At 43.0% G+C, this 144179-nt stretch overlaps 1 long non-coding RNA gene across 1 annotated transcript; it reads left to right on the forward strand.

The window, feature by feature from the left end:
* The first annotated feature begins 28105 nt into the window (after window positions 1-28105).
* On the forward strand, window positions 28106-89745 carry LOC126237487 (uncharacterized). Its single transcript, XR_007545077.1, has 3 exons — window positions 28106-28201; window positions 87052-87151; window positions 88906-89745. It is a non-coding gene; the product is annotated as an uncharacterized LOC126237487 (long non-coding RNA).
* The last annotated feature ends 54434 nt before the right edge of the window (window positions 89746-144179 follow it).

The raw sequence follows: 144179 nt of genomic DNA on the forward strand, positions 1-144179 counted from the left end.
AGTGAGGGTCAACCCCACGACGATCAGGGGGACGCGCTCACTCGTCATTCTCCGGTGAATTTTACCGTTTACAACTGACTCGACCACCATTCTTGCCCGTCTCTCCATCACTACTTCTCATTCGACACTCTCCAGTACTAGTTCGCACTCAACACTCGTCTCACTGCCTACTGCAGCGCTCGACAATCGACTCCTGTCTGCTATCGACCTGGGCGTCGGATACTGGCATCTATGTTCATGGGATCACGGAGCCCTTACAAAATCTAAAAGTATGGAATAATTTGACATCCCCTGTCGATAGTACTCATTACTTCGTGAATATAAAGAGATAGTTGTGTTTCGCAAGAACGATATTTTCTGAATCCGTGCTGACTGCGTGTCAATAAATCGTTTTCTTCGAGCTACTTCATAATTTTCGGATACAGTATATGTTCTACAACCCTACTGCAAATCAACGTTAGTGATATAGGCCTGTAATTCAGTGAATTACTCCTACTTCCCTTTTTGGGTACTGGTGTGACTTGAGCAACTTTCTAGACTTTAGGTACGTATCTTTCTGTGAGCGAGCGGTTGTGTATAATTGCTCAATATGGAGCTATTTTCTCGGCATACTCTGAGAGGAACCTGACTGGAATACAATCTGGACCGGAGGCCTTGCCTTTATTAAGTGATTTAAGCTGCTTTGTGACACCGAGGATATCTACTTCTATGTTTCTCATCTTGGCAGTTGTTTTTGATTGCAATTTGGGAATATTTACTTCGTCTTCTTTGATGAAGGATTTCCGGAAAACCGCTTATATAGCGAGTTTCTCATTCAGAAATCTTATTTCAATGTTGTTTCTTTGGGAGAAGATCGTGGTATGTATGCCTTGTGTAAGAAGGAGAAACATCTAGCAGCACGTGTTTGAATTCGACAGATGCCGTATCATGGTCTATCGAGACTGTGGTACTTTTACGCGATACTGCTGTTCACATTGTTCAGGATCCCACGACTAGCATGTTGATACGGAGTCTGTAGCCTCATTGGAGCCTACTCACCACCATGCTGGATCTCAATGGCACCTTGCAACTAGCGTCCGAGAGGACAGACATGTTCCATTAGAAGTGAAGGATCGTGCAGCCTCTTCACATATCTTGAGTGAAAAAAATGGGTTTATTTGCAGAAAAACAAGTATGTATAGCGAAAGTGTGATGACGTCTGGAGGACCACGAGCACTCAGCTCTGCAACCATTTTGCTGTGGCTTCCCTTGACACGGCAGCAGAGAGAGGCACGCTGATAGGTGTGGTACAAACATCTTTTCAGGAGAACCATGGTTCTCCATACGGCTGCAAGATAAATGTAACTATGTGTGGAGGCTGCTAGGAAAAGGGACCTTGCTTCATTGTACTCGTCATCGTCATATGGGACCAGCAGTTGGCGTGATTTTATGGGAGTACCGTTGGATGCTCACCACTATCACATTTCATTCACATTGTTAGTAATCAGGATAGCTGCCGTTACATTTCTGTCATGTTAAGGCCAGGTTCTCATTTACATAAGCAAAAAAAGGCAATGTTTCTAAATGCTTTCTGAGACGTTGAAAAGACATACAAAGAATCTGTTTGGGGATTGTGATTAATCATACTTTGAACTTCATTGAACATTTTCAGTTTAAAAAACAATCCAAATGTTGCCCATAATTATGGTTTGATCAAGGGCCTGGGAGTTTGAAGTACGCAGACTGTCTGCAATATAGCCTATCAGAGTTTTCTGAAATCAAAAATAGACAACATCAGTCGACACTACATTAAATTTATGGGAGGTCTTACCTAGCCACAACGAAGTAACCTTAAATTTAACGATATGGTACTAAATCGAACCTTGAGTTCGAATTTTGGAGGTTTGTTTCACTCTTTATGGTTTTACAAAAAATAATTAATATTAACAAAAATCCAAAAACCATAGGTATAAGCTCACAAGAAAAATGTTTACTTTTAGGTGGTCAGAGGTAGGAGTTAATAGGTTGAACTGTTTTTGTTTTATGATGCACGCCATGTCGAAAAATCGTTTCTGGAAGAAAACCTGTTTAAAGTTTAGGGGAAGTTTTTCTGTGTGTTATTAGTTTAATTTCCACAAAGACCTACATGTTATTTTATATATTTGATGTCGATGAACACAAATCTGAAGTTAGATTTCCAAAATTAAAATGGATGATCCAATGTGGCGGACCAAAAATTATGTTTTGACCAGTTCTGACCAAAATTAGAACAAACGCGTTTTCGTTGCTTACGTTAAATCTGCAATTCCAGGACAGCATATCAGTCCTTCCTCTAAATAGAATTGTTTCTGGAGGGCAATTCCGTCGCTCTCCTCTGCGAGAAAAGCCGGTCTGGCTGATCTGGATGTGCTCCATTCGACAGCCTGCACGCGTTATTCGTCAGCCTGTTTCGGCGAATATGTTTGCCTGCATATTGCAATATAAATCTGTGGTGTCACCGCCAGACACCACACTTGCTAGGTGGTAGCTTAAATCGGCCGCGGTCCATTAGTACATGTCGGACCCGCGTGTCGCCACTGTCAGGATCGCAGACCGAGCGCCACCACAAGGCAGGTCTCGAGAGACGGACTAGCACTCGCCCCAGTTGCACGACGACGTTGCTAGCGACTACACTGACGAAGCCTTTCTCTCATTTGCCGAGAGACAGTTAGAATAGCCTTCAGCTAAGTCCATGGCTACGACCTAGCAAGGCGCCATTTGTAACATTGCATGTATCTAAAGAGTCTCACTTGTATCGCCACAATCTCCAGATGGCTCATCAAGAACGATGTATACAAGGATGGATTAAAGTTAAGTAGTCCAGAAGCTACGTACTTTTCTTTATAGCATTTATTACGTATCCTGTTTCAGACCTCACTCCATCCTTCGTGAGTTAGCGCGTGCATCTTGGCCGCCTCTTTCAATTAGTGTGCGTAGTGTTGGCAAGTCTGCCGACACTACAATTTTGGCGACGCGGATCAATCAGGATCTTGTTCTTTCTAATTGCTTACATTTCCTTGTCTCATGGCTTCTCCAGATGTACTGTCCGAATTTTATCGCTTGCAGAATCAGCAGACGCAGGCGTTATTGGATGCCCTTGGACAGCTCGTCCAGGGTCAACGTGCACTGCAAACCGATGTGGCAGCCGCTGCTTCACCGCTACCACAGCCACAACATGCAGTTGCACCCCCATTTCAACCGTATAACCCAGCCAACGAAACCTGGACGGAGTGGTCACGCCAATTTGGATTTCATCTCGCTGCCTACAGAATTCAAGGTAATGAGCGGCAGCCGTTTTTGCTTTCGTGTGTAGGTGTGTCCACCTACCGTGTGATAGTGAAATTGTTTCCCCGACACGACGTAGCAACTCTATCCTATAAAGAAATTTTGTCAGCGTTAGATGCCTATTTCAAAGAAACAGTCAATGTCGTTGCAAAAAGGTATACGTTCTTTCGTACAAAACGTACGGCCGGTCAGACTAATAGGGAGTGGGTTGCAACATTGCAAGGACTTACTAGGGATTGTGCTTTTGAGTGTGAATGTGGGCTCCATTATTCAGATACAATGGTGCGTGATGCAATTGCACAGAACGTTTCAGATGTTCGTATCAGGGAACAGATTTTGAAACTAGTTAATCCCTCCCTTCAACAAGTGATAGACATATTAGATAGGCAAGACACACTTGACTTTGCTGAGGAATCATTTGAAACTTCGCCAGCCGTGTGTCACATTAACCGGCCCGCCGGGCGCGCTGCACGGACCGCTAAACAGCCCTCGCGCACGTCCGCGCAGCTGCGGCCTAGCTCTCAAACACGTGTGCCGCGTAGGCAAGCAAATGCAGTGAAATCATGCCCGTGGTGTGAAACTAGACATTCGCGTGACAATTGCCCGTCACGCCAAGCTATTTGCTTTTACTGTCATAAGAAAGGACATGTTCAAAGTGTTTGCCAGAAAAAGCTCAGATCAGAGAATCACAACCATTCCAGGCCCTTTGCTTCGCGCCGGAATCGAACCAAGGACCCTCAGGCTCGTGGACCTTCGCCCATGGACATTCATGTAGTTCATTCCACCCCGTCCAGTGCCACTATCTCAAACAGTGACTGTGTTCGTCCCACAAACAGTGTGCGTCGACGTCGCCGGAAATCCCGTCAAGTCGCAAGTGCTTCTGCACCTGTCTCAGTTCAAATCGTACGTGAAAGTCGCTCTTGTCGTCAGCAGGACGATAAACTTTTTGTCGACTTGGACTTTGAAGGCAAAGTGATACCATTCCAGCTCGATACCGGAGCTGCAGTTTCATTGATCAATCACGACACGTACAAACAACTGGGCAAACCTCCGTTGCGTGCCGCAAATGTTAAGTTAAATAGTTATTCAGGACAGAATATCCCTGTGTTAGGACAGTGCAGCCTTCTTGCGACGTACAAGGGACAAACAAAACTTGTGTCTTTTTACGTTCTTCGTTTTTCTTCTGCTGTGAACTTGTTTGGGTTAGATTTATTTCAGTTGTTTAACATGTCTATAGTAAATCAGGTCCTATCAGTGCACCAGACAGTGCCTTCCGCCAGTGTTTCTCGTCTATGTGAAGAATTTGCAGACATTTTTGCACCGGGCCTTGGTTGTGCTACGAACTATGCAGCACATTTGGAACTGAAAGTAAACGCGCAACCGAAATTTTTCAGAGCGCGCAATGTTCCCCACGCATTGCGTGATGAGGTCGCAAGTACTTTACACGATTTAGAATCACAAGGTGTAATTGAACGTGTGCAGGCTTCTCTCTGGGCCTCACCCTTAGTAATTTTGCCAAAACCTTCCGGAAAACTGAGACTTTGTGTGGACTTCAAGGCAACTGTGAATCCACAACTTGTGACTGCAACTTTTCCTTTGCCCCGCCCGGAAGATCTTTTTGATAAACTGTGCCTGGGTAAATACTTTTCGAAGTTGGACCTGGCAGATGCGTACTTGGAAATACCTGTGGACGAAGAATCCTAGCGCGTCTTGGTGGTTAACACGCATCTTGGTTTGTACCGATTCAAAAGACTGCCATTCGGGTGTGCATCTGCCCCTGCATTGTTTCAGCAATATTTACAAACTGTTTGTGCGTCGGTCACTACTGCTGCGAACTATCTGGACGATATTGTGATCTCCGGCAAGACAGAAGCCGAACATTTAGCCAACATCCGCACATTATTTCAGGTCTTGCGACAAAATGGTCTTCGCTTGCGGAAGGACAAATGTGTGTTTTTTGCTCGTGACTTACCCTATCTGGGACATGTTATCAATGCCCAAGGCATACATCCGAGTCCAGAGCACCTCCGTGCCATACAAGAATTGCCTTCGCCGCAGGATTTGAAACAGCTACAGAGTGTGCTGGGTAAAATCAACTATTATCATCGCTTTCTGCGCAATGCCTCTTCCATTTCAGCTCCGCTTCATCGCTTACGCCGTAAAGGTGTTCCGTTCATCTGGACGACGGAATGCGAACGCGCCTTTCGCCAGTTGAAATCGGCGTTGCTTTCAAATACTTGCCTTACGCCATTCGCTCCCCAGAAACCCCTTTTGTTGATGGTAGATGCATCGGATTTTGGGATCGGAGCTGTGCTTGCGCACAAAGATGGATCGCATGATCGCCCTATTGCCTTTGCGTCCAAATTGCTCTCATCTGCGCAAAGAAATTATTCACAGATCGAGAAAGAAGCTTTGGCTCTCGTGTTTGGTGTTACAAAGTTCCATGATTTCTTGTATGGTCGTCACTTTACCATCATCACCGACCACAAACCTTTGACATCACTTTTTCATCCGAACAAGCCTGTACCTCCACGTACAGCGCAGAAATTCATTCGCTGGTCTATTTTCCTCTCGCAGTACCGCTACGATATCTTGTATCGGTCCACTGCTAAGCACGGAAACGCCGATGCGTTGTCCCGTTTGCCTGTTGCTGAGGATAAAGCATTCGATTCTTCCGAACTTGCTTGCATGTTCATTGATTCGGAAACCGATGACGTGGTCGAATCGTTTCCGATTGATTTTCGTCGTGTAGATAAGGCCACAGCTGCCGACCCTATCCTTGCTACTGTTTTGCGTTTTGTTGCTACGCAATGGCCCATGTCGAAGTCACGGATCGAGGATCCGTTGGTTCGCCGATTTTTTGCTCACAAGGAGAGACTTTTTGTACGACGTGGTGTTTTGTTGTTGCGTTCTGATAATGATCAGTCCAGAGTCGTGGTCCCACGTTCGTTACAGTCCTCTGTCTTACGGCTTCTTCACCAAGGACATTGGGGTATAGTGCGCACGAAACAACTTGCTCGTCAGCACTGTACTTGGTTCGGAATCGATGCTGCGATTACGAATATGTGCTCTTCTTGCATGGCGTGTGCCGAACAACAATCCGCACCGCCGCGGAAATTCTTTGCATGGCCGAAAGCCACTTCCCCTTGGCAACGCTTGCACATCGATTTTGCTGGTCCATTCTGGAATGCTAGATGGTTGGTTGTGGTTGATTCTTTCAGTAATTTTCCTTTTGTTGTCCGGATGTCTTCCACGACGTCCTCTGCCACCATCCAAGCGTTATCCGCTATTTTTTGCATTGAAGGTATTCCACAGACTATTGTTTCAGACAATGGCCCACAATTCATGTCCGCAGAATTTCAGTCATTCTGCACGGCCAATGGTATTCAACATCTGACATCCGTGCCGTTTTCGCCTCAGTCAAACGGTGCCGCTGAACGATTGGTCCGGACTTTCAAGTCACAGATGTTGAAGTTGAAAGAGTCGCATTCTCTGGAGGACGCGTTATTGCTCTTTTTGTCCTCGTATCGCTCTCAGCCCCGCGATGGTCGCTCGCCAGCTGAGTTGCTCCACGGTCGTCCTCATCGAACCTTGATGTCTTTGCTGCATCCGCCGCATCAGGTTCCTGTGCAGCGGCAGACTCCTGCTTTTGCTCCTGGCGACGTTGTCTTCTATCGCAACTATCGAGGTTCACGGCGTTGGCTCGCAGGGCGCATTCTTCGCTGCCTCCGCCGCGCGATGTATTTGGTTTTGGGGGCCTCTGGTGAGGTGCGCCGGCATCTCAATCAGCTGCGCCTCTGTCGTCGCCTGGGTTCTGCCGCTCCCCGTCTGCTTTCAGCGACGGTGCCGTCCGGTCAGCGCCCTGGGGACCCATCTACTGGCTCGCCTCATCCCCAGGTGTTGCCGACGCTGCCTTCCATTTTGCCTCATTGCATCGCGCCGCCGCCGCCGCCGCCGCCTGTTCTCCCGCCGGCGCCGCCCACGGTGGACGCATCGCTGCAACCGCCTGGCGCCTCCCTGGGTCACGCGCCGCCGATCGCTTCCCGTGACCAGACGTCCTCCGCACTGGACCTCTTGCCCGCTCCGGACCAGATGTCGTCTTCGCCCGTCGGGTGCCCCGACCACATGGAGGTCGACCCTTCGGCCCCTCCTGTCTCTCTACGGGCGCATACTCCGCATGTTGACGAGCGCCCTGGACTAGGTTTTCAGGCGTTTCCTAGCTCCCCTCGGACCGAATGGCCGGGTGCGGGTGGCACAGCCTCGCCTGTTGTTAGGCTCCCCACCTCATCGCATACGTCACCATGGGGTCCTCCCCACGGCGGGCGGAAGCCTTATCTCACGACCGTTCGCCGATTGCGGGGGAGGAATGTGGTGTCACCGCCAGACACCACACTTGCTAGGTGGTAGCTTAAATCGGCCGCGGTCCATTAGTACATGTCGGACCCGCGTGTCGCCACTGTCAGGATCGCAGACCGAGCGCCACCACAAGGCAGGTCTCGAGAGACGGACTAGCACTCGCCCCAGTTGCACGACGACGTTGCTAGCGACTACACTGACGAAGCCTTTCTCTCATTTGCCGAGAGACAGTTAGAATAGCCTTCAGCTAAGTCCATGGCTACGACCTAGCAAGGCGCCATTTGTAACATTGCATGTATCTAAAGTGTCTCACTTGTATCGCCACAATCTCCAGATGGCTCATCAAGAACGATGTATACAAGGATGGATTAAAGTTAAGTAGTCCAGAAGCTACGTACTTTTCTTTATAGCATTTATTACGTATCCTGTTTCAGACCTCACTCCATCCTTCATGAGTTAGCGCGTGCATCTTGGCCGCCTCTTTCAATTAGTGTGCGTAGTGTTGGCAAGTCTGCCGACACTACAAAATCATTTTGTGAACATGTCACGACACGAAAAGTTTTATACATGAGCCGGGTGTCTCTGGCTGAGAGCCTCCCATGGCGGGCGTGACACTGCTTCGAACAATGGGCTATAGAAACCTTTGTAACACACGGATTAAAAAAAACTTTCCGTCACAACGTTCTAGACACATACACCTTTCAAAAAATGCAATAAAAAAAAAAGAATTTTCGATCATGTTAAATGAGAACCTGGCTGTAAGGTAGGTGACCGTGATCTATCGTCAAGGCGTCCATGATGTCATTGTATACTTTGTATACTACCAAATCATCTACAAACTTAGTAATGTATTCTTCCTACAATACTTTATTCCTCTTCCAATATTATAAACGCAAAATAAGTAAAATTTCGTTATCTTCTATCCTTTCTGATGTTGAAATTTTAATGGATCTGAAAATTTGTTAATGCGGTTTGATTTTGCCATCCGCCGTGAATTAGACCGCTGGAGGATCTGCAGAGAAAATTAAGGAAATGTAAAACAAGATATGAAAGACGACATATAACCACTTGATACAACATGGTCAATTGAATGATTGAGAGGAACTTTGAAATTAATATCGTATTCGCATCGTTAAGGACTGCTGCAAGGAGCGAGCTTACTTTCGTAACCTGTACGTTTGACCGACATAGCTAGGAAAGATCTATCTTGACTTTTGATTGATCAACATTTTGTTCAACATCGCCTCCAGCAACCACCGTTTTGCACAAGATTCCCTTGGAACGTACATAGGACACTGATTCCACACTACAACAAATAGGCACTTTGTCTGTTACACATATATCACTCATAATTCTCGAAGTCAGACACCATGTATACTTTCAAAAGGCAGAAAATTTTTGTAGTGTTACATATCTAATTTGCGATATAAAGCTCACTTCAGTCACATGTAACTTAGGCATTAGCGCAACATGTGTTGGGAAACTTCGCAACTGAGACTGTAATGGTTGCTAGAATCTAAATCTTATTTAATACCCTTAACACCTCATAACGGTGTATTCTACTCACCAACATTATCGATTCGCATATGACGTGAGAGGAATGACTGTTTGTGAGAATCTTTACGCATCATAACCTCTTTCATCTTACTGTCACGATCCGTACGCGAGATATACTGTACTGGTATCATAATAGGTGCAAAGTCTTCTTCAAATACAGCTCGTCTAAATTTACCCAATAAGGTTTCGCGATGACTGCGTTGTCTGTCCTCCAGAGGTTCCAGTTTTGCCTGACTGTGAATCTCTGCTTAACTTTAATTTGGCCTAGACCGGCCTTTTGCGATAACAGTACCGTGTCTCTGAATTCGTCTGCTGCCATGCCTACTTGATAACGAGTCCACACGTTGTAGCAGTAGTGTACAACCCGTCCAACCAACGGCGTCTTTTACGAGGTGTCCTGTAGAGACATACCGTACTTTCACAGAACGCTTCCAACAGATCTAATTATCTTCATTACTGCTGATTTTGTGTGTTCGTGCCATATCATACTGCTTCAAGCAAAATACGTAAACCATGAGTCAACTTCCAGACATTTACCACAAATCCTATAATGCTATGTTATCATTTCCTTTTTCTTTGCTACGCAACTTCATAGACAACTGCCTTTACTTAAATCTTACAATTGAAATTCTGTCCAATCCTTTCTACATTCCATACAGTCAACTGGCAACTATCTTTCTTGTAGGCAAACCTCGTCAGGGAATAATTTAAGACAGCTGATGACCCTGTTCGATATACCGTTTATCTATGCTGAGAGCAGTACCAGTCCCTTTAGGGTTTCTTGTGGGGGTGATACAGTTGATGTTACTTTAGTTGAACATTCGTCGTCAAAACTCTTACTGGCTTGTTTCAGTCAAATACTCCTGCGATCAATCACATATCTGTGAAGACATTCGATCTGATCATATCCCTGACTATCAGTCGACGATGTGGCGCATTATCTAATGTCTTCCAAAAATACAGAAACGAAATCTATCTATTAGCATTCATATACTATTTGTGAGCTATCGTGTGCATAAACGACGAGTGCTTTTTCCTGAACCCGTGGCAATTCTCTGATTATACATACAGTGCGACAGAATTAAAGGATTAGTTTTTCGAAATCCTGCAATTCCCACTAATTGCTATGCCTAAGCTTGAAATATGGCTCAAAGGTGCGTGCAAACTTCTTCTGTAGTGGTGCAAAAGCGTCACGCCCTGCCACGTCACCCTTGGACTCGACAACGCTTCAAACAGCAACGTGCTGAATATGCGAGAAAAACCCACTGCTCGGAAGTTTCGAGGTGGTTTAAAGATGTCACATTGGCATCAAATTTCATCAGTATTCAACCCAATGCCACCGTGGACGTGTCAGAGGACGGGAACATCGTCTGACCCTCACTTACCCCTCTTTAACACCTTCTTTGATACGTCTGAGACGGAGGTCTGAATCCCGACTCCCAAAACTGAAATCAAGCGGTTTTTGCTTGAGTGGTCGAGGAAAACATTCCAGACACCCCGCCGCTCAGAATCGGCAAGAACATGCCGCAGAGGTGGCATAAAGGTCGTCAGTGAAGCCACGCCTTTCCCTGGGGCGTGGATTCCTACACATTTCGCTGTTGGAAACAAACGAGCAACAGGAAAACGTTCTTCACAACCTTTGACGCTGCCGACATCCTCGGGCGTCTCAGCCCTTCTCTAAGGAAGGCTCATACGACGACTAGTGTCAACAGAAGCTGTCGGTTTGTCTCCCATTACAAACAAAATTATTTTTAAAGCTGAGTTTATGTGCCCGTTCGATAGACCGGTCCCTGATTAGTGCGATATTCGTTTAATCGATATGCGTTAACAGCGACTGAAAAGAGGATGAATGACCCGTATTCCAGCAGCCACTGAGTTGCCCTGTTGCATGGCGGTAGCATTCAGCGCTGGCCAGGACAGTGCTGCCGCTCCTGGGGTATCGGTTATTCATACTCTTTTACTGTCCCCGTTAACACATATCGAGTAAATGAATATCGCGCTCACCAGGGACCGGTCTATCGAACGGGCACGTAAATACCGTTTTAAAAATAATTTTGCTTGTAATGGGAGACAAACCGACACCTTCTGTTGACACTATGCGTCGTATGAGCCATTTGATAACTAGTCTTCGTTTGGGCTCACTCATGTTACACATTGCAAAAATGAGATTGTCTATATATGCCGAAACACCCGAGAAAATGTGCCTGACAACTCTTAGGAGTGTGTCTGTTTGTGTGTGTGTTTGTCTGTGTGTTCCGCGCCGGCCGCGGTGGTCTAGCGGTTCTGGCGCTGCAGTCCGGAACCGCGGGACTGCTACGGTCGCAGGTTCGAATCCTACCTCGGGCATGGGTGTGTGTGAAGTCCTTAGGTTAGTTAGGTTTAAGTAGTTGTAAGTTCTAGGGGACTTATGACCTAAGATGTTGAGTCCCATAGTGCTCAGAGCCATTTGAACCATTTTTTCTGTGTGTTCCGCAGATTCAAAAATTTTTTGTGATGTTAGTTGGATATGTTACCATTAAAGGTTGGGCACTTTACTTAGCTAACATGCAGATTAACTGATTTGCCCCTTTAACGTGCAAAATCAAGAGTTTTCCCTATTTTACCCAGCTAATGTGGACATAAAAGGCTTCCATATAGTTATAGTTCAGAAGTTTGTTTCTTTCTTTTCCTTTTCCTACTCCATCCCCCTCTCCCTCCACTTTGACCTCGCCAACGTGTTGTCGTCGGCGATTGTTTGTATTTCTCATAATTTGCATCGGCTGCCAGTGCGTTGTTTTGTGTACATTTAAAACACACAAATTTAGCTGCTAGTATCCAACCATGTACCGAAATCGTGAGTAAAATGAAGAAAAGAGTCTTCGCAAACCTCTTTAGTGACAAAACGAAAGAATGATTCCATAACTGAATATACAAAGCGAATAAAAGTTTCAAGAAAGAATCGCCTCGAGGTTATCGAATTATTTAAAGGTATGATATAGTGAATGTACAAGACTTTGAGAAACTCATTGATCCGTTGTCAGATGCGCGAGAAAGTGTGAAAAACTTTGTCCAGGCCGAAGAATAGTTTTACATATTGTATTCCATTCATATGTCAATTGACCACGATGGAAGAGACAAAATGATGAAGCAAACAATATACTTTATAAAAACCTAACCAAGTCATAAACAAATATGTTTCTGGATTTATGTTTACCTTGTCAAAAAAAGTACGAAAAAAGGTACTATTGTAACGCCAATTATTTTATCGGATTCCAGTAGCAGATGCCAGGTGGATCTCATTAATTACAAATCTCAACCAGATGGAAAGTTTAAGTTTCTTCTCGTATACCAAGACCACGTACCAAAATTTGCTCTATTGAAGCCGCTTACATCAGAACAGGAGGATAAAGTAGCCTGTAACTTGCTTGATATTTTTCTCCTTTTTGACGATGCGAGTGTTTTGCATTTTGATAACGGACGCGAAAGTTGTAATGAACTCTTAAAATGTGTTACACAGTCGTGGCCAGAAATCAAAATGATTAATGAAAACCGAAATGTAGCCAAAGTCGAGGAAGTGTAGAATGACTGAATCACGATATTTAAAACGTGTTCACTACTTGGATGGCTTATAAGCAAACTAACAGCTGGAGTGACGACGTACGATTTGTACAATTTATCAACAATCTTGCCTGTCATTCTGCAATTAAAAGAAGTAGGTACGAAGCAACCTTCGGATGTCCCGCAAACATGGGATAGTATTCTATTATACCATGAAGTGTATTACTTTCGATAAATACTGAAGAAGACCTTGAAACATTAAAAGGTTCACAAGAGATTGTAATTACACTCCTGGAAATGGAAAAAAGAACACATTGACACCGGTGTGTCAGACCCACCATACTTGCTCCGGACACTGCGAGAGGGCTGTACAAGCAATGATCACACGCACGGCACAGCGGACACACCAGGAACCGCGGTGTTGGCCGTCGAATGGCGCTAGCTGCGCAGCATTTGTGCACCGCCGCCGTCAGTGTCAGCCAGTTTGCCGTGGCATACAGAGCTCCATCGCAGTCTTTAACACTGGTAGCATGCCGCGACAGCGTGGACGTGAACCGTATGTGCAGTTGACGGACTTTGAGCGAGGGCGTATAGTGGGCATGCGGGAGGCCGGGTGGACGTACCGCCGAATTGCTCAACACGTGGGGCGTGAGGTCTCCACAGTACATCGATGTTGTCGCCAGTGGTCGGCGGAAGATGCACGTGCCCGTCGACCTGGGACCGGACCGCAGCGACGCACGGATGCACGCCAAGACCGTAGGATCCTACGCAGTGCCGTAGGGGACCGCACCGCCACTTCCCAGCAAATTAGGGACACTGTTGCTCCTGGGGTGTCGGCGAGGACCATTCGCAACCGTCTCCATGAAGCTGGGCTACGGTCCCGCACACCGTTAGGCCGTCTTCCGCTCACGCCCCAACATCGTGCAGCCCGCCTCCAGTGGTGTCGCGACAGGCGTGAATGGAGGGACGAATGGAGAAGTGTCGTCTTCAGCGATGAGAGTCGCTTCTGCCTTGGTGCCAATGATGGTCATATGCGTGTTTGGCGCCGTGCAGGTGAGCGCCACAATCAGGACTGCATACGACCGAGGCACACAGGGCCAACACCCGGCATCATGGTGTGGGGAGCGATCTCCTACACTGGCCGTACACCACTGGTGATCGTCGAGGGGACACTGAATAGTGCACGGTACATCCAAACCGTCATCGAACCCATCGTTGTACCATTCCTAGACCGGCAAGGGAACTTGCTGTTCCAACAGGACAATGCACGTCCGCATGTATCCCGTGCCACCCAACGTGCTCTAGAAGGTGTAAGTCACTACCCTGGCCAGCAAGATCTCCGGATCTGTCCCCCATTGAGCATGTTTGGGACTGGATGAAGCGTCGTCTCACACGGTCTGCACGTCCAGCACGAACGCTGGTCCAACTGAGGCGCCAGGAGGAAATGGCATGGCAAGCCGTTCCACAGGACTACATCCAGCATCTCTACGATCGTCTCCATGGAAGAATAGCAGCCTGCATTGCTGCGAAAGGTGGATATACACTGTACTAGTGCCGACATTGTGCATGCTCTGTTGCCTGTGTCTATGTGCCTGTGGTTCTGTCAGTGTGATCATGTGATGTATCTGACCCCAGGAATTTGTCAATAAAGTTTCCCTTTCCTGGGACAATGAATTCACGGTGTTCTTATTTCAATTTCCAGGAGTGTATATACCGAAGCGCCACAGAAATTGGTACAGACACACGTCTTCAAATATGTAAACAGGCACAATACGGCACTTCGGTCGGATACTCCTATATAAGACAACAAGTCTCTGAAACAGTTGTTAGGTCGGTTACTCCTGCTACAACAGCAGGTTATCACTATTTAAGTGATTAGAACATGGTTTTATAGTCGGCGCACAAGCGATGAGACACAAAATCTCCGAGGTAGCGATGAAGTGGGGATTTTCCGTACGACCATTTCACGAGTGTACCGTCAATATCAGGAATCAAGTAAAACATCAGATCTCTGACTTCACTGCGGCGACAAAAAGATCCTTCAAGAACGGAACCAACGACGACTGAAGAGGACCGTTAAACGTGGCAGGAGTGCAACCCTTCCGCAAATTGCCGCAGATTTCAGTGCTGGGCCACCAGCAAGTGTCAGCGTGCGAATCATTCAACGAAACATCATCCATATGGGCTTTCGAAGCGGAAGATCGACTCTTGTACCCTTGATGACTGCACGACACAAAGCTTTACGCCTCGCCTGAGCCCGTCGACATCGACATTGGACTGTTGATGACTGGAAACATGCTGCCTAGTCGGACGAGTCTGGTTCCAAATTGTACCGAGCGGATGGACGTGTACGTATATGGAGACAGTCTCATGAATCCGTGGACCCTGCATGTCAGCTGGGGACTGTTCAAGCTGGTGGAGACTCTGTAATGGAGTGGGGTCTGTGCAACTGGAGTGATATTCAATGCCTGATACGTCTAGATACGACTCTGACAGGTGACACGTACGTAAGCATCCTGTCTGACCACTTGCATCCAGTCGTATCCATTGTGCGTTCCGCCAGACTTGGGCAATTCCAGCAGGACAATACGACACCTCACACGTTCAGATAATCTAATATCTGCAGTCGAGTCCATGCCACATCGTGTTGCGGCACTTCTGTGTTCTCGCGGGGGCCCTACATGATGTTAGCCAAGTGTACCAGTTTCTTTGGCTCTCCAGTGTAAGGTCACAGTCACCTATTACTCAAGAGAACATTACGTTGTCCCCTGGTTGTACAGAATCACCTATAGAAATACAAAAATTCATCGATAGTAATTTTGTGTGTGTTCAAATGCGTGTGAATTGCTAAGGGACCAAACTGATGAGGTCATAGGTCCATAATCTTACACACTACTTAAACTAACGTATGCTACGAACAACACACACATCCATGCCCGAAGGAGGACACGAACCTCCGGCGGGAGGGGCCGCTCAATCCGTGACATGGCGCCTGTAACCACGCGGCCACTCCGGGCGGCGATAGTAATTTTAAACTACCTTCTATACCGTTGACAGGATACACTTATGAAGAATATTCAGTTACTCTGCATATGCAAGGAGTCACCTCTGCATGTTGAAGAAGCCATCACTGGGTTACCGTCAATTACAGCAGAATCGCTATCACAGTGTCGCACAGAGCCTGAAAAGAGGACTATACAAGAGATGGTCTGTATGTTTGCTCAAAAGCAGCATCAGGTTCTCTCAAGTGTGTGTAGTATGTTTGTTCACGTATTCTGTGATGTACTAGATCCAGAAGAGGAATGGCGTGATAAGACTGTATTGTGCAACATCTGTAAAAAGAATGTGGACCGGAAAATACAGCATGATAAAATAAGACAAGTAATGTTATCAATTTCTTATGATAAATAATCAAATGTCGACGAAGCTGTCGCTCTGAGAATTAAAGTATTCGAAGCAGACAGAGCAAAATCTGATGCCCGCTCGATTTCCGCTGCGATTCTAAGTAAAACTGAGAATGGGTTTTATTTTATAGACGTACTAAAACGGGTATTTTAAAACAGATGTATGCAGAATCTGAATTAAATCTTTGCAAACCGAGATTTTTGACGAAATATGTTCCTGCTGTAGATATAACTTTACGTCAAGCAGCAATAACAGAATACCTTCGGTCTCGTTAAAGTTTCAGAAAATGTATCTGCAAGTCTAAATGTACCAGAAATAGGTGTGATTTTCGCTGCGCAATTGCTATGTTATTGAAAGTGTCACCAATCTTTAGATTGCTCTAATAAGCGACCACAATTTTTAACATGTTTGCAAATTCATTTCCTTAATTTTAAAAACATTTTAAACCCTTATGATTCTTTGTGTTGTAGTTTCTTAATTGATTGATGATGCACTCTGTCAACTAATTTGTTGATTGTTTTATTGTACTAACTTCATTCTATATATATCGAAAACTAAGTAAATAACATTATGTTAATTTAAGCGTACACATACCTTGCTGTTATTCCAGCAAAGACCGTATTTTCATTGTAACGAGTGCCTAGTAGGTAATGTCCCGATTTTCTAGGTAAAGACAGGCAGTTTGGTCACTTAGGAATTTACACACACATTTTTTTCCTCCAGGTAATTTTCAGATTACCTAGGTAATTTGAGAAATGAAACAGTTTTCGGCACTTTAACGGTTGACCCTAGTTAATCTGCACTTGACCTAGACAATCTACGGAATAACTGATCTGTTCACTGGCTGGCCGGGGTGGCCGAGCGGTTCTAGGCACTACAGTCTGGAACCGTGCGACCGCTACGGTCGCAGGTTCGAATCCTGCCTCGGGCATGGATGTGTGTGACGTCCTTAGGTTAGTTAGGTTTAAGTACTTCTAAGTTCTAGGGGACTGATGACTTCAGAAGTTAAGTCCTATAGTGCTCAGAGCCATTTGATCTGTTCACTGTAGAGGTAACATGTATGCACCTTCGAACTTTGAAGTAATCTGTTCTTGCAATACTTGACGTAAACGTCATGCGCAACGACGACTGAGGTTTGCGCAGCGAGCGACATCGTGAGACTCTGAAATGAACGTCAGTTACTATTCGGGTGCCGCCCGAGTGCGAGGGCAGCTGTTTGTCGCTGCTGTCACCAGCCACAGGAAAAACGTCGCTTGCGTCCGTACGTGCAAGGGCCCGCGTCACCAGCAGCTTACAGGGCCACAAAAAACTCCTGTGCTGCAAGAGCTACAGACCTCTTCAAGCAGCGTGCTATCGCAGCCACGCTTTGCCCACAGGCCTTTGTTACTGAAGCGGATATCACACAAAGAAAATAATCACATTCAATCTGTCACTTCGGGTGTATCTCTGTATTTGCTGAAACTGAAGAAACTCTACGCAAATAAAAATGTAAATGTTCGTTTGTTCAAAATTGTATATCGCCGGAAGTTCGTCACCGATTGCTTCGAAAATTTTGGCATAACGTTACTTTCGAATACGCACGAGTTTTTACACACCTACTTTTTAAAAAAAATTGAGTAATGTTTAAATAAATATGTAATATATAAAGGGGAAACGTTATTACCAAAAATCTCGAAAATTTCTTAGCCAATCTACTTCAGATTTTTACACAGTACTCTACTGAACACTCAGATTGAAACAAGCTAGATATTTTTAACATATGTAGGTATATATGTAACATATAAAATGCAAACACTGTTACAAAAAATCTAAAGAAGCACTTCGAATTTTTACAATTTACTGTAATACACGTTTGCACACATATAGGCTATATGTTTTAATACGGATAATATATAGATATATAATTTAATTAGAAATAATGTACTAAAATTATGTACCGTTTACTTGTGGATGATCTGACGATGGCAATTCAGCCGACACAAACCTATCGCAAATATATATATATATATATATATATATATATATATATATATATATATATATATATATATATATATATATATATACTTAACAGCATATTCCGTATATCAAGTACGCTCCTAAGTTTCCTGCTTTTATTTTTGCCATAGGTCTATCTCCGTGAATTGCCATAGAAATATAGCAACATCCAGCATGACTTAAAATGCTTCTAATATAATTAAACTAGAAAAATTGGTGCTCATTAACAGTGGATTTTACATTGTGGGGCGTTATATAAATACTCGTAGTCATTCCTTATAATCAACTAAGATACAAAGAATGTATAGAGATCAGCACAATTGCTTCGGAGCACACCGACAGCAGCTTGCAACACCTATGTTAGAGCGATGGAGACAGTGGCGGCATAGAACAGACAGGACGTCCTAGCTAAGTTTGGCTCGGAATAAACAGGCTATCCCAACTACGTGTAACACACAGCAAACAAACAGTTGCTGCAATGACGGGGACCTACAATAGCCACCCGTCTAAGAGCGCGCGTGTGAGGAGTAGATCTAAGCACAGTCACAAGCAACATGTGTCGCCGAAGCGTTGCGTAATTATCACACCTCCAACCGAGTGACTCTTGTGAATAGTTTAGGGAACTAAACCGACAAAAAAATAGAAGAACCTGGCCAGGTGAGAATAGACCTGGCGCAATGAGGGTTCCGGGAATCCAGGATCTCGATTTTTGCCTGTTATCGACATTGACACTGGAAAGATGTCGGTCCCAGGTATATCAATACTTTCGAGAACGTTTTAATTTCAAGTTTGAAGCGGATAACAAACGACATTTTTTTGTGTGATGAAATTACAAATTAACAATTTAGTATTTTTTTTAAATTTTACTGTAAAATCTATTTCCTTGCCAAATTTCATAATTCTAGAGATACGGGAAGTACTCTGTAGCATTCTATGAGGGAGTTTGCGAGCATCAACTATACGTAACATAATGGGCCGTATATTTTGAGTGCTTTATCTAGAAGCCAACGTTTATCATACCGCCAAGGAAATGACATAAATTTCAACCCGATACGTTTTTACCCATCCCTCAGAAAAATGCGACTTGACAGTCGGATGTATTGGTACACAGTCTCATAACAAACGACAAAATTGTTTTCGTGTGATATAATGAAAGATCCACAGTTACCGGATTTTTTCCTTTGGTTGTAGTATGAAACCTTACTTCTTGGTAAATTCGAGGATTCTAGGTGAACGAGAAATATCTCACAGGTTTTGATGAGTGAGTTTTCGACTATCAAGATCTCTGACATAAATGGTCGTATCTTCTGATTGCACTGACTTAGCAACTTACTTTTTATTTCGTCGCTGAGGGCCCATAAACCTTAACACGTCGCATAAATTTCAGTTTGATATGTCGACCATTTCCTGAGAAAAATTGTTTTAAACATTCCGGAGAAAAATTGTTTTGAACATTCCTGAGAAAAATGGTTTTGAACGACTGGACAGTCAGGCGATCAACAAAGTGATCCTGTAAAGGTTCCGTTTTTACAGACTGAAGTACGAAACTCAAAAATCATTACTCAGCCGTAAGTGGAGTTGGCATACAAGGACACACAAATACAAAATTAATATAAGAAAAGCGGGGTACTTAGAGATGGCGCGATGATTTTCAGCGCTTAAGGAAGGAGAAGGAAATATTTTCCAAATGTACCAGGTTGACTTAATCGATTCAGGAGATGAGTACCTAAATCTGGGACAGGTAGCCCTTTCTTGCGAATGCGAATCCATTGTTTTAACCATTTGCTCGGTGATACACTTTTTTTTTACCGAGGTGGAGGAGAAGCAGGTGACGGACGAAGGACTGAGTGAATGATAAAGTATAAGAGACAGTGGAAAAACAAAAGAAGGGAACGAAGAAAGAAGAAAAATTGGTAGTTATGTAGACAAAAAAATTCTTAATGGTATTCACAGCTGCTGAACACAATGGAAACAACGATACATGTGACTCTCGAACGTGGGAAAAATAAAACAGTGATGGAGCACAATTATTGGAAACCACTCATAAGCAAGGGAACTTGTGACCAGAAAAACTGACAATTCGTCCCCGAAAATCCAAAGAATCAAAGAATTAAATTCAAGGAAAATGTATAATATTTATGTGTTCCGAAATTCAACTGTTTACGTTGTTGTTGTTGTTGTTGTGATGGTCTTCCGTCCGCGGACTGGTTTGATGCAGCCATCAACGCACGTCCATCCTGTGCAAGTCTCTACATCTCCGTACAACCCCTGCAACTTGCATCCATTTCAACGTGCTCCCTTGTCTCTCTCTATGAGTTTTACCCCCCCCCCCCCCAAACACACACGCACACTTCCCTCCATCACCAAACTGAAGATTTCTTCATGTGTGTTTTCGAGCAGTCCCTTCTTTTAGCCTAGCATTGCCATAAATTTCATTTTTCCCCAATTCGAAAAAAAAGGTTCAAATAGCTCTAAGCACTATCGGACTTAATATCTGAAGTCATCAAACCCCTAGAACTTAGAACTACTTAAACATAACTAACCTAAGGACATCACACACATCCGTGTTCGAGGCAGGATTCGAACCTGCAAACGTAGCGGTCGCGTGGTTCCAGATTGAAGCGCCCAGAACCGCTCGGTCACTGCGACCGGCCTCAATTCGATTTAGTGCGTATTCGTTAGGTACTTTATCTACCCATCTAATCTTGAATATTCTCCTATATCACCAAACTCAAATGCTTTTATTTTCTATTTCTCTGGAAGGTTCATCATACATGTTTCACTTTCGTACATTCCAGACAAATACCATCAGAAAATACAACCTCCCACTTACATTTATGCTAAATATTAACGAATTCCTCATTTTCGCAAATGCTATCTTCTCGGGCCGTCATCAGTTACTCTTCTGTCCAAATAGCAAAATATCTGTCTGTTCGCAGCAGAAAATGCTAAACGGAAAACACAGCGCAGTCAGGACGGAAAATACGATTTGTGTATTTTGCGAAAAGCAGCATATATTCGATGAAGCGTAGTTATGAAAAATGAAAGAAATATTAAACTTTAACATTCTGACGATCATGTGGTCATTAGATAAGGATACATTGCTCAGATGCACACAAAGGGAAGGAAATCGATCATGATCTCTTCAATGGAACCATTTTAGTATTCGACTCATGTGACTTAGCGGTGTTGGAAAACAAACATCAAAGATTCTCCACCAAGACCCAAGACAAAGTACTGCGGTATGAACACAGCAGAAAGCTTTAAGTAGATAGAGGAGTCCATCATGACAGATGATTTGGACAAAGAAGAGCTGAAACGCATACGCAAACTTGAAATAGCCTATCAAACCTCGTGAACAACATGCAGCAAAAGATGTCTTTCCCACAATATCACGATACATCTTTATACAACAGTTCTAAGTCAGTAGCTTGTACACAACCGAGATCCTGTCAGTGATTGGAAAAAACGGTCTCCCCGGAGAAATGGAATGAAACGAACCAAAAATCATTCAGAATTTAAGCTTTCTAAGTACTCTATCTGTATATGAGATACTAAATACTCTTTTTTTTAAAAAAAAAAAAAAGAAAAGAGAATTTTCTTCTCGTGTATCGCGTGCTTTAGATGCAGTATTCAACTGCTGAACAGTACCAACTCTTGGTCCCTCTAATATGCGCATATGAACAGAGTCATGATAGAAAACCTTAAATCTTAGTGAAATGCTGAATTTGAAATAATGAAAACGTATCTAATTAACTCGCAAAAGAAACTAGACTGAAGAGCCAAAGAAACTGGTACACCTGCCTAATAACGTGTAGGGCCCAGCGAACACGCAGAAGTGCCGGAACACTATGTGACATGGACTCGATTAATGTCTGAAGTAGTGCTGGAGAGAAATGACACCATGAATCTGCAGGGCAGTCCATAAATCCCTAAGAGTACGACGGGCTGGAGACCTCTTCCGAAAAGAGCGTTGCAAGGCATCCCAGATATGCTCAATAATCTTAATGTCTGAGGAATTTGGTGGAGAGCGGAAGTGTTTAAACTCAAAGGAGTGTTCCTGGGGCCATTCTGTAGCAATTATGAACGTGTGGGGTGTCGCATTGTCCTGCTGGAATTGCCCAAGTCCGCCGGAATGCACAACGGATATGAAACGATGCAGGTGATCAGACCGGATGCTTACGTACGTGCCACCTGTCAGAGTCGTATCTCGACGTATCTGAGGTCCATATTACTCAGCTGCACAAGCCACACTACACTACAGTGCCTTCACAAGCTTGAACAGTCCCCAGCTGACATGCAGGGTCCACGGATTCATGCGGTTGTATCCCTACCCGTACACGTCCATCCGCTCGATACAATTTGAAAGGAGACTCGTCCGACCAGGCAACATGTTTCCAGTCATCAACAGTCCAATGTCGTTGTTGACGGGCTCAGGCGAGGCGTAAAGCTTTGTGTCGTGCAATCATCAAGGCTCCAAAAGCCCATATCGATGATGTTTCGTTGAATGATTCGCACGCTGAAACTTGTTGATGGCTCAGAGTTGAAATCTGCAGCAATTTGCAGAAGGGTTGCACTTTCGTGACGTTGAACCATTCACTTCGGTCGTCGTTGGTCCCGCTCTCGCAGGACCTTTTTCTGGACAGGGAATTCGGAGATTTGATGTTTTACCGGAATCCTGATATTCACGGTATATTCGTGACATGGTCGCACGGGAAAATCCCCATTTCATCGCTACCTCGGAGATGCTGTGTCTCATCGCTCGTGCGCCGACTATAACACCATGTTCAGACTCGCTTAAATCTTGATAACCTGTCATTGTAGCGGCAGTAACCGATGTAACAATTGCGCCAGACACTTGTTGTCTTATATAGGCGTTGCCGACCGCAGTATACATATCTCTGTATTTGAATACACATACCTATACCAGTTTCTTTGGCGCTTCAATAGTATTTGCGTGTAAGCAGGTTGTTCAGTCACGTACTCTAAGCGCACAGTGCGTATGAGAATACGTAATGCTAGCTTCTGCCTTTAACATCGCTTCACTGGACGAATGAAAATAATCTGTGTATGAATGCAGAGCGAGTTTACAGTTCGCTACTGTTATTACGTTACTGTTTGATGTGAGTTTTAATTTATTTGAAAAGCGGAAGAATTTAAGATAATAATCAGGTAGATGGTGAGTCAAATTTGAAATACCTATTTAAATAACATAATCCAAACGATAGGGTAAAGTAGCATGTCACCTAATATGTGTTGCTGCTTTGTTACGCCCTTTATTCATACTGTGTAAACTGCTCGGTGTTGAATCACAAATCAGTTTCTTCTCAGCCAGCTGCTGCAAATAGGCGGCGAGTATTATTGTTTCGTTATTTTCTCGTGGCTTCAGTGCCCTTTTTGCCGGGGGCAGTTTGTCCTTTGACGCATTCCGCGCCTCATTTCACTTTCGGCTGCGCACCTTTGAGAGCGACGCCTTTCAGGGGAATTGCCCGCTCTTCACAAAAGACCCCTTCTGCCTGGCGACTGCACCTGCAGTTCCAGGGTCACAGGTGCTCTGCCGACGGTTAACATCTGAAAGGCGGGATCCCGCACTGCCAGCAGCGCGAAAGGGCGGGCCACACCTGTAAAGCTAGGCGCTCCAAACTTCTGAATAGCGGCCGTGGCTGACACAGGACTCCCGCATCTCGTGGGAGCGTACTATTCAACTCAGTGACATCCGCTCCGTCACCAGTGAGCATGTTCACGTCAGCGACCTAACACGTTATGCGAATCAGCTTAATATGCTGCGTCACCGCTTGCATAGCCGGTGCACATAACACACTATGCAGTGGTAGGAGACACCAACTGTACTAGATAGTATTCGTCAGCACCACCACATTTCAAAAGATTTTACTCTGTTCTTGTCTGAACTGTCTTCAAATCACGTTTCACTTCCGGACAAGACTGCACACCACAAAAATACCTTTATAAAAGACGTCGAGCAGAATGAAATTTTCACTCTGCAGCGGAGTGTGCGCTGATATGAAATTTCCTGACAGTTTAAAACTGTCTGGCCGACCGAGACTCGAACTCGGGACCTTTGCCTTTCGCGGGCAAGTGCTCTACCATATGAGACTTCCAAGTACTCAAATTTATATTAAATGTTAAGAAATTCCTCCTTTTTTTACAAATTTTAATCTTGCTACAGCCTGTCTGCATTTTATATCCTCTCTAATTTAGCCACCATCAGTTACTTTGCTGCCCAAATAGCAAAACTCATCTACTGCTTTAGTGTCTCATTTCTTAACCTATTTCTGTCAGCATCACCTGAATTAATTTTACTAAATTTCATTACACTTGTTTTACTTTTGTTGATGTTCATCCTATAATCTCTTTTTAAGACACTGGTCATTCCGTTTATCTTCCAAGTCCTTTGCCGTCTCTGATAGAATTACAACGTAATCGGTAAACTTCACACTTATTATTTCTTCTTCCTGAACTTTAATTCCTTTTCCAAATTTCTCCTTTGTTTCCTATACTGCTTGCTCAGTCTATGGATGAAAGGTGTATGGAATGTCGGAGATAAGCTGTATTCCTGTCTCGTTCCCTTCTCAAATACTGCGTCCCTTTCATGTCGTAATCTTATAACTCCAGTTGGTTTCTGTACAAGCTGTGTATAACCTTTCCTCCCTGTATATTATCCCTGTTACTTTCAAAATTTCAAAGAGTGTCTTCCAGTCAACATTGTCTAAAGCGTTCTCTAAGCCTACTAATGCGTTCTCTAAGCCTACAAATACGATAAAGTAGGTTTTCCATTATTCAACCCAATCTTCTAAGGTAAGTCATGGGGTCCATATTGCCTCGTATATTCCTACATTGCTCTGCAACCCAAAGTGGTCGTCCCTAACGTGAGTTTTTGCATTCTTCTGTAAGTTATTCATGCGGGTATTTTGCATTTATGAGTTATCAGTTAAAGAAGTAGTGTTCCGATGATTACCTTTAAAAATTTAAGTCACATAGAGAAGCAGTGTTGTGACTTAATGCAAGTACTTAAAGTTAACAATCACATATTAATGATTAGAAATAGCAGTGATATATGAAACGTTTCATCTAAATTTTCGTAATTTTCTCCAGAATGACGCTGACCATAGTGATAATAATATTGCAACAATAGTGGCAATTGTTCATGAGAACTGCAACTGTTAGGGTTGAAGTGGTTGTCAAATAAAGGATGACTATATTAACTTATTTTGTCAATTCTGAATCAGTGAATATTAGCTGAAAAACCCGACGTTGACCGGGTATTTATTTCTGACTTATTAAGCTTGTTTGCATATAATTTTTGAAGTAGTATGCTTAGGGACATGCCCATCGGAGAACGTCGTGGATGGAAAAATACTGTAGAAGTATTCTGATTACATTTCCTTAACAATAATACAAGGAATACATGTTGAATGACGGACGTGGGATCGTCTACTTCGACCTCAGAAGATCGACCTTGGACATAATAATGGTTTTAGCGAACAGAAATAAATACGCAACTGGAATTAAAGTTGGTTTTCGCAAAATACATAGAAAAAAGTACGACGGAAGTCTACCTACGCTGCTGTAAAATTTGAGCGTGACGTTTGTCGCTATAATCTACAGAGTTTATCGATTCGGCCACTTCGGCACAAGAGCACCGAGGTTAACAAGTCTCGTGCACCTTTCTCTCGCTGCGTAACTCAGGGACTTGTTTGTTTCGCTAGTGCCGGCATGTAAGGGGAAAGAAAAACAGCCGCAGGCATCGGCAGCAGTGCAGTGCAAGTAGTTCCAGCGTCTCGTGGTCACACCACCCGGAGTCGTATGCCGCGTCACAGCGAGAAATGCACGCCTTATCTGCAGTGCGAGCCCTGCTCGGGTGCACCGCGCTCGTCCTTGCGGTGGTGTCTTGTTAGGAGGCAACAACCACTTGCCTTTCAACGACCTCTAAGCGTTTAGTGACAGACCTGATACCACGTAGCGACTATGTTGCTCCTCGCCATTGACACGCGGGATTAGAGAGAGGAAACAGACTTTACTACAACTACATAAGATACACTCTCTGACATGGAAAGTGTTACACCACGAAGAACCCGCGTGATATTTATCAAACTTTGTAAAAATCTTCATCACGTGGCGGGAATTATTAAATTTTCATTCCATTTGTAAATGATGCCCATCATCAACAGCAGCTTTCCACCTCAGTATCCGCCAAGAAAGATTTAGATATCGCGGGTCGGAAATTAAAAAGGCCGGCCGGGGTGGCCGAGCGGTTCTAGGCGTTACAGTCTGGAACCGCGCTACTTCTGCGGTCGCAGAGTCGAATCCTGCCTCGGTCATGGATGTGTGTGATGTCCTTAGGTTAGTTAGGTTTAAGTAGTCCTAAGTTCTAGGGGACTGATGACCTCAGATGTTATGTCCCATAGTGCTCAGAGCCATTTGAACCAAATTAAAAAGCAAGAATAATACGACTAAGGAGTTAGCCGGCACATCTTGAGAAGCCAGCGCCGATACCCTAAGAACGGTTGTACAGTCACTCGTTCAACCTGTTGCTATGTTTGCTGTCCTGTGTAGGATAGAAGCAGCCACGTCACTAGGATCAATGTGCACTTGAACGATACGATGAGATAGATTGAAACTCTAAAGGCAGCACCCTTACCCTAGATTCCAGTTCTTACAAGCACCACCATCTCTTCGACGCCAACAGGCTGCAGTTCATGAATTGGAGAAATTAAACAATCTAACTTTCCTTTCCCTCCGATTAAAGTCTCGGAAGCCAGTTTAGGAGGGCACAACAGGAGTACAACCTGCAGGCTTCAAACTAAAAGATGACTGGAAAAAACAACAGAACTGCTATCAAGCGCACGAGCTAACAGCACAAATGGATAACACTCTGCCCCTCCCGGGAAAGAACCTCCCAAGGCACATAATGACTGCCGTCTATCACATCAGAATCGGACACGCCAGAACCTAAGAAACTCTACATAGGTGGAAAATGGCTTCGAAAGCCAATATCGATGACGTTTCGTTGAATGATTCGCGCGCTGACACTTTTGATGGTCCAGCACTGAAATCTGCAGCAGTTTGCGGAAGGGTTGCATTTCTGTCATGCTGAGCGATTCTCTTCAGTTGTCGTTGGCCCCGTTCTTGCAGGATCTTTCTCCGGCCGCAGCGATGTCGGAGATTTGATGTTTTACTGGAATCCCGATATTGATGGTACACTCGTGAAATGGTCGTACGGGAAAATCCCCGCTTCATTGCTACCTCGGAGATGCTGTGTCCCATCACTCGTGGGCCGACGATAATACTACGTTCAAACTCATTTAAATCTTGATAGTTTACCATTTTAGCAGCAGTAACCAATCTAACAACTGTGCCAGACACTTGTTGTTATATACAGGCGTTGCGAACTGCAGCGCCATATTCTGCCTGTTTACATTTCTGTATTTGAATACACATGCCTATACCAGTTTCTTTGGCGCTTCAATGTATTTGCAAACCGACATCAATGTTGCACGTAGTTAATGTCTAGAAGCTACAACAGATAGCCGTGTTTTTTCATTTATCTACAGCTAACATACCTGCTTACTGATTTCTCACATTTATTTGATTCTGCAAGTACAGATTACATAGGAATAGTAACGACACGTTTAAAAACCGCATACACAACGGGGAAACGCACTATAATTCGAGACATAGGGACTAGTGATCCTGAAGGATAGAAATACTAGTAGCAACAAAATAACGCAAAAATATCAGTGTGGAGTGGGGTCAAACTCCAGGTTAGACCACCCAGCTTCAGGTTTTCATTGTTACCCTAAGTCCTGAGGCTAAGGTTGGGGTGGTTGCTCTGAAAGCGGAATTCCAAAATCCGAGCTTGATATCCGTCTCTAATTACCTCGTCATCAACTGGACATTAAATGTTAATCTATCTTCTCTTTCTATCCGTAGACGCCGAGCGGGATTAGCCGAGCGGTCTCAGGCGCTGCAGGCATGGACTGTGCGGCTGGTCCCGGTGGAAGTTCGAGTCCTCCCTCGGCCATGGGTGTGTGTGTTTGTCCTTAGGATAATTTAGGTTAAGTAGTGTGTAAGCTTAGGGACTGATGACCTTAGCAGTTAAGTCCCATAAGATTTCACACACATTTGAACATTTTTTTATCCGTAGACCTCTTCTCATATTTGGTTGTCTGAACTAGATCTTCTCCTTTAACAGCTACCACATGAACAACATCTTCCAACCTTGATTTTTTGTCTACTGCAGCAAAACATTAGCATAACTTTCACAACTCAGAGATAACCAGACTAACCTTACAAGTGGGTAGGCAAGACAGTCTTTCTGAGCGATCAGCTATTTACTAGCACCAGCCATTTTCATCAAACCATTAGGAATAAGGTAGTGGACTTGTCATTGGACGAGGTACGGATACAGTTGCTGCTGCCGGAAGGTAGCCGGAGAAAAATGCCGTCACCACCATAACAGCTACAGGTGATATGCAAAGTAATGTGAACACCTGTACCTTCTTGGGAATGGTCTATTAATACGGGTTTCGATCCCCATTTGACCGTAACACACCTGCGACTCTTTCTGGAATACTGGCATATAATAACTGTGTAGTCTCCAGTCCTCCTCCCATGAACCATGGACCTTGCCTTTGGTGGGGAGGCTTTCGTGCCACAGCGATACAGGTAGCCCTACAGTAGGTGCAACCGCAACGGAGGGCTATATGTTGAGAGGCCAGACAAACATGTGGTTCCTGAAGAGGGCCAGCAGCCTTCTCAGTAGTTGCAGGATGATTCATTGATCTGGCCTTGTAACACTAACTAAAACGACTTTGCTGTGCTGGTACTGCGAACGGCTGAAATCAAGGGGAAACGACAGACGTAATTTTTCCCAATTGCATGCAGTTTTACTGTATGATTAAATGATGTTGACGTGCTCTTGAGTAAAACATTCCGGAGGTAAAATAGTTCCCCATTCGGATCTCCGGGAGGGGACCACTCAGGACGTCGTTATCAGGAGAAAGAAAACTGGCGTTCTAGGTATCGGAGCGTGGAATGTCAGATTCCTTAATCGGGCAGGTAGGTTAGAAAATTTAGAAAGGGAAACGGATAGGTTAAAGTCAGATATAGTGGGAATTAGCGAAGTTCGGTAGCAGGAGGAACAAGACTTCTGGTCAGGTGATTACAGTGTTATAAATACAAAATCAAATAGGGCTAATGCAGGAGTGGTTTAATAACGAATAAAAAATAGGAGTGCGTGTAAGCTAATACGAACAGCATAGCGAACGCGTTATTGTAGCTAAGACAGACACGAAGCCCACGCCTACTACAGTAGTACAAGTTTTATGCCATCTAGCTCCGCAGATGACGAAGATGTTGAAGAAATGTATGATTAGATAAAAGAAATTATTCAGATAGTGAAGGGCGCGAAAATTTAATAGTAATGGGGGACTGGAATTCGATAGTAGGAAAAGGAAGAGAAGGAAAAGTAGAAGTTGAATATGGAATGGTGTAAGGAATGAAAGAGTAAGCCGCCTGCTAGAATTTTGCACAGAGCATAATTTAATCATAGCTAACACTTGTTTTAAGAATCATGAAAAAAGGTTGTATACACGGATGAGGCCAGGAGACACTGGAAGGTTTCAGATAGATTATATAATGGTTAGACAGAGAATTAGGAACCAGGTTTTAAACTGTAAGACATTTCCGGGGACAGATGTGGGTTCTGACCACAATCTATGGGTTATTAACTGTAGATTAAAACTGAAGATACTGCAAAAAGGTGGGAATTTAAGGAGACGAGACCTATATAAACTGAAAGAACCAGAGGTTGTAGGCAGTTTCAGGGAGAGCATTAGGGAACGATTGACAAGAACGGGGGAAAGAACTATACTAGAAGAAGAATGGGGAACTTTGAGAGATGAAATAGTGAAGGCAGCAGAAGATCAAGTAGGTAAAAAAACGAGGGCTAGTAGAAACGCAGTGAATGAAGCAGGCAAAAACAAATACAAACATCTCAAAAATGAGATCGACAGGAAGTGCAAAATGGCTGAGCAGGAATGGCTACAGTACAAATGTAAGGATGTAGATGCATTTATCACTAGGGGTAAGATAGATACGGCCTACAGGAAAATTATTCAAATGGCTCTGAGCACTATGGGACTCAACTGCTGTGGTCATAAGTCCCCTAGAACTTAGAACTACTTAAACCTAACTAACCTAAGGACAGCACACAACACCCAGCCATCACGAGGCAGAGAAAATCCCTGACCCCGCCGGGAATCGAACCCGGGAACCCGGGCGTGGGAAGCGAGAACGCTACCGCACGACCACGAGATGCGGGCAGGAAAATTATAGAGACCTTTGTAGAGAAGAGAACCACTTGCATGAATATCAAGAGCTCAGATGGAAAACGAGTTCTAAGCAAAGAAGGGAAAGCAGAAAGGTGGAAGCGGTATATAGAGGGTCTATACAAGGGCGGTGCAGTTAAGGGCAATATTAGGGAAACGGGAGAGGACGTAGATGAAGATGAAATGGGAGATATGACACTGCGTGAAGAGTTTGACAGAGCATTGAAAGACCTAAGTCGAAACAAGGTCCCGGGAGTAGAGAACGTTCCAGTAGAACTACTGATAGCGTTGGGAGAGCCAACCCTGACAAAACTCTACCATCTGGTGAGCAAGATATATGAGGCAGGCGAAATACTGAGAAAGGTGGATGAGACTGGCGAAATACCCTCACACTTCAAGAAGAACATAATACTTCCAATCCCAAACAAAGCAAGTGTTGACAGGTGCTAAAATTACCGAACTATCAGTTTAATAAATCGCGGCAGCAAAAAACTAACAAGAATTCTTTACAGATGAATGGAGAAGCTGGTAGAAGCCAACCTCGGGGAAGATCAGTTTGGACTCCGTAGAAATGTTGGAACACGTGAGGCAATACTGACCCCACGACTTATCTTAGAAGATAGATAAGGAAAGGCAAACCTACGTTTCTAGCATTCGTAGACTTAGAGAAGGGAGAAGAAATAAAAACTTTGAGGTTTACCGATGACATTGTAATTCTGTCGGAGACAGCAAAGGACTTGGAAGAGCAGTTGAACACAGTGGACGTATCTTAAAAGGAGGATATAAGATGAACATCAACAAAAGAAAAACGAGGATAATTGAATTTGAATACAATCTAATTAAATCAGGCGATGCTGAGGGAATTATATTAGGAAATGAGACGCTTAAAGTAGTAAATGAGTTTTTGTACTTGGCGAGCAAAATGACTAATGATGGTCGAAGTAGAGAGGATATAAAATGTAGTCTGGCAATGGAAAGGAAAATAGATTTAAATGTCAGGAAGTCTTTTCTGAACGTATTTGTATGCAGTGTAGCCATGTATGAAAGTGAAATGTGAACGATAAATAGTTTAGAGAAGAAGAGAACAGAAGCTTTCGAAATGTGGTGCTACAGAAGAATGCTGAAGATTAGATGGGTAGATCACGTAACTAATGACGAGGTACTGAATAGAATTCGGGAGAAGAGGAATTTGTGGCACAACCTGACCAGAAGGGATCCGTTGGTAGGACACTTTCTGAGGCAGCAAGGGATCATCAATTTAATATTGGATGGAAGCGCAAAGGGTAAAAATCGCAGAAGGAGACCAAGGCATGAAATACGCTAAACAGTTTCAGAAAGATGTAGGTTGTAGGAATTACTCAGAGACGACGAAGCTTGCACAGGATGGTGTAGCATGGAGAGCTGCATCATACCAGTCTCTGGACTGAAGACCCCAACAACAATATAGTCTCCGGTGAAATGTTACGCCACTCTTAGATCAGAACCTCTTGTCACTCGTGCAGTGGTGAGGGAGGCGGAAATCTGCTCCGGAGTCTGCGCACCAATACCGCCCACAAGGGTTCTATAATGTTCAAGTCCGGTAACTGTGCTGACCAGGGAAGACGATGCAGTTCAGTTGGGTTCTCCTCATACCACGATTGTACTGTTCTGGCTGTTTGAATGCGTGCATTATCGTCGTGAAATATGGCACCATTGTTGGAGAACATCATTTTAATTATTGCGTGCACCTGAGCACCTAAAATGTTTACATAATCGTTGTCTGTAACACGACCTTTGAGAGTAATGATAGGACCAGCAGAATACATTGATATGGTTGCCCACACCGTAACGTTTTCACTTCCATGCTTGATCGTTGGAATCAAGCAATCAGGCTTTTAGGCTACTTTTGGTGTTCTCCGCGCATAAACCCAGCCCGATGTTGGAAATACCGAAAATGTTGACTCATCGGACCATATGACGTGTTTCAACTGATCAGCCGTCCAGGATTTATGTCCTGACACCATGTTTTACGCTTGTTTGCGCTGGTTGTCGTCACTAACTGTTTCTCCCATAAATATTCGCTTTATGGAGAGATCTCGGCGGACAGTGTCGATAAATAAGGGGTCTCGAAGATGGTTATTGAGCTCCGAAGTCGCTTTAGCCGCCGTAGTTTTGTGTTTTTTTGACACAATTCGTGTTAGCGTACGACGATCTCCGTCATTTAGTATTGATTTGCGCGCACTATTACGTTTACACGATGATGTCTTTCCGTGTTTTGTGTAGGCTGTCAAGACTGTTGAAACAGGTGCTCTTGAAACATTCAATTAGTTGGCAGTCTTGGTTACTGATGCTCCAGCTTAACAGGCCCCCACAATCTGTCCTCTTTGGAACTCTGTTAGGTCTTTCATTGCACGTCGACCTCGGCCTCTGAATGCAAATACGATGTGTGCACTACTCGTAAACAACCTGCATTCTTGCCTAGTCCGTACTGAACACGCACAGTCCAGCGCGGCACGTGCCGTATCTGCCTTGTTGATCGTCAAACACATCCATCCCATTACTACCACTGTTCACATTATTTTGCCTATCCTCTGTACATGATTAAGGAAAAGCAGACAGGTCGTCTCAGTGAGGTTAAATAAAGAAAACCCTACTTTACAGTGATGGATGTGTGATTTAATGATTGGTAACTCATCTGTGGCTCATCTGTGTTGGCTCTTGTATGAAAATCGTAAGTACGAGTGTCAGAGCTTGTACTGTTGATGATATAACAGCTGCAATATAGAAACGTATATAGAAGATACAACTATAGCAAACTGCAGAAGACATGTAACGGTTCAACGCTGCTACCATTCGTAGCTATAAAATATTGAATAATAAAGCTGTTTCAGTTGTAACGACAATATTATGAAAGTATATTACTCGTAATGTAAGTAGTTTACAAACAAACGTTCTTCGAGTGAACCGGCCGGTGTGGCCGATCGGTTCTAGGCGCTTCGGGCTGGAATGAAGGAAGAGCTCTAAGTTTCGTCAAATGTTCGTTTAGTACGATGTTCATCCATTTTCAGTAATAGAAACTCCAAGTGGCTAACTCTTAAGATTCGGAGAGCGAACGTTCTAAGAAAATTCAAGGATCACATTACGTGTTTCATTAACGAAAAACACAGTCTCCATCACGATTTTTATTATAAATGGTGACTAGCAGATCATTATCAGATCCAAGCTGAAAAAAGAAAAACGAGGAACAACAGAAGAAAAAGATGCGGAAGTCAAACACTATAAACATTGTGTCAGTGGCACTGCAAAAAACATTAAAACATTATGAATTTGTCATTTGTGGTAAAAATAACATAAAAATAACGTAAAAATCTGGATGCAATGGGAAAAAAATTCATAGTGACGTGTGCACAGCTCACAGGCCAGTACACTGTTACTCTGGAAAAGAGATATGGCCATTATGAAGATAAAAGTAATTATTACAGTTACGAAATACGTTAATCTATCTATTTCAGTACGTATTATGTATTGAAAGGTAAAAAATGAAATACTAACGTAGGAAACATCTTTATAGTAAATTGTACATTTCTGTTTTTGTTAATACATTTAGTTAGACAGAAAGTGAGTGGTTAACAAAGGAATCTTATTTGCGCTATTGTACTCCTTGTGTAAAAACGCAACTTCAAAAACTTGCTTTCATTTAATAAATAAAAAAATACCTAGGACTCCTAATTTTGAGATAAAAATGAGAAATGAATCTCGTTAGCGAAACCAGCTACAACTTTCAGTAGACAATATTAATAAACACTGTCCAAAGGAGTCACATGATGAAACTTCCTGGCAGATTAAAACTGTCTAGCGGACCGAGACTCGAACTCAGGACCTTTCCCTTTCGCGGGCAAGTGCTCTACCACCTGAGCTACCCAAGCAAGACTCACGCCCCCTCCTCACAGCTTTACTTCCGCCAGTACCTTGTCTCCTACCACCCAAACTTCACAGAAGCTCTCCTGCGAACCTTGCAGAACTAGCACTCCTGGAAGAAAGGATATTGCGGAGACATGGCTTAGCCACAGCCTGGGGGATGTTTCCTTTCTTGCAGGAGTAGTGTTAGTTCTGCAATGTTCACAGGCGAGCTTCTCTGAAGTTTGGAAAGTAGGAGACGAGGTACTGGCGGAAGTAAAGCTGTGAGGAGGGGGCGTGAGTGGTGCTTGGGTTGCTCAGCACTTGCCCGCGAATGGCAAAGGTCCCGAGTTCGAGTCTCGGTCCGGTACACAGTTTTAATCTGCCAGGAAGTTTCATATCAGCGCACACTCCGCCGCAGAGTGAAAATCTCATTCTCGAGTCGCATGATAATTGCCTGCGAAAACAGAGTGGTCACGAGGTGCACTTTGCCTCAGCAGTTGAGTGACGAGCGTGTGACTACTGTGTGTTTATGCATGCTGCAGGCTGCATTGTGCGCCGGTCACTGTCCATCTACAGGTAACTGACATAATAAACACGTTCGTGTTAGCAGAACGAGAGCGCACAACAGGCACTGTATATTTATTGCAGATTTTCATCGTTAATATTCCAATAAGCATCACGGGGAGAAGTCATTCTGTGCTTGTCGGATTTTTTTCTCTTAGTAGTATAAGTTACCAGCTATTCAAGTACATGAAGGTTTATCCCTTATTTGCTCTACGCAAAATCTAAATGGCTCTCAGCACTATGGGACTTAACATCTGTGGTCATCAGTCCCCTAGAACTTAGAACTACTTAAACCTAACTAACCTAAGGACATCACACACATCCATGCCCGAGGCAGGATTCGAACCTGCGACCGGAGCGGTCACGCGGTTCCAGACTGAAGCGCCTTTAACCGCACGGCCACACCGGCCGGCCTACGCAAAATCTCCGCGTTATTGTCCCTACCAGCGATTTTATGGTTAGGTGCTGATAAATATGTACTTAGTGTAATTTTATTTTGTGTAAGGTTATATTCATTGAAGCGAGTTTTAATCGTTAGACCCATGTGTCCCATATAGCGCTTTTTCCCAGTTATCATTTTATAAATGCACTAGTGAAAATACTTATTCTTCCTCTGTGAGGTGTAACGAATCCCATGGTATTTTCTGTTCTGAAGGCAACTTTCACGTTCAATTTACGTAGAGACCTGTTTGTTGCACCGGTAGTTGTGGAACGGTATGTCATGATGACGAAACTACATTTACTTTCAATTTAGGTTCATGTTGGATATGTTTTAATTTATCGACTGTAAATGTAATAATTTATCGAATATAAATGTAACTGTAGAGGTGTCGTATCCATTTGCTACACCAATCTGCTTCTGTTCACCATTGTACCAACTCATTCAGTTATACGAAAATATCAGAGAAATTTGAGTCAATAGAGAGTCTTACAGGTAGGTGGTCGTTGTTTCCGCGTGTCATTCGAGGAGGAGTCATTGAATTTTAATTATAGCCTCGGAAAAATAAACTTACATAATTAATTGTTTAATTTCAGGTTGGAATCCCTGCTCCACAGTACCGTAGCTCGTCATTGGGGGTGCCAAAACAAAATGGCGCAGCCCATTAATAAAGTGGAGTAAAAAGATGTCGTCAATCCAAAGGTTGGTTTGCATACGACACTGCTTCACTTGGACGTAAGTGCACGGGTGGTATTAAAGAATTGATCGGACAAGGGTTTTATAAACTCCCTCGTACGTGTATGAATACAATTTCCCTTTTGTACCCCTTCTGTACTCGTTCCATTTGAAACTGCTTCGCTCTGTGTTTTAGAGTTGTGAATGTTTCCAACGTTGATCTTTTACATGTCTTCCTGCATTTTGATATAGTTTCTCCAGTTTGGCAGCTTATCATCAACAGAACAAAATAAGAAACCTGTATACAACCTTCATGGAACGACAACACGGATGAGCCGCCAGAAAATTATCAAATCCATGTACGTACACACACACACACACACACACACACACACACACACACACACACAGATATACACGGTATTTTACAATTGATGTTACACACTTTTAGAGGTTGTAGACGGGACTTAGATCAAGTTTTACATGGGAACTCATGTCCGGAAACGTCATTCTACGACGCTACAGACCGTCAAAAGTTACAGCAGCCAGCGCCTATAAATGTATGTATATACTGGGTGATTCTGTGATGACGTTGTAAACTTTCTAGGATGAAGGAGGACAAACGTATCAGTTTCAGGTAAGAGTCCCTGTACCGGAAACGGACAGGTCGAAAGTTACAAGCGTGAGCGAATCTGATACCTTTGATACCGGAATACATGTGCTGGTACTGTTACTACTAAGATTGTAGGGTAGGCAGCTTTCAGACGTGATAATACGGACCAAAACAAGGAAAAAACGTCCGGTAAAGATGGGCTCTAAAATGCATACCTGCTGAGCCATGAGCACTTGTTCAATACATGAGACGTGTTTCACAGTAGCGAAGATCGCAAGTGCTCACTGTTGTTCAGGTGTGCATTTGACAGTCCACGTTCACTGGACATTTTTTCCTTGTTTTTCACATCTAAAAGTTGCCTACCCTACAATCTTAGCAACAATGGTACCAGTACATGTATTCCACTGTCAGAGGAATCAGAACGGTTTTCGCTAATAAATTTCGACTCGTTCGCTTTGGTACAGGAACCCGTACCTCAAATTAATACATTTAATCGTCTCCATCATCTTCGAAAGTTTGTAACATCAGCACGGAATCATCCTGCATACACATACACTCACAGACGCCGGCGTCTATAACTTTGACGCTCTGTAACAATGATTGTAAAACACACTGTGTATGCACTTCCACGGGAGCGAAGTATGGTTTTCTTTTTGTAACCACGCTGAGCAAGGCGTTTCCACTTTTCCTTAATCGTATACCTGTTACGGTGGTGGCTACATTCATCGCTGTAATGTGTGCAGAAACTCTTGGCAACAGTAGCGGTATCAGCACGTCACAGTAACGATGCCAATTACACATCCTCGTTCCTGGAGTTTTTGCTGCACGTGGCTGGTGTTGGTTAATACAAGGTCCCTCAGACGACTCGCTTGCCGTTGCGTTCCTCGTTACCCTACCGGTTACTGGGGGTAAGTCTGTTTACCGTGGACACAGAACCAAGAAACGACTAAGGATTTTCCACATTAACAAACATTTCCAGAGATGGAAGAAGTGATAAGTGACAGATAAAACACATGGAAAGAGGGCTAGAATGGGTTGCACTCAGCCTCATAACGCCAGTTGATGAGCCCACTGAGTGAAAACTAGTGGTTGTAAGTTCAAGAAAGCCGACAACGGGAAGAGGAGAGCGGTGTTCTGACCCCACTCCCCTCCGTACATCATCCAAGGACGCCATTGGGACAGGATGACACGGCGGTCGGTCGGTCTCGACTGCCCCACCAGAGCCAGAACATGGAGATTCGCTTTGCTTTTTTTGCTCCTCTAGTGACGTGCTGCAATACTGTGTACCAGAGCTGCAGACATTTGCCTCAAAAGACACAAAGAATTTGTTACATAACTTTGTTTTTTCGAGGTGATAATCAAATCTTTATCACTATCCCTAGTATTTCTGGAATAGGAGAAAGGTGGTGCTTATTGTGGCACACCACATATTCTTAGGGTTACCATATTTACAAATAAAAATACTGGGGGGTATTACAAACAATATTAATGCAACTCTTTCTTCTATTTGATATTAGAACAGGTTTCAGAACACGTGAGATCTTTGTAGTTATAACTGACGATCAACAAATTCTTCACACATCGAGCAGAAAATCTTTTTTTTTTTTTTTCACCAGCCCAGTGCATATTTAACAGAAAGTATCTTTTCAACAGCTGATGTGGGTAGGGATTGCAAAAGAAGCACTACCATTTTCAAAAGTTACAAATATTCATCTCCAGAACCATTGTTCATGTAATCGCAGTACTATCAGATACATATTTCTCTAAAAATATTGATCTGGTTCCCGATTTGAGCTGTTCACTCAAAAATATTTTTAGGTCATTTACTTCACCAAACAATTCAGTGTTATCCATAACAACAATTTTATTTCTCAAACAGACTACAGAATTGTTCACGCTCTCCCAATCAAGTTCCTTGCTGAGAATTAACCAATGGAACACATTTAATTCATCGTTCTACCTCATCCATTTGTTAATGTAATCACTACAAACATAATACAAATCATACTTGTCTTTTCTGAAAACATTAACTAGCAACTCATTGGCACATTTAGGTACTAAATCTCTTACGAAAGGCTTTCCAACGAATTTGTGGGCACTGTCCACTGAGCTCAACCTCTGACGGTGTTTTACGGTATGAAAAAAGTGTGCTGCCTCAGCTGCTGCTATCTTCATATCACTTTCACTGTAGTTTTGCGGGAGGAACTCACCGATTTTCGCTATGTGCCTTGTGCTTCTTTACATCTTTTATGCTTTTTTCTGTTACTGATCCATAATCTCTCATCTCCCCCACGTGATGTAGTGAAGAAACATCTGGAAGTAAACAAACTTGAAATGGGACCAGTATTAAGCTGTATGTAAGATACCAGTCGCGCAAAACGCAAAGCTGCTGGCTCTGCACGCAGTGTTTTCTTACGCATAATTGTATTCATTTTGGGACTTACTCGTAAATTAAGAGTTCTGCTTCATATACAATTCTTCCTTCTCGTAGAAATGGAAATTCTTTCAGGTAATTTTCCCTAAATTAGGCGTATTCGAAAAGTTCTCTACAACCACTACAGCTAATATCAATGACGACGGGCAACGACAGTCGACGATCGCCTGAAGTGTTGCCAACCCCCTTATATCTCTCCGGATTGACGCAACTTTCAGTTTGCCAGATGACACCTGAGATGACGGAACAAGAACCTGAGACGGAAGTCAGATATTTTTTTTTTTTTTTTTTTACCAGGGATTAAAATAGAGTGTTAGAAACCGGGTGGAGTCCGTGTTTACCGGGTGACTTGTGAATCCGAGGTACCCTCCGCCAAACACTGTAAGGCGGATTGCAGAGCCATAAGCTGGCGTGCGTGAGAGGAGCAGCCGCGGAGGTGGATGTTTCCTAGGTGGACCGTAGCGCCGTCCCCAGACCTGCTACTGTGCCACGCCAGGCAGGTTGCGTTTCGCTGTCAGCGAGCAGACGTGGCTGAGCAGGTGCGCTTCCCACGCTCGCCGAGGAGGGACGCCCCCGAGGAGCGACACAAAAAAGCCCCGGGGCTCGGGTCAGCTGCTCAGACGTAACGGCAGGCCAGCCGCACGGCCTACGGCGGATATCAGCTGGATGGACCCGACCCGGCCTGCCTGGCACCTGGCTTATTCCGTTGCCGTGGGAAGTGGGCAGGCGCTCTTTTTGGCCGTTTGCACCGGAGATCTGCAGGCCCACGACTCTTATTAAAATGGCATAACAGCTGCATCTGTAGCCCAAAGATAACAGATGCAGCCGGCCGAGGTGGCCGAACGGTTCTAGCCGCTACAGTCTGGAACCGCGCGACCGCTACGGTCGCAGGTTCGAATCCTGCTTCGGGCATGGATGTGTGTGATGTCCTTAGGTTAGTTAGGTTTCAGTAGTTCTAAGTTCTAGGGCACTGATGACCTCAAAAGTTAAGTCCCATAGTGCTCAGAGGCATTTGAACCATTTAACAGATGTAAATGTCTCAGAGGCAACAAAGTTGAATTTGAAGACAAATTCTTGAATTTTCTCCTTGACAACTTCCATTCCGACCCGGGAATAATGAACAATGGGACACGGTTTCGACCAATGGTGTGACGAGTTACCACAGACGATGCACTGCAAAGAATTTAAAGAATATTGAGAAACAAAGAAATGTAGTAAAGAGGAAACAGATAGTGGACATTATCGCGTATATACAAATTTGGAACGTAATGTTACGTGTATCGCATTTTTCGCAGGAGAAAGTGCTACAGTCCTAGTCTTCAGTTGATCCACATAGGTCAGCTGAAGAGTAGGATACTAGTGCTAGCGTCTACCAACCCTACCACAACAAAGGTCAAAAATTAATTACGATTGTAGTGTTGCTCGCGCTGCATTGTATTTTCGGGCAACAACAAAGTTATATTATGTGGCAGGTGTCATTAGAGCACGGTTAATAAAGCCATTTCTTGAAATAATGGATAAACTAGGCACTCATCTTTTCGTGTTTCCCACGCTGGTCTCGTTGTGAACTCATGGCTCAATCGTCGAAAATCTAGGTAGTGATGGTTCCAAGCTCGGATGCAAAGAGGCCTAGGTGATATTCTGCGATATTCAAAAGTTTTATAGATGTGTTTCATAAACCATTCTTGAAGATTAAACTTTTGCAAGTTAGGACAATGGTGATGTAAAAAAGTAATCAGCACTCCGAATTTAAGTTACACTTCTTTTTTATTACTTTTGGTGCAACATCACGTAACTCGTTCAAAAACAACACTTCACAATGTAAAACATACTTGAAAATATCTTCCTCACTGTTAAAGTTCACAGTTCATAAACTGACTACAATTTGCGTCTTTTTAACATGACGACCAAAGCTTGACTCTCTAATAACCGCTTACGCGCCCAAAAATCAGAGTTACAAGTACATCAAAGATCATAGTGACAAAAGAAAGAATACACATAAGAGTAATATCATTGCAATATATACATATCGCTGTATCGAAGTACCTCTACATTAATGAAATCAAATCTGAATGTTGTCACAGAAATATGTTAACTATTTTTCAGAAACACAGTAGAATATTGCGGGTATCGAGAGGTTGAGGTGAGGTGCCGTAATGGTTACGTAATTCAAGTACCATTAGAAGCGGAAGCAAAAAACCACATACATATCACTGGCATCGAATACCTCAGATGGCATATATAGTTTGAATCCTGTACTTTAGTTAACCTATATAGAATACAAATTTAACGTCGGTTTTTTTCGCATTCAGCAGTACTAGAATCAACTGAAGAATAGGATACTGTTACCACCGAAGGCTGAAAACCAACGTACGTAAAATTTGTATCCTGTGCTTCAGTTGACCAACATAAGTCAACTGAAGAATATGATACTAGTACTAGAGAAGGCGAGTCGCCACGCTAATGACAACGAACATACTCAGCTACTAACCCACACAGTTGCAAGAAACGCCTCTTTCAAACCGTTTTTGTTCGACGCAACAGTTAAAATCCAAACCTACAAAGGAACAACAAAAAGTGAAAATTGTCCGGAATGGAAAATAATTTTTCCGAAATATCTCAAAATCACTAAGAAAGAAAGTAAATTCCTAATAATTATAATTCAAAATGTGTTCACAAATGATTAAAAATTACCTCAGGCGACAAAAAGCGTACATAATCTCTCCCTCTCTTAATAACATATTCATTTATATCTATTTGATTTAATGACACTTCGCCACAAAACACAACCGATTTTTTTTCTATGGCTCGAAAATAAATGAATTAATATCTGTAACTAAAATAAGACGTCTTTGGTCAAAGCCGACGATTTTTATTCCATTCTTCAGTATATCCGAAAAATTTCTATTTATGCAATACTATATGACCAACCCACCATTGCACGGCTATTCGTTTTGCCACTTCGACTTGTGACAAACACGAACATATTCCTTTCGTTTATCGTTACCTTATATGTAACGATACTCCTGCAGCAGACTCGATGTGAGATGATCCCACACAGTTTCTGCACGCTGGCCGCAACTACGAGTACTTCGCGTGTCTACTACGCGATTTTGCAAACATCTCTATGGCAACGCCTCTTCATATTTCTATAGATAGCTATTGTTTTCTCCTACAGCCGTGGGCGCTTTGCAATTGAAAGCTATCAAAAGCGCTGCCAGGTGTGAGCGATTTCCTTAACTTGACTTGGCTGTAGAAATGTCTTAGTAATAAATAACAAATTTCTTAAAACTTCATGCATAATGCGACATTTTTTCACGCAGCTCGGTCTTATGTTGTCATGCCCTTGAACTATGTGTCGTACAACGATATATTTATGTACGTACATTCAGCGACATATGTAGATACTGTCTGAAAATATGTTGCAAATATAGTTAGTAGTAAAGAAGTGACAAATTTAAACGTCAAGCATGATACAGCAGTTTTTAACATTTCCATGTATTTATGACGTCGGATCTCCTGACCTGTGTGCTGAACAATGATACAATGAAACGCCAAAGAAACTAGTACAGGCATGCGTATTCAAATACAGAGATATGTAAACAGGCAGAATACGGCGCTGCAATCGGCAACGTCTATATACAGGGTGATTCAAAAAGAATACCACAACTTTAAAAATGTGTATTTAATTAAAGAAACATAGTATAACCTTCTGTTATACATCATTACAAAGAGTATTTAAAAAGGTTTTTTTTCACTCAAAAACAAGTTCAGAGATGTTCAATATGGCCCCCTCCAGACACTCAAGCAATATCAACCCGATACTCCAACTCGTTCCACACTCTCTGTAGCATATCAGGGGTAACAGTTTGGATAGCTGCTGTTATTTCTCGTTTCAAATCATCAATGGTGGCTGGGAGAGATGGCCGAAACACCATATCCTTAACATACCCCCATAAGAAAAAATCGCAGGGGGTAAGATCAGGGCTTCTTGGAGGCCAGTGATGAAGTGCTCTGTCACGGGCTGTTGAGCGGTCGCCATCTTAGCATCAACTGACGCTGACGCCTAGTCAACAGCGCCTCAAGCGAACAAATGTACAACTAAATGAAACTTTATAGCTCCCTTAATTCGCCGACAGATAGTTCTTAGCTCTGCCTTTTGTCGTTGCAGAGTTTTAAATTCCTAAAGTTGTGGTATTCTTTTTGAATCACCCTGTATAACAAGTGTCTGCGCAGTTGATATATGGGTTACGGCTGCTACAATGGTAGGTTAACAAGATTTAAGTGAGTTTGAATGTGGTGTTATAGTCGGCGCACGAGCGATGGGACAAAACATCTCCGAGGTTGCGATGAAGTGAGCATTTTCCCGTACGATCATTTCGCGAGAGTACAGTGAATATCAGGAATCCGCTAAAACATCAAATCTCCGACATCGCTGCGACCAGAAAAAGAGCGCCCCAGAACGTGACCAACGACGACGGAAGAGAAGCGTTCAACGTGACAGAAATGCAGTCCTTCCGCAAACTGCTGCAGGTTGCAATGCTGGGCCATCAACAAGTGTCAGCGTGCGAACTATTCAACGAAACAACATTGATATGGGCTTTCGAAGCCGAAGGCCCACTCGTGTACCCTTGATGACTGCACGACACAAAGCTTTACGCCTCGCCTGGCCCCGTCAACACCGATATTGGACTGTTGATGACTGTAAACATGTTCCCTGGTCGAATGAGTCTCGTTTCAAATTTTACCGAGCGGATGGACGTGTACGGATACGGAGTCAATCTCATGAATCCATGGACCCTGGGTGTCAGCAGGGAACTGTTAAAGTTGGTGGAGGCTCTGTACTGGTATGGGGTGTGTGCAGTTGGATTGATATGGGACCCCTAATACGTCTAAATACGACTCTAATCGTTGACACGTACGTAAGCATCGTGTCTGATCACCTGCATTCATTCATGTCCAATGTGCATTCCGACGGACTTGGGCCATTTCAGCAGGAAAATGCGACGCCCCACACGTCCAGAATTACTACAGAGAGGCTACAGGAACACTCTTCTGAGTTTAAACAGTTCCGCTGGCCACCAACCTCGCCAGACATGAACATTATTGAGCATATCTTGGATGCAGGTTTCATGCTGTCAATTTGCCCCAGCACTACCTCAGGCTGTAGTCGAGTCCATGCCACGTCGCGTTGCGGAACTTCTGCATGCTCGGGGGCCATACACGATATTAGGCAGGTGTACCAATTTCTTTGGCTCTTCGGTGTATTATTCTGTCGGCACTTTCAGCGGCATGTGTAGAAACTGACTTCGAAATTTATTGCGAATAGTGTTAGTAGAAAAGAAGTAATAAATCTAAATGTCATGCACAATGTGGCAGTTCTCCACACATATCAGTGTTTACGGCATCACACATCCTGAACTATGATAGGTAGCTAGTTCTTACCACCCTCCCCCCCCCCCCCCCCCCCCGCATGCTACTACGGGATATGTGTAGCAAGTTTGGCTGAAGTGGGTCTAGTGGTTCAGAAGATGTGGAACGAACACGAACACACGCGCACACACACACACACACACACACACACACACACACACGCACACAAGCACACACACTATGGATGTAAAAGGTGGTGGGCAGCAGTTACTAATTCATATCTTTATGTTTAGCATGTAGCCCCCAGCACATATCTTGGATTTGCTCTTACCAAGGAAAGACAGGATAGAAATCACATATAACAGGGAACAGAGGGGCAGTGGAATTATTACTCTAATGAAAATGTAATGGAGGTCCCTGGGACATGTAGCCAAACGACTGGAAGGTAGGTGGACCAAAGAAGCTCTTTGCTGGATTTCACGCGGCAACGAATATTCGAGAAGAAAATCGTATGAAAGATGAATAGACGACGTTGTTAAGCATGCAGAGCAATATCGGTGTACATCGCTGCAGATTGTAATTCATGGAAGAGACCATTATACAGCACTGGATATTAAATGGCTGCTGGTGATGGGTTCTCGTTGCTTCTAATTACTTTAAGACCCATCTAGTAACAAGTAACAAGAAAGTTTCAGTTTTCCAAGTGCCTTTCATGTGAATGTCTAATTGAATGATTTGTCGAATATTCTGAAATGTAATATTCAGTCATTTGCCTAGGTAGGAACAACGTTATAGGTAGCATACACATCTTTTTGCCATAACCCTCTGTGAATATTGATGTTGCTGATCTCTGGCCCCGAACTCTGGTTCGATGTATATAGCTCTCCACACGAGTTTATCCTGAGGAATTTCTTTATAACTGCTACAACCTACGTCCATTTGAAACTAATTACTCTGTTCAAACATTTGTATTCCTTTACAATTTTTAACACTCTTTCGCCCTCGCCACCCACCCACACACACACACACACACTCTTTGACTACCAAGCTGACGATTCCATGTCACACACACACACACACACACACACACAACACACACGCTTTCTTTCATTACCAAACTGACGATTCCATCACGTACCAAACTCTGTCCTTTCAAACGGTCACTTTTTTTAGTCAAGTTAACCAACACATTTATTTTTTCTTCAGTTAGATTCAATACTTCATTAGCTATTCAACTTATCAGTCTATTCTTCAACATTCTTTTGCAGCAACACATTTATGAAGCTTCCACCTTCTTGCTTATCGCTTACGGTTCGCTTCTGTACAAGGTTATAATCCATACAAATAACTTCAGAAACGTCTTCCTAACTCTTAAATTTACATTCTATGTGGATAACACGCGAAAATCTTTGACTACAGCTTCAAACGTACCTTCAATGAGAACTTTAGCGACTGTCAAGAGGAGGAAGTGTCTGCGACTGTATAGTGATGTTTATAATAGACTGTATAGGGGCGATACCACTGAGAAAAATGCTGAAATGTACACTGACTGCTGTACGACAGCTGGAGTGTGCACAAAGTGCAGATGCATACCAGATCGTTGTGCCTCCACAACGTTTACGTCGGAGAGGCGAACGGATCGATTCAAGGCAGAATGAGGATGCGTAAAAATAAGGCGTGGTGAGCATCATAAGCCGGTTGGAGACAGTGGAGATTTATAGATACGAGTGTTGTCTGTTCTGTCGGATACCAGTCGCGATGATGCAGCTGGTATTTATATATGAATAACTGGGATACATTGCCGCAATGCCCTGTACGATGAAAGTCATTGTTTCCTTCTTACTTCTATCCCGTCCTGTTTCCTTTCCATTCCTCTCACCCCACCCGCGGAGACTGTAGTAACATTCGAATCCAACACAAACAACCGCACCATCGCGAAAGGAAAGTCTGGCTCGCACTAGCAGTAGTGAAACGAATTATGTCCTTTCATACAGCAGGGAGAGTTAAATTGTCAACAATATGTCGACCATCTCTCAAAAAAGTGGGATCAACACAGTGGAATGACACAATGACCACAAATTCATACTTACAATTTTTCAAAACATTTATTTTCCCTTAATGACTATCGAAGGTGACATTCTAGAATACTGAGGCTGAGGTACAGTTTCACAGACGACATTATCTTGTAGTATTAATGAATCTATAATTTTGTATTTAGGTTGAACGAACGTAAAGTGTCACAAAACGAGTTTCACGAAAGAACCCGCCACTGCTTTCCTGTACACAAGCTGTAAAAAGTTATTTTGTAACTTAGCAGGTGTGCACCTACACAATAACATTTTGTCTTCTTTGTTTTCGGCCTCTATTTTCCGCACATGTGCAAGTTGTATAGGTTAATTGCCGTTGATAAAGATGGAAATTGACCTGTACGACGATAACATTACCCGCATCTCTGAATGAATACCGCCTTTGGTTGAGCAGTGGTGATATTTGTTTCTTAACGGTGTTAAATCACTTTTCTGCGAAGGAATACAACCAAATCCGTTAGTTTGTGCGGAGCACGGTTTCTATTGCACAATCCTTCCTACGCAGAATGTACTGCGGAAATCCTCTTTGTATTGGTTAGTAGTGAGCAGTCTCAATAAGATATTTGAGAGTTCCCAGAATGAGATTTTCACTCTGAAAAGGAGTGTGCGCTGATATGAAACTTCCTGGCAGATTAAAACTGTGTGCCGGACCGAGACTCGAACTCGGGACCTTTGCCTTTCGCGTGCAAGTGCTCTACCAACTGAGGTACCCAAGCACGACTCATACCGCGTACTCACAGCTTTACTTCTGCAAGTGCTTCATCTCCTACCTTCCAAACTTCACAGAAGATTAGTTTTAATCTGCCATAAGTTTCAAACCAGCGAACACTCCGCTGCAGATTAAAAATCTCACTCTGGAAACATCCCCCAGGCTGTTGCTAAACCATGTCTCCGCAATATCCTTTCTTTCAGGAGTGCTAGTTCCGTAAGGTTCGCAGGAGAACTTCTGCAAAGTTTTGAAGGTAGGAGACGAGGTACTGGCAGAAGTAAAGCTGTGAGGACGGGGCGTGAGTCGTTCTTGGGTAGCTCAGTTGGTGGAGCACTTTCCTGCGAAAGGAAAGGTCCCGAGTTTGAGTCTCGGTCTGGCACACAGTTTTCATCTGCCAGGAAGTTTCAATTTGAGAGTTATTTATATCTCATGCCCCGTCAACTCTTTGCGTTGACAGGTGATAACAATATTCTCGCCTTCGTTTTCATTTTGGTTCTCTAAACGAAGTAGGTGGTAGTAAAACTGGTGTCTCAGTAGCTGAGGTTGTAGAGAAGGAAAATGTACAGAGCACTCCCTTCAGTTACTTGCCGCTAAAGGAAAAAACTTCGAATACATCCCAGTATTCCAAGTTCCGTTTTCTAATATTTAACGCTCACTCGAAAAGTGGGACCTTTGGGACATCTGTATATGAACATGCGAAAGAATCGTTACAGAATTCTCCCTGACTCATTTGGGGAAACCAAGTGAAACCTCATCAGGAAGACGTGCTCGAAATCCGACCAAAATATTCGTTTAGTTGAAAATCATTGACACCTCTATCGGTTTGTCTGAAATAGAATACAGGACCTGTGAGCATCTTAGTGAAACGTCACTTAGAAAAAATTATTTTATTTTGTAGAAGTGAATAAAGCTAGAGCATCTAATGTTTTCACAATTAGCAAGATGAACATTTAAGATAGTGGGTTATGTAGCACATACTGACAAGAATACAGCTGCGTAGACGTTGTAATGGAGTTACATCGCTGAATGAAGACGTTTGAGTATCTAAATCATTTAAAAACGGAACTCTTCCGAATTCACCAAATACATTGAACTTCGGGAGTTCTCGATTGTTGCCGAAAAATTAATCACTTAACTTTTGTTATTGTTCTGTTACGACGAAACAGATTTGCTCAACACCGCATATAATGAACTCTTTCGGAGGTGAATAATTTAAGTTAAATGCTGGATTTGAAGGAAAAATTGAAGCTTATAGTATTTTTGTAACTATGCCAACTCGGCACTCGGCGATTTGTCCATGTTCATAGATAACAAGAATCTTCTTAGCTGGATTGAACTAACGTACCACAAACGTCGCATAACGTTACATAACTGTTCCTCTTAGAGTCTAGTGGTGGCTTTTCAAGTATGCGAAAGAAATTATTTCAAGACTGCCAAAATTACTGCATTGACATGTAGGGTATGCGTTTTTTTGTGAGCTGTCCGAAGCAAGTGTCATTGTAAGGGTTTAGTTCTCTACAGAGGCTTTCACCAACTTAACAGTAATGGCAGCGCGTATGTAGTTGTCTCTATGGGACATGTTGAAGTGCTGTCATGATGACAATAACACGTTACCAAGAGAGAATTTACCAACTAAAGACATTATTGCCCACGTTATACAAGTAGTGGGAATATACATGCTCAAATATCGGTTATCAAATTACATAAAATTTCCAATTTTTCACAGACAATTTTTGATAGCTCTTCGTAAATGAGAGACAAAAATTTGCTAAATAATTCGAAGTTCATAAAACATTTCCCGCATTTAACGCAACTCTGTAGCTAATTAACTGCAAACAATGAATATCAGCAACTAATGCAGAATAAATACAAAATGGTAAGCACTTCCAAACATTGTTGTTAGAAACACAAAAAGAAGTGATTTTCAAATATTTACAAGTGAAAGACCAGACTGTCTGTCAAACTGATGAATCAATTAGTAAAAATAATAAAAGAAGACATAAATAAACAATATCGTCAGACTAAATCTTGATACAGGAATTAAGAGCTTTTCGCTAGACTTGTCAGATACACGTTTATACTCGTCCTTGCCGTGTGAGGAGGAGCTAGGAGTACGTTCAGTAGGTGAGAGTACGGAAATTCTGAAGAGAACACTTCATATCACCATACACTCTACGGCAAAAGGTTACAGTTACGCGTAATGGCACTCCCAGGGATAGGAGTGGTATGGGTGACAGTAAATCAAGAGATTATTAGTTTTTGAGTTTCCTTCTCTGTTTACCTTCATAACTCATGTTCAAAAGTGGCACTACCAAATTCAATAGTTGCTGCTGAAGGATGTAAGGATTCGAATGATAAATATCACAGGTGCAGTGAGTTTCAGACAGTTATTTTCTTCAAGTTTTGTCCCTAATATGGCGTCGTAATGTCTATCTGTTTTTACTCCTGAAACACGCTGTAATCCTCGTCTCGAGTCAATTACAAATCTACGCGAAATCATTGATGTTACCAGAAACTAGTTCGTATTTACGATATTTGTTTATCTGAGCACATAGACTCATTCACCATTCTACGCACTACAGTTTGTGGTTTCCTCACGTCTGAACTGATTTAATCTCTTATAAAGACAATGTTCTGACTAACTGAATGACTAACTGACTGACTGACGCATCATCGCCCAGCCCAAACCTCTAAGGACAGGAACTTGAAATTTGGAGAAGGTGTGGATCTTATACTACAAACGTCGTTTAAGAAGGGACTTTTCGAAATTTCAACTCTAAGGGGGTGAAATATGGGATGTTTTTTTAAATATCGATATTAGGACTATTTTGAAGCTACACCTACGAAAATTAGTATTCGGTTTCTCGGTCAGAAATAAAGAAATACGCGTTTCAGCATTTATGGGAATTTAACCCTGTACGGGTGAAAAAGTGGGTGAAAGCTTATTTGAAAATACGTCATTATTAAAGAACTACTAAAGCATTGGTATTTTACTTCTCGGTTACAAATAAAAAAACACATGTTCCAGTGTGTTTGGAAATTGAACCCCTAAGAGGGTGAAATAGGGGACGAGATTTTCTTTACGAAATATTTCATTATTGAAAGCATTTTTAAAGCTGCATCTATGAAAATTTAAATGTTGTTCTCGGTGAGTGATAAAAAAATTCATGTTTCACTGTTTGCAAATTCAACCTCTAAGGGGGTGAAACAGGGTCAGACTGATTCAGTGACTCATCATCGCCCAGTCTAAACAGCTACGCATGGAAACTTGGAGTTTGGAAAGGGTGTGGGTGTTATATTGTAGGTATCAACTAAGAAAACATTGTCCGAAATTTCACTGCTAAGAGGTTGAAATGGTGGAGGAAAGGTGTTTTGAAAATATGTCGCTATTAAGGGAATTTTGAAGCCGGAACTTCGAAAACAGGTACTTGGTTTCTCGACACAAAATAAAAAAAAACCTGTTTCAGCATTTTTGGAAAATCAACCATCACAGGGGTGAAATATTTCTTGAAAATAAGTAATCACTAAAGAAGTACTGAAGTATTTTTAAGGCTACTTTTATGACAATTGGTATTTCACTTCTCAGTTAGAAATAAAAATAGATTATTTCAGTGTTTCTGGAAATTCAACCCCCAAGCCAGTGCAAAAGAGATTGAAAATTTTTAAGAAAATGTTACATTAAAAAATTTTAAAGGTAAGTTTACGAAAATTGTTATTTCACTTCTTGGTTAGATATAAAGAAATATTTGTTAGGGGATGAAAGCTGCCACGGAAATATCTGCACAAGAACGCAAAATGCACGATTAACAAAAACTTTGGAACCCCAACTACCATAATCGTTTTTTGGTCACAAGAGCATTCGGAAAAGACCATGATTATATGGCCTTCATTAATGTGAAAAGCTTAGAAGACGTTGCAATTTGTGAACAACATAAAAATTCGATTACATAAAATAATCTCTGCAGGCCTGACAGTCAACGCGAGCGAAGCAGCGGGCGCTAAGATAGTTATCCTTAAAACAAGTCGAACAGTTGGCAAACGCTTAGTTATAGCAGTGGAAGTATTTCGATCCTTATACAAGCAGTGCCCTGCTGTAAACAGACTTAAGACTAACGTTAAATAGCGGCACAAGGTCCACTGTTGACGTAAAGCGTGTGGCTCCTCCCCAACTGATACCTACCTTGTGGACTCAGTTCTACGTCACTAAGTGTGTCCGCACGATCAACGTGGTATTGTGGTTTCGGCTTATGTACGTCATTGGAGACTTTCGCTCGTCCAACATCCTACGTGGGAATGTTATCTGAGGAATGTACAAATTAACTAGAAATATCTTTAGTTATTAACAAGCTTAGAAAATTTTTGTTCCCTGACGCTACTTTTAATTCCATATAGAACTGACAAACCATTAGAACGTGTGAATTTATAATGTGCTCCAACATTTCCGATCAGAGAAACACAACTTACATAAAAACTAAATTATCAGGTGATGATCATACCAATAAAAAAATAAGTTTACTTGTTAACAATACTATCGTCGGTACTACGAGGTACTCTTTGTGGAATTTTCAGGTAACGATACTAAAACTGCAAATAAACGGAGTAAGAGCAGAATGCATCCCGTAAAGAGCAACAGACTCACCGTGTTATCACTCTTACAAAATGTGTATCACGTACGTCCTGCCCTTGGCCCCACCGAGCAAGGTCATAAAGACACTGACTCACATTCGGGAACACGTTCATATCACCGTCTGGCTATTCAGATTTAGATTTGCCGTCGATTTCCTAAACTGGCTAGGGAAAATGCAAAAGAATACTGCCGATATCCTCTCCCATCTTTCGCCAACTCTAGCTTCTTCCCGATCTATACTAAGGTCGTCATCGAGTGGGCATTAAACTGTAGTCTTATTTTTCGTTGATGAGTTAGCTTTTCCTGCACTCTTGTGGTACATAAATCAGCTAGATTTCAATTGTACTGTGTACCTCATACCACTACGTTCCAAAAGAAAGCCTCTCCACGTTATTTACTATAAATGAAATATGTTTACAACTGAAGCGTATGATCATATTAATCTTTTTCTAAAGATTATTTTAGCTAACTGTACACATGAAATTTAGTGTAAAGATAATTTTATGCTATGAAAGGAATCATATAAACGTGTTTAAACAGATGAAATGCTAAGTAACTGCCGGTATTTGCGAGCATGACAGCAACTCGATTGGATATCATATAATAAGCAATTAAATATGGCTTCGTTAACAACCTGTATTGTAAAATCTTGTACTGGCCACAGGCAAAAGTAGTAACCATACATGCCAAAACCTAGGTATATCTTGCTCAAAAAAAGATGTAGAGGAGAAGATTTAAAGTGTTATACTGTATCAGTTAAACAGCTGATGGAACAGTCCGAGCATGCTTTATCGCAGGTTAAGTTTTGAACTGCATATTAAAGTTGAAACTTGGCGTTTAAATACTGGGACTATTAAGTAAAACAGAAATACTATTCGTATCTGTTATCTACACTCCTGGAAATGGAAAAAAGAACACATTGACACCGGTGTGTCAGACCCACCATACTTGCTCCGGACACTGCGAGAGGGCTGTACAAGCAATGATCACACGCACGGCACAGCGGACACACCAGGAACCGCGGTGTTGGCCGTCGAATGGCGCTAGCTGCGCAGCATTTGTGCACCGCCGCCGTCAGTGTCAGCCAGTTTGCCGTGGCATACGGAGCTCCATCGCAGTCTTTAACACTGGTAGCATGCCGCGACAGCGTGGACGTGAACCGTATGTGCAGTTGACGGACTTTGAGCGAGGGCGTATAGTGGGCATGCGGGAGGCCGGGTGGACGTACCGCCGAATTGCTCAACACGTGGGGCGTGAGGTCTCCACAGTACATCGATGTTGTCGCCAGTGGTCGGCGGAAGGTGCACGTGCCCGTCGACCTGGGACCGGACCGCAGCGACGCACGGATGCACGCCAAGACCGTAGGATCCTACGCAGTGCCGTAGGGGACCACACCGCCACTTCCCAGCAGACACTGTTGCTCCTGGGGTATCGGCGAGGACCATTCGCAACCGTCTCCATGAAGCTGGGCTACGGTCCCGCACACCGTTAGGCCGTCTTCGCTCACGCCCCAACATCGTGCAGCCCGCCTCCAGTGGTGTCGCGACAGGCGTGAATGGAGGGACGAATGGAGACGTGTCGTCTTCAGCGATGAGAGTCGCTTCTGCCTTGGTGCCAATGATGGTCGTACGCGTGTTTGGCGCCGTGCAGGTGAGCGCCACAATCAGGACTGCATACGACCGAGGCACACAGGGCCAACACCCGGCATCATGGTGTGGGGAGCGATCTCCTACACTGGCCGTACACCACTGGTGATCGTCGAGGGGACACTGAATAGTGCACGGTACATCCAAACCGTCATCGAACCCATCGTTCTACCATTCCTAGACCGGCAAGGGAACTTGCTGTTCCAACAGGACAATGCACGTCTGCATGTATCCCGTGCCACCCAACGTGCTCTAGAAGGTGTAAGTCAACTACCCTGGCCAGCAAGATCTCCGGATCTGTCCCCCATTGAGCATGTTTGGGACTGGATGAAGCGTCGTCTCACGCGGTCTGCACGTCCAGCACGAACGCTGGTCCAACTGAGGCGCCAGGTGGAAATGGCATGGCAAGCCGTTCCACAGGACTACATCCAGCATCTCTACGATCGTCTCCATGGGAGAATAGCAGCCTGCATTGCTGCGAAAGGTGGATATACACTGTACTAGTTCCGACATTGTGCATGCTCTGTTGCCTGTGTCTATGTGCCTGTGGTTCTGTCAGTGTGATCATGTGATGTATCTGACCCCAGGAATGTGTCAATAAAGTTTCCCGTTCCTGGGACAATGAATTCACGGTGTTCTTATTTCAATTTCCAGGAGTGTATGTAACGCACATAAATAAGAACTTTCAATATTAGTAATGCTAGGACACTTTGACGTAACCAGCGAGGGTTCTTTTTTCGTGGATATTTATTTCGTCATTATACATTTTGCAAGTTGCTACGTAAGTCTACAATATGATAGTCGTTAGGTCCCGATTTTGATTTAGAAACAAAAGGCAGCTCTGACTTGAAAATAAACTTCGCTTAATACCTAAAGAACATGGATGTGTAAAATACTATTTTCCAGAATTTTCCAGACGATACTTTTTCACGCCCCATAATCCGTGCGGTTCATCATGATTAAAGACGTGGATCGAAATTTAATGCAGCAAGAAAATCTGCACTTCTGTCGTTTCTAACTCTCTTTCTGATCTGTATGTTTTGATTGGGGTTGCACCTGGCCGGTAGCGAAGCTTTGTCTCGATCCGTGCCTCTGATCACCGAAAAACATGTCATGACTGGCACGATACATCTCTGTATAAACTGCTTTCTTTGTAGTTAACTTTGGTATATTCTCAGAGTATGTAACGCATATTAATTGCCTCTACTTTAGAACAGATCTATGTCATTACTGAACGAATAACAAAGCCAAACTAAAGACCACCACAGAAATCTTTGACAGTATATTACCAGAAAGCCTGTTGTTGGGCACGAGTAATGCCTTTAGTAGTGACCAAATGCAAGTTACGCTATACAGCATCAGTACTGTCCATTCGATTGCGTTAAGTAGCGTCTCATATTGATACCAGAGAAACGTCATAAAAAGCTAAACAGCATTCTAAACAAAACAAAAAAAAGTTCTGCTCTCAAAGCTCTTTTCACAAATGAGCAATGTTTTATCACTTGCCTATTCAAAATTCTAAGCGGAGTTCATTTCCCTATTTTTCAGAAGGACAACATATGGTTCAACGTTCTGTTTGCACTTGTCAGTTTCCCAATAGGGACGGTAATCTATAGACTCCTTATGGACAGATACAGCACGTAGCGAAGCCACCCACATTGCCCCTTCCAGTACCAGTAAACAAAGATAAGAGACTCAAATAAAATTAATCCATATAATCCAATTACAGATTCCTGATGCTGAGGCGATAAGTTTATTGACCACGGACGTAGTAACAGCATAGTTAAAGAGCTCCCTAGCTAAATCAATCGATTTGGGTATGAAAACTAATCCTGTCTCGACAACAAACCCCAACGATTTCATGCACAGCGAACTGCCGTTCACATTCAATTAATACTAAAATTGTAAAAGATGGCAAGTTTTCTTAAAGTTTTGATCCGTTACTTTAAAAAAAAAAAATGGTTCAAATGGCTCTGAGCACTATGGGACTTAACATCTATGGTCATCAGTCCCCTAGAACTTAGAACTACTTAAACCTAACTAAACTAAGGACATCACACAACACCCAGTCATCACGAGGCCGAGAAAATCCCTGACCCCGCCGGGAATCGAACCCGGGGACCCGGGCGTGGGAAGCGAGAACGCTACCGCACGACCACGAGCTGCGGACCGTTACTTTTTAACTTTACCAAAGAGCACGCCGGTGCAAAGGACATCAATTGTTCGGACGTTCGAGGCATTTGCGACCAAACAGGCGTTGTAACATTAACTTCAGCAACGACCGGGCCACACTGCCCATAAGATCCATTAGCACCGTGCGCAGCTACAGGTCTAGTGGTGAGAGTTGCTGCCTCTTGGATAACGTCGCCCTGGGCTCGATTTCCAGCCGCGTCGGTGATTTTCTCCGCCCGGGCATTCATCATCTCATCATGATTGCCGGCCGCTGTGGCCGAGCGGTTCTAGGCGCTTCAGTCCGGAACCGCGCTGCTGCTACAGTCGCAGGTTAGAATCCTGCCTCGGGCATGGATGTGTGTGATGTCTTTAGGTTAGTTAGGTTTAAGTAGTTCTAAGCCTAGGGGACTGATGACCTCAGATGTTAAGTCACATAGTGTTTAGAGCCATTTGATCATCATCATTCGGGAAGTGGCGAGCTTGGAAATGGAAAGACAGTAACTTGTACGGGCGCTGGTGACCACGATATTGAATGTCCCACAAACCAACATCGTCATCCAGTGCCACCTTCTCCCCTGGCTATACTGATTATGGGTACCTCTTTGCCTCCCGCACTGTCCGAGTTAACAACCGACTTGTGGGTCCTCGTTGTAGGCAATCGCTTGAAGATGTTAGACGAGTCGCTGTGTGATCAGCCTCAAAGTGTAAGTGACCAGTATCTTAAAACACTGCTGCATCTCTACAACTCCAGAAGCAGCAACGTGCACGGAACAGGTGGCAGTCCAGTAGACTAACGTGAGAGGTGGCTGGAAGCTTGCAGCTACTACGATAGCTGCTATTGAGCAGCGGTACCCAATGTTTCGGTCGCATTCAGCAACGCGAGTCTGTCAACAGTGATGCAGTAAGATTCAAAATGCCGCTCCGGCTTCTGTTAATGCACCTAGATTCTCGTGGTTTGTATTTCTCATTTCCGAGGTCCATCTCCCGCAATTAAGTCTCATTCTCTCTCTAGGCGTTGGTTTTCGATTTCGTTGTGTGTGCTGAACTTCTTGATGTGTTTGTCATGTGCAATATCAGGAAGGTAGCTCGCCAAATCTTTCTTTATTGGATATAAGTTGTTTGACAGGTAATATGTTCCTATTAGTTTACATTGTACTTTTATTTGTAACTTCGCTGGAGGCTTCTCACTTATTGTAACTTACCCTGTCTCTTTTCTTGATAAATCATATTATCGACTTGGCAACAGATTCCTGCAGGGGAAGAAGATGAATGCCTTCGCAGTCCAGGGACAGAAAATCAGCAGATGAGCGGTACTCGCACTGTGTGACAGGGGAGTAGTGTCGGGTAATCTCGCATTATTTTAAATCTCAGTCGCTACTGACGTGACGACAGCCACGAACACTGTAGCACTCCGTTACGACCAGGTGATAAAATTCCAGCCGCTTCAAAATCGGTCGACCGTTTCCAAGAAAAAAATTCTGTATTGGAGATCTGAAGCACCATCTATACTAAGGTACAAAAGTAATGGGAAGGCTATATGGACTTAAAGAGATGGCGGTAGTATCGTTTACTCAAGGTATCAAAACGGCAGTGCAATGGCGGAGCTGTCATTTGTACTCAGGTGATTCACGTGGAAAAGTTTCCGACGTGATTGTGGCCGCGAGACGGGAATTGAAAGCCTTTGAACGTGGAGTGGAAGTTGGAGCTAGACGCATGAGACATTCCTTTTCGGAAATCGTTAGGAAATTCAATATTCCGAGATTCGCAGAGTCAAGAGAGCGCCAAGAATACCAAATCTGAGGCATTACTTCTCATTATGGACATCGAAGTGGCCGACGTCCTTCACTTAACGATCGATAGCAACGGAGTTTGCCTAGAGTTGCCAGTGCTAGCAGACAAGCGATGCTGCGTGCAATAACATCAGAAATCAATGTGGGGCGTATGAACGAACGTACCTGTTAGGAGAGTGAGGTGAAATTTAGCGTTAATGGGCAGTGGCAGCAGACGATGGACGCTGGTGTGTCTGCTAACATCACACCATAGTCTGTAGCGCCTCTCCTGGGCTCGTGACCATATCGACTGGACCCTAGACGCGTGGAAAACCGTGGCCTGGTTGGTTGAGCCGTGACTTCATTTGGTAGGAGCTGATGGTATTGTTCGAGTGTGGCGCAGTCCCCATGAAGCCATGGACCCAAGCTGTCAACAAGGCACTGTGCAAGCTGGTGGTGTCTCCATTATCGTTTGGACTGTGTTTTCGAGGAATGTACTGGGTCTTCTGGTCCAACTGAACCAATCATTGACTGGAAATGATTATGTTCAGCCACTTGGAAACCATCTACAGCCCTTCATGGACTTCGTCCTCCCAAATAACGATGAGATTTTTACGGATGACAATGCGCTGTGTCACCGGGCCACCGTTCTCGATTAGTTTGAACATTCTGTAGGATACGAGCGAATGATTTTGACACCCAAATCGTCCGATGTGAATCCCATCTAACACTTAAAGAGAGGTTTACTATCTTTGGCCAAAAAAAAAGCATGTTCTTTGAGAATTTTTTTCTCGGGATGCGTTATAGGTATCAATGTCAAATTTGGTCAAAATGTGTATTGATATTTTCTCTACAAACTGGAATTTTTTCTACCGGAAATGTCGAAGAGTAAAGGCGGAAGTGCCGTCAGAATGAAACAAAATTTCGACGTAGACCTCCACGCGTGGTATGTCACAGCTCAAAATTGAGTTGACGTTGGCGAAGTGTATAAGATTCTTTAGAAGTTGTACCTCGCTTAAGTTATTTGGACCATAGGAAACAAAATTTGAAAAAACAAAATTTGAAAAAAATAGGGTTTTTTCATCGATTTTTCGATTTCGTCGGCGAAGTAAAAATATTTATAGTTGATGGATCGGAATAAAAGTGGTACAACTCCTCGACAATTTAGTTAGCTTCGTCGGAAACATAGAATCATGCCAATCGGTTCAGTAGATATGAAGTTACCATACCGCGCGATAGAAAAAGTCATTTCGAGAAAAACGCGTTTGAAGTTTTGACTACATATAAATGCAATATTATGCAACTTACGTTCAGTCTGCTATTCCGGGTCCATAAACTAGTCCTTTCTCTTCCTCATAGAGGGCGTTCTGCTCGATGTGGGCCATCCTGCGCTGCTCCAGAGCCGCTCGCATGGCCGATGACAAGCGGCATTCGGCCGCTTGAATCCGGTGGTCGTCCGAATGCTTGGCGAACTGCGTCGAATAGACTTCCAGGGTGACGTCCATCGTTGTCATGGTCTTCAGAATAATTGCTGAATACCCTTCGTTGAAGCTGTTCACTGCCAGAAAAGTGGCAACATCCACAGTCTTCGCTCCATAATGCAAATGATTGGGGGCTAACTTCCAAACACACGCGTTCATTGAATTTGAATTTTGTGTGTTTCCTTCCAAGCACTGGTAAAATAACTCGTCCTCCGAAAGAAAAAAGCTGGTGCGTGAAAAAGGCCGATTTCAGGCAGGTGCATTTTTTTGTTCAGCCGCGAATAACAAACATTTCCGTTCCGTATTCGGAAAAACCATTTCAGGGGTGGATTCTAAACACTTTTATGGATACAAATATTCAACTAAAAAAAAATCGATTTTTTGAACCAAAAGATAGTAAACCTCCCCTAAAGGGACATAATCGAAATGTCAGTTCGTGCACAAAATCCTGTACCGCTGACACATTCGCAATTACAGACGGCTATAGAGGCAGCATGGCTCAATATTTCTGCAGGAGACTTAGTGAGACTTTATGAGTCCGCGCCGCGTCGAGTTGCTGCACTACGCCGGGCAAAGCAGGGTACGACACGACATTAGGAGGTACCCAGCCACTTTTGTCAACACAGTGTATGTCTAACACAAAGTCTCTCAGCCTTACTCGACACAGAACCGTGTTTGCATAAGAATATAAGCGAACAAAGACTATTGAATGTTATTTTAAGCCGGCCGCGGTGGCCGAGCGGTTCTAGGAGCTTCAGTCCAGAACCGCGCGACTGCTACGGTCGCAGGTTCGAATCCTGCCTCGGGCATGGATATGTGTGACGTCCTTAGGTTAGTTAGGTTTAAGTAGTTCTAAGTTCTAGGTGACTGATGACCTCAGATGTTAAGTCCCATAGTGCTCAGAGCCATTTGAACCATTTTTTTTTGTTATTTTAAGCAGTAGTGTATCACATATAGTCCGACTCCGTAGCTGTGTGATCAATATGGTTGACTGCCTTGTTGTGGTCCTGCTTTCGATACACGATACCGCGAGGGACTTCAGCTTAGTGGGAAGACTGGAATCTGTTGCCAGCTGAGTATACACTCGACCGAAGAATAGTGGTAACAGGTCTGCGCAATGGCTTGGAATGCGGCTTGCTGATTCCCACCCCTGTATACCGCATCCATTTGCCCCGTTAGCGGCCAGAATGGCGTTATGGAATCTATTACTACCAAACGATTGGCTTGTATTCAGATGTTGACCTGGTTGTCAACCTGAGACAATGGTTCCAATGAATGAGTCATTCAGTTAAGTAGAAAGCATAAATCACTGCAATCTGATAGCATGAGCTGAGGAAATATTGGAAACATCTGAAATACCGATAGAAATATCCTTACAGCACATGCTGAAAGAAAAGACTTTGCATGTATAAGCGGTTTCCCTTTCAGCTGGGAAAGGTGATTTGAGCATTTATTAATGGACTCATAATGTATGGAAGTCTCTCAATAATATAAACAGATGAGGCACTAGCAAATAAGTGGTGCTGTTAGAAATAAAATGTGCAATTAACTTCCATTTGACATATATTACGACAACTCATTTTCAATCATTAGTTAATCACGCTGCAGACAACGCAACCAGCTGTGACGGTGCTTGTACCTGATATTTCAACAAATCAAACTGTCGCTTATTCTCAAGACGATCTACGAATAACGCTATTCAGACTCTATCGTATAAGTCCACTGTGGCAAAGCAGCATTTACGCGTTCAACGGATGTCAACATCACAGATTTGTTGTATGGGCTGATTAAGGGACCAAACTACAAGATCATTAGTTCATCGTCGGAATCCTGAAGACACAATAAAAAGAGTTAGTATCACGTTGTCATGTGTCGTTTAGACTATGGGAGTGTGTTTGAACACTGGACATTGGCTAGTAGCTCTTTCTTGACTGTTTCTTTCAACAAGCTGTCTCACAAGGGGAAGGCCTCAGACACGGCCAACAGATTAGGCTCAAATTTGGCAGGTCGCTTGTGTACAACCTAAAACGAAGGACTCTAAGATATTTTGGGTCAACACACCCGCAATTTTGAGAAAACCACCCCTAAAGGTTATGACGAGCAATCGACTCAAAATTGGCGGGATCGATAGATAATTGTAAATAGAGCATTTTTCATCAGCAGGTATGGTGTCCGCAAACGCAAACTATTCCAGTAATCGAGGAGACAAACTTTTACAACTGCCGATTCTGTACCTATATGTTAAACGCTATTCGTCGACAGCGCCGATAGTGCAACGGGCAAGGTAACTGGTTGGGAATCGGAAAAGCCGGGTTCGAATCTCGAAGAAACCTAGCGAATGTTATTCTTTTCGTTTGTATTTTTCCATATCTGAATTGATAGAGATAGGAGGGTTAATTATTATTGATTTACTCACCTTATTAACCCTCCTATCCCTATCAGTCGAGATATGGGAAAGACAAACGAAAAGAAGAACATCCGATAGGTTTCTTCACGATTCGAACCCGAGTTCTCCGATTCCCAGGCAGTTACCTTTTTTTAATCTCATTTTGTTCCACATTGTTCGTAGAATTTGTTTGGTGCGGGCTTCCGATGGCACCCGTTTAGATTCTATGTTGATTCATTCACTCAGTTTTTTTGTTATGGAGGGCAGCTAACCCCTCTGACGGAACACGCTGAGCTACCGTGCCGGCCGTTGCGCTATCGGTGCTGTCAGCGAAACCGTTTACCATGTGGGTACAGAAGCGGCCGTTGTAAAAGTTTCTTACCTAGATTTCTAGAAAAGTATACGTCTTCGGACCCGGTACCTTGTGACGAAAAGTGCTCTATTTACAATTATCTATCGATCGTTCCAATTTTGAGTCGATTGCTCGTCATAATCTTTAGGGGTGATTTTCTCAAAAACGCGGGGGCGTTGACCCAAAATATCTTAGATTCCATCGTTTTAGGTTGTACACTAGTGGTCTGCCAAATTTGAGCCGAATCGGTTGGCCGTGTCTGAGGCCTTCCCCTTGTCAGTAGCGAACGGTGAAAATTTCAGTCTTAGAAAAAAAAAAAATGTGATAGCCGGTAGAGAGAAAGTGCTCTGTTTAGGCATTTAAGCGAATAATCCTTCTAAGGTGATTTTGCTCCAGGGCAAGTTAGACCGATCTGAAACTGCTCCAAGGTATGACCGAGTATCTCGCACTGACGTGTTTAATGCTGGTTCTTGTTAATGTGAAGATAGAAATCTGTGTACACTCGTATTCTACAGATACCAGTACATCAACTAAAAGAAGGCCTCATAATTCACTATTCACATGGGAAGATACGTAGCATAGTATTTTTTGTACATTTATTAACAGGCATTTTACCACCTACATTACCCAGAAATTAACACACGCATTATATCACATGTTAAATCATATCACCGTATACAAAGACGTTTCACCAGTATTTTCCTTCCAGATAACGTTCTGTAAAACGAACGTATGGGAAGTTAAAAAATTATCTTATATCATCCATCATAAACAATGTTTGCCAAAAGCATGCAGCTATATAGATAATGACACACCAGTTCAGTTTTTCTTGCGTAGCACGACGCGTTTGAGTAATGTATTCGAATGTTTAGGAGATGTTTGAGTTTGCACTTACATTGGACGTGATGTTTCCACGTGTGTTGTTCTGGCTATCTTTTCCTTCAGTCTTCTTTTAATGATCTCATTACAATCAGAAGTCCGCCCCGATAGCTGAATGGTCAGCGTGACGGAATGGCGTCCTAAGGCGCCCGGGTTCGATTCCCGGCTCGGTCGGGGATTTTCTCCGCTCAGGGACTGGGTGTTGTGTTGTCTTCATCATCATTTCATCCCCATCCGGCGCGCAGGTCGCCCAATGTGGCGTCGAATGTAATAAGACCTGCACCAAGGCGGCCGGACCTGCCCCGTAAGGGGCCTCCCGGCCAATGACGCCAAACGCTCATTTCCATTCCAGAAAAAAGGAAAACATGAATGTTGACGTTTTAGATGCTGGCATTATAGCATAATATTCTTTGTACATTTATTGACAAGTATCTTACGATCTGTATCACCCACAAATTAATAAACGCAATACATCATTCTTGTTAAATCATGTCATAGTATTCAAAGACATTTCAGTAGTATTTTTTTACCGAAGTGTGTGTCAAAAGATATTCTAAAGGAAGAATCACTAACTATTGCCACCTAGAATAACTCCGAAAGTATGATAGTAGCTGAAAAGTTCGTGGAACAAATGTTGCATGGGACAAGGACGACCACAATATGACGTTGGTTTTTTGTTGCTAGGTGGGGTCGCGTCTGAGATATTTAGGTCAACTTTGTTTTTATTATTATTATTATTACTATTATTAATGGCATGCTGTAGTTTGGTACTTATTTTCTGATAGCGACTATCGAGACGAATCGAATGATGTGTAACATTAAGGTCTTTGAAGTCCAATGAAGGTCACAAAGGGGGCATGAACGTCCATTCACAGAAGGTGTTCGAAGTGATGACCACTGGTATCAATGCAGTGCTGCAATCTTCTTATCATGGATTGAGTGTGAAAGATTGTAACTCTAATTTGCTTCGGGAAATAGCGTAAGATTGTGACTTGAATTTGGTATGCTGAAATCGGGTGCTAATTAGACCATGAAAGCGGTTTAAAACTGTGAGCTGTCTTGGGAGGTTAACCGAGCGTTTACTGAGCCACTGTTTCAGCAGGTAACTAGTCTAGGTTTACCACCTTACCAATCAGACTAACATTGATTATAATCTTTTACAGTCATACAACAACCGGTAATATATCTATATAAAAGGAGAATTTAAATAAAAAGAAAGAAATCAGTTTATATTTGCAAATTTATTTTAAAGATTGTTCTTTGAAATTTCAGCATATTATACGTGAGTTATAACTGAGCTGGTGCCTTATTTACGATTGTGAAACTGTGAGATTGGAATATTACGGAACACATAAAATATGGAGTCAAGATTGGGAGACTGGATACAACACTGCATTCATAAAACAACACACAAAGAACATTGAAACGCATGCAAGAGAAAGTTAATCACTACAAACAGATTCAAATTTTTAGTTAAGGAATTTACTTTCGTAGCACAATCCTGTCCGTCTTGTAATTACCCTTCACGTGGTCAACTTGGTTTACAGAAAGCGTATAACTCCGCAATAATTTAGATAATAAAAATAAATTAGATCAAAAAGCAAATTACAAAACAAAAACCTCGAACTGGTTACTAACGTCTTACTACTAACCTGATGGGTCAAACAGTTATATAAGCACGTGGTACTGGTCTCACAAAGTACACGCCACGTGGGTTGAACATAAAGAAAAGTTGGTATATTCAAAATCTTTTCAAGACGATACGTTATAATCACACAAGCATTTGCCTTTAAGATTGATCTTACTTAGAGTTACTGACCAACACGTGGTTCCACTTTACTCACAAAGTAATAACAAAGCAACTACCGCCAATTAATCTGAACTGGACACGAGAATAACACTCCGCTGCAATTAAAGATAACCTTAGCTATTTTAAAGCTAACCCGAAATAAAATGATTAAATTCTCAGTTAACCTGAACTTAACAAATCCATTGTCCTATGGACTTAGCAGACACGCGCTTAGCCGGAGATCTTACCATTTCAGACGCTCGCTACCGCCAGACTGCAACTGCCTACTACCCTGCGCTACTACTGGACTCCAACTGCCTACTGCTCGGCTGCAACTCTCCAACTGCCAGACTCCCACTGAACTACCCAGCGTGCTCCCGAGAGTCGCTCACAAAGACAAACGGAAGGCGCCAGAGGGGCAGCTTCCTATACCAACATGACAGGGGACGGACCGGACCATACTAAGAATGGAAACCTCTCTGCTTTTAGGAACCGTAGCTACCTGTTTCAACGTTGGTCCTACTGTTCTCTAGCAGACAGCCTTGTCTGCTACCCTCAAGCATGCAGCTACAAACACATTTGATCATTCATCCTCTCACACAGAAGGGAAGGGGGATGACAGTATCTTATCATACACAGTATATAAAAGAAAGCGGATGTAGGTTCCGTATGAGACTGTGTGACATGAATTACATATAAGAATTACATATAAACTGTGCTTTAAAGTGTAGTAGTGTGAGAGATCGTTCTTGTTTACGTGTAAAAGTAACACGTTCCACTACTCAGTCTCCTCCCAGATAGTCAGAAACGCCACAGTAAATTTAGAAGAGGAATTTATTCCTTAAAAGACAACAAATTTGAGAAATTAAACATGAAAGGAATCCAACAGAGACCTTTCATAACCCCAACGCTCCGGGAAAAGACTGTGCAGGGAATTTTCTGGCCATGCTAGGACATTCCCAAGCAGGCTTCTCACACCCTCCTTAACCAAAAGTGTAAAGAAAAAGGCAAAAGGTCACCAGCTACTTGCTAAAACACAATAATTTCAAACATCTTTACAATCTACCAATTTCAAAGAGAGAAAAAAAAACACACAATCTGTGACACCTATTTAAAAGATCATGTAGACCTAAATCGGTCAGCAAGTAAAAACAATGGTTCCTGTGTCATTAATATGAAAACAATTTCTGGTTGTTACCCTTATGGAGTTCACCAGTATTTGCTCATTGCAAGAGCCAACTGATCACAGGCAAATTTATGACTGTTTATTAACAAGCAAAATTTATGAAAATAGCAAAGGTGCCACAGCAATTAAAAAAAAACATGAAATAACATCAGTCTTATAAAGCAGAACTTTACAATGCACAATTCGCAAAAGCAAAAAGAATATAAGAGAAAAAACATGTTTTACAAAGTGGTTATCGCAAAAAAAATTCTATATCTTATAAAACTAATAATCTGTAGAATTAACCTAACTATGTGGCACTAATTTAATCACTCTACAATATTTCAGTTAGTTAGCAAACAATGAGCACTGTGTCATTATACTGAAACTACAATAATTGTGTGATTGTTACCCTTAAGGGGTTCCTCACAATAAATATGCCCCATGCAAAGTCTAATCGATCACAGCCCAATGAGAATGAATAGCAATCTGACTGATAAAGGAAGCAGTGCCACAGTAATGAATTTATGAAACAAAATATCACAAATCTAATACCTAACACAAGAACAAACATTGATCAATAAAACAGTACAATAGTCAACATCTAAAACAAAACACCAATAAATAAAACACCTGCAAAATACAATAGTCAAAGTTTAAAAAAATATAGAACACCTGCAAAATACAAGAGTCAGAGTTTAATAAACACCAATAAATCGAGTCCCTGCAAAACACACGAGTCAAAGTTTCTGTGACAGAAACACACGTATATGCATTGAACTAAGAACCGTATAATCACTGTTCACTTATACACTCACTAGTTCCACTGTTCCGTGGCACAATATAAGGGGAGGGGGAGGGGGTTCGTCGCCGCAGCTGTCAGTAGGGATTTTTGTCCATCTGTTGCGTGCGATCCCGCCGTCTCTGCCCTCTCATGAAGTTTCTCTTGTGTCACGTACATCTCGATTTTGTTCCATGTTTGTATTGTCAAATTCGTGTGGTATCCTCTATTGACATGCCAGGTTGATATTCTTGGGCAAGGATGACACTTAATGGCTCTTCTTTGTGTCACCCTTAGCGACCAGAGAACATCGAACCATGATTCACTGTCGCTTGACAGTAGGCATCCGTCAGGAAATGTCGATAGGCGTCGTTGACGTCTGCAAGTTTCTTTGGACAGTACCTGTAAAAAGGCTCCACGCCCTTTGTGTTGTTACACCGCAGCCGTCTCGTCACGGTCGCGTGCGTGAGGTGCGTTGCCAGGAGATGGATTTCCGCGCGGTGGACCGCTCGCCCATCTCAGGTCATTCCCTTCAGGAAGGGTCGCGCGGGGCGGCCGCCCATTAGCTACAGGTGCAAGGGAAAGTGTTTTCCGCGTCCTTTTGTTGTCGGCCGCGCTCCCGAAGTGGCCTGGCTGACAGCGTGTCCCGCTGGGAAACCCGCCAGTTTACAACTAGTCTGGCTGCTCCCGCTGTCTCTTAAGAGTTTTGCCGGTTCGCTTTCACGTTCTCAACTGCATTCACAGAAATTTTTCATCATCCTTATGTGATTACACAATGTCATACATAATATCACTTAGTATTGTCTTTCACAATTTTTAAGAACAAAGTTAGATGAATCGACAATATAAAATTAAAAGTTAAATGACTTGACAATATAAAAAATAAAAGTGAAATGACTTTACAATGTAAAAAAATAAAAATTAAATGAACTGACAATATAATATTTAAATTCACATCACTAATGTGGTTCACTTGTGTTTTAATAAATCAAATGCCACTTATTAATTCACTAAAATGAATAGGGTTATGCCTTGCGCAAGTATAGGTTAGGAGAGCATGGGGTTCACACGTTATTTACACACACACATGCACACCTGTTGTCTATTCTACAAACTAACTACCCATAAACATGCATTACTCAAAATTCTACTTCTATCCACTACTAATTAATCCCACAAGCCACTTCAATGCTACTTCAACAAAGTGTTTACACCACTACAGAAATGTTCTAATTCGCCCTCTTCTTGACGCTCGCGGCATACGTCTTGTCACATGATAAATGGAGAAACCTTCCTTAAACATACACAGTAAAAAGAACAATGGTTATTTACACACAAAAACATTTATACCAGTTCGCACACCTGAAAAGAGACTCGCAATTATACATTTATCATACTCATATATTCACACATAACACAGTAAGAAAATTTCATCTAAAATTACGTTATTACAAGAATTAATCACACAGATGGCTCTGAGAAGGTTAAATTATTTGCATTGTACAGGTTATATTACATTTTCTTACCCATTTTGCTTCGATTTCGTTCCTTCTTTACGTTACCTTTCGCTTTCAAATCAGTTATTTCGCCTGTGGTGGTTATTCTGGATTCATTTCCCATGAATGGCAAAATTGTGGTCACCTCTATTCTGTAAAAACAGTTTCATCTTTACATATTTGAACTTACAACAGACACAAAAGACCCGAATCCTCCTGTGGTTTAAATGACAAATGTTTTGCTTCATCCTTATTACCTTAAACCAAGCTTTCCTTCGTTCCCATAATCAAAATTATTTAATCCTCCTCTACCTTCAAGAGGGAAATTTCCTCAGTACAAACCATATAAGCTGCAGTGCATCCCGCACCAACGAAAACAGTAGGCTGTAATGCTCACAGCATCAGCAAAACACATAAACGTCGCTTTTCTAGGACAAGTATTAACGCAGAATAATTTTTCAGGCTTTGGCTCAACATCAGTGAAGACTACAAAAAGGATCCACATTTCCGTTCCATTCTCCATTTGCTGAAAAACTGCTCGTATTTGACTACCACAATAATATTTCAGAACCACGTAAATTACACAAACCACAATTCTTCTTTCACCTAGAAGGGAATCAATATACTTACGAAATCCACAGACAGCACTTTACGTACTCAGCTATAAAGAACAAAAAAAAACATATATCATCAATATTGACCTATCATTGCATATTGGGAAGCCAATGGTTAAACAATCGTATTATCGCATCCTGTTTTCAAGATTCCAGATTTACTCATTCCTTTCTCAGAGTTCTCCTATCTTAAAATATTCATACAGCACGCATACTATAGTAAGAGATCCTCATTTATACTGACAGATATAGGATAGTAATAGGTAGATAGTAGCACTGAAAGCAGAAAATCGGAAACAAGGCTACTAACAGCTGGGGACCTGGGTTTGCCAGACCCATAATACCCACAGATCGGATATTCCCCTGAGTTCTTTTTTTTTAATTTCAGCAACGATCTTGCTTCTCTCAGGAGCAACTCTTTTCAATTGACACAAAAAAAGCATTTCACTTGTTCACAAGGAAACCTTTTATCTTTACGTTTGAATCAAACTAAATCCTAATTGCACAAGGAAAGAAAACAATTAAAACATCACTTCAATCAATCACATAGAAATATCTTTATCATTATTTTTACTAACATATTATTCAAAATTCATACGCCACAAATTTAAACTAATCAATTGTTTCTCTTCACCGTCCTCTCTATTCCTCACTGTCCTCTCTACTCATTTGCCATGTCGCTCATTTGTTCCGATTGACGCCTTCTGGGCTGATCATTTGTCATTGCCGGTTTCGTTCATTCCCATTTGCTGGATTATGTCTAGGGTTGGCCGGCCGAATTTCGACATCATGTGGGGCTCCGCCTACAATTCTACTCCCACCGTGTTCATCGTAGTAACGATGCTGGTTGCCGTACCTGTTGCGTTCACGATCTTGTCCCCATCCTCTATCATTTCTGTTGCTCCATCTGTGTTCGCGACTGTTACCCCAGTTTCTATACGGCCTGTCTCGATTATTGTTTCGTTCGCGTCGCGACGACCAGTCACGCCGTTGATTAGTAATGCGGCCACGACTGCGATCGCGCTGCTGAGCCCCGTAATAACTTTGTGCCTGATTAGGCGGGCATTCTGGTGTATTGTATTCCAACTCTTGGAGAAGCGTTTTAAACGTTTCCACGTCCTCTTTGCATCGTCCCGCAAGAATGACGTGCCGCAAGTGCATCGGCAATTTGGTGATGCATATCCCAATTAGTTCCGCAGGTCCGTATGGGTCGTATAAAAATTGATTTGCCTGCAGCATGTGGTCGAATAGGCGTGCAGGGCTGCCGAAACCAGACTGGTTCAAATTTGGCAGCATAATTATGCCATGTTTGACCCTATCTTGTGCCGCTTCCGACCAATAGGCGGAGAGAAAGGCTTGTCGAAACTCCCGAGTGGAGTTGCAGTGACGCGCTGCCGACCTCATACGACTCGCCGGTTCGCCTTCCAAATAGCCACACATATACTCTATTTTATGTGAACTTGCCCAGTCGGGAGGAAGACAGAACTCAAATTGCTCGAGCCATGCTCGTGGATGTATGCCTTTTTGAGAATTTCGGAATATCTCAAACTTTCTTACCGTAAGGAAATGTTTGAAATCAAATCCCCGCATTTCCTCCTGGCGAGGCCCTTGAATGTTTTTATTTGTCTCATGTCTGCCCCTTAAATTACATTCTTCCCTGTCGTCAAAATCTCCCTCATGGCCGGAGTCCCTCTCTGCACTGTTCGTACGGCTATTTTTATTGCTATTGGCGAGTTCGGAATCACACGCCATGCGGTTTTCCAGATGCGCCACGCATTCTTGTAAATCGCCTGTTACAGCTTTGTGCTGTCTGTTCACTTCAAACTGTCCCTTCTGAAATTTAAGAAGCGAACGCACTTCTTCGGTCTCTGCGGCCGCTACCGGTGTAGTATTGTTCTCGCTTTCCGTCAGCTTCATCGTGCCTACAATGTCCGCTAATGCCGCGATCTTCTCATCTATTTGTCTCTTGTCCTCCGCCCCAGTCTGTTTCAATTGTTCGACCTGCTGTTCCAACGCGTGGATCGCTAAACTGTTGTCCGCTATTGTGTTGCTAACGGCCGTGGGACAATGCGTTTCAGCCTCTTGGACCCTCGAGAGTACCTGCTGATGATCTCTTTGGCATTGTTCTCTCAGCTCTTGGAAATTCCTAAGTAGCTGTTCTTCGCTTTCTTTAGATTCGGCCTCGCCACTGCGCTTGCTCTGTTCTAGGACTTGCAGACGGTCATCGATTTGTTCAAATGTACGGCCTAATTCTTTCATAATGTCACTTTTTATTTCACTTGCCAGATTGTTTATTCTTTGTGAGATATCATCGGACACTCTCTGCATCGACTTGTCAACTTTATTTGTCTGCTGGATTAATTTTTCGTCTATTTGTTCGCCTAGCTCGCGGATCGATTTTTCGGATTCTTTTTGTTCTCGGAACAATTTTTCTGATAATTCTTTTTGTTCTCGGAACGATTTTTCTGATGCTTCTTTTTGTTCTCGGAACGATTTTTCTGATGCTTCTTTTTGTTCTCGGAACGATTCTTTATTTTGTTGTAATAAGGCTTTCACGAGTTCTGCCAAATCAATTTGGTTAGTTGGAGGCACATTAATTTGTGGCTCTGATGTGAGGCCGTTCGTGCTGTTTTGCATTTCGTCTGAAGTATTCCCCATTGCATTTTCGGAACCGCCCGACGCGTTAATATTGGAAATCAAATTATCCCCTTGGTCCATGTTGCTTAAGTTGTCGGACCGCTTACTTTTAGCTTGGTTACGTGTCAGCATTAGTGCAATTCACACCCAGTACGCAACACACTAATCACAATAAATGTGTCCCCCAAAAATTACGACAGTCACACGAAAGATACCCAACCTAGTACGCACTTTTTCATACGCAAAACAAATTTTTATCTTTGTTGGAAACAGTGGAATTTACAAGCGAGAAAAAAAAACACACATATATAGAACAAACAAATATAGAAAACAAAACAAGACAAACAACACAACGCCGCTCAACAACGCCGTGAATCTTTTGAACGTCTGCTCAGAAACAACGCAAAAGTTGTTTGAGCGCTGTAGGGAAAAAAAATTAAGATTATACAACGCTTGCAATCTAACGTCTCAGAGATTCCAGAGTCTAGCGGAATCACAGAACAGGGTCGCCATGTGAAAGATTGTAACTCTAATTTGCTTCGGGAAATAGCGTAAGATTGTGACTTGAATTTGGTATGCTGAAATCGGGTGCTAATTAGACCATGAAAGCGGTTTAAAACTGTGAGCTGTCTTGGGAGGTTAACCGAGCGTTTACTGAGCCACTGTTTCAGCAGGTAACTAGTCTAGGTTTACCACCTTACCAATCAGACTAACATTGATTATAATCTTTTACAGTCATACAACAACCGGTAATATATCTATATAAAAGGAGAATTTAAATAAAAAGAAAGAAATCAGTTTATATTTGCAAATTTATTTTAAAGATTGTTCTTTGAAATTTCAGCATATTATACGTGAGTTATAACTGAGCTGGTGCCTTATTTACGATTGTGAAACTGTGAGATTGGAATATTACGGAACACATAAAATATGGAGTCAAGATTGGGAGACTGGATACAACACTGCATTCATAAAACAACACACAAAGAACATTGAAACGCATGCAAGAGAAAGTTAATCACTACAAACAGATTCAAATTTTTAGTTAAGGAATTTACTTTCGTAGCACAATCCTGTCCGTCTTGTAATTAACCTTCACGTGGTCAACTTGGTTTACAGAAAGCGTATAACTCCGCAATAATTTAGATAATAAAAATAAATTAGATCAAAAAGCAAATTACAAAACAAAAACCTCGAACTGGTTACTAACGTCTTACTACTAACCTGATGGGTCAAACAGTTATATAAGCACGTGGTACTGGTCTCACAAAGTACACGCCACGTGGGTTGAACATAAAGAAAAGTTGGTATATTCAAAATCTTTTCAAGACGATACGTTATAATCACACAAGCATTTGCCTTTAAGATTGATCTTACTTAGAGTTACTGACCAACACGTGGTTCCACTTTACTCACAAAGTAATAACAAAGCAACTACCGCCAATTAATCTGAACTGGACACGAGAATAACACTCCGCTGCAATTAAAGATAACCTTAGCTATTTTAAAGCTAACCCGAAATAAAATGATTAAATTCTCAGTTAACCTGAACTTAACAAATCCATTGTCCTATGGACTTAGCAGACACGCGCTTAGCCGGAGATCTTACCATTTCAGACGCTCGCTACCGCCAGACTGCAACTGCCTACTACCCTGCGCTACTACTGGACTCCAACTGCCTACTGCTCGGCTGCAACTCTCCAACTGCCAGACTCCCACTGAACTACCCAGCGTGCTCCCGAGAGTCGCTCACAAAGACAAACGGAAGGCGCCAGAGGGGCAGCTTCCTATACCAACATGACAGGGGACGGACCGGACCATACTAAGAATGGAAACCTCTCTGCTTTTAGGAACCGTAGCTACCTGTTTCAACGTTGGTCCTACTGTTCTCTAGCAGACAGCCTTGTCTGCTACCCTCAAGCATGCAGCTACAAACACATTTGATCATTCATCCTCTCACACAGAAGGGAAGGGGGATGACAGTATCTTATCATACACAGTATATAAAAGAAAGCGGATGTAGGTTCCGTATGAGACTGTGTGACATGAATTACATATAAGAATTACATATAAACTGTGCTTTAAAGTGTAGTAGTGTGAGAGATCGTTCTTGTTTACGTGTAAAAGTAACACGTTCCACTACTCAGTCTCCTCCCAGATAGTCAGAAACGCCACAGTAAATTTAGAAGAGGAATTTATTCCTTAAAAGACAACAAATTTGAGAAATTAAACATGAAAGGAATCCAACAGAGACCTTTCAAGTGGTATTCCTTATCACTTCGGCGTGTATCGAAGCATACGCTCTGACAATTCTCTCTCGTATATCGTGCAAATAGTAAATCCATGGCGTATCCATCTAACGTGCCAGTGACATGTAAGCGCCATTCGACAGTTTCGCAATACAACATTAATAGGAACGGTAAGACTAGTATAGTTGAATCAAGCGAATGTGAATGATGTATTCCTTAGAAGAAGAAGTCGATATGCTTCTCACTTACGTAGAATGCCAACGAAATTCAGTGACAGCTAGATACTTACACGCTGAAAGATATCCTCAATGTACTCACCCTAAACGTCGTATTTTAAATATATGTATGGTAAACTGAGAACACCTGTATCTTTAACGCATCGGAAACATATCCGGCAAAGGAAATTTTACTAACGAGGAACCGGAAATCGGTACTCTTGCTACTGTGTATCGACATCCTTGCGTTAGTTAGCGTCAAATGACAAGGGAATCTGGTATGAGCCAGATTAGTGTTGTTCGTGTTCTGCATCGCCATGAATATCATACTGACCATATCAGTCTCCACCAAGAAGTAACTGATACGGATTGTATGCGTGGCATTGAATTCTGCGGGTGAGCCCAACTTCAGATTCAGAGGGATGACACATTTAATAATTTGATTTTATTTACTGACGAGGCTACTTTCACGAACGGTGGAAATATTAATTTACATAACATGCTTTATTGGGCAACTGAAAATCCGTGTTGGCTGCGGCAAGTGGCACACTAGAAACCGTAGTCGGTGAATGTATGGTGTGGGATTCTGGAGGACTGAATTATAGGCCCCTATTTCATCGAAGGAAATATTAATGGTAAGAAGCACACCAAATTCCTGCAAGAAACATTAGGTCTGTTATAGAAAGAAATACCTTTAGGAATAAGGAACAGAATGTGGTACCAACACGATTGGTGTCCGGCAAATTTTTCGCTGACGGCTAGAAATGAGTTGCAGAGACAATTTCCAGATCGTTGGACTGGACGAAGAGGAGATGTGTCGTGGCCGGCTCGTTCGCCAACCTTGACGCCTCTGGATTTTTTCTAGTGGGGATTCGTAAAAGACATTGTTTATAAAGACGTTCCAATTACACCTGAACATATGCGAGAGAGAATTGTCAAAGCATGTGCTTCGATAAGTGCCGATATGATAAGGAATACCACTCAATCCATGATAAGAAGATTTCAGTACTGCACTGATACCAATGATCATCACTTCGAACACCTTCTGTAAATGGACGTTCATGTCACCTTTGTGTCCTTCGTTGACCTTCAAAGACCTTACTGTTAGGCATCATTGGATTCGTCTCGATAGGTGCTATCGGAAAGTAAGTACCAAAGTATAGCATCCCATTTAAAAAAAGAAAGAAAATTGACTTTCATATCTCTGAAGAGAACCCACCGAGCAACAAAAAGCAACGTCATATTATCGCCCCCGTTGTACCATGCAACTTTTGTCCCACAAACTATTCAGTTTCTATCATACTTCCGTAGTTATGCTTGGTGGCAATAGTTAGCGACTCACCCTTCATTTCAGTGGGTTATAATTGTAATAGAATACCTCAGAATGAATCCAGACTTTTTCATTTGCATTCATAGTCGTCATACGGGTCCTGCACTTGGCGTGATGGTATGTGTTGCCATTGGGTGCACACTATGGTTACTCTCGTTTCACACAGCCAGTAATTTGGACAGCAGCCGCTACATTTCTGAGATTTTAAGACCGGTGGTTATGGCCTAGCTTCAATGTCTTCGTGATGTTACCATTAAAAGACAGCATGTTCCCCTTGCTGTTATGACGTACCGGGATACAGAGGATGTTCGACTGTCATCCTTGTCACCACGTTCTACAGATGTTTCACTCATTGGAAAAATCTGATAGTGAATTGTTCTCGAGACTGGCATACCACCATTCGGCAGCATTACGATTAACGAACTGTGGTACTAAATTGTACCACACCGTTGAAGCAGCATAGAATGATGCAGCCGTGTCTGTTATCGAAGGTGAGAGCCAGCGGACACGTTGGAACCACAGTTGTCTGTCGTACTTCGCGTCTTATATCCCCCCCAAAACCACATTACAAATTTAATGGCGTATTCTTCCTACATATCACATTGCGAGAGGAATTTGGCAGATCACTGAAGGACCTAAGTAGAAATTAAGCCCCTGCGGTAGACGACATTCCCTCAGAATTACTGAGATATTTAGGAGAAACAAAGCCATTCTCTTGATGTATAAGGTATATGGAACACGATGTAATCTCAGAATTCAAGAAGAAGAAATTAATAATTTCTTCTTCTAAGGAAGGCAGATGCTGACAGATGCGAGTATTACCAAATTATCAGCTTAAGTTATGACTACAAAGTATTGAATTTGCAGACGAATAAAAAAACTGGTAGAAGCCGACCTCGAAGAAGTTCAGTTTGGTAGGAAGACACGGAGTAGTACTAGTTCTATGAGATATCAGAAAAGAAGTTGAAAAAAGGCAGACCTATCTTTACGTACATAAAAACTATAGATTTAAAGAAAGTTTTTGAAAGTGTTGACTCTCTGTAATTCTGAAGGTAGAGGGGATAAAATATAGGGAGAGAAAGCTCACCTACCACTTGTTCAGAAAAAAGGGTCGGCATTAAAAGCAAGTAGTAGCTGAGAAGAGAATGAGATAGGATTGTACCTATCCTCGATGTTATCTAGTTTTACACTCAGCAATTTGTGAAGCGTGCCAAGAAGAAATTTGGAAAGGGAATTAAAAGTTCAGAGAGAAAAAATGTAAACTTCTAGGTGTGTCGACGACCTTGTCATTCTCAGAAACAGCAAAGGATTTGGAAGAGCAGTTGAACGGAATGGATAGTATCTTAAAAATGGGTTGTAAGATGAACAACAGGAAAAGTAAAACAACGGTACTGAAATATAGTTGAGTTAAATCGGGCGATATTGAGGGAATTATATTAGGAAATGAGGCACTAAACTAGTAGATAATTTTTTTTTTATTCTGGCTGCAAAATAACTAATCGTGACAAAAGTAGGATGGATGTATAGAGAAGACTGGTAATAGCAAGAAAAGTATTTCTAAAAAAAGGGAAATCTGTTAGTGCACTGGCGTACGCCTTCGCCAGCACACGGGTTGGCACTCGGTAACATTGTAAAGTAGGCGCTGAACTAAGCGCGCCTATGACAAGACCAAGACACGCTCCCACGCTACGTGCCGATAACGCCCCCTGGTTCAAATGGCTCTGAGCACTATGGGACTTAACAGCTGTGGTCATCAGTCCCCTAGAACATAGAGCTACTTAAACCTAACTAACCTAAGGACATCACACATATCCATGCCTGAGGCAGGATTCGAACCTGCGACCATGGCAGCAGCGCGGTTCTGGACTGAAGCGCCTAGAACCGCTCGGTCACAACGGCCGGCTTAACGTCCCCTGGGCAGCGTGCGTATAGGTCGCAGCCGCCGACTGAGCTGCCTCAATCTCCCAAACTCAGTACCTCAGCACGACGTATCGGGACTCAGTCCGCACTGCACCTGAATACATTGCACTGTGCTTTAGTCTTCCACAGTGATAGTCGTCGCCTCGCACCTCAGGTAGCTGTGAGGGAACGTTAGTCATTGTATATAGTTGTGATGTAGACACAGACAAGATTCAAGAGTTAGTACTAGTTATTTGATTGCTGTTAACATAGAACTTCAGACTGGACCTCACTGAAGTAAAGTACTCAGTTGGTTCCTGTAATAAAGTGTATTTTAACAACGCGTGCATTTTGTGCTGAAGTGAGAGGAAAAAAATGGTTCAAATGGCTCTGAGCACTATGGGTTCAAAATGGCTCTGAGCACTATGGGACTTAACATCTGAGGTCATCAGTCCCCTAGAACTTAGAACTACTTAAACATCACTAACCTAAGGACATCACACACATCAATGCCCGAGGCAGGATTCGAACCTGCGACAGTAGCGGCCGTGCAGTTCCAGACTGAAGCGCCTAGAACCGCTCGGCCACCAAGGCAGTGAGAGGAAACCGGCCACCCACCTGTCATACCACACTCTCCTCATCCCGTCAGGAAGCACAAAACATTACAAGAGGGTACAGCCACAACGGTTTGCATCCAATATAAATTTAAATTTAGTAAGTCTTCTCTGAAGGTATTTGTCTTGAGAGAAGCCTTGTCCGGAAGTGAATAATGGACGACAAACAGTTCAAACACGAAGAGAGCACGTGGTGCTACTGAAGAATGTTGAAGATCAGATAGGTTGATCAAATAAATGGTGAGAATTATTGAATCGAATGGGAGGAAACAAAAATTTACGGAAGGAATTGATTAAAAGCAAGGTCTCGCTGATAGGACACTCCTTGAGGCATCAAGGTATCGCCAATTTGGTAACTCATGGAAGTGTCGGAACAAAAATTGCAGAGGGAAACTAAAGCTTGGAAACAATTAGTTCAAATGGATGTCGACTGCAATAGTTCGGCAAAGGTGAAGAGGCTTGCACAGGGTACACTAGCGTGCAGAAGTGCATCAAACCAGTCTTCGGATTAGGGATGGCGCTTATCGCTAAAGCAGCCGGTTTTCGATTATACCGGTCTTTTGATCTCCAGTTTACCCTGAGTCCTTTTTTTTTTTTTTTGCTGTTATTTCCAGTAATAAACGTACACACGGAACAAAGATTGAAATATTCTAAGACCCCTTCACATCTTTGCATTATATGTTCGAAGACATACAGAATCAAAATACCAAATAAAATAGGTAAATAAAGAAAACTTAGTCCACTGTTGTCCTCGATGAGTAATGAGGAGTTTAATGCTAAAGAACAATCACTAGTATTCTCCTACTAATTCTAAGTTTTGAAACTCTACTCAAACACTATGTCGTAATCGAGTATCATACAACAATTTGCGCATTACCAATAGTCAGTGCTAAAAGTAAAAACTGTTATTGGAGAACTCTATTTTTCGTGTTAAGCAGATAAAGGCACACATATCATGTAGATATAGGCAGCATATCACCTACTTCCAGTTTTTATTATAAGCTGTGAATGAATCGTTAAGTTTTTAATTTATTGTTGTTACCATAATTTCCTGGCAGACAAATAATAAGCTTTTGAGTAGATTTTGTAGCATTCTTTTTCTTCAACTATCTTAAATGAAAAACATGTTTTGTAATCAAATATATTCATTTACTTCTCAAAAGGAATTTGAATATAACTCATTTTTTGCTGACAAAAATTCAAATGATTCAAATGAGCAATTTAATAGCAGGAATATATATAAGGAACAATTACATGAAATGGCTAAAATTTTCATAATGACTTAATCTGTTCGCCAATATTTACTGTCCAGTCCGTTCATAAGTAGTCGTTGTATGGTGTGTGTATCTGTAAGCTGACTCCTGTGACCTGAGAGCATATGATTCAAAGACGATACTAATATTTCAGAAGTCACAGATCTTCCCACCAAAGCTACGTATTTTGGGGCTACAAAATGACATGTCTGGCGTACACATTTTTCTCTGCTCCCAAAAAACGGCAACATCATTGCTTCTGGTCGTAGAGGACGTTGATAGGAAAGCTCTGTTTCGTTGGAAACAAACTTTCAGGCTCCACTAGCCCACTCTTAGCTGATGAGGTGACGGCCAAAGTGGGTTTGCAGTTCTGACGTCCACGTTTTGAACTAAAGTTGAAAGTTTACGAACTTTATTATTTATCTTTTGGGTTAAATTCATTATCGGCAGTGAGAGAGTTCACGTACATTTTATAAAGCTTGGATCTGATAGTATATAATTACAAAGCAAAAAGGTCTGTAATAATTTTGCACTTCTGACTTTAATAATGCTTAGAAGCATTTGAGATAAGACTTTGGGTACACTATGCTTAGAATTGATTCGTCTTAACGCATTTTCGGGAATGGTCACTAGGGGAATATCGAGACTTTATTGAATGTATTCGCTTCCAGAAATCTTCGTGGCCTAGCAGAAAGGCGTTAAAATATCAAATAGTTATAACAACACTTCAATGCAATCTAACACATCCAAACTAGAAATGGTACCATTCGGTACTGCAACTGGCGACCAACAATAACAGGGAAAAAATACCATATATACCAGATTGGGCAAGTCTTGCACACTGCAAGTAGACGCATACCGTCTAATAGACCACGCGACACGGCAACAGGTGCATATCGCCTCAAGCATGTGTTTGTTACTCGTTTCTAAGTGTCAGCGTTGTAATAACCCAATATTTCAAAGCTACGGAAATTTTACGAACAAACGTTACTCTTCTTTTTTTATAAGTTTTATTTAACAAACAAAAATTTTAGCACCACTGCTATGACAAATTGATATATCTGTTTTTTTGAGACGGTCATTAGTAAAAAAATAAAAAATAAACCATTGTAGCGGATGCCAAACAAATACCGAAAATAATTTTTATTCAGAACGTAAATACCGGTACCGGTTTCAACCGGTCGGTTTTTCCGCTCTTACTTCGGACCGAAGCCCACACCACCACTCTTCCTACTATAATACACGGACGGAAAAAAATCGCAACATCAAGAGGGAGTTATGCGACATAAACGAAAGTTTGTAGGCGTGTTATTACATCTGAAATATGATGGCTACTTAGATTCCGCACCACTCGCGGAAGAGTGGCGCTTTTACCGTCACTATGAGGATACAAATTAGGTTTGCTTTAAGTACATACGGTAACGGTCGTGAGCTTTAGGTACCTTTGAGACTGGACGTGGTGAACCGACGTTAGTCAAAAATGCCTTTAAGGCGACAAAGACGCCATTATCAGCACATCACTGATTTTGAACGGAGATGTGTAATAGGGTTACTAGAAGCTGGAAGTTCCTTATGCGATATTGCAAAAAGACTTGGCAAGAATGTAGCCACTGTATATGACTGCTGGTAGCGGTTGTCACGAGGACGTACGGTCGCAAGACGACCGAGCTACGGACGGCCACATAGCACTACCGAGAGGGCAGGCCAACGTGTTCAGCGTGGGACTCTGCCACATCGTACTGCATCTGCAGCACCAATTTGAGCAGTATTTGGCACCGTAGTGACACAAGACAGTGTTTCAAATCGGTTACTTCAAGAATAGCTCCGAGACAGACGCCCTGTAGCTTGCAGTGCACTAACCCCAAACCGTAGTCAATGGCGACATCAGTGGTGTCAAGCGACAGCTCAGTGGAGGGCTGGCTGGACATCTGTTGTATTTTCCGACGAAGGCTGTTGCTGTCTCGGTGCCAGTGATGGCCGTGTGTCGGTTAGAAAAGGCCAGTTGAGGGCCTCCGATCAATCTGTTTGCATACTAGATTCACTGGGCCTCCACCTGGAGTTTTGGTCTGTGATGCGATTCCGTATGACAGCAAATTTGTACGTCAGTCTGGGGATTCTACTTGTGATTAAAAAACAGCATTCCAGGGGGTGTTTTCCAACGGAACAACGCTCGCCCACATACCGCTGTTGTAATACAACACGCTCTACGGAGTGTCGAGGTTCTGCCTTGGATGCTCGATCACCAGATCTATCCCCAATCGAGCATATATGTTACATCATCGGACGACAACTGAAACAGCAAAAAAAATGGTTCAAATGGCTCTGAGCACTATGGGACTTAACATCTGAGGTCGTCAGTCCCCTAGAATTTAGAACTACTTAAACCTAACTAACCTAAGGACGTCACACACATCCATGCCCGAGGCAGGATTCGAACCTACGACCATAGCTGTCGCGCGGTTCCGGACTGAGGCGCCTAGAACTGAAACAGCATTAACAATCCTTTTATTAACCGACCAGCTGTCACACGCATGGAAGTCCATCCCAGAAACTGATATTCGACTCGTTTAGAACACAACGCAAGCACGTCAGCACGTTGCATTCAACATTCTGGTGGTTACACTGATTGTTAATGTACCAATATTTCACAGTTGCAGGGACTTATCTCGCACTCACATTTTCGCGATGTTAATCGCTTAAATATGTTATCTCAAAAAAATTTATTTCCTATGTTTCAGTACTCTACACTAATTACTTTTTTTGGTTTTGGGATTTTTTTCATCAGTTTATATAATTATGCACAGTAAGTAGTATTTCATATTTGCTATTCTTCCTGGGGGCCAGGACTATAGGTGGATGCAGTAAAGGCTACTCCGGACGTCATCATACTCGATTTTAATCACACTTTACATTTTCTTCAGTAGGAAATCGTAAGAAACACAGAACTGCTGTAGTACGCAGGAGCGCAGTGCAGGACTGGGCAGGACTGCAGGCTGAAGTGGAGCAGAGTGCAACGACACTTATGACCAGTCACTTTGCGGCGAGAAAACGCTGACAGCGACGTACAAATGGGAGGAGAGCGGCCATTAGCCGCCCCACGCCTGTACTCGGCGGCTCTGAATGCCGGGCGCGCCGGCCTTGTGCAAAGCGGGGCGCGGCCGCGGCCGGCTAGCCATTGTCCCCTGGCACAGGGAGAGCCGCACCACACAAAACGCTACGCCCGTTTACCGTACACATTTCCGGCACATGGAGAACGCACGGCAGCACGCCCTGCGTGGCGCAGAGTATTTTCTGTAGGTGGACCTATAACGGTGCCTTACACCGGGCTCACAAAAGTCATGAGATACCTCCTGGTATTGTGTCGGACCTCCTCCTGCACGGCGTACTGCGGCAATCTGAGGTGGCACGGCCTCGAAAAGTCGTTGGGATTCCCCTGCAGAAATACTGAGCCATGCTGTCTCTATAGGCGTCCATAATTGAGAATATATTGCCGGTACAGGATTTTGTGCACGAACTGACCTCTCGATTCTGTCCCTTAAATGTTCGATGGGATCCATGCCGGGCGATCTGGTCGGCCAAATCATTCACATGGATTGTTCTGAAAGTTCCTCAAAACAGTCGCGAACAACTGTGACTCGGGGTGTGGCGCACTGACATCCACAAAAATTCCACCGTTCTTTGCGTTCATAAAGTTCCATGAATGGCTCCAAGTAGCCGAACATAACCATTTCCAGTCAATGATTGGTCAATTTGCACCTGAGCACCCAGTTCATTCCATATAAATACAGCCCACACCATTATGGAGCCACAATCAGCTTACAAAGTGCCTTCTTGACAACTCGAACCCTGCCAACAGCTCTTACAACTGAAATAGGGACTCATGTGATCGGGCTACGTTTATCTAGTCGTCAAGGGTCCAACCGATATGGTCAGCCAACGACGCCAAGAAAACATCACAAGCTGCGCTGTGCATGTTGTCACTGTCAACACACCGGACCGTGCGGGGTAGCCGCGCGGTCTCAGGTGCCTTGTCACGGTCCGCGCGGCTCGCCCCGTCGGAGGTTCGAGTCCTCTCTCGGGCATGGGTTTGCGTTTTGTCCTTAGCGTGAGTTAGTTTAAGTTATATTAAGTAGTGGGTAAGGTTAGGGACCGATGACCCAGCAGTTTGGTCCCATAACACCTTACCACAAATTTCCAATTTCAACACACCGGTGAAATAGCAGAAAGGGCTATGACACCAGTAACAAATCTAGCAGTCCGCCTCTGAATTGCTTCAATGTTTTCCTTTAATCCGACCTGGTGCGGGTCCCGAACACTCGAACAGTACTCAACAATGTGTTGCAGTGCTGTCTTATATGCGGTCTCCTTGACAGTTGACCACACTTCCCTAAAATTCTGCCAATAAATCCGGAGAAGATTATTCGCTTCTTCTACTACAATCCTTATTTGCTCATTCCATTTCATATTGATTTGCTACGCCTAGGTGTTTAGACTGCGTCAAGCAGCATACTACTAATTCAGTACTCTAGCATTGTGATATTGTTTTTCTACTGAGCTGCATTTCATATTGTATCCTCCTACAGACATTCAAATGTCCGCAGCTCGTGGTCGTGCGGTAGCGTTCTCGCTTCCCGCGCCCGGGTTCCCGGGCTCGATTCCCGGCGGGTTCAGGGATTTTCTCTACCTCGTGATGTCCTTAGCTTAGTTAGGTTTAAGTAGTCCTAAGCTCTAGGGGACTGATGACCACAGATGTTAAGTCCCATAGTGCTCAGAGCCATTTTTGAAGACATTCAACAAAGACTCCTTCCTATACTCCACAGCGTCATCAGCAAACAACCACAGACTGCTGCTTACCCTGTCCCCCAGATCATTTCTGTAAATAGAAGATAACACCGGTCCCATCACACTTCCTTGCGGCGCTCCTGACAACACCCTTGTCTCTGATGAACACGCGTCGTCGAGGACAACATACTGGGTTCTGTTACTTAACAAGCCATTCTTTTCCTTTCTGGAGCACAATATAATCTGTTGAAAATGTTTCCTGTTGAATCTGATGGATGTACAGAAGACGAGAATGCTTTACTTGAGTCACCAAATGCTACGTCCTGAATTTTTCACAATACGTAGAATCCATCCTGTAAGTGCAAAAGGTTTTTGTGGTGATAATGAATTGGTGGGGGGTAGGACTTCTGTTCGCTAACAAGGTGTGTTTTTAAGCGAACTTAAACGTTTCCATAGGATTTCTAAATCATTTCTGACTAATGCTGGTGCGAAAAGGTGTAGTTCACATCCCCCTTTCACTTCTGTGTTAGGCAGACTCTAACATCAAGGGGTAATGCAGTCGAGATCAGCGAATTTTATAGTGAAATCATTAAATTTTAATGATTTTAATCGAAATCAGCCAATTTTGTATCGAAGTCAACTATAATTGTACCGAAATCAATGAATGTTGTACGTAAATTAGCGAATTTTGTGTAAAAGCTATTCTCCTAACATTCAACTGGTACATGAAAGAACCAATTGTAGTTATTCACCCGGTATTAAGCTCTGCAAACAACACCTGACAGTAGCCACATCACAGAAAATTTACAAAATGGCTCTGAGCACTGTGGAACTTAACTTCTGAGGTCATCAGTCCCCTAGAACTTAGAACTACTTAAACCTAACCAACATAAGGACGTCACACACATCCATGCCCGAGGCAGGATTCGAACCTGCGACCGCAGCGGTCGCGCGGTTCCAAAGCGTAGCGCCTAGAACCGCTCGACCACTCCGGCCGGCAGAAAATTTACATCTAAGGGTTCTTCACAGCGTGTTTCATATTGGACATTAGACATCAGACCTTTCACAAGTTTTCTCACTGATGCAGCTCAGAGTGGAAAAGCTATAGTTGTATTGAACTGCTCGAGATGCACCTGTAAGTGCAGTATACTTATCAGATTTTTCTACAGGGTTTCTAAATAATTTATGACGAATGCAGGTGAGGTACCTTCAGTAACGGCCCTTGTTTGGAAAATCTTCTGCTAGTCATGATAACGAGTGCCGGGAGGCAGTAGTGAAATGGCGGCGTGTGCAACTTTGAGAAATGCTGCAAGTGTCCTAGAGAATTGAAATATGTTCAGCTGTAGTTGATATGTTTCTGACAGTCATCGGTTTTAGAGTTATTCAAGGTGGAAGGGACTTTGATTTAGTGAAGTTGTAGGTTGGCTATAATTTCGCACCTTACAAGCACTCATCTACATACATTGCCATTATTTACAACTGCAATTAGGGATCATTTGATAGGATGTAATTCGTATATATGAATATTTAAAGAAGACTGACATTGTCACGTACATCTTGTAAATAGTTGTTAACGCTTATTGCATGAAAGGTGACGGGGTGTCTTTATTATCAAAACGGCATAATGAATGATTGCCTATACTAGTAGAGGTTGGAACGGCAGTGGAAATGAAACGGCAGGCGTAACTCAAGCCCTGGGTGGAAAAGCCCATAAAGGTGTGTTGGTCCTGCTTCACACAGGAAGTGCCAAGACGGACTGTCTGGGCACCTGAGCGCGGAAGCACAATACCGAGGCGGCCGGCCGGTTTTGTAGTACGGCCGGAAGGATAACCCGATAATACTTCGGAAACTCTGAAAATCTTAGATGCAGCAGAGAAGGACGAGGAAGCGTTACCTCGGAAATCGCTGGCTGGGTTATTTCCGAGGATTTTTTACTCAGAGAAGCGTACCATTGTATGAGTATACGTATTTCCTCGCAAACTTTCCGCGCTGGACGACAAAAGACTAAATGATGGTTGGTCGGCGTTCGGAAGAATCTCTAGAGAGGAAGAATATTCCGTGGTTTCGCCTTCTGAGTTACGAGGGAGAGGAGCCGAGCTTTGCTGGCAAGTCAGCGGTGGAGAGAAGAGGTCATCCGTTTTGAGCCTCAGGGTAGGGAGTCGTCGTGGAGTACGCAGCGTTCAGTGATTGAGAGCACTTCTTCTGCCTATACTCACGTTGAGACGTTACCTGAACTCCGTACTTGTGCCTGGGAGCTCGTGTTTCTCGTCTGTAGAACTCAGACAGGAGAAGACAGTATTATACTAGTCAGAGGACCGCCTTCTGTCGTCCTAGTGTTTGAAAGACTTTTATTTTGTGGCTGGGGTCCTTCCATCGTCGCAGACGTGAACGAGAACCGTCACTCCGACGTACTGGATGCAGTATATACGGTGATATTGGTAATTGCTTCGGCTTATTAGGGCTAAAGGCTAAACAGCTGTGATCACGTAAGTTTTGTTTTCACTGAGGTTGCACACCACTGTAGATCGTCTTTGAAAGTAGTGTCTTTTAGTGTTTGGTACGTAGATGATGTCAGTCATCTCGCGTTATTTATATTAGATCGCGAAGCCATAAAAAGGGGCAGATTTGGGCAATTGATCACTGATATTAGTCAGGAAAGCATTTGTGTCTCTTTATGTCCATTGGACATTGATATATAAACATTTGTAATATATACAGGGGTTTTAATCTGCAATAAATGTACAAGCAGAAAAAGCATTTATCATTTTATAGTTACTAGTTCCCTTAATCATTCATTTATGCTTATGTTGTAATTTTTATGTTAAAGAGGCAAAAGGAGGAGATATCACCATTAAGAGATCCTAACATCTGCTTCAGAAAGTCAGACAGGGCCAAATCTTCATCGTCGCATTCAGTTTTTCCGGTTGTGCTGAGGAACTAATAAATGCAGTCAACCGATAATGATAATGTATGCTATTGCATGGCAGAGACTTTATAATACTTCAACCCATAAATCGACATGTTACAGGGATATGGTAGCAAATTACCCATATATTGTCATGTTATAGCAAAAATGGTAACAAATTACCCAATGCAAGAGTATGCTATAGGAAAATTCACTGAACACCAGCAAACGGTAGTTTCACGAGAGCTGTAGGGAAAACCACAGAGCCAACTTGATAGGTCGGTACAAGTTCTGTAGCACTCAAGAACTGATATGAGGTTATTAATTGACGCATAGCATAGCTTTCGCGAGTGTTCAGTGCTGTTACCAAAGAACTCATAGCTCCCCCACTGTAAAATGCTGCAAGGTTTTCAACTGAAATCACAGTGGAGGAGTTCCTTTGTCCTAAGTATAGAACCCAAGACGGAAATTTGTAAAATCAAGAAAGCCACTTGCGCAAAGTATCAAGTCTAAGGTGTTGGACCTAGTCCACTTGTCCTACTGCGTTTTCCTTAAATCACATAGGAAATAGGTCACTTTTGTTAAGTATAGAACCCAAAATGACAACTTGTAAAACCCAACATAGCCACTTGTGCTAAGTATAAAATCCAGAGATGGTCACATATTCTACTGGGATTTTTTATGAGGTCCTGCAATGTAAGAGCTGTTTATACCCGACTTACTTTTCCCAGGCAACGCTTCCAGCCCATAATAGTAGTTCCAGTTTCCACTACGCTGCAGTCACCTAACCCCACCGATCCTCCACCCATCAGGCGAACTCACCAGTTGAATGTGAGTATTAACCCCTCCTCTTAATTATTATTATCTTTCCTGTCTCAGACGTTATGTCTGGTTAAAAATGGAAAGTGACGCGGATCTTGATCAAGCGTGACTTCCTTTTAACTGTACGGTATATGTTACAATGCATTTAGGATCTTTCGGGTAATTGAACATGTATCAATAATTACAGATTTCTGTAGTTTTATATATATGTTTGGATGTAGCTGTATTGCGTTAATGTACTGGTGGATACTGTGTGGTATGACTCCTGTAGTTGATAGTACAATTGGTATAATGTCAACTTTATCCTGATGCCACATGTCCTTGACTTCCTCAGCCAGTTGGATGTATTTTTCAATTTTTTCTCCTGTTTTCTTCTGTATATTTGTTGTATTGGGTAGGGATATTTCGATTAGTTGTGTTAATTTCTTCTTTTTATTGGTGAGTATGATGTCAGGTTTGTTATGTGGTGTTGTTTTATCTGTTATAATGGTTCTGTTCCAGTATAATTTGTATTCATCATTCTCCAGTACATTTTGTGGTGCATACTTGTATGTGGGAACGTGTTGTTTTATTAGTTTATGTTGTATGGCAAGCTTTTATGTATTATTTTTGCTACATTGTCATGTCTTCTGGGGTATTCTGTATTTTCTAGTACTGTACATCCGCTTGTGATGTGGTCTACTGTTTCTATTTGTTGTTTGCAAAGTCTGCATTTATCTGTTGTGGTATTGGGATCTTTAATAATATGCTTGCTGTAATATCTGGTGTTTATTGTTTGATCCTGTATTGAAATCATGAATCCTTCCGTCTCACTGTATATATTGCCTTTTCTTAGCCATGCGTTGGATGCGCCTTGATCAATGTGTGGCTGTGTTAGATGATGCGGGTGCTTACCATTTAGTGTTTTCTTTTTCCAGTTTACTTTCTTCGTATCTGTTGATGTTATGTGATCTAAAGGGTTGTAGAAGTTGTTATGAAATTGCAATAGTGTAGCCGATGTATTTATATGAGTGATTCCTTTGTGTATTTTGCTATTTTCTGCTCGTTCTATAAAGAATTTTCTTAAATTGTCTACCTGTCCATAATGTAGGTTTTATATGTCGATAAATCCCCTTTCTCCTTCCTTTCTGCTTAATGTGAATCTTTCTGTTGCTGAATGTATGTGATGTATTCTATATTTGTGGCATTGTGATCGTGTAGGTGTATTGAGTGCTTCTAGGTCTGTGTTACTCCATTTCACTACTCCAAATGAGTAGGTCAATATTGGTATAGCATAAGTATTTATAGCTTTTGTCTTGTTTGTATCCTAGATATTTATAGGCATCTGTTTTTTCCATCGCTTCTATGCAGTCGCTGTGGTTATCCAACATGTAATCTTCTTGTTTAGTGTGTTTTCCCTTGACTATGCTATTTTTCTTACATTTGTCTGTTCCAAAAGCCATATTTATATAATTGCTGACTACTTCTGTTATCTTTAGTAATTGGTTGAGTTGTTGATTTGTTGCTGCCAGTAGTTTTAGATTATCCATGTATAGCAACTGTGTGATTTTGTGTGGGTATGTTCCAGTAATATTATAGCCATAATTTGTATTATTTAGCATGTTGGATAGTGGGTTCAGAGCAAGGCAGAACCAGAAAGGACTTAATGAGTCTATTATTATTATTATTATTATTATTATTATTATTATTATGATTCATTGTGTGCATGTATATGTGTTTTCATTGGTATTTACACCTCAGCATAAATATTTCCTAATACACAGAAGCAGAAATCAACTCAGCACCCAAACAGGCTACCTGAGACATCTCCTGATACATTGGAGCAGCCACAGCACTGTTTCCATACAAGTTCCATGGAGCACCAGGGGTACATTGGAGCAGGACACACAATGGTTTCCAGACTTAAAGTTTCCCACGTCTACAATATGTGCACCATTCGTTGAGCTGATAGCACTGCATTGTGCACTGATGAATTTGATGTTATTCTTTGCAATGTAGAAGATGAATACTAATGACAGTAAATGTGTTGTTATAGGCTTGTCTTCAGATCGAGAGCTCAGTGTTGCGGTAATTTTTTAAAAACCACTAATTTATTGACATAAAAGTAATGCTGACGAATTATGATATCGATTATGTCAAAATTCAGCACAAATAATTGCAATGTTCAACTATCAAACTCTTACAGTGTTACTAGATTGGCGTACAATATGTGTTGGGGATTACCAGAGAACAGTGAAGATACACAACGAGAATACAACGCAGTGCACTCACTTTCAGGAACCTACGTTTAGATACTTGCAATATGCTATCAACACCATACAATGTGCAGTGGAGGAGTGTCTCTGTTGGTACCTTATGTGTGTGAATCTTACAGAAATATCTAGCGTGCCCTTACAGACCTTGCCCGTCATAACGCTTCAGAGGAAGTATTTGCTCTGATTTACGATGCATGCTGTGCTTCTGTACACAGTATTTGCCACGCATCAGCATCACAGCCGGATGTTGGTGCAGAATTATGTGCATATTTTAACGTATTCGTTCACCATACTGTGTTAACCCAAATAAAAGGAAATGAATAATAAATGATGGTTTCTGACTCTAAACTGTGTTTCATTTCACCAAAAACTCCAAATATGTTGAATAAAATTTGCAGTTATCATTTATAAACTACAGTCGAGTAACATCTCAAGGAGGAACTGGAAACAATTACCTATAGGCAAGAATATGTAGAACAACTGTGCCTCAGATTCAAACAAACAGCTGTCCACGTACAGTAAACATACACTGAGATGACAAAAGTAATGCGATGGAGGTATGCACATATACAGATGTCGGCAATATCTCGTACACAAGGTATAAAAGGGCAATGCACTGACAGACCTATCATTTGCATTCAGGTGAGTCATGTGAAAAGGTGTCCGACGTGATCATGGCCGCACGGTGGGAGATAACAGACTCTGAACGCGAAATGGTAGTTGATGATAGACGCTTGGGGTGTTCTATTTCGGATATCGATAGGGTATTCGATATTACGAGATCCACAGTATCAAGAGTGTGCTGCGCATACGATATTTCATCACAGACAAAGCAGTAGCTTGTCAGCGCGAAAATGGACAAAACATTTAAACTGTCTTCTCAAGCTCAGGGTGTCAAACAGGCATTCTAAATAAATATGAACCTGGTCCTGTAAGGCAACTAATATCAGGTGTGGATCATAACAAAAATTATTAGAAATGCTGCTGTCACGTAAATAGAATGCATGAATTAATAAAAGTGAAAGTTTGGGATCTATTCTAGAAATACGAAACAGCTATTCCCTTTTTCTCTATATACAGGGTTATTACAAATGATTGAAGCGATTTCATAGCTCTACAATAACTTTATTATTTGAGATATTTTCACAATACTTTGCACACACATACAGAAACTCAAAAAGTTTTTTTAGGCATTCACAAATGTTCGATATGTGCCCCTTTAGTGATTCGGCAGACATCAAGCCGATAATCAAGTTCTTCCCACACTCGGCGAGTTCGAAAGCATCGTTGATGCGGGCTCGCAGTTCTGGCACGTTTCTTGGTAGAGGAGGTTTAAACACTGAATCTTTCACATAACCCCACAGAAAGAAATCGCATGGGGTTAAGTCGGGAGAGCGTGGAGACCATGACATGAATTGCTGATCATGATCTCCACCACGACCGATCCATCGGTTTTCCAATCTCCTGTTTAAGAAATGCCAAACATCATGATGGAAGTGCGGTGGAGCACCATCCTGTTGAAAGATGAAGTCGGCGCTGTCGGTCTCCAGTTGTGGCATGAGCCAATTTTCCAGCATGTCCAGATACACATGTCCTGTAACGTTTTCTTGGCAGAAGAAAAAGGGGCCGTAAACTTTAAACCTTGAGATTGCACAAAACACGTTAACTTTTGGTGAATTGCGAATTTGCTGCACGAATGCGTGAGGATTCTCTACCGCCCAGATTCGCACATTGTGTCTGTTCACTTCACCATAAAAAAAAAATGTTGCTTCATCACTGAAAACAAGTTTCGCACTGAACGCATCCTCTTCCATGAGCTGTTGCAACCGCGCCGAAAATTCAAAGCGTTTGACTTTGTCATCGGGTGTCAGGGCTTGTAGCAATTGTAAACGGTAAGGCTTCTGCTTTAGCCTTTTTCGTAAGATTTTCCAAACCGTCGGCTGTGGTACGTTTAGCTCCCTGCTTGCTTTATTCGTCGACTTCCACGAGCTACGCGTGAAACTTGCCCGCACGCGTTCAACCGTTTCTTCGCTCACTGCAGGCCGACCCGTTGATTTCCCCAAACAGAGGCATCCAGAAGCTTTAAACTGCGCATACCATCGCCGAATGGACTTAGCAGTTGGTGGATCTTTGTTGAACTTCGTCCTGAAGTGTCGTTGCACTGTTATGACTGACTGATGTGAGTGCATTTCAAGCACGACATACGCTTTCTCGGCTCCTGTCGCCATTTTGTCTCACTGCGCTCTCGACCGCTCTGGCGGCAGAAACCTGAAGTGCGGCTTCAGCCGAACAAAACTTTATGAGTTTTTCTACGTATCTGTAGTGTGTCGTGACCATATGTCAATGAATGGAGCTACAGTGAATTTATGAAATCGCTTCAATCATTTGTAATAGCCCTGTATAATTTGTCAACTGTGCTTTCTGGGGTCAAGTAATACACAAAAATCATGTTCAATTACTTTTGACACTCAATAACAAAATATTTAACTCTTGGACATATCTCTACATATGAAAAAAAAATTATCACAGGAAAGAATGATTAAAAATCTTCATCAGATCATTTAAATCTACATTGTGGTAGCTGGTCAATGCACTGAGTTGGTGGATAATAAATTTCACTTTTTGAACCAATGAAAAAACTCTCATGTACTCAATGTGAGGGTAGGTTAGTATCCAAGCTTTTGATATTCAATGGTCAAAGCACACGCAAGTTGGAGTGATCAAAATCTAAACTCAACTTTTACTATGGCCTAGTTCGTGATGGTACTTTACCAAGCGGCATCTGCAATGACCTTGTCTCCATGCTGGATCTGAAATGATAATTCCTTATTCTGGCCTTGACTAAATTCACTCAGTCTCAACTTTCCTGCGTGTTGTAGAACATTAATCTTTCGCTAGTCCAAATAATGGCTATTGCACACTCGCTAAGGGTTGGAGCGATGTGCATAATTTCTTTGCCTGCCAAAATTCCCGCAGGAATAATTAATTACCTCTTTGCTATCTGTTGCCATGATACATGAAGCATATCGTCCTCTCTTCGCACTCAGTGCCCTCACTATTTTCCACACACTTGTATGATCACTGCAAGAAGAGAGAGAGAGAGAGAGAGAGCCATTTTAGTTCTCAAAGTGCTTTTATATAATGGGGATCTCCCCACTGTGTCGCATCTGTGTCACCCTGTATGGCTTCAGCAATCACCATCTCGCTAGAGGTGAATTTTATTGCCGGCCGCGATGGTCTCGCGGTTCTAGGCGCGCAGTCCGGAACCGTGCGACAGTTACGGTCGCAGGTTCGAATCCTGCCTCGGGCATGGATGTGTGTGATGTCCTTAGGTTAGTTAGGTTTAAGTAGTTCTAAGTTCTAGGGGACTGATAACCACAGTAGTTGAGTCCCATAGTGCTCAGAGCCATTTGAACCATTTGAATTTTATTTTTCTTGCTGGGTTGCAGCCTAGCCCTCTTAATGCCGTGTAGCCACTGACCCTCTGTCCTGGCCATATTTACGTTAAAAGGAGTAATGTATTGTTCTGGCCTTACCCCTTTCTGCGCTGAAGCTCGCTGTTTTCTTGTTAAATGGGGTTTTCGATGCCATTAACCTCCTCCTCGGTTCGTCTCCAAAATGCGTTTCACTTTAACTTGTTTTTTCATGCCCCTGTACATATATTGATAGATACTGTTTTGTTATTTTCGGCACATGAGATTAACTTCAATTGCCTTTTGTTAATATACTGTAATTATTATTTTATGAGGGTCTCGTAATGCATCATACTGTCGTTATGCATCATGCTCATGTAAGGTCTGTAAAATCCACACACCTTACAAGCTGACTGCCTTCACTTAACGACCGAGAGCAGTGGTAGTTGCGTATAGTTTTCAGTGCTAATAGACAAGCAACACTGGGTGAAATAATCACCGAAATCAGTATGGGACGGACGACGAATGTATCTGTTGGACAATGTGGTGACAACTCGCGTTAATGGGCTATGGCAGCAGACGACCGACTCTAGTTCCTTTGCTAACAGCACGACATGGCTTGCAGCATCTCCCCTGGGATCGTGACCATATCGGATGGACCCTAGACAGCTGGAAAACTGTGAAGACGAGTACTGATTTTAGTTGGTAAGAGCTGATGGTATGGTTCGAGTGTGGCGCAAACCGTGCGGAGCTATGGACCCAAGTTGCCAAGAATGCACTGTGTAATCTCATAGCGGCTCCGTAACGCTGTGAGCTTTTTTTACATGGAATAGACTGGGTCCTCTGGATTATGTTGGGCTACTCAGAGACCATTTGCAGCCATTCATGAACTCCAAGTTCCCAAACAACGATGGGAATTTTATGGATGACAATTCGCCATGTTACTGGGCCATAACTGTTTGCAATTGGGCTGAAGAAGATTATGAGCAATTCTGGCCGATAATTTGTCCACCCACAAAGCCTGACGTGAATCCAATTGAACATTTATGGAACGGTGAGTCCATGCCACGTCGAGCTGCTTCACTACCCCGGGCAAAAGGAGGCCCGACAAGATATTAAAAGGTCTCCAACGACTTTTATCACCTCAGTGTATTTGTCTAATAGAACTGTTCCTGATGTGTGGGAACATCTATAATAGGTGTAGAAGCATGAAACTGTTTATGTTGAAACATGAAACAATACCTGGAGAGAGAGAGAGAGAGAGAGAGAGGAAGAGAGAGAGGGAGAGACTTTATAGTCCAATTTTTGCTATGTTGAAAAGCATATTTTGCATGAGTTGAAACTTAACAGTTCAGCAGCTGCAAAGTCAAAAGACAGCGAGACTTAACAGTTCATATCTTTCCAATTGTTGTGGCTGTGGTACAGAGACTTGGTAATTTTTGCATTTTCAATCGTTAGACTGAATATCCCAGGTAGTTAGAGGGAATGGTAACCTATTTTTAGTATGAATCTACGTAAATCTATTACCATCAGTTGGAGGAGCTGTAATAGCGGTAACATAATTTTTTGTTTAGCTGAATCTATTACTTAACTTGCACACGTCTTCATGACTCTATATGAACGCTTTTTCTCTCCACAGGTGGGTAGTGATCTAAGCGGAAAGCCATTACTACACAGTTATCAGTTCTTCAACCATGAGGCAGGTATTCAGAAATCGTCAGCGGTCGCCGCAAGAACGTGTTTGCTGAAAATTAAAGTATGTACGAATGAACAATACAAGATGTATGTAGGAGGTAGGGGGCCACCTCTACACGAATACGACCCCATTATGAGCCACGCGAGAACAGCACTGCACACTGCATAGTTCCGGCATTGTGATTGGGTACTGTGGAGCGGCCGGCCTGGGTGGCCGAGCAGTTCTAGGCCCTTCAGTCTGGAACCGCGCGACCGCTACGGTCGCAGGTTCGAATCCCGCCTCGGGCATCGATGTGTGTGACGTTCTTAGGTTAGTTAGGTTTAAGTAGTTCTAAGTTCTCGGGGACTGATGACCTCAGATGTTAAGTCACATAGTGCTCAGAGCCATGACTGTGAAGCGCACTGCATACTGTGAGCAGTATTCTCCAGGTACAGCTGCATCCACTGCATAGTCCAGGCATTGCAACCGGATACAGTTCTGTATCATACTACCCCATTTGGGTATCGGGTTACACAATCCTGTTCATAATTGACAGTATTACGCACTAACATGAGATGCTCAAGGAAGATTCTATGTTTGACAAAATATGTTCGTTGTGGCTTTTTACTGTTGACGGTGCCTGATTGCATACTAACTTTAAGCAACGGCATAACACAGATCGGAAATATGTTGTGATAGAATTTACGTCAGAGATTAAACAACTGGCGCGTGATATTCTCAGTACCACAGAGATCTGTCGGATGATAGAGCCGTACAGCAGTGTTTGCAATTTTCGTTCGAAATACCTGAACGGTTCAGACCCAGATTAGCACATCTTGAGTGCCAACAAACACGATTTTATTCATGCTAGCAGTCATTCTCATATGCTACATTAATAATTTTTAGGTTATGCCCGTCTGCAACCGAATAACAGCAGTTTGTTTTTCCGTGTATGTTTACCCTCAAATTACTGAAGCATACAGAATAATCCACAAACCACCAGTACAATATTATTAGCGACTAAGGTTTGCTAGATCAACGACATTAAAGATACCAAGATGATTTGGAATGTAGAACCTGCCGCACTAGTATTTTTGCACCAAGTGTGTGTTGAGGACCAACTACTGTGAACGCACACAAATATCTTCTAAGCTAGGTATCGCTGTCTCTCTCTCTCTCTCACTGTCTCTCTCGCTCTATCTCCCCGCCTCCCCCCCCCCCTCCCCCCCTCTCAATGAAGTTTTACTCCATTTAAGAAAATGCATTACTAATCATAAAACAACTAGGAACAAGTGGGACGGAGGAATGCTCTAATATGTGCACATACCACTGTGCTGTAGCTGCTTCACGATACCCTTTCAGGCTGCAGGTACGGACGCGATCTCGCTTCGTAACACTCATGCATAATTCATTCTTCACCTCTAGTAATTATTAAAACGGGCGCGAGCAAGCAAGCACTGCCGATAAACATATACATTATTCATTGCACAATTATGACGGCGAATAGGGTATAATAAAAAGCGCCGACGTTCTCTACCGCGTATACGAAACAAATTTCTTCCTGCACTCGCAACCGGATAGTTGAAAAGCGAGTCGTTCGAGTTCTGGTCTCTTCCCGAGAACATTAAGAGTGTAACAACTGGCATCTTGTAATGTACGTTTTTCATGCCGGTTGGGGCGGATTGTCAAAGGAGTAATCATTAGATCTTGATTTCAATCTGCAGAGCAATTTTACGTGCTTAAATTGTGGTCCTCGATAGCGCTGTAAACTTCGAGACAAGCGCAGACCCCAGCGAGAGTTATGGAACTCGTTCTGATCTGCAAGAGAGATGTGATTCTTCAGTTGTGGTCTGCTGGAGGGGTATCAAACGAAGCGGTAATTTCCTCAAAACCGGAACAATTTGCCACTCAGTTACGCCTTCATTGTGCGGAAAATTCAGAGCGTGTTCCGTGATGTCACGGGAAATTGTATGATCGCTGCTTTGGTGAATATGACCACGGATATGGTATTGTTGTTCGCCGTAGAGGCGAGAAACAAGCTAATTGTCCTGTTGCTTAAGTGATGGTACGTAACTACTCCAACCTACATCGATTTTGACCTGCTTACTCCCTCTATAGTTTTTACCTCACTCACTTCCCTTCAATACAAAAATGAGAATTAGTTGATGCCTCAAAACGTGTCCTATCAATTGAACGTTTCTTTAAGTCAAGTTGCGCCATAATTTACTTTTTTCCTAATTTGTATTCGGTACCTCCTTATTAATTATTCAACAGTCCTATCCAACCTAGCATTCTCTGTAACATGAGGAAGTGATAGTTGCAGACAACGAGTATTTTTCAGTGTACGACGGACCTATTTTTCCTAGGGAATGAAAATGCTGGAGGATCGCTTGAACAAGTGTGTATTCCTCAGAGCAGACTTTTGAGAAGTAAGGTGAGCTGTTTACGAAACAAACCCTTTTCTTGCTTTTTTTACCAGACTTATCAAAGAACAGTGGTAGACTACTGCCTAGATATCTACTGCGTCATGCATTGTGCTCATAGGCAACTCATGGATGCACAACAATAACGCTGAAAACAAGCACGCAACTTACTAACGACGAAAATATCTTAGCTGTTTATTAATTAATACCATCGTCGGTTTTGTAGGTTAATTCAATAAAGAATGAGCTTTACTTTCGTAACATCACATTTACGTAAGCCATGTGGGACCCTCATGGAGAAAATGTACTGCGCAGACATGCAAACCGAATTGAGGAAGGAATGGGACAACAAATCTCCAACACTTCTGAAGAATTCGTGGATAGCGTTGTAAGTAGGCTGTTTAGGTTTTTTTTAATGGTAACGCCACGTAGCGCTCTGTATGAAAATCACTGACTGTGCTGTGTGCAGTCTGTGGCTGGTCTGCATTGTTGCAGTATTGCTATTGTAGTGTTGGGCAGTTGGCTGTTAACAGCGCGTAGCGTTGCGCAGTTGGAGGTGAGCCGCCAGCAGTGGTGGATGTGGGAAAGTGAGATGGCAGATTTTTGAGAGCGGATGATCTGGACGTGTGCCCATCAGAGACAGTAGATTTGTAAGACTGGATGTCATGAACTGATATATATAATATGACGTTTGAACAATATTAAGGTAAATACATTGTTTGTTCTCTATCAAAATCTTTCATTTGCTAACTATGCCTATCAGGAGTTAGTGCCTTCAGTAGTTTTATTTAGCTGGCAGTAGTGGCGCTCGCTGTATTGCAGTAGTTCGAGTAACGAAGATTTTTGTGAGGTAAGTGATATGTGAAAGGTATAGGTTATTGTTAGTCAGGGCCATTCTTTTGTAGGGATTATTAAAAGTCAGATTGCGTTGCGCTAAAAAATATTGTGTGTCAGTTTAAGCACAGTAATTCATTAATTTTTCTGAGGGAACGTTTCAGCGTCTACAATTCGCGGATTGCTTTTCGCGATAGACATGCTAACGGCTAATATCAGCACACATGCCTAAAATATCAATTACTGTCATCGCGCTTACATCTCTTCGTGCCGTTTTCAGTTATTATCCGGCTATGTTGAGGTATCTCTTCCATCTAATGACAAACACTGCATATTTTTATTTTAGACGTTCGTACTGTCTTTTGGTATCCCAGAGTCCATATTAACAGAAACTAGAACATAATATAAGTATACAAATAGATCAGCAATAAGCAAACAGTGTAGATAATTACGGTACAAGGGCTGGAAATGTAAAATGAGACCTCATTTAGAAAGGAAAGAAGTGCATTCCTTAATACAGCCGCCATAAATAGAGTAATAACAATGGAATCCGCCTGATAAAGTTTTCATCACCTAACAAGACAGTTTCTATCATGTGGTTCCAGCATGAGAATACACATCAAATGACCTGGGTGTCAGCAGCGATCACTAGGAATCAAATTGGGCATATATTAACAGGCACCAGGCATGACTCTAATGTACTAGCCTGCCGTAGCTTCAGAGGTGCTAATATGGAATCTCATCATTACTTCCTCACAGGAAAAATTAAAGCGAGAAGTTCCAATTCACATTAAATTAAAGGAGAAAGACAAAAAAGCATAATATCTCAGGACTTAAGGAACCAAGTAAGGTTGATCGACAAGCTATTACTTTGGAAAATAGATGACAGGAATCCTGCAGGCATGTTCTCATAACATAAATAAACAATGGAATAAAATCAGAAATGAAATACAGGCTGCTGCAGAGGAAGTGATTGGTATGGAATAACGGAAGGAATTGATGGTATGATGAGTGTGAGAAGGCGACAAGAACAAAGAATGAAACATATAAAAAGATGAAGACCAGAAGAAAAAGAATATTAGTGCACGGCTATAAAGAAACAAGGCGTCCAGAAAATCGGATTCTGAAAGCAAAGAAGAGAAGCTGTTTCTAAAAACAGCTGCAGGACATTCATTCATTGAATAACGCTAATGAAAGAAGGAAATTTTACAGAAACGTCAGACCGGAATTTCAGACAAAAACAACACAATGCAGAGGAAAAAAATGGTGAACTAATAACATCACGGGAAGGGGTGTTACATCGCTGGGCAGAGTACTTGAAGTAATTATTACACTCAGAAAATGCTGAAGCATGGGAGCAAACTGAAGACCAACAAGTGGAAGAGATTCGGCTAGCAATAAAGAAACTAGCCAACAATAAGTCACCTGGCAACGACAACATGTTAGCTGAGCTTATGAACTGTGGTGGAGGACGACTAGTTAGATGTATGCACGCTCTAATCTCGGATATATGGACACGAAAAGTCATCCCAGACGATTGGAACAAGGCGTGATATATGCTACACATTAGAAGTGGACATTCTGGAATGTACAAACTATAGGGGAATTAGCATTATTCAATATCGCTTCTAAAATATCCTCCTGCCTCCTTTGTAACCGCGTAAAACCTTTTGCAGAAAAACCAAGTCGAAAATATCAGACAGGCTTTAGATTTGGCAAATCAACTATTGACCGAATATCCACCCTGAGCCAGGTATTTGAAAAAACAAGGGGATATAACATAGAAACGCATCATACGTTTGTTGATTTTAAAGCAGCATATGGCACCATAAAGAGAAATAAGCTTATTGAAGCCATGAATGAACTGCGCATACCACAACATTTAATATGCCTCATAATTTTGATAATGGGAAAAGTAGTAAATTAAATACAGATACAAGGAAATTTAACACCAGGTTTTGAAACGATTCTGAGTCAAGGGGATGCCCTCTCATGTACGATTCTTAACACAGCACTAGAGAAAGTAATAAGGACAACTCAGGCACGATATACTATACAAGAAAATGGAGCGGGTTCTGGTCAATGCAGATGATGTGGATATTACTGCAAGGACAGAACTAGTTGCTAAAGAAACATATAGGGCATTGGTGGCAGCAGCAATAGAAATGGGACTGGAAATGAGTGTCAGTAAAACGAAATACAGACGAATAACACGACCAGAACTATATACAATTTTAGGAATTGACGAGGCGCAAATAGAATCTGTTAGTGAATTTGTCTACCCACAGACCGGTAACATCACAAATTTATATTAGTTTGGAGATAAAGGGAAGCATCCACCTAGCTAACAAATGCTATTATGGGCTGGCCCCACAGCTTCAGTCCTGGAATCTGCTCAGAAGAACAAAGTGGCAACTGTATAAAGATTTAATACGGATTAACATATAGCTCAGAAACCTGGACAATGACACAAGAGTGTGAAGAGCTAATAGGACGTTTTGAAACAAAGGTGCTACGCAAAATCTATGGGGCATCTAATAACGATGGAGCATGGCGGAGACGATATAATTTTCAACTTTACAGATTATATGAAGTTCTTGAAATCATAAAGTTCTTTCAAATAAAACGCCTAAAATGAGACGGCCATGTTTTTCGCATGGTACATAAGAACCCTGCTAAAACAGTACTGCTGAAAAACCCAGCGGACGAAGAAGCATGAGAACATCAAGTCTCCGATACTCGGATGACATAGAAGAAGACTTAAAAGTTATTGGTGTCAGGGATGGAAACGTAAGCCGCTGGACAGAGACGAATAGAATTATGTACAAGAGTAGGACAAGGCCCATCAAGGACTGTAGAGCCAGGAAGAAGTAGAAGAACATATTGTAAATACGTAGAATACAGGACCTTAGCGATAAGCGAACAGTGTAGGTAATTACGTTACAAGAGTGGAAATATTAGATGAAACAGCATTTTGAAACGAAAGACGTGCCTAGTAACTGTACTTTTTCGAAGACTATCACAAAGCCCCGTTCCTTAAATCCAGCTCTAATGCCTGCATTCAGGAGGACGGAAGTGCGATCCCGATATCGGTTTCATTTTTCGTGAATTTCTTAAATTGCATAAGGTGAATTCCGGGATGGTTCCTTAGAAAGGGTGCGCCCCCCCCCCCCCCATCCCCCCGTTTCCCAGACTGTGCTCCATCCGTAATGACCTCGTCGTCAACGAGACGTTCAACCCTAACCTTCCTTCTCGTGCCGTCATAATTGCACAGTGGTGACTGCCTTTAACCTCGCTTTACTCTTATAAATAAGCAACGAGACAATCAGCGATTCTGTGCAGTAACAGCGGGGCGTTTCTCACAGCGGTCAACCTGTTATCCTTCACCCAGACCTCTGACTCTCCTCTCCACCAAAGAGGATCCGGGACGTGAGATGGCTAGTGAAAGGAAAGACGATGCTCGACAGAAGGCACCGGCAATTCTGTTTGTATTACAGGCGCCTCAGGAGATGACTGCCTTGAAAAATTAGCAGACGTACAGCAGACGAAGGCCTCATGTAGGGTGGATAGTACTAAAACGACACGGGCTTATTATGTAAGCAGCAAAAATTGCTTCCGAAGCCGTTGTCTCATACAAGTGGCAGAAAACTACATGATATACAAATCTGAGCTCTCCGCTTGAAAGAAACATAATATCCGATAGTATACCAGCTGAAGGGCATACTAAAATGTAACAGTATGAAGATCTTAGACTAGACACGTTGCTGATTGTTACACCCACTGTCTCGGCATTTGGTCGAACTTAAATTACAGACGACCATAACAACACTGATAGACTAAAGTCCCAGCTCCAAGATACAATTAATATAAAGCAATGAAGTTTTGGGAACACATTTGTCTAGGTAACATATTTAAGTGATTAACATTGTAAGGTCACAGCTTAGTGGAAGCGCGACAAAAGTCATTTCAAATATGAAATGGTGGTATATTAATAACGGGTGTAACTGCCAGGATGCAAACGTGCATGCATTATGTTGTATAGGTGCCGCATATAGGTTTGTGGGCTGGAGTTCCATGGCTGTTGCACTTAGTCGGTCAGTATAGGGTTGGTTAATGCTGTTGGTGGATAAGGCTGGAGTTGTTGTTCGATGATGTCCCACATGTGCTAGATTGGAGACAGATCTGATGATCGAGCAGACCGAGGCAATATGTTGACACTTTTGGAGAGCATCTTGGGTTACAACAGCGGCATGTGGGCGAGTATTATCCTGTTGGAAAACATCCTCTGGAATGCAGTTCCTGAATGGCAGCACAACAGGTCGAATCGACAGACTGACATACAAATTTGCTGTCAGGGTACGTGGGATACGACGAGAGCGCTCCAGCTGTCATACGAAACCCCACCGCAGATCATAACTTCAGGGTTGGTGCAGTGTGTCTTACACGCAGACAGGTGGGTTGCAGGCCCTCAGCTGGCCTCCTCTAGCCAAAACAAGGCCATCATTGGTACCGAGGCGGAACCAGCTTTTAGCAAAATACGTAACAGACCTCCGCCATGCCCTTCAGTGAGATCTTGCTTGACACCACTGAAGTCGCAAATGGGGGAGGTTTGAGGTCAGTGGAACGCACTGTAGTGCCGTCTGGATTGGCCCTGTCCTTGAAGTAGCCTATTTGTAACAGTAACTTGTGTCACTGGGGCGCCAACTGCAGCCTGAACTGCTGCTGCAGACGCAGGACGATGCACCACAGCTGGACGCTGGAAAGGGCGGTGCTCGCTCTCGCAGTGCCACGTGGCCATCGCAGCCTGGTCTTATAGGGATTGCACCTTCCAAAGATCACCGCTGCCAGGAATCGTGTACAGTGACTACATTTCTGTCAAGTCTTGCTGTAACGTAGCGTAAGAAACATCAAGCTTCTCGTAGCCCTGTCACACGACCTCGTTCGAACTCAGGCGTCTTTGTCGCTGTAAAGGCATTCTTGACTAACATCAACTCGCTTCTCGTAGCCGATGTGGCCGAGCGGTTCTAGGCGCTCAGTCCGGAACCGCGCGACTGCTACGGTCGCAGGTTCGAATCCTACCTTGGGCATGGATGTGTGTGATGTCCTTAGGTTAGTTAAGTTTAAGTAGTTCTAAGTTCTAGGGGACTGATGACCACAAATGTTAAGTCCCATAGTGCTCAGAGGCATTGGAACCATAATGTGTTGCAAGTAAATAAATAAATGGGACACCGACAATATTAACACCTAAATGCTGAAAAACATAGCATCTCGCTTCAAGTTGAACAAGTCTTTATGTTGTTTTGGATTGAATCTGGTGCGATTTTCCTTCTGGAGACTGTGTCATAATATGGTCTGATGTATCTCATTAAGAAATAACGTAACGCTATTCTAAAACACTATTAACGTCATCAAAAATCGTTAAGATAGTAGTAGTGCATTCAAAAGCCTTTTCGTGATCGAAGCAGTACTAAATGGACAGCGTTAAATCTCAGTTACACGAAAAATCGCATACGTCTAAGGCTGTAGATTCACCCAGATGTCTAGGGATTACAGTTACGAACAATCTAAACTGGGACGAGCACGGGGATAACGTCTGGAGAAGGCGAACCAAAGACTACGTTTTACTGACATAACACTTAGAAGACGCAGCAGGTCTACTAAAGAGAGTACCCTCACTACACCTGTCCAACCTGTTCTATACTGCTGCTGTGCAGTGTGGGACCCTTACAAGAGCATCGAATAACTTCAAAGAAAGGCATATCGTTTTGCATAATGGCGAAATAGAGAAGAAAGTTCACGCATACGGAACATGAGTTGGGGTGTCACTCATCAAAACAAAGACGTGTTACGTTACGGCGAGATCTTTTCGCGAAATTTCAGTCACCAACTTTCTTCTACAAATGAGAAAATATTTTGTTGACGCCCACCTACATAGGGAGAAATAATCATCGTAATAAAATAAGAGAAATCAGAGATCGCACGGAAATACTTTAGTGTTTGTTTTCCTCCGGCGCTATTCGAGAGTGGAAGGTTAGAGAAATACACTGAGATGACAAAAGTCATAGGATAGCGATATGCATCCATACTGACGGCAGTGGTATCGCATACACAAAGTATAAAACGGCAGTGCATAGGCAGACTTGTCATTTGAACTGAGGTGATTCGTGTGAAAAGTTTCCGACATGATTATAGCCTCACGATGGGAATTAACAGACTGTGATTGGGTAATGGTAATTGAAAAACTAGTAGAAGCCGACCTCGGGGAAGATCAGTTTGGATTCCGTAGAAATACTGGAACACGTGAGGCAATACTGACCTTACGACTTATCTTAGAAGAAAGATTAAGGAAAGGCAAACCTACGTTTCTAGCATTTGTAGACTTAGAGAAAGCTTTTGACAATGTTGAATGGAATACTCTCTTTCAAATTCTAAAGGTGGCAGGGGTAAAATACAGGGAGCGAAAGGCTATTTACAATTTGTACAGAAACTAGATGGCAGTTATAAGAGTCGAGGGACATGAAAGGGAAGCAGTGGTTGGGAAGGGAGTGAGAAAGGGTTGTAGCCTCTCCCCGATGTTATTCAATCTGTATATTGAGCAAGCAGTAAAGGAAACAAAAGAAAAATTCGGAGTAGGTATTAAAATACATGGAGAAGAAATAAAAACTTTGAGGTTCGCCGATGACATTGTAATTCTGTCAGAGACAGCAAAGGACTTGGAAGAGCAGTTGAACGGAATGGATGGTGTCTTGAAGGGAGGATATAAGATGAACATCAACAAAAGCAAAACGAGGATAATGGAATGTAGTCAAGTAAATCGGGTGATGTTGAGGGTATTAGATTAGGAAATCAGACACTTAAAGTAGTAAAGGAGTTTTGCTATTTGGGGAGCAAAATAACTGATGATGGTCGAAGTAGAGAGGATATAAAATGTAGACTGGCAATGGCAAGGAAAGCGTTTCTGAAGAAGAGAAATTTGTTAACATCGAATATAGATTTAAGTGTCAGGAAGTCTTTTCTGAAAGTATTTGTATGGAGTGTAGCCATGTATGGAAGTGAAACATGGACGATAACTAGTTTGGAGAAGAAGAGAATAGAAGCTTTCGAAATGTGGTGCTACAGAAGAATGCTGAAGATTAGATGGGTAGATCACATAACTAATGAGGAGGTACTGAATAGGATTGGGGAGAAGAGGAGTTTGTGGTACAACTTGACCAGAAGAAGGGATCGGTTGGTAGGACATGTTCTGAGGCATCAAGGGATCACCAATTTAGTATTGGAGGGCAGCGTGGAGGGTAAAAATCGTAGGGGGAGACCAAGAGATGCATACACTAAGCAGATTCAGAAGGATGTAGGTTGCAGTAGGTACTGGGAGATGAAGAAGCTTGCACAGGATAGAGTAGCATGGAGAGCTGCATCAAACAAGTCTCAGGACTGAAGACCACAACAACAAACAATTTAAACTGGACGCATGGACATTCCATTTCGAAAATCGTTAGGGAATTCAATATTCCGAATCCACAGTGTCATGAATGTGCCGAAAATACCAAATTTCAGGCATTACCTCTAACCACCGGTAACGCAGTGGCCGACGAACCTTCACTTAAGACCGAGAGCAGCGGCATTTGCGTAGAGTTATCAGTATTAACAGACAAGTAACTCTGCGTGAAATAACCGCAGAAATCAAACTGGGACGTACGACGCGGGTATTCGTTAGGACAGTGCGGCGAAATCTGGCGTAATTGGGCTATGGCAGCAGACGACCGACGCCAGTGCCTGTGCCAACAGCACGACACGGCCTGCAGCGCACGTTCTAGGCTCGTGATCATATCGGCTGGACCCTTGACGGTGTGGAAAACGTGGCCCGGTCAGTTGAGGCTCGATTTCTGTTAGTACGAGCTGATGGTAGGGTTCGTGTGTTGTGAGGCAGACCACACGACGCCATGGACCCAAATTGTGAACAACGCATTGTGCAAGCTGGTGGTGGCTCCATAATGGTTCAAATGGCTCTGAGCACTATGCGACTTAACTTCTGAGGTCATCAGTCGCCTAGAACTTAGAACTAATTAAACCTAACTAACCTAAGGACATCACACACATCCATGCCCGAGGCAGGATTCGAACCTGCGACCGTAGCGGTCGCTCGGTTCCAGACTGTAGCGTTTAGAACCGCACGGCCACTCCGGCCGGCAGGCTCCATAATGGTGTGGGCTGTATTCACACGGAATGGACTGGGTGCTCTGGTCTAATTGAAGCGATCATTGACTCATATGTTGCGATAGTTATGCAGGAATGAACCGGCTTTCACAGAATAGACTAACGTGAAGTGCAGTACCAAGACCTCACGAGCACCACCACGACCACCAAGAACAGCAACAAAACATAGGGTCATATAGACAGTCATATTTCACCCACTCCATAAGCGAATGTGGTAGGAGGGGAAATCGGCAATATACGTACAAAGAACCTCGCCCCACGCACCGTACTGTATTCAAGCCTTGGTCACCTCTAAGTTCCTTTAATTTTCAGACTGACGCTTGCTTGATGTCTCAGGATGTGTCCTATTAATAGAGCTCTTCTATTAGCCAAGTTCTGCCATAAATTCATTTTTCCTCAGTTCAATTCGTAACCCCACTCTCTCTCTCTCTCTCTCTCTCTCTCTCTCTCTCTCTCTCTCTCTCCCTCTCTCCCCCTCTCTCTCTCTCGCCCCCCCTCCCCCCAACTACTTACTTAATCTACCCATCTAATTTTGAACATTATTTTGTAGCACTTCATTACAAATCCATAAAAACATCTTCAGAAAATACTTCCTAAAAACTTAAATTTATATTCAATGTTAACAAAGTCCTGTTTTTCTGAAACGCTTTTCTTGCTGTTACGAGTGTACGTTTTGCATCGTCTCTACTACCACATTCTAAAGTGTACGAAGAGGACATGAATTATAACAGACTACAGCAAATATTAAACAAGAAAGTACATGCAAAACCCTTTATACACTCCTGGAAATGGAAAAAAGAACACATTGACACCGGTGTGTCAGACCCACCATACTTGCTCCGGACACTGCGAGAGGGCTGTACAAGCAATGATCACACGCACGGCACAGCGGTCACACCAGGACCCGCGGTGTTGGCCGTCGAATGGCGCTAGCTGCGCAGCATTTGTGCACCGCCGCCGTCAGTGTCAGCCAGTTTGCCGTGGCATACGGAGCTCCATCGCAGTCTTTAACACTGGTAGCATGCCGCGACAGCGTGGACGTGAACCGTATGTGCAGTTGACGGACTTTGAGCGAGGGCGTATAGTGGGCATGCGGGAGGCCGGGTGGACGTACCGCCGAATTGCTCAACACGTGGGGCGTGAGGTCTCCACAGTACATCGATGTTGTCGCCAGTGGTCGGCGGAAGGTGCACGTGCCCGTCGACCTGGGACCGGACCGCAGCGACGCACGGATGCACGCCAAGACCGTAGGATCCTACGCAGTGCCGTAGGGGACCGCACCGCCACTTCCCAGCAAATTAGGACACTGTTGCTCCTGGGGTATCGGCGAGGACCATTCGCAACCGTCTCCATGAAGCTGGGCTACGGTCCCGCACACCGTTAGGCCGTCTTCCGCTCACGCCCCAACATCGTGCAGCCCGCCTCCAGTGGTGTCGCGACAGGCGTGAATGGAGGGACGAATGGAGACGTGTCGTCTTCAGCGATGAGAGTCGCTTCTGCCTTGGTGCCAATGATGGTCGTATGCGTGTTTGGCGCCGTGCAGGTGAGCGCCACAATCAGGACTGCATACGACCGAGGCACACAGGGCCAACACCCGGCATCATGGTGTGGGGAGCGATCTCCTACACTGGCCGTACACCACTGGTGATCGTCGAGGGGACACTGAACAGTGCACGGTACATCCAAACCGTCATCGAACCCATCGTTCTACCATTCCTAGACCGGCAAGGGAACTTGCTGTTCCAACAGGACAATGCACGTCCGCATGTATCCCGTGCCACCCAACGTGCTCTAGAAGGTGTAAGTCAACTACCCTGGCCAGCAAGATCTCCGGATCTGTCCCCCATTGAGCATGTTTGGGACTGGATGAAGCGTCGTCTCACGCGGTCTGCACGTCCAGCACGAACGCTGGTCCAACTGAGGCGCCAGGTGGAAATGGCATGGCAAGCCGTTCCACAGGACTACATCCAGCATCTCTACGATCGTCTCCATGGGAGAATAGCAGCCTGCATTGCTGCGAAAGGTGGATATACACTGTACTAGTGCCGACATTGTGCATGCTCTGTTGCCTGTGTCTATGTGCCTGTGGTTCTGTCAGTGTGATCATGTGATGTATCTGACTCCAGGAATGTGTCAATAAAGTTTCCCCTTCCTGGGACAATGAATTCACGGTGTTCTTATTTCAATTTCCAGGAGTGAATTAGTGCTCAACGTGAGTACACTTTTCTAATTTAAAAAGAATGTATTCCAGTCAGCTTTGTCAAAAGCCTTCTATAAACCTTCATATGCTACGAATGTATATTTGTTTTTCTTCAGCCTCTCTTCTAAGAGAAGTCGTAGGCCCAGTATGCCCTCTCGTGTTCCTTCCCAAACTGATGTTCCCCGAGGTCGGCTTCCACTATTTTTTTCGTTCTTTTGTAAGTAATTCGTGTCAGTATTTTGGATCCATGAGCTTATACACACCGTAACCTCTGGAACCCTTCTCTCATGATCCCTAGGCTATATACACGACGATGACAGCCAAATTGTAGTACAGCGTTCCTGGAATACGGTTTCCTAAATTTATCCTACAGGATTTCACGAAAACTCTGTCTTACTTCAGGATCCCCATTTAAGTTCCACTAGAATCGCTGTTCCACATTCGACTGAGCTATTCCAAACTGTTACGATTCTACAAGTACACTTGTGCATTACACGGATGTCTACTGTGAATCCTATAAGATAGGGACTCCCAAAGGAGCAGCAATACTCCAGAATTATTCGTCCTGGTGCCTTGTATGGCGTTTCCTTCACAGATGCTCTGCATTTTTCCAGAGCTGAATCCAAGTTTTTGTCTGTGTTTACGTGCGGACGAGTTCTTTCTCAATCAATGTAGCTCCATCTCGGTGAACCTACGGCAAGTGAGAAAGAGAGAGAGGTAGCATGAGAGAGATTTATGTGTATATGATAAATCCCTTCTCTCGAAAACTGCCTTTCTTCATACCTCCTATGTGTTACCACTGATGGCACGTCACCGATCTCATTCGCATTAAGACTGAAGTACACGCGAGGTGCCTAGTTATTTCCACCGCCCTAAATGGAACGCATAAGTCGTGAGTGGAATGCATAAGTTCTGAACAATGCTCACCAACCAGCAGCCTTCTATAGTTGTTGTCCCCTGCACAAAAAACAGCACATAGATTGTTAATCCGCTATCTTGAGGCTGTACTGAACAATTAGCAAGGAACTGGTATTGTATAAATAATTAAATTTTGGTTTCTTTAAACGGGATACCACTCGCTTCTAGTTACCAGTATATGAGAAACTGCACAATTATAGTCCACTTTATGAGTCACAAATAATTTCCATTCTTCACACTTTCACAGAGAATAAACGAAATAATGAACTACGTTTTTGCATAATTACTATCAAACTAGTTCTCAATTCCTCCCAAAAACCAGAGGTTGCTTAATACGATCTTAACCAATGCCGATCGAGCTCTTACATTTACAGACCGGAGGTTGCTAATAAAGACTTAACTAACACCGATCGCGGCAGACAACATGTCTGTCCTCAGAGGCTTCCCATTCCGAACCACTTCGTCCACCATCCAAGTTGGGCGCGATTCGGAGATCACCGAAGTGCTTCGTCTGCCTTTTCGTTTTGCGGTTGTTTATTATTCTGCTGGTTATTAATACTTGTGAAATAATGGAATGATAACACTCTACTGAGAGATGCTTTAAATATTAAATGCAAGTAAATACGCTGTTTAGTTTTTCTAATATTAGTAACAGAAGCTTATCATTTTTGCGCGCTACTCCACAACACAACAGCCATTCGCGGAAAAGGACCACAATTTAGGCGGCCTTTTTCACGATACACGTTCCGAATAAACCATCTGTCACCTGTACCTCACACCACATTATTTCACCTTCCCACTGCTACCTTCTCAACTGCTCTAAGTACAGCTTCTTGTAGCTGAATATGATGGCTGTAAAGCCAGAAATATTACAAACCGTGTTCTGTTAGTAATGAGAAATGCAGCTACTGGCGAGCACCGGTTATTTCATCGCTCCTAATGTTGCGTTACTCTTGCTGAACAGTCAGGCTGCCGGGAATTGTTTCGCTTTGGAATGCGTCCAGCCTTCCAACAAGGTTGCCGCGACCAACGGTTGACGTGGCGTCTGAGAGCGCCGGAAAAGGTCTGAGTCGGCCTTCTCCTATTACCCTCCGCGGTCGCGTCTGCGGAGTTAACGTCTGGACGCTAGGAAGCTGCCGATGTGGCCCATAGGACAACAAAGGAGCGGAGCAAAGGAAAAACGAGCCCTCCCGTCTGGTGAGCAGGTCAGCACCGCAGTGCCGGACCAGCATCAACATTGGACGAGTTGCTCTTCCCACAGCGCTTCCCACTCTCCACAAGGAAGCGGAAATTAAGCCGTTAAGTAAGACCAGTTACTAGCTTCTACTACTGCTTCCCTCATTAGGGTCGTATACTACGACTGGTTGCTTTAGATTTGCGTTCCCACCAATTCTGGGACTGCCATTTCGTGTGGTGAAAACCCGACAGGTTAGCTGAGAGTACTAATACGCTGCTTCCTGGACTCGGTAGGCGCGCTGGCCCCGGATCGCTTCCGCTCGGCGGATTAACGACGAGGGCAGGTGTGCCGGCCAGACTGGATGTGGTTTTTAGGCGGTTTTCCACAAGCCACCAGGTGAATACTGGGCTGGTCCCCACATCCCGCCTCAGTTCCACGACTTGCAGACGTTTGAAACACATTCACACTGTTTCATGATTTACACTAGATGCAGACCCAGGGGGTATGGGGCGGTGGCAGGAAGGGCATCCGACCACCCCTTCAAAATTAACAATGCCAGAACCGTACTTCACCCTGCCAACCTTGCACACAATGCGGGACAAACGCAATGCCAAAAACTTTTCGTGTGGTGAAAATGAACATCGATCTTCTTATGCTATCTTTGACATCCACTCTCAACCAAATTTCACAATTTAGGGTGGGGCGGTGGAGATGTTTTTGTTTATTAGTGCAACAAATTAATCAGTACCTGTTACAAGGAACACTACCCTGTAACTCTGAAATCTTATTTATCAGCAAAGGAGCTACACACTATCTACACACCAATATATAGCCAGTAATGGGAGTGGAGGTAATGCCTTGCAGATCCTAACTACGAGATTGCTAGCTAATGTATTGGATTAAATCACAAATTTTTTCGGTGTTGTCCCCTGGAATGTTGATATGTGGCACTATTTATAACTGGTCCGTTAATCGGATGGGATCGTTAAGATCCGCAATGTCTTTGGTACAATGCAAATGGTTCAAATGGCTCTGAGCACTATGGGACTCAACTGCTGAGGTCATTAGTCCCATAGAACTTAGAACTAGTTAAACCTAACTAACCTAAGGACATCACACACATCCATGCCCGAGGCAGGATTCGAACCTGCGACCGTAGCGGTCTCGCGGTTCCAGACTGCAGCGCCAGAACCGCGCGGCCACTTCGGCCGGCTGGTACAATGCAAGTGGAGTACGCTACGCACCAGCACCGAATTTCATCTTCTCCTTTCGTCAACAACAAACTTGACATTACCTCAGCACTGTGTCAGAAGACACCGAAGAAACTCGTTTAATGCCGAAAACACGTCTCAACAGAACACGAAACATTGTCGTAGTGTGCAACAAAAATTACGCTTATATGTACCCCTTCCAAAAGTTTTCGATTATACTTACACAGAATGTGAGATAGGAACGGTTGCTAAGCTTTCTTCCGAACCTCCGCTACTGAAATGTAATACTACACAGAGCGAGTATTCGAAATTCTTCACTTTTACAACTAATTATATGTGTTTCTGGACGTTACGTCAGCAGCATCTGCCCATTTGACCACGGCAGTTCCTCTACGCTCAATTCGGACAGATGCGACCAGACGAGTTATTTGCTAACGAATCGGTATGTTTGCTTTATAGGCTTCTCAGTGCTGATTCCCCCTAGTATTTCACATCACCGACCAAGTACGTATCATCTTATCAAAATGAGAATATAAGATCCTAGTTGTACCCTTCGATAAAAAGAAAACTCTCTCCTTCTCTCTGTTTTAGGTTTTCTGCCACTCAAATCTTTATTTTCTCTTCTCTTTCCATTTCTTATGATTTATCACTTTCCTTCGATCTTCGCTGTCTCCTCTTCCACCTCTTCTCTTACGTCCATCGCTCCCACTGTCAGCTGATGAAAATTACGCGGGTGGCATTTACCTTATTATTCTAATCATTACGAACAAGCAAATTACAGTGCTTTCTTACTATATCTGTTAACGTTTTTATTACTGGCCATTACTGTTTCTAGGCTTTAGATTTTATATTAATATGAAACCATTCTTAACATGTCTTTCATTATAAAAGCAGTGATAAACTACACTACTGGCGATTAAAATTGCTACACCACCAAGATGACGTGCTACAGACACGAAATTTAACCGACAGGAAGAAGATGCTGTGGTATGGAATTTACACAAGGTTGGCGCCGGTGGCGACACCTACAATGTGCTCACATAAGAAAAGTTTCCAAATGATTTCTCATACACTAACAGCAGTTCACCGGCGTTGCCTGGTGAAACGTTGTTGTGATGCCTCGTGTAAGGAGGAGAAATGCGTACCATCACGTTTCAGGCTTTGATGATGATCGGATTGTAGCCTATCGCGATTGCGGTTTGTCGTATCGCGACATTGCTGCTCGCGTTGGTCGAGATCCAATGACTGTTATCAGAATGTGGAATCGGTGGGTTCAGGAGGGTAATACGGAACGCCGTGCTGGATACCAACGGCCTCGTATCACTAGTAGTCGAGATGACAGGCATCTTATCCGCATGGCTGTAACGGATCGTGCAACCACGTCTCAATCCCTGAGTCAACAGATGGGGACGTTTGCAAGACAACAACCATCAACACAAACAGTTCGACGACGTTTGCAGCAGCATGGACTATCAGCTCGCAGACCATGGCTGCGGTTACCCTTGACGCTGCGTCACAGACAGGAGCGCCTGCGCTGGTGTGCTCAACGATGAACCTTGGTGCACGAATGGCAAAGCGTCATTTTTTTCGGATGAATCCAGGTTCTGTTTACAGTATCATGCTGGTCGCATCCGTGTTTGGCGACATTGCGGTGAACGCACATTGGAAGTGTGTATTCGTCATCGCCATACTGGCGTGTCACCTGGCGTGATGGTATGGGGTGCCATTGGTTACACGTCTCGTTCACCTCTTGCTAGCATTGATGGCACTTTGAACAGTGGACGTTACATTTCAGATATGTTACGACCCGTGGCTCTACCTTTCATTCGATCCCTGCGAAACCCTACATTTCAGCAGGATAATGCACGACCGCATGTTGCAGGTCCTGTACGGGCCTTTCTTGATACAGAAAATGTTCGACTGCTGCCCTGGCCAGCACATTCTCCAGATCCCTCACCAATTGAAAATGTCTGGTCAATGGTGGTCGAGCAACTGGCTCGTCACAATACGCCAGGCACACTACTCTTGATGAACTGTGGTATCGTGTTGAAGCTGCATGGGCAGCTGTACCTGTACACGCCATCCAAGTTCTGTTTGACTCAATGCCCAGGCGTATCACGGCCGTTATTACGACCAGAGGTGGTTTTTCTGGGTACTGATTTCTCAGGATCTATGCACCCAAATTGGATGAACATGTAATCACATGTCAGTTCTAGTATAATATATTTGTCCAATGAATTCCAGTTTATCATCTGCATATCTTCTTGGTGTAGCGATTTCAATGGCCAGTAGTGTATATAGGACCCTGGGTTATATATAAGGGGAGGATGGCTTTCGTCTCTAATCGTGACAGACCAAACACAGGAAAGATGCCAGTGCCAAACAGAAGAAGTATATATGAAGTCAACGGCCTTGCAGCAGTGGTAACACCGGTTCCCGTCAGATGACTGAAGTTAAGCACTGTCGGTCTTGGCTAGCACTTGCATTGGCCTCCCTGCGGGTCTGCCGAGTGCTGTTGGCAAGCGGGGTGCACTCAGCCCTTGTGAGGCCGATTAAAGAGCTACTTGACTGAGAAGTACAGGCAGTGGTCGTGAAAACAGACAACAGTTGGGAGAGCGGTGTATCATATGTCCCTCCGTACCCGCTTCCGGGGACGCATGAGGGCTGAGAATGACACGGGGGCCGGTCGTCACTGTTGGGTCTTCATGGCCTGTTGGAACGGTGTTTGTTTGTTTTCATGTAGGATGAACATTAATAAAACAACAAACTGCAGGTTCGAATTCTTGGCTGAAATGGAAAAAAAGGTCCTATGAACATGTATCCAGAAATGGTTTGTGTGCGTGCAATGACAACAAATTGTCCCATAATACAGAGCAGAGCTGCATCGCACCCACGTCACAACAGATGTTCAAAGTGGCCTCCACGGGATGCAATACACGTGTTCACATATAACATCATGGATTGGCGCACCCTTTCGCATGTTCCGGCTTCTCTCCGAATAGCGTTTTCTCGGTAAGAAGGAGCGATGACATAAATCCAATAATTATGATGGTCTGGTGCAAAAACCATCGACAAAATACTTCACGTAAAGAGAAATCCGCTGCTACCTCCATAAACTTTGCACTCTTTGCAGGTGAAGGGGATAGTAGCGGTTGTCATACAGGATACACATAATCGTACTTTGCCTTACAGCATGTTGGCAGGCCACTTGTCTGAAGATTGTGCTAGGGTTCGCCTCACCATATTGCACAACCTGGTACTCCAAATCTGGTGTACGCACAGTCCGCCGCCCCTTATGTGGAGCTGATCGACCACTGTATCCATTTCTTTTTAACTTCATACGCACAGTCATTGTGCTAGCGGTTCTGCTACTAGTACTGTGGAATTCACGTGTGAATTCTTCCACTGATTGCATCAGATTTTTTTATAGCCGTCCTGCGCAGTGGTCGAGTGCTCGGTGCTTTTCGTCTGTCAGCACAAGATGTCTGCTTGGTCTTGGTCAATCTCTGGTTGTTCCTTAGGGTTTTAGCTTCTCACACATATCGCCAACAGTAGACCTGAGAAGCTTTAGAAGGGTTGAAATGTCCCTGAATGATCGATTACCCAGATGACACCCAATGACTTGTCCACATTCTCCGACAACGAGCTCTCCTGACCAACGCATTCGGCTGTTATTGCTTCTCTACTGACAACATCGACCGATCTCGATGTGAGGGGTTGTAGACCAAAGGTGTCAAAGGCTCGGAACAACAAATGAAAGGGTTAAGACATCGGAGAATATTCGCTGGAATGAATGAAGTATGAGGTCGAATGTGAGCGAGGGATAAAAGTCGAAATGAAGGTCCAGGATCAATCTGGGGAATTTTGATGCAAGATCTTTATTTTATTTATTTATTGTTCCGTGGGACCGAATTAAGGAGAAGCATCCATGGTCATGGAACAAGTCAATACATGAAATTATAACACGATTGTAGAAACAGATAAAATGAAATATAAAAAACATATTCAGGTGACAAGTAAGTTTAAATAAAGAAAATCAACAATGTAACACTGGAATTTGCTTAATTTTTTAGATCTTTCAGGAGCTCCTCGACAGAATAGAAGGAGTGAGCCATGAGGAAACTCTTCAGTTTAGACTTAAAACAGTTTGGGCTACTGCTAAGATTTTTGAGTTCTTGTGGTAGCTTATTGAAAATTGATGCAGCAGAATACTGCACTCCTTTCTGCACAAGAGTCAAGGAAGTGCATTCCACATGCAGATTGGATTTCTGCTTAGTATTAACTGAGTGAAAGCTGCTAACTCTTGGGAATAGGCTAATATTGCAAACAACAAACGACATTAAAGAAAATATATACTGTGAGGGCAATGTCAGAATTCCCAGACTATTGAATAGGGGTCGACAAGACGTTCTCGAACTCACACCACATATAGCTCGAACAGCCCGTTTTTGAGCCAAAAATACCCTTTTTCAAACAGAAGAATTACCCCAAAAAATAATACCATACGACATAAGCGTATGGAAATATGCGAAGTAGACTACTTTTCGTGTTGAAGTGTCACTTATTTCAGATACTGTTCTAATGGTAAATAAAGCAGCATTTAGTTTCTGAACAAGATCCTGGACATGGGCTTTCCACAACAGCTTACTATCTATCCGAACGCCTAGGAACTTGAACTGTTCCGTCTCGCTTATAATATGTCCATTCTGTCTGATCAAACTATCGGTTCTTGTTACATTGTCAGTTAGAAACTGTAAAAACTGAGTCTAACTGTGATTTAACATCAAATTATTTTCCACAAGCCACGAACTTATTTCATGAACTACATTATTTGATACTGTTTCAATATTACACACAAGATCATTCACTACCAAGCTGGTGTCATCAGCAAACAGAAATATTTTTGAATCACCTGTAATACTAGAAGGCATATCATTTATATAAATAAGAAACAGCAGTGGCCCCAGCACCGACCCTTGGGGAACGCCCCACTTAACAGTGCCCCATTGGGACTGAACATCACTACCACTCTCAATATTGCGGAGAATTACCTTCTGCTTTCTGTTCTTAAAGTAAGAGGCGAACCAATTGTAAGCTACTCCCCTTACTCCATAATGGTCCAACTTCTGCAGTAATATTTTGTGGTCAACACAGTCAAAAGCCTTCGTTAAATCAAAGAAAACTCCTAGCGTTCGCAACCTTTTATTTAATCCGTCCAAAACCTCACAGAGAAAAGAGAATATAGCATTTTCAGTTGTTAAACCATTTCTAAAACCAAACTGAACATTTGACAGCAAATTATGTGAATTTAAATGCTCCAGTAACCTTGTATATACAACTTTCTCGATAACTTTAGCAAACACCGATGGCATAGAAACAGGTTTAAAATTGTCAACATTATCAGTGTCTCCCTTTTTATAAAGTGGCTTCACTACCGAGTACTTTAATCGGTCAGGAAACCAACCACTCCTAAAGGAAAAGTTACATATATGGCTAAGTACTGGGCTAACATACATAGAACAATACTTCAGTATTCTGCTAGATAGCCCGTCATATCCATAAGAGTTCTTGGTCTTTAGTGATTTAATTATTAACTCAATCTCCCTCTTGTCAGTATCATGGAGGAGCATTTCAGGTAACAGTCTCGGAACACTTTTTTCTAAGAGCGCTATATGATTCCCTGTTGGGACTAGGTTTCTATTTAGTTCACCTGCTATATTCAGAAAGTGATTATTAAATACTGTACATATATGCGACTTATCAGCAACACGGACATTCCCACTACGCACTGATTCTATATCCTCGACCTGTCTCTGCAGACCACCCACTTCCTTTACGACTGACCATATGGTTTTAATTTTATCCTGAGACTTAGCTATTCTATCTGCATACCACATACTTTTTGCCTTCCTAATAACATTTTTAAGCACCTTACAATACTGTTTGTAATGGGCTGCTGCATTTAGATTCTGACTGTTTCTAACGTATTGATATAATTGGCACTTTGTTCTACAAGATATTCTTATCCCTCTAGTCAGCCACCCAGGCTGCCTGTTTGTGCTAGTACCATGTTTTGAACGTTCTAACGGAAAGCAGCTTTCAAAGAGCACGAGAAATGTCTTGAGAAAAGCATTATATTTATCGTCTACTGTATCAGCGCTATAAACATCTTGCCACTCTTGTTCCTTGATAAGGTTTACAAAGGTCTCTACAGCAACTGGATCAGCTTTCCTAAACAGCTGATGACTATATTTAACACGTGTTGCAGCACAAAAATCTTTTAGAGTTAAAATTTGTGCATCATGATCTGAAAGGCCATTCACCTTTTTGCTAACAGAATGCCCTTCTAGTAATGAGGAATGAACAAAAATGTTGTCTATGGTTGTCCTACTGTTCCCTTGCACTCTCGTTGGAAAGAATACGGTTTGCATAAGATTATATGAATTAAGGAGGTCTACCAGCATCCTCTTCCTTGCACAATCACTTATACAGTTAATATTGAAGTCACCACATATAACTAACTTTTTGTATTTCCTATAAAGTGAACCAAGAACCTCCTCTAGCTTTAGCAAAAATGTTGTGAAATCAGAGGCTGGGGATCTATAAATGACAACAGTTAGAAGTTTAGCTCCATTAAATTTAACCACACCTGCACAACATTCAAACACCTTTTCAGTGCAGTACTTTGAAACATCAAATGACTCAAATGGGATTCCGTTTTTCACATACATGGCTACTCCCCCACACCGCAAAGAGCTCCTCGAAAAGCTGCCAGCCAACCTGTGTCCTGGTAAAGGAAGCCTCTGAATTATCTCCTTATTTAAGAAGTGTTCAGATACACCAATAATTTCAGAGTCAACATCTATATGCAATTCACTAACTTTATCTCTAATACCTTGTATATTTTGATGAAATATACTAATTCCCTCATTACTCGGATACCTAAGCTTTGTCAAAAGTGGTTCCTCTGCTAGAGAGACTTCCCTTAAGCAGGAATACCTATCAGCTGACTTCAATCTAAAAAAGGTGCAGCTCTAACACCCACTACTGCAGGAATTTTCCCATGAGTGATCCCACCAACCCCACCTATGCTGTCATCTATAAGCTTTGCTAACCTTCCCTTCCCATACCTGTTGAGGTGCAGGCCATGTCTAGTGAAACCCGTCCTGCTGATAGACTCCACCGACACCACTGAAATGTGACCCATGCTTTCTGTCATCAGCGCACCCCCAAGTCTCATGTTATTACGCCTGACGACTGTATTAAGATGAGGCAGATCGTGACGCTGAAACAGTTCCACGAAATGCACATTCGTGTTGCCAGTCTGAGTGGCTATCTTTTCCAGGTCACCATCTATGTCATACTCCCCATCCCTATCAATACTATTACCAGCCCCATCCACAATCACTACCTGATCCTCTTTAGTAAAATCCCTACATAACCCCCCTATATTAACAGTCACCTGAGCCAATCCTGCATTAGGCTTCACAATGCTGGTGACCTGGTACTCACTCCCCAGCACTTCCTGCAACTGCTGGCCTACACCTCTGCCATGAGAATTACCTAACAGCAGAACCTTCTTCTTCCTCTTCGACTTAGCAACTGTTCTAGCCACCGTAACAACTGAGGTCTGCTGCATACTTCCTGCATCTACAGCTACTAGAGATTCCTCTCCACTAGACTCTGACAGTTGGTCATATCTATTGTAAACACCAATAGTAAAACTATCTGAAAATCTTCTTCTCCTAGCAGATCTCTTGCCAACAGCCAGCTCCCATTCCCCAACCCCCTTCTCCCTCCTCATCCTATCTAGCTCCTCCTGTGCGTTTTTCAACTGCACCTGAAGGGCACAGATCTTACGCTCCTGCTCCTCTATCAACTTTCTGTTGCTACATAACCTACAGTTCCATGAGAGGATCTCACCAAAATGCCCACTGGCTTCCCCACTGCATTCCCCCAGTGAAAATACTTCGAACAAGTCTCACACCGCACCAGATCGAGTGGAATGTGACCTAAGGAAGTGGTGAGATGCTGGAATGAGGTCTGAGCTTTTTCATAATATTTTTGTGCTTGTTGCTGAATAATTGTATGGATTTTTGGAATTTAGATGTCGGTTTGTATGACTGAATTCGGTAAGTAACGGAGGGGGCATCTACTGCAACGCGGGTAAATTTATTTTGTATAATTTGAAATTTTTTGAAATTAGTGTAGCTGCTAAGTACCAGATTCTAGCGCTATAAGCGACTGTGGGAAGTCGATAGATTTTGTAGATACGAAGTTTTGTTGTGATGGTGAGTGAGTGACTTTTGATTAAAGGATGCATTTTATAAAGAAAGAGAATAGGTTTATCACAGATGTAATCAATGTAATTAAATATGAGTTTTGAGTCAATAAAGAGGGCAAGATAACTGATCTTAGATTTGATTGGTAGCATTGTGTCTTCTGAGGTGACTGCTACATCCGCAAGTATATCCTCTTCTTAGCATATATGATAGCTTAATTTTAGTCACGTTGATTGTAATTTTCCAGAGAAGAGCCCAGTGCTGTAGATGTTCAAGATGTAGCTGGAGTTAACTACTGATCAATTTATGGTTTGAGCGGCTTCTATAAATCGTAGTATCGTCTGCAAAACAGGGAGGGATGACCTCCAGGTTGTTGCGGGATATTACTGGTGTAGACTGAATACAGCGTCTTTGGGTAGCGTTCTCGCTTCTCGCGCAAGGGGTCCCGGGTTCGATTACCGGCGGGGTCAAGGATTTTCCCTTCCACGAGATGACTGGCTATTGCTATGTCGTCTTCATCATCATCATTCATCTCCCTTACGGTCGGAGGAAGGCAATGGCAAATCACCTCCGCTTGGACCTTGCCTGGTACGGCGGTGCGGGTCTCCCGCATCGTCCCCTACGCTCCTCGGAGTATGGCACCTCATCACTGAATACAGAATCGGTCCCATGTCAGGGCCCTGACGGACTCGGCTTCAATTGGTCTTGGCTGACTGTTGGTTTTTTGCTTGGTGACAAAGAATTTCCAATTGGCTACAAATGATGCAAAAATTCTGATGAGACGTCGAGGACACTCAAGCTGTAGTTAACTGTAAATGAGTCAAACATTTCCAGTGTCAAAAAACACAGCTCCTGTGCTATGTTTAATGGTCGGGCTGAGCATATGTGTTCGATGAGTGGTAAAGTCTGGTGGACGGTGCTGTCTTAGTCTCTGAAGCCAAACTGTTGGGCAGTGATAACGTTTCTTGTTGATTGAACTTCACGAAAAACGTGAAAGATTAATTTTTCCAAGGTTTTGCCTAGACAGCTTAATAGTGAAACTGGTCGGTAATTTTGCGGAAAAAGTGATTAATACCTGGTTCTGGGAGAGTTATGACTTTTACTACACTCCTGGAAAAGGAAAAAAGAACACATTGACACCAGTGTGTCAGACCCACCATACTTGCTCCGGACACTGCGAGAGGACTGTACTAGCAATGATCACACGCACGGCACAGCGGACACACCAGGACCCGCGGTGTTGGCCGTCGAATGGCGCTAGCTGCGCAGCATTTGTGCACCGCCGCCGTCAGTGTCAGCCAGTTTGCCGTGGCATACGGAGCTCCATCGCAGTCTTTAACACTGGTAGCATGCCGCGACAGCGTGGACGTGAACCGTATGTGCAGTTGACGGACTTTGAGCGAGGGCGTATAGTGGGCATGCGGGAGGCCGGGTGGACGTACCGCCGAATTGCTCAACACGTGGGGCGTGAGGTCTCCACAGTACATCGATGTTGTCGCCACTGGTCGGCGGAAGGTGCACGTGCCCGTCGACCTGGGACCGGACCGCAGCGACGCACGGATGCACGCCAAGACCGTAGGATCCTACGCAGTGCCGTAGGGGACCGCACCGCCACTTCCCAGCAAATTAGGACACTGTTGCTCCTGGGGTAACGGCGAGGACCATTCGCAACCGTCTCCATGAAGCTGGGCTACGGTCCCGCACACCGTTAGGCCGTCTTCCGCTCACGCCCCAACATCGTGCAGCCCGCCTCCAGTGGTGTCGCGACAGGCGTGAATGGAGGGACGAATGGAGACGTGTCGTCTTCAGCGATGAGAGTCGCTTCTGCCTTGGTGCCAATGATGGTCGTATGCGTGTTTGGCGCCGTGCAGGTGAGCGCCACAATCAGGACTGCATACGACCGAGGCACACAGGGCCAACACCCGGCATCATGGTGTGGGGAGCGATCTCCTACACTGGCCGTACACCACTGGTGATCGTCGAGGGGACACTGAATAGTGCACGGTACATCCAAACCGTCATCGAACCCATTGTTCTACCATTCCTAGACCGGCAAGGGAACTTGCTGTTCCAACAGGACAATGCACGTCCGCATGTATCCCGTGCCACCCAACGTGCTCTAGAAGGTGTAAGTCAACTACCCTGGCCAGCAAGATCTCCGGATCTGTCCCCTATTGAGCATGTTTGGGACTGGATGAAGCGTCGTCTCACGCGGTCTGCACGTCCAGCACGAACGCTGGTCCAACTGAGGCGCCAGGTGGAAATGGCATGGCAAGCCGTTCCACAGGACTACATCCAGCATCTCTACGATCGTCTCCATGGGAGAATAGCAGCCTGCATTGCTGCGAAAGGTGGATATACACTGTACTAGTGCCGACATTGTGCATGCTCTGTTGCCTGTGTCTATGTGCCTGTGGTTCTGTCAGTGTGATCATGTGATGTATCTGACCCCAGGAATGTGTCAATAAAGTTTCCCCTTCCTGGGACAATGAATTCACGGTGTTCTTATTTCAATTTCCAGGAGTGTAGTTTCCACGATTTAGAAAAGTAAAACTGTTTTACGGAAGGATTATAAATAGTAGTCAAAAAGGCACACCCCGTATTTCGTGACACCTCGTGGTCATTTCCCTGTTACATTCGTACAATTTTCATCAGACAATACATAAATGAAGGTCGTTCTGGAAATATCATTTGACTTCGAACACAGCTAGAAGTAGCTCCACCCATTTCACACGCACTATACTCAATAATTTGATCCATGTAAAGCACCGGTAAGGTGGAGATTAATTTCCCCATCCGGAATTTTCTGGCTCACTTGCTTTGAAGAATATCGGCCTATTCTTTCCTTCGTTCTCCTCACACAGAGTTCCGTCCGTTATGAGATTTTTGGCAACGTCAAACTCTAACTTGGATATTCTCTTCCCATCGTTTTTCATTTGAAATAGCTGTATGTCGTTACAGGCAAGATCGTAGGAGATCACTTAAAAAATGGATGTTCAAATGGTTCAAATGGCTCTGAGCACTATGGGACTTAACTGCTAAGGTCATCAGTCCCCTAGAACTTAGAACTACTTAAAACTAACTAACCTAAGGACACCACACACATCCATGCCCGAGGCAGGATTCGAACCTGCGACCGTAGCGGTCGCGCGGTTCCAGACTGTAGCGCCTTTAACCGCTTGGCCACTCCGGCCGGCAAAAAATGGATGTAACAACCGACTAGTCGCTTGGATCTTTACCGGCAGCACACATCAGGGTGTCGTCACCTCCAGCTTCTCGATGGACGTGAGCGAGGCGTTGCCACGCAATGGAGGGCGCGGCATCAGCTGAAGAGCGGACAATACGCGCTCTGTCAGAGCAGCCTTCACCCGCGCTGACCTCATACAGCTGCACTGCCGCTGCTTCTTCTGTGCAGCTCATCCAATGAAATACATGATTATAGTTCTTCCACTAAAGCGATTAACTCCGACTGAATGGAAAAAAATCATCATAGTCGACGTCTTCCAGTCTACCGCCCCTCCCTTTATACTGTAATATCGTCATTTGTAATACGTAGGTTGGAACTTCAATAGTGGCAACACTGCTGTGGAGACACTATGCAATGGAATCTACTATTGTCGCTGATAGCACACCTTGTTGACATACATACCTTATCTCCGAGCAAATGGACTCGCCCGTCCCACGTCACCGGTGTGCGCCCAATCGAGGGAAACACAGTCACTTGTAAGCGAGCGGTTTAACGGTGTAACTATGGTTTCGAAACAGGAACAACGGCCTTGGACCAAGATTGAATATGCCAGAGGTCGTACAGCACGACAGTGTCATCAACGTCTTCAAGAGTCGTGTGGAGGATCGGCATTGCCGTACAGAACAGTGGCACGTTGGGTGAAAGCCTTCAACGAAGGTCGGCAAACTGTGGCAGACATGCATCGGGCAGGTCGTCCCAGCGTCTCTGAAGAAGAAGTGCATGCTGCTGCCGCGTTAGTCGACAGTGGTCGACGCCATACGATTCGTGAGTTCGCCCATACGGCTGTGCTTCGCAACCTGAAGATCGCATCACGATGGGTTCCGCATGACTTGACGGAAATGCAGAAACGGATGCGTTACGACGATGCTCAGACGCACTTGGAGCGCTATGAGCGTGAAGGAGAGGCTTTTGTACGCAGTATCGTAACATTGGATGAGACATGGGTCACATCGTACGAGCCAAAACTGAAACGCCAATCCATCTTCTGGCGTCATTATGAATAACCGCGAAAGTCGAAAGTGTGTGAGAGGCCCAGTACGGCGAAAGTTATGGTGATTCTCGTGTACGACTGTGATGGTGTTATCCTCACGCATTACGTTCCTCCACGGCCGACTGTCAATGCACAGTATTACTGTTCGTTTTTGGAGCATCACCTGCGATCACCTTTGCGAAAGAAGCGGCGACACTTCCTGCGCAACCCACCCATCATTATGCACGACAATGCGCAGGCGCATACAGCGCAAGCTGTGGTGTTCTGTTCGGTCGATGGGACTGTGAAGTACTGTACCATCCACCATACTCCCCGGACTTAAGTCCTTGTGACTTTGATTTTATTCCGAAGATGAAGGAATCACTTCGTGGCATTCGCTTCAGAACTCTTCCAGAGATTCTACAGGCTGTAGACCGCTCCATTCGCACCATCAACAGAACAGTCTCTGCTAACGGTGTACTACGCCTTCCACATCGCTGGCAACGGGTTCTACACAACGCTGGTGACTACTTTGAAGGAAAGTAACAGGTGCAAACATGTAACTCTTTTGTATCGGTTGTGAATAAATAGTCACCAGTATTTAAGTTCCAACCTTCGTACAGAGCAGAGTGATTTAAGCTCCTGTTTTCAATCTGGTCGAGCTGCAATGAAGCCCCAAAGATACTGGTATAGGCATGCGTATTCAAGTACAGGTACGGCGCTGAGGTCACCAAAGACACTCTAAAACAACATGTGTCTCGCGCAGTTGTTAGATCGGTGACTGCTGCAATGGCAGCTTATCAAGATTTAAGTTAGTTTGAACGTGGTGTTATAGTCGGCGCACGAGCAATGGGACACAGCATCTCCGAGGTAGCAATGAAGAGGGGGTTTTCCCGTACGACCATTTGGCGAGTGTATTCTGAATATCAGGAGTCCGGTAAAATATCAGATCTCCGACATCGCTTAGGCCGGAAAAAGATCCTGCAAGAATGGGAATCGTTCAAAGTTACAGTAGTGTTACCCTGCCGCAAATTGCTTCAGATTTCAATGCTGGGGCATCAACAAAAGTCAGCGTGCGAAACATACAACGAAACATCATCGATATAGGCTTTCAGAACCGAAGGCCTACTCGTGTACCCTTGATGACTGCAGGGCACAAAGCTTTACGCCTCGTCTGGGACCGTCAACACCGACATTGGACTGTTGATGATTGGGAACATACTGCCTGTTCGGACGAGTCTCGTTTCAAATTATATCGAGGAGTTGGACGTGTACGGGTATGGAGACAACCTCATTAATCCACGGACCCTGGGTGTCAGCAGGTGATTGTTCAAGCTGGTGGACGCTCAGTAATGGTGTGGGGTGCGTGGAGTTGGAGTGATATAGGACCCCTGATACGTCTAGATACGACTCTGATAGGTGAAAAGTACGTAAGCGTCGTGTTTGATCACATGCGTCCATTCATGTCCATTGTGCATTCCGACGGACTTGGGCAATTGCTACAGAGTGGCTCAAGGAACACTCTTCTGTATTTAAACATTTCCGCTGGCCAGCAAATTCCCCAGACATGAACATTATTGAGCATATCTGGGTTGCCTTGCAACGTGCTGTTCATAAGAGATCTCCACCCCTTCGTGCTCTTACGGATTTATGGACAGCCCTCCAGGATTCATGGCGTCAGTTCCCTCCAGCACTACTTCAGGCATTAGTCGAGTCCATGCCACGTCGTGTTGCGGCTCTTCCGTGCGCTCGCCGGAGCCCTACACGATATCCGGCAGGTGTACCAGTTTCTTTTGCTCTTCAGTGTATATCCGCGTAGGAATCACATATGGGGTCGGCCGAAAGGAAATAAGAATGTTCAAGGTTAACGTCTTGTCGATGACGGAGTCATTTGTGATACAGCACAGATTCGGATTGCAGAAGGAAACCTGCCGTGCTCATTCAAATTAACCACCATGTCTCAGGATATCAGACGAAATCGGGGAAAACCTGGATGGCCAGACGAGGATCAGGTGTGCCATTGACTCGAATGCGATTCCAGAGTTTCTCCAACGCGCAAACTCTCTTGGTGTGCTGAGAGAAATAAAATATACTCCACCTACGTAACGAGTGTAAGTTACTAACGCTTTTACTTGGGAAAAGTATAGAGTGAATGTTATGCAGTAATGGCAGCACATGACTGTAGATCCATTTATACATTACGCAGTTTGCACTGCAGGAACATACGAGTGCAAACAAATATTTTCAAAAACTGTAGTGCTCTATTAATTACATAGTTGTGTGTGCTGGAAGATGGAAGCAGTCTCTTTAGTTGCAGACAGGAACAAATGTGTAGTCGGATACAGTCGCTCTGAAAATGAGATAATGAGAGACAGAGCCTAACTTCCGTTGGACTACTACCAGTTCGTGTCTGCGACTAAACAAAACATAAAGACGTTTGCCTTATGTGACTTGTGTAATAACGCTCAGCGTTTGCTAAAAAATGAAATACTCAGCGAATCAGCCTGAAACTATACTCATGAAACACTCGTCAGCAACTGAATCAGTGGCATCAACCTAGCAGCGTATATCACCAACTTTCGCTCCGATTTCATAGACGACGCAGCGTACTATGGACTCCAGTTGGTCAGCTGGGATAAACTTTTTTCTTTCATTAAACCAGGACGAAAAAAAGTTAAAAGTTTATTTAAAAAAAACGTTGGTCAGCAAGAATGGAAGCATGTGTAAGTCTAAATGAAAACTGGGAGAGCGTTGTCAGTGCCCTCACACAGTTACACGTACTATGCAGAATACGTGTGAGAATCCACGGGCGTGGAATGAGGCTTCAACTTTACTGAATCAACTCAACAGACTAGGAACAGTATTCATGACGACAGTCTGGAAGGGCATACTTCTGATATTGAAATACTGCATGAATTATATGCATCACTTCTAGCTTTGTCCACAGCCCGTGCTCTTCTGGCTAGCGTTGCTGCCTCTGGCTCACGGGGTCCCGGGTTCGATTCCCAGCAGGGTTGGGGATTTTTAACTGCCCGTGGGTTGGGTGTTTGTGTTGTCCTCACCATTTCATCATCATCATTTGTGACAGTGACTAGACTGGATTTTGGAAAAAACGGACTGTGTAAAAATTCAGATTTATACAGCGCAGTTGAGTGCCCCGCGAACCTAGCATCAAATTTATAGGATTTATGAGCTCTATTGTGGCATGTTCAACTATCATGAAAATAAATCCACAGAGATTATGACTGATATGGACTCTAATCGACCTATAAAAGGTCAAGGAAAGGCAAACTTCAAGTTGATGAAGAAGCGGACACTGAAGAAGTTCTTCTGACTGGTAGAGTGAAATTTCAAGTCCAAAACATTTTTCCCAATACTCGATAACTTGTACGCTGAATTAGTGAGGAGGACGGAAAGTTATAAAACACTGTTAGACTCCTCCACAGTTTACAGTAATTTTAAAAATAGTTCACCAGACTTTTTTCTGAACGCGCAGAAAAACTCAAAGTGTCACACGAAACTACAGGGCTATTACAAATGATTGAAGCGATTTCATAAATTCACTGTAGCTCCATTCATTGACATATGGTCACGACACACTACAGATACGTAGAAAACTCATAAAGTTTTGTTCGGCTGAAGCCGCACTTCAGGTTTCTGCCGCCAGAGCGCTCGAGAGCGCAGTGAGACAAAATGGCGACAGGAGCCGAGAAACCGTATGCCGTGCTTGAAATGCACTCACATCAATCAGTCAGTCATAACAGTGCAACGACACTTCAGGACGAAGTTCAACAAAGATCCACCAACTGCCAACTCCATTCGGCGATGGTATGCGCAGTTTAAAGCTTCTGGATGCCTCTGTAAGGGGAAATCAACGGGTCGGCCTGCAGTGAGCGAAGAAACGGTTGAACGCGTGCGGGCAAGTTTCACGCGTAGCCCGCGGAAGTCGGCGAATAAAGCAAGCAGGGAGCTAAACGTACCACAGCCGACGGTTTGGAAAATCTTACGGAAAAGGCTAAAGCAGAAGCCTTACCGTTTATAATTGCTACAAGCCCTGACACCCGATGACAAAGTCAAACGCTTTGAATTTTCGGCGCGGTTGCAACAGCTCATGGAAGGGGATGCGTTCAGTGCGAAACTTGTTTTCAGTGATGAAGCAACATTTTTTCTTAATGGTGAACAGACACAATGTGCGAATCTGGGCGGTAGAGAGTCCTCACGCATTCGTGCAGCAAATTCGCAATTCACCAAAAGTTAACGAGTTTTGTGCAATCTGACGGTTTAAAGTTTACGGCCCCTTTTTCTTCTGCGAAAAAAACGTTACAGGACACGTGTACCTGGACATGCTGGAAAATTGGCTCATGCCACAACTGGAGACCGACAGCGCCGACTTCATCTTTCAACAGGATGGTGCTCCACCGCACTTCCATCACGATGTTCGGCATTTCTTAAACAGGAGATTGGAAAACCGATGCATCGGTCGTGGCGGAGATCGTGATCAGCAATTCATGTCATGGCCTCCACGCTCTCCCGACTTAACCCCATGCGATTTATTTCTGTGGGGTTATGTGAAAGATTCAGTGTTTAAACCTCCTCTACCAAGAAACGTGCCAGAACTGCGAGCTCGCATCAACGATGCTTTCGAACTCATTGATGGGGACATGCTGCGCCGAGTGTTGGAGGAACTTGATTATCGGCTTGATGTCTGCCGAATCACTAAAGGGGCACATATCGAACATTTGTGAGTGCCTAAAAAGCTTTTTGAGTTTTTGTGTGTGTGTGCAAAGCATTGTGAAAATATCTCAAATAATAAAGTTATTGTAGAGCTGTGAAATCGCTTCAATCATTTGTAATAACCCTGTAGTTTAGGACCTTCCTTCCCAAGTGAAAGTGTAAATTTCACGACATTTTTGAAACCTTGTAAAATTAGTGACGTACCAGTAGAAATGAGTAAATTTCAGCGAAAGAAGCTGTTACAGCATACGTTTTGGTGTGCTGACATTGCTCTTAAAATATCTGTAAGTGCGGCAACTTAAAAACTGTTCAGCAGAACTTTCGTTTTCGGCTCTTAAAAGGCTTAAAACATATATGCGTTCTACTTTGTCTGAGGATAGATTGAACGCCTTGTCCATTCTTCACTTCGAAGCTGACTAAGTGATGACCGTCTCAACTATGAAGATATGATTAACGCGTTTGCTGCCATCAAAGCCAGATACCAACTTTGCTGACTAATGAGTGTAGTTTTAAAAATTTCTGGTTATAACACGATTTGTATTAGCAATTTAGAGCACATTCACTGTGATTTAAAAATTATATAGTTATTATTTAAACATATTTTTCAAGGGCCGTGTGTATTACCGTGAGCCTAGGGGTAGACAAACTTTAAATCTGCCACTGCCAATCAAATTATTTTAGCGACGCCTAGCGACTTTTCATTTTCAGTCTAGCGTTATTTGGTTCAGTCTCTTTGAAACGCTGACCGTGCCGCCGATCCGCCCGCCACGTCAGGAAAAATAATCTGCTCTCACACAAATGTCCGGAGTTTTCTAAGTCTTTTTCCGAGATCGACAAAACTTAAGTGATGGCAGGCCTATTCTGAGTCAGCTAATGTGCTTAATCTTCACAAAATAATATCCATTTAGTGGTATTTATTCAAACCTGCCAAACGTTTCTGCAATTTTTCCAGAACCTCTCTAGTATAATGGCAGCCTTTGGAAAAGTTATTGTCAAATGAATGCAAAACGTTCCGTGTCGTAAATCTGCATTGTTCTTAACTGCTTTGTTTGTTTTAACGACGCCATTGGGAAGAAGCGGCGGGTAAAAGCTTTAGAGTCGTAACGAGGACCAACGCGAAACAACATAAAGCCAGATGAGTAATTTGAAACTTAGACAATTACTCCGGTTCTTAGAGTCTCTCTGCAACGCGATAAGTGACACGAAAGAACCTCAGTATCATTGCCAAACGCAGCCATAAACCGCTTTTGATGTTCACGCAGCTTATCCAGCGATACTGCGTCGAAAGTGCGTAATATTCATCTCTCAAGTCTCAGATCTCAAGATTCTCTTGACAGCAACAATTAAATTTGACTTGTTGTACAGTAGAACTCATGGCTATATCGTTGCTATAATTCTACGCACACTCCGCAACCTACTGTTCAACGTACAAAAGAGGATTTTGTAGGAAATTGTGGACGTCAGCGAAGATAAAGGAAAAAGCTGTGATATGGAAGTGAATACAACAAAAACAAAAGTAATGACGCTAGGAGGGAATAAAAAGTTAAGAATAACCCTGAATGAGAAAACATGAGGCCAGGAGTGAGCAACTTTTGGATAACCCGCAGTCCTGATTCATATCCTTATTTCAGCTCTTACGCCACAGGTCACATGACGCGACAGCAACGTTCCTAGCGGCTAAATTCAAAACTATGGCGTCTGTGCCTGTAATGGTTATAGGTTAACGCACCAGTCTGAAAGGCAACCCTTTCCCGACAGATCACGCCAACAAATTACGCCTCAAAACTTGTGTTTTTTCGAAAACGTAAATTTTAAGTTCACCCGAAATCCCTTCCACGGGCCAGACTGAAGCAAATCGCAGGAAGAATGCGGCTCGCGGGCCGCCGTTTGCCCATACCTACGTTAGACCACGTGCAAAGCTCTAAATACGTGAAAAGCATTTTTAAAAAAGCCGAACTGCCGCACAAAGACTGAAACCAGGTTAGCAATGAAGGAAAGGCATCTTTTAGGAAAAAGAGAGTTTTCTGTAGCAATGTGGACAACGATTTGAGGAAAAGACCGGTAAAATGTTTTGTAGCAGTGTCCTCTTGGATGGTGCTTATAGATGGACAATGAGGAAGAAAGGTAGAAGAACACTGGAAGTTTTTGAGATTTGGCGGAGGGTGGAAAGAGTACGATGGATGAATAGGATGAGAAATAACGATGTGGTGACAGGTGTCGGAGAGCAGAGAATATCAGTAAATGTAAAAAAAGGATGTAATGAAACTGGATAGACTCTTATGAAGAAAGAAGAAGGTGAATAAAAAACAGAAGGAAAGAAGGGGACAGGGGGGAAGAGATTTCAGACTCTGAATGATACGCTGGACCGCCGAACATACAGCAGAACTAAGAAGAAAGGGCTGGATTGTCAGAAATGACGCACAAGACCTGCTAATATAGCAGAAAACGGTTGATGATGGGTGGCACGGTTATCTGTTCCACTTGAGTGTCTGTGAGGGTTCAAATGGCTCTGAGCACTATGGGACTTAACATCTCAGGTCATCAATCCCATAGAATTTAGTACTACTTAAACCTAACTACCCTAAAGACACCACACTCATCCATGCTCGAGGCAGGATTCGAACCTGCGACTGTAGCAGTCGCGCGGTTCCGGACTGAAGCGCCTAGAACCGCTCGGCCACCGCGGCCGGTTCCAGTGAGGGAAAGAGTGATTTTTTGTATGGCCTCATCCAACACGTGTTTACCTTATGCTCCGTGTGCGAATGTAAGATGGAGATGACAGAATGGTTTAAAACCCTAAATGAAGAAAATCTGTTTTCTTTATTTACGCAACGGTATTTCTACATAAGGCACATGATGTAGTCAGAGCACCTTCTAAACATCTTCTCACAGACTAAACTGGCCGGTTAAATTACTCCACTTCTCTGGAATCGAACATAGTACGAGATACAAAAATTTACTGTATTTGTTTGTATTCTCCTGAAGACAGAGCACAGAAAATGCCACAGATTCCTGCAACTGGCAGATATTCTGCGCTCTTAAAATCGGATTTAAGGGTTTTGGTGTTTCTGTTATTCTATTCCGTTTCATTAACCTACCATTAGATGATCGTTTTCGATCCGTTAAACAATTTTAAATGAAATTAGAATTTCTTCACGTTGCCCATTGAAAGGATTCTTGTTTTCTTTACAGTTTCCAAACGCTACTGGTGAACCAACGTGGATCTTCGGCGTCCTTTATTACATTAGTTCAGACGTATTTATTCAGAGAATGATGTGTATTTCACCATATCTCTTCCACACGATCCATGTTCGAGCAGAGTGTTCTTATTTGTTTTATACGTTGGATATTAATAAGCGTTTCTCTGCTCTATCGAGCTTAAAAACTCTCCTAACGGTCTTAATTCCTGTTAACTATCATTATAGCTTATCGGAGGAAACTATTAAAGGATCAAAGCCAGGTGCGGACACTGTGCACAGATTTGGCAAGCGTCAGCTTTTGTTATCGTTCCCCTCCCCCTATACATGTTACATGCACAGAAATTTTTAATAACAATAGAAGATTTTAATATAATAATAATTTGTTGATACCCTTACTCAGCATATCACTTTAGTGCACCTTTCAAGGAATCTCAGTTTTTAGAAATATTTCACCTCACTAACACACGTTCAAAAATTTGAGAAGTACCTGTGACATGCAGTTGATTTAGAAACTATAGTGGCAAGCAGGTGTCCCAACTTTGATATAATAATTTACCCTTCTTCCTCTTCTTCTTCTTCTTCTTCTCCTCCTCCTCCTCCTCATCCCCCTCCTTCACTTCACGTATTAGGGAAATTTCCTGTTAGGATGCTCCATGTCTTGCATAGTCTTCCTACATTCCTTTTTCCACTGCATTTATAATTGAGAGTGTTTACCAGGAATCTTTGTCCACGCATACGGTCCACATGTTCCTTCCATTTTCTCCTATTTTCCTTTATTTTCTTGTTTATGTTATATATTCGTAAATGATTCCTTATATCTTTATTTCTTTTTCAATCCTGCTTTGAACATCCTTCTACTCCTCTTAGGAATCTCATTCTTGAGCCTTTATTCTCCTACCTTGATGCCTTGTTGTTCCCCGTGCTTCACTTTCAAAAGTCATGGCTGGTACTGCTATTGTAATGGTTGCTACTGCTATTGTTTTATAAAACTTTAGTTGGGCTTCTTTCCTCAGTTTATTCTAAAAACGTTTTACGATGGTTCCACATACGGAAGTCGATTTATTTAATTTTTGGTCCATGTCAAGGTTATATTCACAAGTGATGGCGCATCCTAGATAATTAAAATGTTTTACTTGCTCCAAGATTTTATGATTGAAGATTACTTTAGATCTTACTGGTGGTATACCCTGAAATACCATCACTTTCGTTTTATCTGCCGACAATGTTAGGTTCTAATGAGGCTGTCTGCTGCAACTTTTGAGGGCCGCCTTCATTCTCTGTAATAAGAGCTACGTCATCTGCATATAAAACTACATATAGTCTGGTGCCGTGATCTAAAAAACTTGATTTATGTTCAACAGTTTCCATTTGTTGATAACATCATCAGTAAGATATTGATGAGTGTTGGAGAAATACAGCATCATTCTCATACCTCTTTGTTTGTGTTCATTGCCTTTGTTGTTATATTTCCCACATCTGTTACAATTTCGGTGTTTGTGTACAGGTTCTTAATAGCATTTATTAATTTACACGACGTAAAACCGAAGTGTGGACTCACCACTATCAAGGCGAGCGTGGACATAGGTCTGCAGGGTATGGCTATGCGAACGTGTCAGTGGGAGGAACGCTGTTTCTTTCGGCCATTTCCGCCTACATTCGAGAAAGTTAGTGTTTCTTACTTTTTCCTTAGTGGAGGATCTTTCCCTTTCTGTCTTATCTCACTCAACTTCCAGTGGTTTTCTGGCGCCACCAGTAGCCTCGCGAACAGTGTCGGATTTGTTGTTGGCAGCCTGTGAATAGTAGCCGTTGCCTGAGTAGAATGTTTGTTTTCTGCTGCCGGTCACGCCGCAAACCGATTTACTTTCGGGAGAGCTCACGTAAGCAATTTCAGAGTATCCTGTGTGAAGCATAGTTTGTAATTTACTAAAATATGTCGACATTTCCGAGAGCCTATATTTTCATGCTACTTATTTTGCAAAAATTAACTGAAAAATTACGGACATGATTAATCATACAGGAGGGGAGGAGGACAGGAGGGAAGGTAGCTTATGGTCCAGATGAAATGCCCCCACTCCTCTCCGTGGATCCGCGACTTATAAGACAAGTTCTTAAATCAAACTGACATACATGACATTACACATTTTCAGTTACAGCATAGTTACTGCAATGTACTAATGTACGAGGAACGGGGAAAACTTTTCATCCTGGGTCAGAGACGGCACTAATAAGAATGATATATTGTTTTTGTTATATTTGTACAAGTTGTGCAATAAAGTTAGTCTGGTGGCTGTTTCGGGTGCTGTTTCGTTCTAACGGATAATTTCGAATTCATCTTGGAAGGTAAGAAGAAATCGATAGGAGGATTCAGAAGCCCTGTATTTGTTTCGAAGACGATTTACGCGCAATTCAACCGAAAATTGTAAACACCGATGAGAACATTAAGAAGCAGAACACAAGTCATGGTGTATAGAATAGCTGACGCCATTGCAAGGTCAGAATAAAAATTACGACATTCTTTTATGGAGAATTAACAATGAGCCAACTGTATGATAGCTGCCTCATTTGATGAGTATCGGCCAAAGGTAATGCGCAAACGATTTCTGAACAATCTTTAACCGTTTTAGTAAGAATGTAGCTGTTGTTGGCAGTGATTTGTTGACGCGAACGAATCGTTGACCAACCACATTTGGCAGAAACGAAACGATATTGAAAGCAATGGGTGAAAAGTGGTCGTCCTGTACCAAAACAGGTGATGACGATATCATCTTCCTGAAAAGGTGGGCAATGTTTAGAATGCGAAAGACACTCTTGTTATTGATTAGCTTGAAAAGGCTGAAACAATAACAGAAGAATACCATGTAAGTCTTCTGGGCTAGCTGGATAAAAAAAACACATGTCAACAGGCAGAGACAGCAAAAGAAACAAAAATCTTCTGGACAGTACCAGACATCCGGAAAGCACAACGCGCCGTGCATACGAGTGATTGCATCACTGTAAGCGAACGATGTGGTCCATTAAAATGGAAGAATTACTTACAAGACTAGTATGTGATAGAACTAAAGCTCCGAGAAATCTGTTCTCTACATAAGAGGTCTCAGAGAACTACTGTGAATGAACTGAGTATCCATTCGCTGACAGAACCCTATACATTTTGTTCAGTGGTGTCAGTACCGGGAAGCAAGTTTATATGTTCTCATGGACACATCGTGCAACTGTTCTGGCAGTCATCTGAATTTCTTAGCGTGACGTGTGACGAGTTGCGTGATTTTCAATTTAAAGGGATATTAAACGTCAACCTTCCTATGTCCTTCAAATTATTCAACGCTTTACTTGAACACTATTTCCTTTAAAATGTCGGAACATTTAGAATAACCAAATCTGTAGCGTCAAAGTCTTCCTGATAAATGAACACTAAACGATGGATGACACAATTTGTAGTTCCACAGCGGCGCTAAATCGTTAATGAAATCAAAGCGCTTGGACAACCTTTCTAGCCTTACATATATAAGAGTTCCCGGTGCTTGACTTTTCTGAAAACGAATAACATACAGCCATTGAAAGTATCGTTTTTTCCTTATTAAATCGGATGTTGTAGTATTCAAAATATATTTTGTAACACAAAGTGAAATCTGAGTGAAAAAGTTTATATGTCACCCCATTTTTAGGAAAAATCCCTCTGCTCAAAAATCTGCGACAGATATTGGTGCTCACTTTACATGTTGGTAAACATCAGCTTGACACAGGGTTATTTTCCTACTAGGAGCCAATTTTATGATGTCACTATCTAAGAGAAAAATATTTGAGAGAGAATTTATGAACTACTGGTACAATCGCCACTTCTAGCCGGGAACTGCCGTACAGTTTCTTCAGGACGCCCCTTCAAATTATCATGATGCTGCAACTTAACTGTTCTAGGAAAATCTTTATTCACTGTTTTCTATGAGTGATACAGTTCACGTTGTTCTGCAGACGACTTTTTTCAATTCATTACAGCCATCAAGGAGAAACAAAAATAGTTTTAACACTGGTAGTACATAATAGTAGTTGTGGAACTTGCTGGATCTTCTAAGGCAGGTAACAGATCTTAATCTTTTATGTGAATCACTACATTGTTATAATAGCAAACTTCAATTCCAATCGTTACTCCCTTCCCCTCCCCCGCTTGACTTCAATACAGCATTTGTACCTTACGTTTCGCAAAAAGACAAAACATGATACGAATTACATTGTGATCTACAAAAACTCTAAAGTAAAATTCATTACCAATTTTTTGTTTCATAACGCTTACAAGACGCCTCTTTTATTACAACAGCTGGTAGAGAATATGTCAGAAAATCAATAGAAAATTATCAAGGCTGAAGATCAATTGCAACAGAGATAACAAACATCGACAGTTGGTAGGGTAATCCAACGTTCCCCTTGTGCAGATAACAGATGTACAGTCGGACTAATACGGTTATTGGTTGGTTTGAGCATTTCCGATTGTGGCTATGGCAGAATGTGGGCTGCAAAGTCAGCGTTTCAGAACGTTAGCCAAAGATCAGTTAATACATGTGAGATGTCACATAAGAGTTTTGTGATACGTTTCCTCATGGCTGGAAGAGAACTAAAGCTTGTAGCACTTCGGATCTCACTATGATGGTAATACAACATTTTTCTTTGTTACATAAGTCTTTCCAATGTTACTATATCTCTAGTTTTCAATTTGTGTAAATTTAAGGACTTCATGTATGAAATGGGAAGTAAATATTAGCTATGGCCACGGAAAAATAGTGTCGTTTAACTGATATCACCTTTCAATGTGCACGTATTTATGCAGCGGAAAATTCCCAGTATTGCAAAAAACTGTTACAATTTGCGTGTGGCTGTTGCGACTCAAGCTGTTGTTGGGTACTGCATGTAGGAGCCGTTTCCAAAAGCTTTGTCTTTTAGAATATTGAACATTCGTTTAATTATCAACATTTCCTTGAAGTTTGCCTTTGTTATTTACATTTAATTTTTCTATTTGAGCTGCCAAAAGGCAGTTTTTCATTTTTATTTGTGAATACTCAAGATGAAAACTTCATTTTCATATTAAATTCTTATTGGGTGTCAGCTAATACTTTTACAGACGACGAAAATTTATTCATTAATCTTGCTTAATCCAATGATGGGCTGTGGTTTTCGAAAAGGCTTTTCGTATGCTACAAGATGTTGTCTTTAGTGAAATGTAGATTAAAAATTATTGAGAAGCACCAAACAGAGATTTGAAGCTACGTTCTTCGCGATATTCTCTACCAACACACACTAGTTAGAATTTGTTTTTGAGATAAGAAAGGTGGTTAACTGTATTAAAGCTTTAATTTTAGACTTGCAGGATACTTTAGACATTACATATGTCGCTTATTAGTTTACTGAAGTGTCCGTATTTCATACGTTTTCAATATAAATAAAGTAATATGTGCCGTATTTTTATGTCCCTTCGATTACACCGTCAATGAAATATCAGTTGCGAATTATACTTCTAAAACCTGCCCTTCTTTAACTTTAACCTGGGGGTTCACGTAACATAATGACCCTGGTTTATGCCATGAAGTGTTACCATTTTAGATCAGTTCTGAACTACATGAATGTAAAGGCAGTCAGACTGACTAATTGGAGTGGCAAGGACTTTAGCAAAACTTGACGAAAGAAAGGCAAGACAACTGGAGTTAATGAAGACCAAACTGAAATTAGCATCAACATTATAGACCTTAAGTATCTAATGATGTCTATGAAAATAAATTGTATCTTATAGATACAATTCGTGCAAGGCAAAAGTTTTTGCCATCTATGCGTTAAGCTACCTAGTAATCTGAAAAATCGTGAGCTTGTTTGGTAGCAGAAATTAACTGATGACTCCATCTCTGCCGCCACGTGTCTCGAAGTTTTACAGCGACATAGATTTACCTATATTGCTGAAATTGTTGCATAATATAACCAGTGCTTCATGTAGGGCACTTCACCTCAGCATTAAATTCAAATAAAAGCAATTACGGTTTGGAGAACATAGTTCTGGAGCGAACACACGTGGCAGTGTGGAACACATGGAGAGATTCATTAAACGAAGACCAGGGAAGAGGATAAGAAATCTGTGAGAACCCAACTCTATTCAAAGGTAATATAATGATCAGTGTTCATGTGCACGATGGCATACTTCATGGGTAAATACAATTATGTGGTTTTGCATCTCCACCAGACACACTAGATAAAAGAAAATTACAAAATACTGTTATTAGTTCCTGAGACCTTGTTCTGTGAGTGGAAGAGCATTAAGGTAAGTCACTTAAAACCTTGTATGATTGTATTAATAATGGATACTGATGCCCGTGTGTTCTAAAGAAGTTGAAAGCGCGAATAAAGACCTAGCATTACCCACGCCAAATACGACTGCTAAATGTATTGCGGAAGGAAACCAAATTCTCCGTTATCTGAAATGCCGCGTAATTAACAATCACGTAAACGCAGAGCAAATGTGCAAAGCCAGCAATAGTCTCACCATAATCCAAGGTGAAGTCGGACGAATGTGCCCATTTCACTATCACTAGACAAAGCGTCTATTCTCGCACGAGGCAAATCGGCACATCCAGTCGTGACGGCAGCAGCAGGATCAGACGAAGAGTGTCCGTTGGTACTGCGGTTTTGAGTCTTCCTTACCGAAATACAACGCCCAGCATTCCGTTTGGCTGAAGCCTGTTAAAGCTCGCTCGACGGTCAACATATGCTTTGGAGTTCCTACCGAGAGATGCATCACGGTAGCGTGTAAGAGACACATAGGTGACTGCAGGTCTTTGAGGCTGACAAGTGACTGTCTTAGTGCGCATTAATGCGCCGATGAACGGCGTACGCGCCAAAAGAGACGCATTTCAACTTTTAGCTCTACCGAATGAGGCACACAGCGGTAGTAAGACACTGGACTCTTATTTCGGAAGGACTGACTGTGAGGTTCAAATCCCGTCTCTCCATCCAGATTCAGGTCTGAGCTCAGATAGCGCAATGTTTAAGACGACTGCTAGTGGTAAGCGAGAAATACTGGTTAGAGTCCAGGCCTGCCATGTAATTTTCAATATTCATTAAATATTTTTGTTGCATCAACAAACTATAATCTGTGTTTCCTGGTAACTTTTGATCTTTTGTCTCTTAACTCATCATTTATCTCGTCAGTAAACCTCACAGAACAGTAAGTTTAGGTAACTGATTTTTCTTTTTGGTGGTTATGTGATTTTCGGTAGAATGACTAGCCTGGAATAACATGAGCACGCCACAGCTACTGCAATTTTGTTACTTAGTGGCTACTCTGCTAAGTGAGCAATCATCCCTCCTTACTGCATAATTCTGTATTGCTTAGGTTATATTCCATAATTCTGTACTTCACCTCTCTCTCTTCTCTATTTACTTCTGCACAAATTTTTCATCCAATGCCTTTAAGTACTCTATGCTATGCAGTCTCATAGTTTTTCTCCTACACTGATTTTTTTAAATTTCGTTCAGCATGTAGCCTACAAGGATACACCTCCTTCAGTGACTGCTTTTCCTAGATAATCTTTGTGGTTTATTCCATATCGTAACTAACAATTTCATCCGTTTGCTATTAATCAGTTTTCAATAGCACTAGTTTTCAAATTTTTTATTTATTTCTTGTTTCTGTACTTCACCTCTCTCTCTTCCTTTTTGCTCTCGGTGTCTCATTTCCACATAAGATTGTTCTCTTTTGTGGCACGATGCACCCTAGTCGATTTTATTTGTTGGGGAAAACTCCCGTTCTTTGTACCAAGCTCCTCTTCATTTCCTTTTTTTCCCTAGGTAAATGGAATATATTTACTTCTGCAGTAGTATCATCAACAACAGCAATAGGAAAATGGTCGATAAAATTGCCGGCCGCTGTGGTCGAGAGGTTCTAGGCGCTTCAGTCTGGAACCGCGCGACCGCTACGGTTGCAGGTTCGAATCCTGCCTCGGGCATGGATGTGTGTGATGTCCTTAGGTTAGTTAAGTTTAAGTAGTTCTAAGTTCGAGGGGACTGGTGACCTCAGATGTTAAGTCCCATAGTGTTCAGAGCCATTAGAACCATATTTTAGACAAAATTTTACCCAATTGCCAATACGATGCATTTTGAATATTTTTATCACGGTCATGCTTAATAACAACGATTCTGCTAATTGGAGCAACTGCACTATCTATTTGCGTTGATTAATATGGGGTGCATCCGTTTTCCGCCTTTATGACCGCTTGAATTCTGCTGGGGCCACATTCAGTGAGGTGTATGGAAATGTGTGAAACAGCAGCAATCCATTCTTCCTCGTGATCAGAAACCAGAGAAAGTAGTGATGTTGGATAGCCGAGTCTGGAGTGACGTCGACGTGGTAATCCTCCCACCGGCATTTCAGCAATGTTAGTGTTCACAAGGTGCATTGTCATGTTGACACAGTCATTTCTGAACTATTCCCCTACTATACGCAGGACACAATGCTGTAAAATGTGTTCATGCCCTGGATTTAGCCTTTTCTTATGCGCCGTAAAGGGATCTCGCCCTAGAGACGAAAACATTCCCATACAATAATAGCACCATTCTTGACGTCAAATAACGCTATCCAGGCATTCACCAAACCCAAGGCCTTCCATCGGGTTGTCATTCAGCAGTCCAGTCGCTCGTTTCCTGTTATCCACTCCCCAGTGGCGCCACTGTTTACACCTCTTCGCATTGACTATAGAAACATGTGATTTATTAGGAGCTGCTGGACAGTTGTACCCCATTGTTTGTAACTCCCCCAGAACTGTTATTGTGCTAGCTGGACTGCTGGAAGCACTGTGGAATTCACGAGTGATTCCTTCCACTGGTTTCATGTGACTTTTTACAACCACTCTCCGCAGTGGTCGACGGTTCCTGTCCGTAAATACTAAAGGTCTCCCTGGTCTTGGTTTAGCTCTGGTTGTTCTTTCGCGTTTCCACTTCACAGTCACATCGCCAACAGTCTTCTTGAGCAGCTTTAGAAGGGTTTAAATGCCCCTGATGGATCTGTTATTCAGGAGATACCCAATGACTAGTCCACTTTCTAAGTTACTAAGCACTTCTGATCGACCCATTATGTTGTTACTCCTCCTCTTCTAACAACACACTATTCCCCATCTCCTTTTACACTGCCGGGTCCGCGTCTAATGGTCAATTTCGCATTACGTAATGTTGTCCGGATACATTTGATCAGATAGTGTAGATGTAAGATTCCAATAGTGTAAGCGTGGCAGCACGAAGTACCTTTCATATAAACGAACTATGGAATGATCTGAAGTAAGATTAGGGTTTAACGGCCGTTCGAGGAAAAACGTTATTAGAGACGATGGACAAGGAAGGACTGACTGAGTACGAGAAATGAAATCGACCGGGGTTTTTTTCTAGGACACCATCTTGTAATTTCCCCTAAGCGATTTAGGGAAACCTGAATCTGGACTGCCAAATGGGTGTTGGATCCGTTATCCTCGCGAATTCGAGTCCAGTTGAAAGCTTCTTTCGTCTGTTCTTCGGAGCTCCCATGGCGTCGCACGAAGTCACACTGCGGCTAATTTACCTGCTCTTGGCGTTGCACGACTCGCGAACAAATTACGCGACTACTCCTCCGCGGACTTCATTGGAAAAGTTTCATTAAGGACTTAGATTAATTTTCAGACCGCTACACACGTAAAACAAATCTGATTATGGGTCGCCAGGCTCTGTTTGACCTATGAGACTAGGTTAAAATTCCCACTACTCCAAAGTCAATAACTAATACCCTGTACTAATTCAACTACTACCAGAAAGAGTCCAAGATTAAACGTCTGGACTTGAAAATGTACACCGCTAATAGTTCATATACCGACTTCGACTGCGTCGTAACAACACCCGCTGGTAGTCTCCATGATATCAGAACAGGTATATAACATGAAGTCAATGAAAAAAAGTGGGATAAAATCACCGCAAATTTCCACAGAAAGAATTACAAATTATTGGCTTCAATGAAAACTTTTCTTCGTCCGCCTCGTTCACTAAAAAACTACAGCCTAGCTAACCGTTTGGCATCTGCTTACTGAGAGTGTGCATACACGCTTAACGGTAATGCTGGCCTAGGATCCAAAACGACTAAATTCTTAAATCCATGCCCGAGTTCGGGAACACGGAATGTTTCCATTTAGGGAATAACTCTGTCAATCACGAACCACCCTCCTAACAATACATCTGAAATACACTATCTGTGACACATAGGACACACGACTTCTCCGACCAACGAGGTGTGCCGATTGATTCTTCGATGTCGCCATCTCCTAAAACGCTCCAGCCAACCAGACTCAGAACCAGAATGTAGACACCGAGCGAGGTGGCGCAGTGGTTAGCACACTGGACTTGCATTCGGGAGGACGACGGTTCAATCCCGTCTCCAGCCATCCTGATTTAGGTTTTCCGTGATTTCCCTAAATCGTTTCAGGCAAATGCCGGGATGGTTCCTTTGAAAGGGCACGGCCGATTTCCTTCCCAATCCTTCCCTAACCCGAGCTTGCGCTCCGTCTCTAATGACCTCGTTGTCGATGGGACGTTAAACACTAACCACCACCACCAGAATGTAGACATTTTCGTTGGCTGTCTCCTGGTCTTGCTAATGATCTCCCGTGAAGTGTTGATTCCTGGTAGCACTTACCCTGTAATAGGTGTCGGCAATCATGGAAAAATCACTTGACGTTGAGGTGGTTTCTTTTGCGGAAAGCAATATCCGTTTTGGAGGGTTAGGGAATCATCAGCCCATCAATTACAAGCTGCAAAAAGCGCCCTTCTCCCAGAAACCGACTTTATCGTAGACAACAGTGACAGGAAGAGCGTACAGGTGCGGCTAGTAGACACCTCGCGCGGACGTATGTACCGTAAGACGTCCCTCTCGTACAGCACATACCTTGGCTAGACACTTGACGGGAGCCACTGCGTCGCACATTCACCCTCATACTGCTTGTTGCGCCTCTGATAGAATACTCTGTATCCTCGGCGTGCGCTGCAGTCTGGAGCCGAGCGACCGCTCCGGTCGCAGGTTCGAATCCTGCCTCGGGCATGGATGTGTGTGATGTCTTTAGGTTAGTTAGGTTTAATTAGTTCTAAGTTCTAGGCGACTGATGACCTCAGAAGTTAAGTCGCATAGTGCTCAGAGCCATTTGAACCATTTTTTTTTTCCTCGGCGTGCATCCAGACGAATTCCTCTCATATAAAGGCACGACTCAATTCACCGGATGTGTTGTCTTTCTAACTATGATTGTCACAGATTCAACAGGTTAGCATTCTGTTCACCGATTTTTTTATTTATCTATCGCACAGCAAACTACGATCTACACGTTCCAAATTACAAATACAACAAAAAATTACAGATCACAAATACAACAAAAAACTACAAATGACAAATTGAAAAAAGTTAATCAAACACAGATTCTCTGAAATGACATAGCTTTGACAGATTCACAGATCTGTATCAGCATTTTATATCCAATTAACAATTTCAATTGTACCTTCTACGAAGTCACTTCATTTCCCACAGCACAGGTGGAGTATGTACTCCACGGTCTGTTCTGCTGTTCCGCAGTCACATTACGGACTACTGATAATACCCCATCTGTATAATCGGCCTAGTTCTGTCTTATCCTGTTCGAATCCTGTTTAAGCGGCTTATCGACCAGTCTGAGTCTTACCGAAGCGAAGCTGGTCGCCCAGTGCATAGCAGAGAACGACTTGTGCTTCCTCTACCGCCACTCGAGGGAGTTTCACTCCTTATTACCGGCGAAGAATACTCCGCAGCAGTGGACAACCGCGGCATATGGCCGATTTTCCACCATAAGTTGTACTCGTATCGCTTTTGCGTCATAGTCCTTTTAGGTCACATATAAGTGGAATGATGATTGCGTGAAATACATCGCTGCCCATTAATATTGCAACACCCTGAAGGCTGTATGCAACAAACGACAAATTGGCATGAAGTATGCTACATACTTGAATATGCGAAAGATAAGCATTTCGACGCAACCACATGTTGATAGGTCCATCTACATTCCGTACACGAGAAAAGATTATGCAGCGGGTTTCTCAACCAGCAATCGCATTTGAATGTCGATTGTCACACAGAAGATCATGTAAGAAATAGAAATATCTACCAGCACGTGTCGGAATTCGGCAGCGCAACAGTCTTGGGCTATCGAAACTGCGTTTTATCGTTCCGCAATATTGCTCGGCGCTGACCAAAGCAAAATTCTCAGGACAATGTTAAA

This window comes from Schistocerca nitens, chromosome 2 (assembly GCF_023898315.1).
Source record: "Schistocerca nitens isolate TAMUIC-IGC-003100 chromosome 2, iqSchNite1.1, whole genome shotgun sequence".
Classification (NCBI taxonomy): domain Eukaryota; kingdom Metazoa; phylum Arthropoda; class Insecta; order Orthoptera; family Acrididae; genus Schistocerca; species Schistocerca nitens.